This window comes from Mchenga conophoros, linkage group LG1 (genome assembly GCF_057382185.1).
Source record: "Mchenga conophoros isolate Kocher_MC1m ecotype Shallow Benthic linkage group LG1, M_conophoros_male_GT1.1, whole genome shotgun sequence".
In the NCBI taxonomy this organism is placed as follows: Eukaryota; Metazoa; Chordata; class Actinopteri; order Cichliformes; family Cichlidae; genus Mchenga; species Mchenga conophoros.
In genome coordinates this window covers 16,224,501-16,329,002 of record NC_140526.1, presented here as the reverse complement: position 1 = coordinate 16,329,002, position 104,502 = coordinate 16,224,501, and the positions used below count along the sequence as shown (strand labels likewise).

Genomic DNA, 104,502 nt, shown 5'->3' with positions numbered 1-104,502 from the left:
TTGAATTAGACACCATACGTAACAAACAAGACAATCATCAACATATCAGTATCAAGCAATATAATAAACAGCCTTTAATGCCTATACAGAGATTATCGAGCCTGTCTTGTAAAAGCAAATATGTTTGGCACAGCAGTGCATTCAGACCATAATTCTGACTGCAAAAGCTGCCTAACAAAACAGGCTAGTTTCTTCAAAAATAAAACTAAGGTGGAAAAAAGAAGCCTTTTTGAATGGCCATATATGGAGCAGGTGGAAAAGTAGTGTTTATATATTGTGCTTCCTTTACACCACCTGAAATCTTTCAGAGTCAGCTGCGGGGGGGTTGAAGGGGAAATGAAAAAGTTTAATTTGTCACTCAGTTTCTTTTTGACGTTTTTTCCTTTGTTTCATGATTCTCTGCTAGTTTTACTTTTGAATGTTTGATCTAAAGGTTTTCTTGGAGTCTTTTGTGTTCTGGTTTCATACTTTCTTGTAAGCATTCGTTGGTTTATGTCTGGTTTATGAATCCCTGGTTTTTCCAGTATAATCTCTTTGTTTGTTTATCTTTCTGCCTCCCCCGTCATTTCCTCTTCAGTCATGTCCTGTTCATATGTCTCACTCCTGATATGAGTATTTGTTACATCCTTTTTTATTTTGATAGTTCCTTGTCCTGTGCGTGTTCTGTTCAGTTTTGCATCCCTGGCTCTTTAGTCTGATAAGTTTCACCTGTTGCCTGTTCTTTCGTCAACCTGTGTGTATATATCGTCTTAGTCTCTCTTTATCTTTCGTCATGTTCCTCATCAAGCTGTGTATCTCATGTTTGTTCCACGGTCTCTTGTTAGAGCCTCGTAAGTTCCTAGTTTCTGCCTGGCCTGAGTTGTTCTGTATTATGTATTTTCTCTGACTTAGTTCAGCAACAAAGCCGCTTTTGAGTTTTATCGTGTGAGTTTGAGTCCTGTATCTGGGTCCTATCTTCCTGCCACAGAGTGCGCACAGATTCAGGTCGAAATCTGGCTAACATGTATTAATCTTTTTTTGACACAAAAAACATTACTTTAAACTAATTTTATTTATTAAAATCAATAACATATTGAATAGAGTTTTATATAATATTGCACAAACATACAACATTATCGACGATCGCTGAGCGTGACCTGCTACAGCTCCCCAAAAGCTCCCCTCCCTTTTAAAGACGCCACTTATTTCTGCCGCTCTGTGCTTGCAAGACAGTAATCGAATATATGATAATCTAATGAAGTAAATACGTCATGCACCTGCTCCAAGCAGGCACGGGCCGGGTAGAGTTGGATCACTTTTTTCCCTTAATAAATAAAATCGTAAAAGTATGGCCACAAGGTCTCCTAATCAAATCTCCATTATTATATGGTCCAAAATGAAACAAATTTTGCTAAAACTCTACACACTTGGTTTGGAGATGGTTTTAAAGTCAGGTTTTTTAAAATATGGTAAATAGACTGGTACTTTAATGGTACTTTTCTACACTGTTTAAACACTCAAAGCACTGACACAATACATTACAAATATCTCTAATATATAAATATATTACACAAATTTGAATATAGATACAGCTGAAATTGAGATGCCCTGCTTATCATCCTGACTTTTTTCCATTTTTTATTCATCCATATCCATCTGTGACTGTGATGATTTCACACTTGACTTGGCAAACAAATAGATTATGATGTCCTATCACTTTCTTGCAGCACGTCTTATAATGTTGTCCTCAAATTGAACCTGGACTTAGTTTTGCACGCAAATAAGTAATTCCTGATACAATCTTTAACTCATTCTTTCCTTTTTTACAGGGAGTCAGTCTATGTGTGTTCTTTCCTTTTTATACTCACAGCTGCAATTAGTTTTAATTTTGGAAAATAAACCTTTGTTCGGCAAATCACAGCTTCACGGCTCATTTTCTTCATTGCTTTCTGACTGGATGCGAATGATGATGGCAAACTTTTCTTTCGGAACCTTCTAATTAACAGTTATTCAATTTGTGCACTGGAGTTCTACCTGTGAAAATCCGGACTTTAAAACACCAAAGCTATATCTGCTGCGAATGAGCCATGAGTGACTGTGCACATGAAAAACCTTAATGATTAATATGCAGAACATGATTGAAAGATCAATTCAGTCAGGGGATTCAGGTGCCTTGTCTAATGAGTCTGCTGAAGAGTAATTATATCTCTGTCTTTGCCTCTGTCTCTTTTTCCTTCTTTAATTCTTTAAGTTTGGGTCTGACCTTTATAAATAAACACTACAGACGAATCGGTGGGGTGAGTGGGTCAGATTGTGTGTATATGCAATAAAAATATTTTTGTGACTGTGGTCATTGTCCATCACAGAGATATAACTCCTCTGAACATATCAAAGAAGTTGCAGGTCGCACAGTTGTTGCTGTGCAGAAATGTCATGTCAAGACACAACATATATAATCTAGGGGAAAAAAACGTTACAAATTTGTACCCTGTAGTTGATATTCTTTTTGAGCTCATAAGTTAAACTGAAAACCTGCAGAAAATCAAGTAATAGTGATTGCTGTGACTTTAAAAAGGGATGAAAGTCTTTCTATTAAGTCAGGCTAACTACCAGGTTACCACAGTAATTTGCTTTAGCTGCCATGAGTGCTGCCATCGAGTTACCTGCAACTAAAACTTGTCAAATAATTTATTATATAGAATTTACCTTGAACTAGTTTTCGTATATGGTAATGTGACAACCTAATATTTTAAAAAATAATCACAGTTTCTTACTAAACACTACAACTGTGTCGCACTTTTAGAGACAATACTGTAAAGAAGTCTTGAGCCATTTTTCAGTTCTTTATATTTCTTGTATGTTTAATAAAGTGGTCTTGAGCTATAGTTCTCCAGGCTTTCTGAGGTCTTTAAGAGTTTTTTCTTTGGACATTGGCTGCTTTTTCACTCATTTTCGCCACTGTACTTGTACCGGATCATTGTCAGAGGATTTTCTTTTTGTTTAAGCCATTTAACGCTGACCTAACTAAAGGGATAAACCAGTGAGTTGCCCATACATAACAGACAATTTGTATGGAGGAAGTCAGGAGAGGGATACAACAGCGACTCTCTAGAGTCATCTGTAAAACACAACGAAAGCTCTGTGAGTCAGTGGTGCTGGAAATCTTGTCAAAACTGATGGAATTATAAGTTGTCCTTCAAAACACCTGGATAACGTTTCCTGAAAACTACAGCTGCTGTATAGAATAATCGAAGAATAATTGAAGGAACTGTGACATGAACTCCTGAACTAAGCTGAAATAAATAAATTAAACAAAGATGTCATACCATCTGTGCCTGGTTCAGGATTGCCTGAAGTAGAAACTGTATTCAGAGATCACTGAATCATGCTTGATGCTCTTATACTACTTTTTGTGAGAGGTGAGTTTCCAGGACGATGAGCTGATGAGATAGAAATTAAAGAAACACTGAAATATGATCTTTGTTTTGTGTGTTATTTCTAAAGAGCCCTTTTGTAAGTGGTTAAGGTTTATTACAGTGTAAACACATGGGACAAAAGGACTGTATGTCCTTGATATGTTTACAATCCCACACGGGTTTTAAAAGACAAATGAGGACTTGTAAATTCCAGCTCTGTCTGATATCTGACCACTCAGACTTGGTGCTAGAACTGTGGCTTAAAAATGGATTTTAATGTCACATTGGCATCTGGCTTGGGTAGATCGAAGTGTGCAGTCTTTGCAGGCTGAGCTCTGGCACACAAAATTTAGATGGTGCCTGGTCTCTGCTCTGCTGTGTGTGGCCCCCCACTGGTATGTTATTGTCTGAGCGTGCTGAAATTGTGTGTTCTAAGCCTCAAGTCTAAACAGACGATATATAGTAGTGGTATTTCTGGCATTTTAAAAAGGTTTGGCAGCTTAGGGACACAATGGGGAGAGAAACAGGAAACATATGATATACAATATAGAATAGGAATTATTGTGAAATAAAGATCCTTGATTACAAATGAAAAAAGTCTGTAAAGTATATTTTAAAGAAATCGTATTCTTGTTTTTTGGAGGATAAGGCAGTTGTATGGTTTAGAATAAAAGTACATACAGTGATTCAAGATTGGGGTTAAATGATACAGATTTATTTTCGTTTGCAGGAGAAATGAAGACAAATGGAAGATAAGATCTAACAAAACAGTGTTTCTCAACTTATGCTCTCTGAATTTTTTCCACGATATGTCTGAAAAAATGCGATAAATCAGCCGTTTGTGGCTACAACGTTGCCCAAGGTAAACCATCTGTTGCTTTGTGTGTGTTGCTGACTGGGAGCTTTATTTGGGAGCAGGCTGAGGGTCGCAGATGCCAACAGACTTAATAAACTGATCCGTAAGGCCAGCAATGTTGTGGGGATGGAGCTGGACTCCCTCAAGGTGGTGTCGGAGAGGCGGATGCTGTCCAAGATAAAGACAATGTTGGATAACACCTCCCACCCACTCCATGACATGTTGGTCAGTCACAGGAGCTCGTTCAGTGAGAGACTGAGATTACCGAAAAGCACCACTGAACGACACAGGAAATCATTCCTGCCTGTGGCCATCTCCCTGTACAACGCATCCACTTAACACACTGTTTGCTGCTACAACTACACATGTTTCTTTTCCAACTATTTATTTATAAGTGACTTATGTATGTATGTATGTATATATATGTATATATTGTACTATTCTTAGTTAGCGTATTGTCTGTCTTGTCTTAATGTTGGTTTAAAATGGAGCACTGTAACAAAAAATAATTTCCCCCAGGCATCAATAAAGCATTCTGATTCTGATTCTGATTCTGATTATTTGGATATCTGCTGCCATCTCATGGTGGACAACTGCAAGAGGAAATCTGGTTAATTACTCGGGCAGGGCGAAATTAACCAGCTGGGGGAAAAAAGTTTGAGAACTCTTTGGATTTAATGGAGATTTTTGATTTGAAAAAGAAATTAAACCTAATTGAAGTAATAAGGGGGGAAATTAACTTTTCATGTCTTTTTTGAATATGTAATCACTCTAAAACAGGATATTTACGAGTTTTAATTCAGGAGATAATCCTGGGTGTGCAGGGTGTAGAGATGTACCTACAGAGAAAAGCATACAAACATTGGTTAGTGATTTGAGCAAGACTGGTGCTTATGTAGCAGCTTTCTACTCAGTTGCTACTGCAGATCTCATTCATGTAATCTTACATATTCATTCAGCACTTTTATCTATACCTAAGTGCTTTCCAACATTTGCACCTGCACTTACATGGACGCTTTGGGAGCAACCTGGGATTCAGTATCTTGCTGGAAGATATTCAGCGTGCCAACCGGAGGAGTCAGTTGATCCACAAATCATCCAATCAGTAGGCAGCCCACTGTACCACCTGAGCCGCAGCTGCCCCAGTTTTGTTGGCTTGATCGTGACAGCATTCAAAGGCCTTAGGTGAAGCATTTTAAAGATGCCAAAATAGAGCACTGGACATGACAACAGCAAGAGTGAAAGTGAAGTTTTAGAAGATGGGAGTGAGAGCTGTGTGGTCTAGAGACTGCGGCATTGACGAAGAGACGGGAAGCTGTGATGAGATGTTAAGAAGAGCTTTTCACTGGGACTGACCAGGATGGAAAAGAGTAAATCAAAGGGAAACTTTAGCTGAGATGGTTTGAGCAAGTGCAGAGAATCGATAATGGATATATTGGATATATCCTGGCTGAGCATGGAGCTGCCAGCCAGGAGGAAAATAGGAAGATCGCAGAGAAGATTTATGGATGTAAGGGAAGGAGAACACGCAGAGGGTTGAGACGACAGGGGTCGGGTGAGATTAAGGAAGGTGATCTGACCTTGCAACCCCTAAAAGAACAGCAAAAAGAAGAACTTTCTCTCTTTCTTTTTAACTTTCCTCTTGATGGGCAGGGGGAGAATTAGAGACCTCTGATATGTAGGCAGCCTGAAATCAAACAGCACTGAAATAGGTGATCAATACAAACATGTACGTCATTTTTTTTCTTTCTTGACCAGTAGGTGGCAATAAAGCTCTATCATGGAAATATGATCGTATTACAGTGTGCCTCGGCAATCCTTTGTTGCCATGTCCTTCTATAAACGTGAATTCGCTTTTACAGCGTGCCATTTGTATTTGCTGCAGACAGCTTCACTGGGCAACTTCAGCATATTTATGTCCTTGAAAGTTCGTATTGCATGATTTAAACTTTTGTTTGTCCGTTTCATGAACATTGTTTTATAGTATAATACAGTCCTATACAATAAAACACACAGTTAATTTTATGGTATATTTGTGATTTGCAAATTACGAAAAGATACGATGATTGTGAGTGATCACGTGGATGTGGTTACACTTGTGTTCAGAAAGTCATTTTAATGTTGACAGTTCTTGGTTTTCTCGCGATATCTGGCAACCCAAAAGCAGCCTTTCACCCCTGAGCTCGTCCAAAAACAGACTAGAGGACTCTTATCGCCCGCAGAAATGTTCAAAACAGAGAAACTAAGAGCTGTGGTCAATGAACGACTGCAGGCGGCTGCCGAGGAAATATTCAACCTCTTTGAAGAAGCTGTAAGAGACTATGAGAAGGAAGTGCTCTGTTCAAAGCAGGAGGTCGAGCAACAACGGCGAAGCCTGGCCGGGTGGAAAGGTAACGGCAGGACAACCCTGAAGCTGCATGGACACTTTGTAGCATCTGTTAAGCTCAGCCAGTGTTCAGTCTTAGGAAACATCTAGTAAACAGTTTACAGAAGCCAGCAAATAGCGCCATTTTGCATCCCTGAAAGAGGGAGGGGGATGCAAAATGGCTGTCAAATGAATAAAAATGAACCACAAGAGGATTTCCTGCATATCTTAACCAAGATTTAGGTTTAAATTTCAGCGCTTTTCATCTCTCGGCTTCCTTGTTTAAAATAATTTGTGTGGTAGCTAGCTTAAAGAATGGAAAAATGAAAAAAAAATAAGCTTTTTCTTTTTTTCATTTTTAAAGATATTATTATGAAATGAACCTGTTCCAAGTCCAGAATATGCTTCACGATAGTGTTCGGTGCTTGGAGACAGCTGATTAGTAGCCACTCTTTTTCCTATAGTGCTCATTGGTTCATTAATTAAACAAATAGTGACTGTACAGAGTAATATCTGGTCATATTATAGTTTCAAACCTCAGTATCAAAAAGGAATTTGACTGTTTTAAGCCTGGTTTATGTATCTGCATCTTTACAGCTGGGCTCACCTGTCAATTAAAGTGCCATATCAACAACAGAGTATCTTAATAATCTAAAGACAGAATCCACCGTACCAACAATAGGCTATTTATAGCATCTTTATATCCTAGCACAGGTAAAGGATTTGGTCTCTATAGCCAGTTTACCCCTTCAGAACATTCACTACTGTCATGGATTTTTGATAACTCATCTATTTAGTAGGGGTGCAATGATACACAAAATTCACGGTTCGGTTCGATACTTTGATGTCACGGTTCGATATTTTTTCGATACAAAAAAATGTTCATGCCTTTTTAATTTGTCATTTATTAAAATTATAAATATATATTTTAACTCAAAAGTACAGTTTTTAAATTTAATGTTGCTGAAACAAAAGTAATTTAAAAAATAAATATCTCTCAGGGCTCTCAAAATTTCAAAATCCCTGGTAGCCCTTCGGACAGGGACTCTTCAGTTTTTGGTAGCCCAAAATAAATCTAAGTAGCCCGAATAAAAAAAGAGAGCAATTTTTTGATTGATGTTTTGTTTCCTGTTTTGTTTCCTTTACAATATTATACATTAAAGTATAATATTGTAAAGGAAACAAAACATTAATCAAAAAATTGTTGAAAAACAAATTACAACATTGTATAAAAATTACAATCATCAACTCAAATACTTGGTTCTAATTGAACAGAAACTTGTAAGAACGGTGTAGGACATGAATCAGTCTGTGTCAGATCCTGAATTTGAAATTTCCACTGAAGTCACAGGTAAGAGACAAGTGGAACCAAGATCTAGGCCATTTGCTTTTTGAAGTTTGCAAAGACTGCTAAATTTTGCCAGTGGTAGTTCACTCTTTGCAACATAGTAGCTGTTCTAAACAGATTTTTCAGGTTTATTTTTAGTATGTTATTTGCAATTGGTGTTTGTTCTGGGAAAGATATTGCAGACTGAGCAATAATGCATTTCTTGCATTTCTCATGGGTTCTAATGGGGGCCTTTCTTAAAATGACTGGTCCCAGTAACAAAGGCGCTTGTCGACTCAGAAATCGAGAGAAAACCAACAACACACCCGGCAGAACATTGTTATTTACATGCACATAAGTGGTCCGCATGTGCGCATTCGCTGTCAAAATAAAAGACGCGCACCAGATAAGAAGTTGCAACGCGCGTTTGTGTCCATATAAAAAGCACTGTTTTTGTCCGCTAGAGTGGGATTTTCACGGCACATTCCGCACCACATCTCTGTGCGTTCATCATTTGTTTGAAGCCAGCTCACCTCCTGCAAACACTTTTCCGAGAATACGCGCTTCTTTTGTGGTTCGGACTCCTGACATTTCTTTGGAGGTGGAGGAACACCAAAGTAGTTGCTTAAAGGAGCTTCTTCGACATCTTTAAGAGTTTTAAACAAATGTCTGTCCTCCTCCAGAAAATCTTATGTATGCAAACACGCGTTGCAACTTCATATCTTGTGCGCGTTTTTTTTTTTTTTTTTTTTATTTTGACTGCGAATGCGCACCTGCGGAGCACTTATGTGCAGCCCCGGTTATATAGCTCGTCATATTGCAGCCACAGAAATTCTTTTGTCCATGAAACCATAAAGCTGCACTTTCTTTTTGCCTTAGTCTGATTTGTCATAACTTTTCCGTTTTGTGGTAAGCTTTTCTTTGGCTGTCACTTCTTCACCCTGACCTGTCTTATTTGGCTCAGCAGAACTAAAATATATATCCTGCTGCTTTTACACACACACACACACACACACACACACACACACACACACACACACACACATAACGGTCAGCGATTCTCTGCGCGATCAACCTCTCATATGTTTAAGCTTGCTGCGGGAGATTTCACTTGTCATGTTTGCATAGTAAGCTAACGATTGATAAGACGATGTCAGAGGAATTGGTGCGCAAATTATCATCACTCACAGATCAGTGCTGTCGCTCTCTATACACAGTTCGCGCGATTGCAAAGTGAAACAAGTGAAAGCAAAAAACAAGCGCAAATTCAAACGCAATTTCAATATGTCACATATTGACAGTGACTCACCGATGCCAATGACATAATTACCCAGCTACATTTCCGAAAGAATGCAAAAGCATTGACATATATTTTTCCTTCCTACAATAGCCCGACGGGCAGGGCAGAGATAGATTTTGGTAGCCCGACTGGAAAAATCGCTAGCCCCGGGACGTCGGGCTAGCGATTTTGCAAGCCCTGTATCTGATTGAGGAATCACTCATCTTTGGAAAAGAGAGTTTATTACAGAGAAATGGCTCTTTCCAAAATAAAAGCTATACTATACGCTTCTTCTGGGCTATATTCTCAGCAGCATATTGTAGCGGGTCAGGGCTGTTCGGGGTTCTGTTTGTACAGTTATGTTTTGTTTATGTTGCCATAGTGACGGGTGACGCCCTCTCGCTGCGACGGTGTGTCCTTCCGGGGTCAGAGGGCGCCCTGTGTGTTGTTGTTGTTGTTGCTGTGCGGTTGCCGCGCTGAGCAGTTAGCTAGCGGCAGTGTTCTTCTGCAGATGTCAATAAACGGCTGAGCTCCCTGGCTAGCTCACGGGAAGCAAGACCAAACGACACCTCCGTCTCCTCCTTGTCTGAGCTCGCCACAATATTAAACATATCAGGTCCCCATAAGGAGAATCATGTGCTAACGGCTGTCTAAATGACTCGGGTAAAGTTTGTAGCATGCATGCTTGTTGTTTTTGTCTGCTTCCACTTGTCTTTGCACTAGGATGATGTCGGTGTAAATGTGCAGTCATATTCGTTGTGTTCCCACTAGAGCTGTCAGCGTTAATCTCGTTGAAATGACGTTAACGCCACAACATGGCAAATCTCCGTTAACGAGCTACCCCTGATCGCCCCGTGCGTGGGGCTAGACGGCTAACACGTTAATGAGCTAACTGCACTAACACACTACTTCCCACCCATGTAATTGAGCATTGCGTGGCACATCCAACATACTGTTTTACTTTAGTCCATGACTCGCTTACCTTCAGGGTCATACGTCACATGAAAACCAAAATAATTCCAAACGCCAGATCTGAATGAGGGTGGGGGAGGTTCAATTTGCCATGTTGCAAGGAGAGTTTAACTTCTGTCTCGCTAGCTTGCCCTGCGCTCTTCCTTCTGACGATGCTGTCTACGTTGAACGCTCAGTGGATCTGCGCTCGACAGTGCAGCCTAGGCGGAGTAGTCGAACGCTGATTCACTGAGCGCTCAACACAGACAGCATGGTCAGAAGGAAAGTTGATAAAATAAATTACAAATTTTGTATTGTTCGATACATATGCGTATCGAACCGAAAGCACTGTATCGAACGGTTCAATATCGATACGAGTATCGTTGCACCCCTACTATTTAGATATTATGGAGGCTAAAATGGAGGAGTGACAGGTGTGCAAACAGACCTGAACCAAACCTGTGATTGTGTTTATGCTGATCGTGCCTTTTGCAGCATTTTTTTGGAATTATATATATCCTGCTGTGAGGTAAAGGCTGTCAACAATGTTTAATGGTCTTTAATTTAGTGCTGAAAAGCAGACTTTAGTGTCTTTGTATTGCATCCATAGATTTTATGGATTCAACTTGCTAACCAACTATGCTTTGCGTTAGTTGTTAACTTAGTACTCTGCCCTCTACTCTAAATAGTTTCATGCCTGGCTCCAAAAAAATCAACATGGTGGGGACACAAAAGTTCCCAGCTTCAATTGTCTCTAACTTAAGATGTCAGCTGAGGTTGGAGACAGTTTCTGAAATTGGGACAGAGCCCCATAGCTGTTTAGGAAAGAGTCATCTTCAAGTCTCAGCTCCTTCTCTGTGGCTCTGACTGTGTGAAAGACCTGCGTCTCCCTGCTCAGAGCCTCCAGCTTCTTTTTCATCATTCTCCTCTTATGCCCCACTGCTTCCCTGAGTGCAGCCAGCTTGGCATCTTCCTCTGTTTGGAACCAGTGAGGCTTTTTAAACTGCTTCTCGGTGTGGTGTGGTGTATTATTCTGAGGATCTGTTGAAGAGACACAGTGGCTGCTGATGGTTCAGGCAGAAGAGTCATGAGTTTTTCAGACTTTAGAGGGCCAGCAGTGCTAGCAGTCTAAGCCCAGGCGCCCACACCCTAATCTCTCCAGCCACAGCCTCTGACTGTTATGTAGGGATACAGAGGCATCCCCATGAAAGCCAAAAAAACCTAATCTTTCCAGTGTGGGTCTACCCCTTTGGTGCAGAGGAGCAGTTTCTCACAGGGATTATACTTTCCACCCCTGCGAGTAAACTCCAGCCCCAGTGACGTAAGCTTCGTCATTATGTAGTTAGCCCCAGAGTCCAAGGAACCAACCAGTGACTTATCTCACTCTACACCACAACAGCCAGATACATCATCACATTCATCATCATCATCAGTGCAGAAACCGTTCCAACCACCAGAGTTATTACAGTCCTGTATTTTCTAATTAGTTGTAATTTTTATTCTAATTTTGAGGTTTTTTAAGTCAGTTTCCAGAAGTTTCGTTTTTAATAGTTTAAAAATGTTCAGTTTTAGTTTAGATTTTTTAGTTTCAGTGTTAGTTTTGTTCTTTTTTTATTATTATTGTATGTAGGGCATATGTCACAGGCAGGATTTAGGAAAATCAGGACATGTATTATAATAAAAACGCAGAACTTTTTGGAAGTAGTTGACTCTTAGGTCAGGTGCCACAGTCTCAAATCTAAACCACAGCTTTGTGCGCTCTCTGAAGTGATTGTTCAGTTTTTCACCTCTCTGCTGATCAAGCACCACATTCTCAGTTTCTCAGCTTTGCTAGTCGGCCAGACTCTGAGTCCTGGTGGTTCAAAGCTTTTTCATTCACATTTAACATGTTTTTGTGCTCTTTTACTTAAGCTGTTTAGCTGGTATGTATGTTGTATACTTATATTGACAATAAATAAATAGTGAAATATGGAAGAATTGAAATGATTTTCCCAATAAACATTTTGCAAAGAACAATGTAATCTGTTTGGTTCAGGAAGCCTCAGATAGAGAAAACTTCCAGTGAAACACAAGGACCTGTTTCCACCTTTCATCTTCACTACTGCATCCAAAACAATGAAACGTGACCCAGAAACCTGTAGTTCTAACACTGTAAAATAAAAACCTAATTGCAGTTTTGATATCACTGCATTTGAAAGTTTATTTACGGTATTTTTGTTTTATCCGAGCTTCATAATAAAGCAGAGTCTTTGCTTTCATATCAAAAACAAGAAATCATCAAGAGAATAAGTTCCAGTGCATCTGTTATTGTTTTATGCAAAAGAAGTAGTAAGATGTCTTTTTCAACAGCAGACTACACGTCATAATTTAAAAATTAAAAATCTGAGATTTGTATTGTAGAGCTTTCTGCTTGATAAAGTGAAAACCTAAATCCATTTTCTGATATATGATGTTGTCTAGTCCCTCTGCAGTTCTCCGTCCAGGAAGATGGTGCTTGCTCTGAGCAGGATCACCCTGAGAAGAAGACAGACCTGTGTGAGGATGACCGAGAGCCCCGGATTAAAGAAGAACAGGAGGTAGAACTGTGGTCGGCTCCAGTGTGTGAAAAGCAGGAAGAGGCTGACACCAAAGACGCCATGTTTAATATAGTTTATGTGGAGAGAGGTGAGGATGGGAAGCATTCAGAAAATCTGGGCCAGACTGTCAGGAATGGTGAGGAAGATCACTCGCCCAGCTGCTCAGCTCGAACTGTTAAACAAAGCTGTGGCGCATCAGAGCCAACCAGCAAGTGTCCATCGAGTGAAATAAGTGATGATGAACAGCAAGACAGTGTAAAACGTCACTCGGGTGTAAACAGTAAGAGAGAAGAGAAATCTGGCGAAACAGTAGAAAAACCTTACACCTGCAGCGTTTGCAGCAAGAATTTCAGGAATAAATCCATTCTGACTCGTCACATGAAAACGCACAGGGGAGAGAAACCCCACAGTTGCAGCGTGTGTGGCAAAAGCTTCATCCAGCGCTCATATTTACAGACTCACATGAACTCACACTCTGGACAGAAGCCGCACACGTGTAGCGTCTGCGGCAAGGGATTCACTCAGGTGGGAAACATGAACGCCCACATGCGTATCCACACAGGAGAGAAGCCTCACAGCTGTAACGACTGTGGTAAAAAATTTAGAGAGAAAGCCGACCTTATCAAGCACATGATAATTCACACAGGTGAGAAACCCTACGGTTGCACCCTGTGCCATATTAAATTCAGTGCCCACTCGAATCTGACTCGCCACATGAAGACTCACTCAGGCGAGAGGCCGTACAGTTGCACGGCTTGTGGGAAAAGATTCATCCGACGCTCCCATCTAATTATTCATATGAACACTCACACAGGAAAGAATATCTAGACTTCAGAAATTACTTGCTCTTTTATATTTTTCTTAAATGAAAAAGATGAAACACAAATGTCATACTGAAAAGTTTCTTTGTGCTATTGTGGAAGAAGACATGAAGAAAGTTGTAATACTGTAGGTGATTTGGTAATGCTTCAGTTGCACGAGTCCAGAGACCGGCAGTGACCTCTACCAACCACCGCTGGTCAGTAAGCGAAAATGCATATCCCTGAAAGGTTTGCAAGTGGTTGCTGGCTGTTGCCAAATAAAATTGGTGGCAAAGAGATGCATGGTGCTGCACTAAAAATAACTTAGTTACTTTGGTCGCTAGAAGACCAAACCAGAAATGGAAAACATTCACTTTTAAAGCAAAGGTTGTGCCGTGCAGCTGCAGCCAACATGTTTCAGTGTTCCAGTTTGCACTTTTAGAGTACTTGGTGACTGCTGTTGACTTTACAAACAACTGTAATGTTTTATGCTTCTATTATGTAATAATTATGTTTTATTCCAGGCTTTCAGGAACAAATAAAATAATCATTCTAACACACTTTATAAATATTTCTGTATGCGTGTGTGTATGTGTGTATATATATGTGTGTGTGTGTGTGTATATATATGTGTGTGTGTGTGTATATATATGTGTGTGTGTGTGTGTGTGTGTGTGTGTGTGTGTGTGTGTATGTATATATATATATATATATATATATATATATATATATATATATATATACACACATACACATATCCAATTTTATTGGAATTCCACGTGAAAGACCAATACAAAGTGGTGTACACGTGAGAAGTGGAACGAAAATCATACATGATTCCAAACATTTTTTACAAATAAATAACTGAAAAGTGGGGTGTGTGTAATTATTCAGCCCCCTGAGTCAATACTTTGTAGAACCACCTTTTGCTGCAGTTACAGCTGCCAGTCTTTTAGGGTTTGTCTCTACCAGCTTTTGCACGTCTAGAGACTGAAATCCTTGCCCATTCCTCTTTGCAAAACAGCTCCAGCTCAGTCAGATTAGATGGACAGCGTTTGTGAACAGCAGTTTTCAGATCTTGCCACAGATTCTGGATTGGATTTAGATCTGGACTTTGACTGGGCCATTCTAACACATGGATATGTTTTGTTTTAAACCATCCCATTGTTGCCTGGCTTTATGTTCAGGGTCGTTGTCCTGCTGGAAGGTGAACCTCCGCCCCAGTCTCAAGTCTTTTGCAGACTCAAAGAGGTTTTCTTCCAAGATTGCCCTGTATTAGGCTCCATCCATCTTACCATCAACTCTGACCAGCTTCCCTGTCCCTGCTGAAGAGAAGCACCCCCAGAGTATGATGCTGCCACCACCATATTTGAAAGTGGGGATGGTGTGTTCAGAGTGATGTGCAGTGTTAGTTTTCTGCCACACATAGCGTTTTGCATTTTGGCCAAAAAGTTCAATTTTGGTCTCTTTTGACCAGAGCACTTTCTTCCACATGTTTGCTGTGTCCCCCACATGGCTTGTGGCAAACTGCAAACGGGACTTCTTATGGTTTTCTGTTAACAATGGCTTTCTTCTTGTCACTCTTCCATAAAGGCCAACTTTGTGCAGTGCACGACTAATAGTTGTCTTATGGACAGATTCCCCCACCTGAGCTGTAGATCTCTGCAGCTCGTCCAGAGTCACCATGTGCCTCTTGGCTGCATTTCTGATCAGCGCTCTCCTTGTTCGGCCTGTGAGTTTAAGTGGACGGCCTTGTCTTGGTAGGTTTACAGTTGTGCCATACTCCTTCCATTTCTGAATGATCGCTTGAACAGTGCTCCGTGAGATGTTCAAGGCTTGGGAAATCTTTTTGTAGCCTAAGCCTGCTTTAAATTTCTCAATACCTTTATCCCTGACCTGTCTGGTGTTTTCATGTATAATAAAAATAACTCTTTGGAGAAAGGTTTGACTTTCCTCCAAAAGACAGGGTTAGGGTTATCACATATGATAACTTAGATCCCAGAGGATACAAAAGTTTATTCCTACTGAATATGTAGTTCTTTGGGTGTCTCCTACAAAGACAACAGCTCAATGATTTCCCAATAAACCTCTTCATTTACCAGGTAGGAGCAAACAGTGCTTTTGTTGGGAATATTTTCAGACATGTCTAACACACTAGTCATTTCAGCAGCAGGAAGGTGCTTTTTGTGATTGACTCAAATTAACTGTGATGACTGTGTTCATTTAAGTGTAAATGCATATTGTCCTGTGCAGCTGTGGGTTCAAGGTTTCATTCATGAGACTATATTAAGAAAAATTGGTGATGTGGGTGATTGTGATGATTCAGTTTTCCTTTAATCAAGAAATCATCAGGCCTCATCAAGATGACGGGATGTTGAATATGTAAAGATGTCTGATGGGATTGAGAAACAGATCACAGACAGAAACAGGTGGTAAAGTAAAATACCCAGTTTGATGCTTTCACAGTCAAAGTGGAAGCCTGGAAATGAAATTAAAGGTCACTCTATTAAACTTACTCTGTTTGGAGTTTTAATTTTACATAACTTTTGTTTTAGTGTATTGAATTTTTTTTCTCTTTCCTGTGTTTTTATTCAAATATACCTCTGCATTTGAGAATTGCACAAAACATCTACTCTTCATTCATCGTGTGTGTGGGTGTGTTCCTGTCGAGTTATCTTTGTGAGGACCGAAATCTGCATTCTACTATACTTGTGAGAACCAACAGTCACTTGTGAGGACACACACACCGGTCCTCACAAATTTGAAGGCATTTTTGAGGCTCAACATGGGGTTTTAGTGTCAGGGTTACACAGGGCGTGTGTGTGTGTGTGAGAGAGAGAGAGAGAGAGAGAGGCCTAGTTAACTTCTCTTGCTATTAAAAAACCTTGTGTTTTTGATGTAAGGCAAGGTAACAATAACTTTGTGTATGCGACATTTGTCACAAGCATGTGAAATTAGGTTAATTGTGTGAGGTATTCACACTCTAGTTTTCAATTTGTTATTCATTACCAGAATTATTATGGATGTGATGAGTCACAAAGGTTATATGAGCAATCGACAAAAGTCAAAGTAGCACAAAATGTGCCCGGATTTGCTTTTATTGGGTTCTTTTAAAGTATTTCAGATCCCACATTTGAGCAGGGGCTGTCAAACATGAGTAGGAAATGACACCAGCTCAGAGCACCTGAGATAGTTTTGTCTTTGACATTTCTATTATTTTTTTTAAACACATGAAAAACAACACATGCTTTAATATACCTCCCAGTCTGCATATGGAAATAAGGTGAGCGAAGTGTTTTAAATCCAAACAGCATAGCTATCTGGATTTCCTAAAGCTCCTGTCAACCTGAAACAAAGCTCATTTTCTGCTAAAATACCTTCATTAATTTATATGATTTATCTTAATTCATTTATTTTTTTGCAGAAACCAATCCATCCATGGATCAATGTTTCGAACAACTCGGCACAAGCATGTCAGGAGAACACCTTCAACTCCTGGAGCTGTGCCTCCATCAATGTATTATCCAAACGAGACGAACGTGCCAAAACTTTCTGCTATCTTTTCCTATGACAGCTGAACTTTACATTTTGAGTAGATGCTATTTACACCTTGAAGAAAACGATTTATTGTCCTATTCATGATCCTCCCATCAGCCTTTTTAGATTATATATTTTGGGCAACATAACGTTGCAGTTGTAGAAGCTGAAATGTAGCGCAAATATTTAAAAATATTTAGATGTCAAAGGTGAGATTTTACACAAAGACTTCAGACACTTCAATAAAACAAAGTCAGCTGGTGTACTAAATGGTGATGACTGATTCAAAAGAGTACAACAAGATTTAAATGTATGTCTGCGTCATTAAATCAGAACTTTGTTTCTTCTCTGATAAAATAACATGTTGAAGTAGCTGCTCTTTACAATTACTCAGTTATTCAAACATTCAAATGTGCAATAAATTTAAAAGAAAAATCCAGTCCAATCCACTGGGCAGCTATGGAAAATGTGAAGAAGTGCAATTTTGGACTTTTACCTGTATTTATAGTCCTGCTGATAAAGACTTCTCTCAAGACCACTCACACTACACTAATAAAATAATAGATACACAATTAAATGACAATGGCCACAGTAAAATAAAAATTAGAAACTTTATGTGAATGAAAAAAAGACTTTCTGCTTTATATTTAGAGGACAGTCTGGGCAATGAGCTACCAGAATTTTCAGTAATTTATTTCCTACAATTTAAGCCCAAACGTTTGTGCTGACAGGTTTCTTTCATTTGCTACAGCAGCATTTCTTTATCATATAGAAACACTAAGACATACTGTTACTCTTCTCATATCGAGTTTTATGTTATGTTAAATGTTAGTTTAATGTCTTTACACCGTCAGGAATGGCATTTTCACTGGTTCTGCTCGCTTAAGGTCAAAGTGGGCTGTATGCAGCTCACAATATAAAACGAGTTTGCCATCCCTTCCCTAAAAGGAGCAACCAAAAGAAGGTTTGTTTAAAAAAACAGAACGTAAATAAAAATATAAAGTCGATAAAAAAGCTGACAGATACTGTATGTTGTAGTTTAAAGCAAATTCACCCTGATACTAACTCCTGGGAAAATAAATACATATCTCTTGCAGTGTAATTTTTATTTCATATCTAATAAAATTAAATAAAAAATTAATTCACGTAAAACAAACTTTCGATTTTTTTTTTTTTTTTTTTTTTTTGCCATTCATGTATGGCTGTTAACCGTTGGGTGACAGCATGATTCATCACTTTACTTCCTGCCCCGCCAAAAGTTGTTTTCTTTTCTTTAGCGGAACTGCGTAGATGTAATTTCCGTTCCGCGAAACTGAAAATCGGCGCGCAGGGCTTTTAAACAACCTCAATAGCAGACAGAGAAAATGAATGACATCGCTGAACCAGCATCGTAGTTTCTTCAAATAATGGAGCAATACGGTTAACTGTGGCCGGGACATTAGTGATTCATGTCGGTGTGGTGGAGATGCAGAGTCGGTCGAAATTAAATGAAACGAGCGGTCTTCTGGGAACTGTGACGGTGGCTGCTGGGGTAGGCTGCTCCTGACAACAGGATAACTACCAGCTCATTAAAGAAGCGCCCTGAAGCAGCTGTGTTCACACTCCTGGCTGCTGTTTAAACTGTCGCCATGAACAGGATGAAAATGAAGAAAGCCGAGGTGGGTTGTTGTCATAGTAATAATGGGTCACTGTTAATTGTGACACCTGGTTTAGTGCTGCTGCATCATCAGTCATCCACAGCTCCACAGTGTCGTGTTTATGTTGTTGTTTTGTTTGTTTTTTTTGGTTCACCAATGTGAAGGGTGTCATTGTGATTTCTTTCAGGTTCTTCGAGGTTTACCTGGGGGGCAGAAGAACATCTCTGCCTTCTTTTCCTCCCAGAACCGAAAGGTATCACTGTCCTGTTTCTTTTAGGTCTTATTACAGATGATATATTAATATCACCAATTATTGTCCTTATTGGTCATTAAGAACGATGATACTTACTAGTAATCTGTTCATAATGGTCACGTAATTCCATTCATATACTGTTCAGTCAAATATTTTAAGAACTAATATAGCATGTGCCGTATAAGATGTGTATTAAATTACTTATTGAGTGTTTTGCTTGTAGGTCTTCCCAACTTCCACAAAAGTATCCACCACGGGTGCGGTCCAGCCCAAGACTGAGCCTCCAGTCAAAGATGGTGAAAGCTCTCTGTTCAGAGTCCATTCCCCATTAAAGAGGAGTGTCCTTGGGGACCTTGAAAACCTCCTCCCCTCCTCACCAGATCTCCTACTTTCTGTGCCTGAGACGCCAAACAGTCAAATCAGGCATACCTGCTCTCCCTCCTTTAAGAAGGACCTCAGCAGGGAGGAGGTGTGCCTGGCAAACCTCGGCCAGCTGTCTCCTGTCTGTCGCAGTCCTCGCTCCAAAGGGCCAAATTTACGGAGAGTAATGGCTAAGGATGGAGGAAAAGCCAAGAGGGAAGATAGAACGTCTGGCTCCATGAAAAGGCTGTTCAGCCCCCCTGAAGAGTCACATGATGCCAAGAGACCAAGAACTACCAGCCCATTGACCACAGGAGCAGTGATTATGAGTAGAAGCCTGAAAGAAAGAAATTATATAACTGAGCCAGAGAAAACACCCTCCTTACCCACTGAACGTTCAGCAGGTTGTTATGACAAGTCTGTGGGTCACAGTCAAGGCACTGAATTGATCTTAAATGATGGTAGAAGCGCAATAATATCAGTGCAGTCTGTGTCTTCCCTCTCTTTGGGCCAAGAGAAGAAACCTCAGCAAGAACATGATGAGCAAGATTCTGGTTTTACTTTGATAACGGAGCAGACAGCAGCTGAGGCCGAAACCAGCAGAAAGCTACACACTAGTGTGGAAAAGGACACTCCTAATGCACATGTGAATGAAACCAGTGCTCAAGCTATCACACCTGCACTGCACGGAGGTTCAAAGGAGAGAGAGGTTCACCCAAACGTAAAAGAGACCACAAGAACATCGAAGAAGGTTGGAGATGGAGACCAGAAAACACAGGATCAGGAGCAAAATGGCGGTATGACCTTCTCTCTTATTTTCACATAGTTTCCTGTGCCAAATGCAACCATTTTGCCAGCATGCTTTAATGAATTAAAATTTCTCCTGTCCAGGCTGTACCAGAGTTACAAATGTTGAAACTTCTTGTAGTCTTAAAGAGCAGAAAAAAATAGTACAATACACCTTACCATGTCTTTGCTTGTAGTTTGATTTGAATTTCTATTTACTTTTATGCTAAAACACTAAAAACAAACAATTTATAACACAGGAACGGCTCCTGCGTGTCCCACAGAAGAGCGACTGGATGAGAGCTGGTTTGCAGATCAGATGGAGCATAACGAAGGTCTTAAGACCAAAAAATCCCGGTGAGAAAGACACCAAAATGCTGACTTGGAAAGGGGAAAAAAGATGAAGAAGCCCTGATGGACAAAGTATCTGATTTTGGGCTGAAGGATTTGATGTTAATGTGATATACAGTGGGGCAAAAAAGTATTTAGTCAGCCACCGATTGTGCAAGTTCCCCCACTTAAAATGATGACAGAGGTCAGTAATTTGCACCAGAGGTACACTTCAACTGTGAGAGACAGAATGTGAAAAAAAAATCCATGAATTCACATGGTAGGATTTGTAAAGAATTTATTCGTAAATTAGGGTGGAAAATAAGTATTTGGTCACCTCAAACAAGGAAAATCTCTGGCTCTCACAGACCTGTAACGTCTTCTGTAAGAAGCTTTTCTGTCCCCCACTCGTTACCTGTATGAATGGCACCTGTTTGAACTCATCATCTGTATAAAAGACACCTGTCCACAGCCTCAAACAGTCAGACTCCAAACTCCGCCATGGCCAAGACCAAAGAGCTTTCGAAGGACACCAGGAAAAGTATTGTAGACCTGCACCAGACTGGGAAGAGTGAATCTACAATAGGCAAGCAGCTTGGTGTGAAAAAATCAACTGTGGGAGCAATCATCAGAAAATGGAAGACATACAAGACCACTGATAATCTCCCTCGATCTGGGGCTCCACACAAGATCTCATCCCGTGGGGTCAAAATGATCATGAGAACGGTGAGCAAAGATCCCAGAACCACACGGGGGGACCTGGTGAATGACCTGCAGAGAGCTGGGACCAAAGTAACAAAGGTCACCATCAGTAACACACTACAACGGCAGGGAATCAAATCCCGCAGTGCCAGACGTGTTCCGCTGCTGAAGCCAGTGCATGTCCAGGCCCGTCTGAAGTTTGCCAGAGAGCACATGGATGATACAGCAGAGGATTGGGAGAATGTCATGTGGTCAGATGAAACCAAAGTAGAACTTTTTGGTATAAACTCAACTCGTCGTGTTTGGAGGAAGAAGAATACTGAGTTGCATCCCAAGAACACCATACCTACTGTGAAGCATGGGGGTGGAAACATCATGCTATGGGGCTGTTTTTCTGCCAAGGGGACAGGACGACTGATCCGTGTTAAGGACAGAATGAATGGGGCCATGTATCGTGAGATTTTGAGCCAAAACCTCCTTCCATCAGTGAGAACTTTGAAGATGAAACGAGGCTGGGTCTTCCAACATGACAATGATCCAAAACACACCGCCCGGGCAACAAAGGAGTGGCTCCGTAAGAAGCATTTGAAAGTCCTGGAGTGGCCTAGCCAGTCTCCAGACCTCAACCCCATAGAAAATCTGTGGCGGGAGTTGAAAGACCGTGTTGCTCGGCGACAGCCCCAAAACATCACTGCTCTCGAGAAGATCTGCATGGAGGAATGGGCCAAAATACCAGCTACTGTGTGTGCAAACCTGGTAAAGACCTATAGTAAACGTTTGACCTCTGTTATTGCCAACAAAGGTTATGTTACAAAGTATTGAGTTGTATTTTTGTTATTGACCAAATACTTATTTTCCACCCTGATTTACGAATAAATTCTTTACAAATCCTACCATGTGGATTCATGGATTATTTTTTCACATTCTGTCTCTCACAGTTGAAGTGTACCTCTGGTGCAAATTACTGACCTCTGTCATCATTTTAACTTGGGGAACTTGCACAATCGGTGGCTGACTAAATACTTTTTTGCCCCACTGTAATTAGCATTGCCTATGAAAAAGAACCATCAGTATTTATGCAGACCTACTAAAAAAGGCAGAGATTTGCCAGGTTGATGCAACAGTCATCTTTACTTAAAACTGATGAAACTGATGCTGCTGTCTGCAGTTTGTTTCTGCTCATTAAAACATGTTTGGATCAAGTGCATTCAGATTTTTTCTGAGGAAAATGGGAACACTTATGATAAAAAGTCCCTTCTGCCCTCACAGGAAAGTACCAGACCATGTAATCCTTTGTGGAGGACCGAAAAACCGTTACTGGGTCATGAATGTTGAAGAGAGACCTGGCCTCAAAACGCTGACCATCTCATGCTCCAAGCTTCTACATCCAGCCGAGACGTGCCTGCTTAGAGATGGATGGTAATAATGTGTTTGGACATTATCGACATTTTATCACTTTTAAATCAGTATGTCTGGAAATTCATGTGACTACTTGCTGTTTATTCTGTGTGGTTTTCTTTGTGTTGTTTGTTTTCCTGTGGATTTTAACTTGTTACATTTATACAGTCCATGATCATTGAAGAATAGTGTAATTGTACACTCTTGCATCATTATTCACTTCACTCTCTTTCTAATTCATTTAAAAAGATTTTTCCTTGGGTGTTCCCAGGGAGATGACACCTGTTCGTCCTGGTGATGTGGTGCATCTGGAGGGCCACTCTGATGGTGGATCCTGGTTAGTGGACAGGGAGCAGGGCTTTCTGGTTTTACTCCCTGATAGCCTCATCTCAGGTACCAGCATCTCCAGCTCCATCCGCTGCATGAGGCGTGCGGTGCTGGGAGATATGTTCAAGGTAAAAGGCTCTACTTGTGATGGTGTGGTGGACACTCATATTAATCACTAACAAAATAGCCACTTTTTTCTTTTAAAATAAAAAATGCAGTATTACTAAAATAAATTCTTATTAAGTGAGGGTTTTTTTGTTGTTTCAAAGACCACAGTTAGAAAATAGATTTTAGTGCATAGTGTTCATCCTGCTTTGAACACATGTACTTTACTATGTTTATGTTTATGCAGAGTTTTGATGGTGGCAGCAAGCAAATGCTTAACGGCACCATGGTCCATGAAGTCTTCCAAAGAGCAGCTACAGCTAAAGATTTTTCTTCGGAGACGCTGTCTAAGCTCGCTGATGAGGCTTTGCACAGTCCTCGATATCTGGGAGATATGTAAGTGGTTAGACTGCTAGCACTGTACCCCAATATTTGATTGTTTGAATAATTGTTGGTTAGTTATTCAGCTTTCATTTTCAGGATGCATTTTTCCCCTATATGGAAATGGAAATGCTGTATAACCATGTCAGTTTGAGCACATGAAATTTCTTTTTCACTGCAGGGACGGGTTGGAAAATTCACTAATCGTGTGACATTTTGCATGTTTGGTTTATGTTCCTTCTTTGTTTTTGTCATGCATGTGTTCGTAGGTACAGTTTGGGTGTAACTCAGGAAGAGATGAAGCAGGAGCTGCATGATTATCTCCCCTCACTGGAACACTGGGCAAAGGAATACCTCAACTCTCAAACACCTAAAGCCATAAGCCTTAAAATGTATGTATGCATACACACACACACACACACACACACACAAATGTTATCAGCAATGCAGGAATAAACCTAATGATGCTCAGTGTAAAGTTAACCATAGTTTAAAAAGTGATAGCAGACATTTAAAAACAAAAAAGAAGGTACAGGGGTTACTATGAAGCCCTGTGTCTAAGTAGAATAGACACTTCATTAACACCTTTGTTTACTTATTTATTTCAAAATGGCTGCTTTGACTTAAATACTTGCCTAACACCAGTCAACACTTTGTTTATGCTGATTATTTGTGCATCTCTGCCTTCTAGCAGTGGTGGAGCTCCAAGTAGGTGTCAGGACTCGGGAGCTGTCGCTACTGTTACAGAGCTGGCAGACATAGAGGAGAACGTTTGGTCTCCGAGGTTTGGGCTGAAAGGAAAAATCGATGTGACGGCCCGGGTTCGAATCCAAAGACCGCGAAATGGCTTTCACAGAATTCCAGAAGAAAAGACCATCCCTCTGGAGCTGAAAACTGGCAGGGAGTCAAACTCGATAGAGCATCGCAGTCAGGTTACTTGGCATAGACACTGATATGCAGACCAGTAGATTCAGATGAAAAAAGCCGTTTTAATCAGGCAAAGGTGTGTTTCTGCGTGCAGGTGATTCTGTACACTTTGATGACCTCGGAGAGATACAGTCCCGAGGCCGGCTTTCTACTTTACCTCAAGACTGGCAACATGCACCCTGTAGCACCCAGCCACATGGACCGCAGAGGTACTGTATGCCGACGCTTCATGTAGCAACCAACCTGAGCAAAATTCACATGAAAAGATTCAAAAGTAGGGAAACTTGGAATAATTATGCGTTTTGCAAAAAAAATATATCAAATTATCACATTTATTGCTAAACCTCTTGTTTCATGGCAGAGCTGCTGAAGCTAAGGAACACTTTGGTGCATCACATTCACAACTGTGTGGAGAAAGAGGCTGAGCGAAGCTGCCTCTCCAGGCTGCCGGACATACTGACCAACAGACAAACCTGCCAGTACTGTCCTCAAAAGAGAAACTGTGCCTTATATGAGAGGTAAGCCTTTTTTCCCCCTTTTTTTTGTCTTCCTTGTGTTGAAGGAAAGCAAGCGTCGCAATTTTTATAAAAATCCTCAACTTCTATCCTTCTTGCTTCATCTCCTTCACTTTTCAGGGCTGTGGATCGCAGCTCTGCAGTCACTGAAGATGTTATACATGAATTTATACAGCAAGAGACTGGCCACCTGACATTGCCTCATCTTAACTATTTTTCCCACTGGCTGCTTCTCTGCTGCTTGGAGTCTGTCACCATGGAGACTAGAAACAGCCGAAAGCGTGTGTGGCTTCAGACGGTTGAGGAAAGGTACGAAGCCAGACCTTCAAACAACAGATATGCTAAGAGTCTTTGGTTTTATCAAGATGTTGAGTTAAAGTTTACCAGAGAGGAAGGAAAAGCAAACAGAGACAGCAAACTTGCTCTTTCCTCTTAAAATTCAGCATAATCAAAAAACTCAGAGGTTGTGAATGAAGACAACTGCTTCACTGTGTAAAAATAAATAAATAATTTGCTTAAATTCCCTTGCTATAGTTCTGAATACTTTGTTTACCTTGGCTTCTGTTTCCAGTGAGAAGAGCGGGAGCTGCGCAGGGAACCTGCGGCTCAGCGGGCCAGTGATGGCTCAGTCTGAAGGTATTTTCCTTCATCGTTTCCACCGCAGTCATGTTGCTTCGCAGCAAGGTTTGACCAACAGCAGTCTCTCCAGCAGGGATCGCATTGTCGTTAGTGACCTGGAGGGTCGCCTTGTTGGCTTGGCAACAGGTTACCTGTGTGAGGTCAGCCAGACAGTAATCAGCTGCACACTGGACAGGTTAGGAATAAAGGGGCAGTGAGTTGCTGGTCTTTAGATAACACAGATAAGCTCAGCTACCTGATTTTTCACCTGTTTTACTGTTGAATGTGCTTTAAAGGGACCTGTCGAAGTTCAGGGATGTGACATTTCGGCTGGATGGGGATGAAGGTGTGGTGGGCTTCAGCACCCACCTCACCAATCTCTCCAAACTGATGGAAAACTCTCAGGACAGGTGGGGACAGTAAGATGAAATATGAAGTTATGATTGTACAACATTTAGGTGACTTAATACAAATGATTTCACACATTTTACGCTTGGTATTTCTTGTATGGATGAGAATTTTTTACTGTGTGCAGTGATCGTCTGAGGAAGTTGGTCGTCGACCTTCAAGCTCCAGAGTTCATCTCCAACCTCAGCTCTGTTTTGCCCAAGGAGGCTAAGGACACCGTGGCTGACATCCTCAAAGGTAACTCATCTCTCATGTTGCTTTTTATTTGTTTTATCCTTTTTAAAGTTTCAGTTTTGGTTTACATTTTGCTACTATGACGTAGATCAAAACATATACATAGAATTTTATTAATAAGCGGATTCAAAAAATGTGTTTTTATAAGCACATTGTTAGCAGCGCTGCACAGGTGTTCAAATTTCAGTTTCATACATAAGTATTTGAAGCTTTGAAAAACTAATGAATTTGTGTTACTGTGTAGGTCTCAACAAACCCCAGAAACAGGCCATGAAGAAGGTGTTGTTATCTAAAGACTACACGCTGGTAGTCGGCATGCCAGGCACAGGCAAAACCACAACCATCTGCACCCTGGTAACCACCACTATTAACTTATTTTAACCATAAATCAACATTTTGTGTGTGCTGTAACACCAACTGTGACCTTGGTCCTTGTGTCCTCCTCACTCTTCTTCTTAGGTTCGTATCCTGCATGCTTGTGGTTTTAGTGTGTTGCTGACCAGCTACACCCACTCTGCTGTTGATAACATCCTTCTGAAGCTTAAACGTTTCAGAGTTGGTTTTCTGCGTCTGGGTCAGGGACAGAAGGTGTGATATCTTTGACAGTGTTAATGTCCACATTTTGTTTATACTGCAATGAACTTTCTATTTGTGCTGTTAAGTAAAGTTGATTCAGTTTCTCATATTTGCACTAAAACTTAATGTCGATAACATTTAATAACTTTATGTGGTAATAAAACTGGTTTATTTTTTGGTTCTCTGCAGGTTCATCCAGACATCCTGCCATACACAGAAGAAAGTGTGAGGAAGAAGGGGGTTCACACTCTTTCAGACCTGGAACAGCTTTATAACAAAGAAGTGAGGAGTTAGTTTTTGGAAACAAATGCAACATTCACTGATTTTAAATAAACTGCCATCATCATTGCGTTATCCTTTCAGACTTGTTTTTTTGTTTTGTGTTTTTTGCCGTATGGTTAGCCAAGCCTTGCTGTTCTTCTGTCTTTCCAGCTGATAGTGGCAACTACTTGTATGGGCATCAAGCATCCTATTTTTACTCGACGCCGCTTTGATTTCTGCATTGTGGATGAGGCGTCACAGATCAGCCAGCCTATCTGCCTGGGACCTTTGTTCTACGCCAAGAGATTTGTCCTTGTTGGAGACCATCAACAGCTCCCACCAATAGTGCAAAACCATGAAGCCAGGTCAAAGATCTGTTTCCATAATAACATACAGCTCATTTACAGGGTCACTGCTCAGAGAAGATTCAGCATTTAGGGAATCTGTCGAGTTGAGTGAGAATGTTTTATTTATTTGGGGGTTTTTTTTGGTCCTTTAGGTCACTTGGGATGGATGAGAGTTTATTTAAGCGACTAGAGCTGCATAGTGAAGCAGTGGTACAACTCAACGTACAGTATCGAATGAACAGGTAATCTACATCCAGGATAACACTGCATGATTTGTTAATCTGGTCTTCTGAAATCTAAGCAGAGCCTTTAAACCCACGCTGCTCTTTTTTTCTTTGTTTGTTTCCATGTCACTAAGTGATAATCGGTCACGTACAATAAATAATCCAGCTGGATTTTATTAATGAGTCAGCATGATTCATTAGCTAATTATTGCCACCCCTCAGCTGTAAAGTACTGATGGGGTGTTGTGTGGACACTCAGGTTTGTGGATGTGTTAACTTAAGAATAAGGTGACAAGATTTTGAAATTGATCGCCAGTGTTTTTATTATTTGAAAATGTTCAGTTGAGTTTTTATTAGTTTAGGTATTATTAGTTTATAGTTATTAGTTTATTAATTTAGGAAAAATCAACACAGATATTTCAATAAATGAATTGTATAACTGAATTATTAGAAAGCAGTGACTCAGTCTCAATAAACACATCCATTAATGCCACATCAGGCAAGATGTAAGACCTTATTTTTACCATAACACACACCACACCTAAGGATTTTTCCTCCCTTTCCAAGTTCACAAAATCATTTGCCTTCATGTTTTTGTTTGGCTGGTTTTTGTTTGTTTTGACAAGTTTTGTTTTTTGTTGATTATAATCTTCGTGACAGCCACAGGTATATCCAGACCATGACATCTGTGTGTGTCTCTTATCTTTTTAGGCAGATCATGTCTCTCAGTAACTCTCTGATGTACGAAGGCCGGCTGGAGTGTGGCTCAGAGAGGACGGCCGCAGCACTGCTCACCCTGCCCTTCCTGCTGTCTGTCCAGTCTGAGCTGAGTTCGTACTCTGAGGCTCATCCCCAGCATGCCCTGTCGTGGATACAGTCTACGCTGTTGCCGAGCAATCCTGTTTGCTTCCTGGACTGCTCGATGGTTAGTACAGTAAAGCGTACACTTCAAACATTTTATAATTTGAAATGTGTTGAGGTTGTAAACATAAAATAAAGCAGGTACACTGACTGGAAAAAAAGTAATTAAAATAAGATTGGGTTATTGTGTGAGACCCTTTTTTTTTTTTTTTTTTTTTTTTTTAATTAAGTTGGTTTCGTTTAATCACGTCTGACAGACCTGGTGTGTGTGTGGAAAGATGTTTGATTTTTTTCATCTCTACTGGTTCATTTCAGGTGCCTGCACTAGAATCAGTGGAACAAGGAGGAATAAGCAATCACACCGAAGCTGCTCTCATACACACTCTGCTTTCACTTCTCATAAAAGTACACCAGTTTATGAGCTACTTAAGACATAATGAATTACCTATTTTAATACAATCCCCCATAATTAATAATGGAAAGTTTAAAAGTTCTATCAATTATTGGTAGTTGGTACTCATTTTAATCTGTGTTTATTCTTTTTGTTTTCAGGCAGGGTGTAAGCCCAGCGATATTGGTGTTATCGCCCCCTACAGGCAGCAGTTAAAGACAATTCTGGCTCTGCTGCAGTCGCCTGCATTCACTGGTGTGGAGGTGAACACAGTGGATAGATACCAAGGACGGGACAAAAGTCTGATTATTCTTTCTTTTGTCAGGAGCACGGCAGAGGAAGGAAACGTAAGTACTTCTCTTTTCATCGCCTTTTTTTTTCTCATGTAAGCGAGTGAATAGAAACCCGACCAGAGTCTTTCTTCCGTGTCTATTTAAAGTTAGGAGAGTTGTTAAAGGACTGGCGTCGCCTGAATGTAGCCATTACCCGCGCCAAACACAAGCTGCTGATGGTGGGCTCAGCCACAACGCTACAACGCTACACACCAGTGGAGAAACTTCTCAACCATCTTCAACAAGAGAACATGATATCCTTTAAAATTGGTTTTGGTTCTACCACTAAACCTTCCTTTATTTTCAGTAGAAATTGGACTTTAATCTGAACACTGTTGTAAATAATTCTAGTGATTTGTGTTTAACAGCGGGTCACCAATGTTCCCACAGTTTCTCTTTGACTTCTGTCTCTTTTCCTAAACTCTTACTTCACATTATCCAGCTCCCATCAGCTGCCCACAAGGCCTTACCCAGCATGGACCTGTGAGAGAAGCCTAAGAGGCCATGAAGGTGTATCAGCTCGTGTGTATGTCTCAGTGGAGTAGCACACGGTTATCATTCACCTCAACTGTGCAGAGATCTAAATGACCTAGAAGAGGCAGAATGTCTCTTTTTAAAACTGAATACTTGAAGTCTCCTGAAGATCAAACGGTCTGCAGTATTAGAAATAACACCTCAACTAAACAAACAATGTTATGAGTGCTACTGACAATGTTGATTTTCCTGTTTGTGTGAAATTCTGAATCTTTTCTTGTATATTTTTGTAGATCAATAGATGGCCAGGTGGCCAGTTTTTAATTCGACACTCTTAAAGCACTGCAGTTTTAAAGGTTTCCGTTATTGTGAGTGTTATGAAACAAGGTACTGAGACAGGGACCAGCTGAAAGGGCTGCATACATAATTGTACTGAATCTTTAAGTTGGTCTTACAGTTAAAATATGTTGGCGTGACACTATGATAGTTTAAAATATGATGCATAAACCTCGGTTTTGTCAGAATGTTCAAATACTTTATCAGATACCTCAATCTCAACACTGAGGACTTTTGGTACTTAAAGCATAGAAAACTTCCTGCTGTGAAAGGGTGGGGACAGCTTTCATGGCCAGATAAGCTCATACATGTCTGTCAGTGTGAAACTAGCTCGGTCTTTAGCATAAAACAAACTAAAAAGCCATATCCATCGTCGTCTGTATGTGACAAAAGGTACCATCCTCCAGCTCTACCTTTTAGAGGTATAGTATCATTCCCTGTTTCCTATGATAGTTATAGTATTTAACCAGAAATGTTAACTTTAAAATAACTTAACTATATCAGTGGGAGTCACTACACTTGTCTGCAGCTAGAAAAACTACGTTTATTCAATTGTTTTCTCAGTAAAAACCTGTATGAGTCAGATCGGCAGAACTACATCTGTGCAGGAACAGATTATACAAAAAAACATATCTTGATGACTTTTAGTTTCAGGAATATGTATTATTATTATTATGTATGTATTTAGGATCAAAACGAATCTGCACAGTATCAATTTTACCAGTTTAATCCATACCAGCTGTACTTAACTTTATTGAACCCCATTCATTATTAAGCAGCAAATGTGAAAAATTCTCCCAACCACAAGGCTAACTGTGACTCTTCTGATTTTTACCTGCTTTGTTCTTGTGTTTCTGTTTTTCCCATTTTAAAATCTTTTGGTTGTAATTTTTTTGCTGTAATGTTATGAATAAATGATAGAAATCCTAACAAAGCCTACAGTATGTTTGTCAGCTAAATCATTTCAGGATTGATCAGTCAGGACTTAAATGGGGTTGTTTTTTTTTTTCTTTTTTATTTGAACCTTCTCATTTTTATTCAAGAGCCATAAAGTGTATCTGCAGGAACACGACAGCTGTGATAGCACATCGGTCACTGTCTTCTCGGATGTGTCTCAGCCTATAGTTTGATTGTTCCCTGCAGAATAGTGATGGTCTGTCCAGCTATGTTGATTCTTCCATCATCTCTCACTTCAAGTTCCAGCTCGCCGCCACGACTAGAGCACTGGTAAGCTGCACAGGCACAGTAAGCCGATTGATAATGGATAAAAGTGGAACACATCAGTTATCAGATAAATGACACATTAGTAATACGTACCCAGCAATTTCTTCTTTCCTAGTTTGTCAGACCAGTAGCTGCCTAGGACTGTGTGGGCAGATCCTGCCAGAGCACATAAGCAGGAATAGGTTAACACTTTCTCTCAAAATGCATTAATAAGACACCTGTAAATGCATCCACTTTAGTCCAGCTGCTTATATGTAAATGTTTTTAGACACACAAATGTTCAGAATTATGTTATTTGATGAATAATAACTATAGATTACATATTAGTGAAGGGCAATCATCTTACCAGTGACAGGATCCTCAGGGATGCCAACCCACGGAGCAAAGTTTCTGGAGTAAAAGTCATATCCTGGCTGGCAATCCGGTGATCCTGTTTCCACATTTTAGCAGCGTTTGATATTTAATATTTGTTGGCAGAAACATTCAGTGAATTTTGTTATACAAATTAAAATGAGCAACAAACGAGTCCACAGGACGGTGATGGCAAAGTACTGTGCTCTTCATCACCATCATCATTAAAACACCAAATGAGGGAATGTTTTTAGCAGAGTGCTGTTCATCCCTCCAGCAGAGGTGCATTGAAGCTTTTCTGATGGTACATGGTGGGACAACACCTCACTTAAACATTTCATGTTGGGTTTTCTTTGGTTTATTCTTAAAGGGAAGCATTGACTGTTAAGTCTTCAATTTAATGGAATTGCTACATGTGGTCTGATCCAACAAGTATACAACTCTACACAGCTCCGATTACCTTTCATAGTGACGACGACGGCTCCGACTCTTCCACTTCTCTCACTATTCTGAAGAGCCACACTGTCAACTTTCAGATGGGTAAGCACGGAGCTGGAGAAAACACACAAAAAGCACATACACATTTACAAAAATGTGATGAGTGGGTGTAGAAGGCTAGTTGCTTGATTATTTGTTTGGCCTTCAAACATATGAATAAGCCCCACTACCTGGAAGCCTGAGAAATACAAATGTTTGAGACTTCATGAACAACAGGACCATGATTCAGATTCCTTTCAATTTGGCAACAAGCAAAGTTTTTTTTTTTTTTTTACTAACGTGTCACAGCTGTCAGCCAGTCGAATCAGCAGCTTCTTGGTGTTGTTGGACAGATAAACTTCCTGAACCGGGAGGTTTCCCACTGCCGCCTGTGTCACACATGTAAAGGCAGAGATTTAGCTGAAAACACACACACACACACACACACACACACACACACACACACACACACACACACACACACACACACACACACAGACAGAGGAATGTAGCTACACTTTCACAAACCGTTCACAAAAATGTGATTTCTGACCTTGATGGTATCTTTGAAGTCGTTGGGATCCTGAAATAAAAGGAGTTCAGAAAGAAAACCATTTTACATACACTGTTAATAATACAAAAGAATCTTTTTATTTATTTATTTTTGACATTACAGGAATTGATGTGTTTATGTAACTAAAGAGAAAAGTTTATTTTACCTGTCGTGTGGGGGGGTTCAGAGGAAAGTCCATGATGTACCCTTCCTCCTTCTGGGTGACGCACAGATCTCCACTCTTGGTCTCAAACACCAGGGTGGGGTTTACATTTTCTGAAAGAAAACATCCATTACATGGTTATATGCTGGCACCTCTTTGCTCCTTTTTGCAGTCAGCTGCATTGTGCGGTACAGGCATCTCTAAAAAAGAAAAACAAATCGCTCCAGCAGCCTTTTCTAATGCACCTTGGTGTCACTTTTTCTTTTTTGGAAAAACATTTTTATGTGTAAATGTTGCATCTTACTGTTGTATTGGAACAGCACTGCTGCAGAGGCCAGAGTGGCATGACCACACAGATTGACTTCAGTGGTTGGTGTAAACCATCGAAGGCGGAACCTTGATCCTGTTAATCACACATTTAAGACTTTTTTTCAATTTTGTTTTGGTTTTAGTTCAAATACACAAAGTTAGGCAGTGCAGATAATGATGTTGGTAATTGGCTTACATCCACAAAGGTCTTCAAGGTCAACTTAATGATTTATTGGTTAAAGATTGACTAAAAGACTTATAATTTAGTAACCATCATTCTTAAAAGTGTGGTGTGTTGTCAACGTATATAAAAGTACTGTAAAGATTTAAAACATGTCACATTTGACCTATGACCTCCCCTTCAAGGTCAAGACATCTAAACATAATAATGCTATATAGAGCTACTTAAAACTGTTTCTTACTGCCATTGAACTGTCAACATGCAGGCATATAGGGAAAGATACATTCAATTCAATTCAATTTTATTTATATAGCGCCAAATCACAACAAAAGTCGCCTCAAGGCGCTTCATAGATACAGAGAAAAACCCAACAATCATATGACCCCCTATGAGCAAGCACTTTGGCGACAGTGGGAAGGAAAAACTCCCTTTTAACAGGAAGAAACCTCCGGCAGAACCAGGCTCAGGGAGGGGCGGCCATCTGCTGCGACCGGTTGGGGTGAGAGAAGGAAGACAGGATAAAGACATGCTGTGGAAGAGAGACAGAGGTTAATAACAGATATGATTCAATGCAGAGAGGTCTGTTAATACATAGTGAGTGAGAAAGGTGACTGGAAAGGAAAAACTCAATGCATCATGGGAATCCCCCGGCAGCCTACGTCTATTGCAGCATAACTAAGGGAGGATTCAGGGTCACCTGGTCCAGCCCTAACTATATGCTTTAGCAAAAAGGAAAGTTTTAAGCCTAATCTTAAAAGTAGAGATAGTGTCTGTCTCCCGAATCCAAACTGGAAGCTGGTTCCACAGAAGAGGGGCCTGAAAACTGAAGGCTCTCCCTCCCATTCTACTTTTAAATACTGTAGGAACAACAAGTAGGCCTGCAGAGCGAGAGCGAAGTGCTCTAATAGGGTGATATGGTACTACAAGGTCATTAAGATAAGATGGGGCCTGATTATTTAAGACCTTGTATGTGAGGAGCAGGATTTTGAATTCAATTCTGGATTTAACAGGAAGCCAATGAAGGGAAGCCAAAACAGGAGAAATATGCTCTCTCTTTCTAGTCCCTGTCAGCAGATGAGAAAAAATGTGGGAGATGGCTCTAGAAAACATCTGTGTGTCAGCAGAGAACTGCAAATGTCAGATGATATTTTTGGCAAATTACAAGAATACTGAACCCTTACTGCCATGGTTTGGGTTCACTTTTTACTTATTTAATTTAAATAACAGGCGCACTTTAAAAAGTCATATATGCTTTCATCTTATTACATTTGGACTTTTGTAATTCCCTCTAACCAGTTGTTTTTCTCTCCTTTCTCAGCAAATATAATTTAGAGTATTTTTCAAAAGTCACATTTTTAAGTCTGAAGTAAAACTTATTGTATCTGTTCCTGCTTCCTCTTTGTAAATAATACCTGCATTCCTCTTGGACCGACTGCACACTGCAGTTTTTCACTGTGACAGCTTGTTGCACAATTCTTTGGACTCCATACAATGTAACATTGTTACCTGACAGACTGCTGAGGACAGGTGTTTTTCAGTTTGTGCACGCAGTGAGTAAAATGTTTAACTGCAAAGGAACACTAAACATAAGCTAATGAACAGATAAACCTAACTTAGAAAAATAATGAGCTCCTGCTAATGGTTGTGGGTCCTTAATTCTGCCTAATGGCACTAGTTTGATTTTGCTGAAGGCTAACCTTTTGTGATGCTCTTATGCAATCCAAAATTTGTAATTGACATTTCCTAATAGGTACAAAGTGCCATGAAATAGACTTTGTGGTGATTTGAATATATTTTTCTCTAATTTAACTGTATTTTGATCCTTAAATGTCTGTTCTCTGTGGCAAAACTTCAAAGTTTTAATTGTGTGACAGTGTCACATCTTCCTATGGTCACTAGCAGATATTTATGTCCTCAATAGTAACCTGGAAGCTGAACTTCTTGCTAAATTTTCATCCTAATACCAGCTATCTCAGGGGGGCAGTTTGCTTTCATTGAGTAGATTTGTCCTTTTTACGGATAAACTTTTTTCACTTTTTTTGTAATCTCAGGCAGACTGATCCAAGCTTTTTCCTCATCACATTTAGACTATTTTAATTCCCTCTATGGAAGGCTCAGCCAGAAGTCCCTGCCCTTATCTGCCTTGTTCAAACTTTAGCTGCCTGAGACGAGAAGAGCCAAGATCACATTACTCCCACTACATTAGACTTATTCAATATAGAATTGATTTTAAACTTTGCTTTATTGTTTGAACAGCCTTACATGACTTCACTCACCTGGTTAACAGAGCCATGGCCTTGATTCAGACCTTCCTAACTGTTCCTGCTGCTCACATCTTTACAAAAAGAGATCTGGCATTTTCTCTTAGACCCTCACAGCTGTGCAAATTCTTCACCACTCCTCACAACTTTTTTTTTTTTTAAGTGACTCCTTTTTTTCCTATCATACAATTTCCTTGACTCATTTATTTCACTTGTCATATTATTCAAGTTTTGTGTCGTGTTTTTATTTTTTGTTTTATTTCAGTCTGTTTTTTTTTTCTGTAAACCATTTTGCAACGATTATATACATAAGCTTTATTATTATCATCATTCTTATGACTATAAATTCATACAAACTTGTTAATCTATATTGAAAATTTCTATCCTGCACCTATAGGGGCTACTTTAAAGTTTAAGCAGCATGTGAGCCGTACACCATACTGTACACTTTTGAAAGAGAGCTTTCCATTACAGCAATACAATCTAAGAGGCTTTGGAATTGGCAAGGCAAAAGTGATCTGTATTAAAACAGACATACCTGTAGTAAAGCTATCAGAGGGATTCGTCCTGGTGATGAAAGCAGTTTCTGAGAGGTTCATCTCTGCTGCTATCTTGTGATACAAGTCATCACTCAGCTCCTGTTAGAAACACACGATTTAACGAGCAAATGATAGTGTCCTGAGCTGCTTTGACCAGTTAATGATTGTAAGCTTCTGGCAGACAAACAGAGGAAGTTTGCTCACTGAAAATGAATAAACATTAAATAAGTTAATTGGAAGCAGCAGCCTGATGTGTCTTATTCAGTTCTTGTGTGATAGCACAGTTTTCAGCGGAACGCAACAAACCACTTTCATTTTCATAGTTGAATTTACAAAAGATTGTTTAAGTTAAAATACTTTTAAAAACACATCTTGTCGAGTTTGTTTTGCAGAAAGAATTTCTGTTTCTGGTCTGCACTTGTGCGAAGCACCGATGCAGGCCGTCATAGCGCAGGACTAAACATTAAGCTTTGACCTAAATATTCTTACTCACACGCTGAAGTGGACAAACTGCCGCTGGGTTTCCCCTGAACGGTAAATTGGTGAAGGCATCCAGCGTGAACACTGGTATCTCCATTGTAGGTGAGCGAAAGAAGACGAAAATGGCTTGGAAGTTAAGAGCCTCCGTCCTTCAGCACGGATTTTGATGGAAAGGGTCCACACGCAGTGCTGTGGATGGACTTTTGACCCTCCCTCTGCATGTGTTTTTTCTCTCTCCCTGCAGCCTATCCTATTTTCCACTTGTTTTAGTCACATTTAGACATAACCGGTTTGCGACTGTAGTAGAATGAGTATGTGTTTAAGACTACAAACTTTACCCCTTAAGATAGTCACTTAACTGTGGTTATTTGACAATCTAAAAATAACATTTTTAATGCGATAAATACTGTTTTGTATTGTATAGATAGCCAGAATATGCATGACTAGTCTTACAATATTTTGAGAGAGTGATTAATTTATGATTATAGACACACAAAAAATCCGACTACCCTGACGATAGTTTAGTCTTAAACGCATAATCTAGATTTTGAGTTTACAATAACGGGCACGCTGAATATTTGGTAAATTGTATTTTTATTACATGTCCCAGATACCAGCTCTCTTTGGAGTCGTAAACACAAGCGTCATATCAATAAGCAATTTGGAAAACACGGACTAGTAACAGAAAAAAAAGACGCTAGAATGAATCAACGTTTATAAATCGAAATCTCGCGAGAACATACCTGTGCAAGTTTGCTGGCAGTGTCACCTGAGGCACGGGGCAGGAGCAGGAGACCGGGGATAAGAGGAAGCGGTGAGATAATTTTACCGGTTCACTCATTGCTAACTGTGGATGTGTTTCTTTATGGAGTTGTGTTTTGACATCCAGTGAAGACGCAGGACCGTTAAAACGAGAATTCGTTTGTCCTGTACGTTTGACCGCTGTCTGTGTCCTACAGTTAGCCTTAGCGGCTAGTCTGCTAAATGCTAATGTTGCCGAGCTAACGTTTTCGCGTAAGTCTGGCTTACGAGAAACATATAACTAGTATGAATATTAGACTGATGGATACTCAGATTTGGAGAACTTTTTATTAAGATGCCGTCTTGCGTTTAAAGGATCAAGTTGGGTATAAGTTGAACTCCGACTAGGTTAGCTAGCGCGGCTCTCGAATTTTTAGCACAACACATAAACAGCTGGAAGGAGGAAGTATCAGACCATAGCTATTTAAGCTGTTCTGGCCGCTGCAAAGATACAGAAAGTCGTTATTAGATATGTTCTTTGAAAGCTTTTTGTGTCATATGTTACTAATAGTTATTTACTTTGTTTTATTGTACAGTTCCGGCGAGGTTTGTTGTCGGTTTAATCTGAATTTAAAAGTAAAAAAAAAGAGTCTAGTCTGTCACTGCGTCGACATACCCGCAAATGTTAAAATATGAGATGAATGCAAACTATCCGGATAGATGCACCAGTAAACATTTAATCTCAGTGTTAACTTTTGCCAAACCTGTTGCTCTTGCAAATCGGTTGACAAAAATAGGATTGAAGGGGAAGATTCGGCAACAACTCGAGTGATCTTATTTATGTTTAATAAGCCAAATTCCTTTAAATTAATTATTCCTTCAGCTTTTATTTACCAGATTAAAATTGAGGCCATCATGCCCACACTTAACAATGAGGGATTGTTATTGCAGCCTAACTTTGTTTTAAAATTCTTTTTAAAATTCATTTTGTGTGTAAAGCACACACGGGGGATGTTGGCTATCTCAGGATCTTACTCACAAGTGAGGGCAGAAAGGGATTGGATGTCGGGCTGAGGCTTTTTTTTTTTTTTTTTTTTTTTTTTTTTTTTTTTTTGCAGTGATGCAGATTCCGAACCGGATTTTTGTGATAACGAGAGACCTGAACGTGAAAGCAAAGCTGTCAATTTACCGATTGATATACGTCCTTACCCTCACCTATGGTTATGAGCTCTGGGTTGTGGCTGAAAGAATGAGATCACAGATACAAATGGCGGAAATTAGTTTTCTCCTAAGGGTCGCTAGCCTCTCTCTTTTTAAGATGGGTTGAGGAGTTCAGCCAAGCCACAGGCATTCAGAGTAGAGCCACTACTCCTGCACATTGAAAGGAGCTAGTTTGAATATCTCAGGCATCTGATTTGGATACCTCCTGGGCGAGGTGTTCTGGGCATGTCCTACTGGAAGAAAGCCCCAGGTATTCCCAGGACACTTTGGAGTGCCTTGGTGTTCTCCTGAATGAGCTATAGGAGGTGCCTGGGGAGAGGGAGGTCTGGGTTTCTCTGCTTAGGCTGCTGACCTCACGATCTGGCCCCAGAGAAGCAGGAGAAGATGAATGGTCAAGTACTGTTTGCAAGCCAGAAGCATTAAAAATTTTCCACTTCATTATCATTAACAGTGAATGCACACATTATTAAAATGCACACCAGAATGCAAAGAAAAATAGTAATAGCAAATAGTAATTCATAACAATAAATGCATTTTTTTTTTTAAAGTTTGTTCAGTGTCCAGTACCCCCAGAGCAAATGACCAGAATACTTTTGGTCCTTTATATAGATCTGGCACAGGACTCCACATAGTGACCCGCGCTTGTTGGTCAGCAAGACTAGAAGCATAATGTTTAGAGATACACTAAATATGATTTTTCTCGGCCGATTCAGATTTGTTTTTGAAGTCTGACCTACCGATCCCTATTTTCTAAGAACAACAAATGACAACACATGGAAATGAATATCTACTCATCTTCAATGCTAATATGAGCTGCTTTCTTGCCACAAGGAGTAGCCACAGCAGGTAGTGTCCCCCTTTTTTGGGGGGGGGGGGGGGGGACTGTTTCGAACTGGAAAACTATACACCCTTACTGACGCATCCGACTGGAATAGAGCCAGTAACTTTTTTTTTTTTGCCAAATGAATGTTAATCATAACACTGTGGAGTCAGCTTCAATGCAAAATATCAATTTTGTAATAAATGGATTATTAAACTTAAGAATTCATAACTAAGCAAGTGTTGCTGACACAAATGTCTTTCTGCTGTGTTGTGCCGTCTGTGACAGTGAGGATGTCTTTGAATGACGAGGGGTACGTGGTTCGGATCAGAGGACTTCCCTGGTCCTGCACACAGGAGGAGGTGGCCAGTTTCTTTTCTGGTGAGGAAACAGACGTCTTTACATCCTCAGACAAGACCTTAGCTGTTAGTGTTGAAATTGTCACTAGACTAGTTAAATCGCTTAGCATGGCATTCAAGTTTGCATGCACAAGTCTTTTGTAGCACATCTCTGTTTTTGTTATATGCCACACTATTCAAATTTCAGTAGCAATATCAAAGAGCCAAGGGTATCAAGAAAAATGGAAATTATGACCAAAGAATTGGATAAAACATCCAAGCTTTCAAGATGATTTTTAGGACAATAATGTAAAGGTTGTTTATTACTTATCCAAACTTACCTTGAGTGCCTGAACTTGGATGTTTAATTTTTTTTTATTAATTTTTTTATCTTTTTGCAATGGTTCATTACCATTACCTCTTCTCTAGCAGAAGACATCAGTTTAAAAACTTGACGCAATCTCTCTTATGTTTAGACTGTGACATCGCGGGAAAAGTAAATGGAGTGTGTTTCACATACTCAAAAGAAGGCCGTCCGAGTGGAGAGGCATTTATTGAGCTGAAAACAGCAGAAGATTTCAAGAATGCTCTTGCGAAGGACCGTAAATACATGGGGCACCGATATATAGAAGGTAAGCAAACTGGTTAAAACTGAGCAACAGATTTGAATGTTAAGGACGCTACACACTGAACACGTTGAATTTTGCAATGTGATCCAGGAGTTAAAGCTGTATCACGCTGCTTTTGTACACATTTCACAATGTCAGTGGGGCGATTTGAACTATTATTAGCAGAGTTGGCAACACATAAGGAGGTATCAATCATTCTAGAGAGGCGTCACTGTTTAGCTCTGCGTCTGAGGTAAAATGGTATTATTTTACCATTTCTATTTCATTGTGTATTCAGTCCCAGTGTGCAATCTGAGTTACAGGTACACTTGCTGCCAGATACAGTGATCTGATTGGTTACATCTGTTTATTCAGATCCATAAAATCGAGCTTGGTTCAAAATAAAAGCAAATGCCCCAAATTCATCAACTGAAATTATGCGGTCAGTGTGAACTGCTGTGTTAAGAAAAGGTGAGTCAGAAGAATATTTTTAATGCAAGAAAGTTACATTTTACGCGTCTGGTGCATAAAGGTTTTTTTTTTCTCTTTCTTTGTATCATTAATGGTTCATAAAGCAGCAGTTATTCAGTTATATTGGGTTCCTCATTTGCATATGAAGCCTTTAAGAAAACTGTAATGAACATGTTTAAGTTTAATTTATGACCAGCATGTGATGTTTGTGAGTGTCTGTCTGTCCAAATCAGTGTTCAAGTCGAACCGTAGTGAGATGGACTGGGTGCTGAAGCGTAGCGGTCCTGCTGACTATGACAGCTGCAGTGGCTGCATGCTGAGACTTAGAGGCCTGCCCTTTGGCTGCAGTAAGGAGGAGATTGTTCAGTTTTTCTCAGGTACATGAACACTGAGACTTTTGGGTAAATACTACATAAAGTTGTATTGATGTTACAGTAGATATTTTAGTCTGAAGGATAGTTTTTCAGTGCTGTAGTTTGTGTTTTGTTTTTTTTTATTGTTATTCAGAACACCGTAGCAGTCAAATGAGATGCAACCATAAATTTAATTTAAGACAAACACTTAAGAAAGCCCTTTGTCGCTTCATTGCAATATAGACCTTGTGCAGAATATTTAAAAAGGCTATAAAAAGACAAGTCTTTTAAAAAAAAAAAAAAAAAAGAGCTGTCAACTTCACACGATCTTCACTATAAACAGGGCTATATTAGGAAATGTGATGTGGATCATTAAAAGAAAAAAAGAAATCCAAATACTGCCAACTTCACTTTGAACAGTGCTTTTCACTTTTGCCACTAAACCCCATTGCAATACATAGGCATATGCTAACCTTCAGAGTAGATTGACAGGTTATTAAACTTAACATGATTAACTGTGACTAAGTTATTAAACATGTCTGCGTGTTCTAATGTGTGTTTGTTCTTGCAGATTAGTCATGCTGTGCTTACTAATTTGTCCTTGTCCGAATTGTTAGTAGTACAGCAATGATGTTGGTGTTCTGTTAGTCCATTATTTAGCACATTTGTATGACTTAAGATGCCATAGCTCCTAAAGTATTTAATAATAGAATGAGCTGGGCTGTTTTGGCTGAGGGAAGACAATCCCATAAAACTGATCTGGGGTCAGTATTAATGACACTGGCATTGGCTATCTAGGATAATATACACTAATGATTAATATAGATGGATACTAATATTATATTTTTTTCAGATAAAACATAATTTGGCCATTGTGCTACATATACTCTGTAGTTGTTGTTGTTTTTAAAAAAAAAACAAAAAAAACAAAACAAACAAAGGTGAACATACAGTGGCTTATAAGCTGACTCCAAGGCAGTTTTTTTTTTTTTTTCTTCTTCTGTTCCACTGCTGAGCAGCAAGTGTAAAGTCAGTCCCCTAAGATGCTCCTATTTTAAGTAGTATGAGATAATACAGCTGTTGTTTATTTGCTTTAATGACCCATTAATCCTTAAAGCTCCACTGATGTAGTGGGTGTTGTACAATCAATTCTATCAGTCTACCTACCGACCTATGTATTTGTGTGCTTGGGTTAAAGGGTTGAGAATCGTGCCAAATGGGATAACTCTGCCAGTGGACTACCAGGGGAGGAGCACAGGGGAAGCCTTCGTGCAGTTTGCCTCAAAGGAGATAGCAGAAAAGGCTCTGGGGAAACACAAGGAAAGAATAGGGCACAGGTGGGACAGATGGGAAAGGGACGGGCTGGACTGGGTTGGGCTTCTGTTAACAGCATTTAATGGGTGGTGATATTAGAATAATTGTGGTATTATTGGGTTGGGGTCTGAATATAAGCATGGGTGGATGTGCTAGTGTGATTATTATTATTTATTTTTTTATTTTTGGTAAAACTGATAAAATGGTAATTAATAATGGGTGGATCATGTTATATTTATTTTTATGCTAATAAGCTTAATTGGTTTATATATTGTAATTAAATGTGAAATATTGGGATGGTCTGTCTGTTTTTTTCAAATAAAGGTTGGTGTATTATTTTTGTCATAGACAATTTTCCCGTGTTCATTTAAGATGTGGGAGCTCTATTTAATTGCCTTACAGAAACATTTGGGTTTAATAAATGATTCATTGGTCCTTATTTTATGACCTTCGTTGATTTATGTAGATCATTTATTATGGGTGGGGGGTATAAGTATAGAATTAAAACAAACAGCCAGCACAGGTTCAACCATTAAAGCAGAGAAACAATAAAGCACCTAAAAGCCCTGTAATGATTTCCTTGGCTGTAAGTAACAGTGGTGAGGTTGGTGTAGAAATCCTTTACTTCAGCCTTAAGCCCAGCTAGTGAGATTTTGAGGTCAATCATTCAGACCACTGATTAGAATATTTCTACTTTTGTGTCTTTATCTTCTCTCTGTAAATTATATCTATGTTTGTAACCTTAATTGAGCCACTTCAACACCTTAACCCTCTCCTCTGCCTCTTGGTTTTTGTTTTTTTTTTATCCTGCGTATCTCTATGTACCTCATATTTCAGGTACATAGAGATTTTTAAGAGCAGTCGTAATGAAATCAGAGCCTACTATGAGGTGCCCCGGCGGGGAATGGGAGCCCAGAGACCAGGGCCCTATGATAGACCAATGATGAGCGGCCCCAGAGGAGGGTTTTTTGGTCCTTCTCCTGGCCGTGGTGCCACCATGATGGATAATATGAGGAGTGGAGGTGGTTACGGAGGAGGTAAGCAGTTTTTGTCTGACCCTGTAGAAAAGGACCTTCAGTTATATTCAGAATAAATTATATTCAGTTCTCTCTCATTCTGCTGGTGTAAAGAGCCTTGTTTCACCTGTAGTGTATCTGTGAGCGGTGAACTGCAGATTGTCTTTGCTGTGTTACTGTGTCCAGGTTACAGTAACTTTGACAACTACAACGGGTTCAACAACTACTGTTTTGGCAACGGCATGTTTGACGAGCGAGTGAGAGGAGAGAGGGGAGGAAGAGGTAAAGTTCAGATTTTATTTGCCTTTCAGAGTTGTGTATTTGGAGTTTAGTGCCCCTGCTGAAAGGCTGGAATATTTTCTGATATTTGGTGATTACATTTGGTTAATTGCATTTTATTTTTCTCAAACATGTACTTTATCTGCACAAAACATTTGTTAATGAAAACAGGAATGTGCTTGGATGTTTAGTAAGTTGCCCAAGGACATTTTAACATACGGATGAAGGAACTGAGGATTCCTGCACTGCCAAGCTTCTGAATAGTAGACCAACCCTCTCTGAATCTAAAAACTGAAAACAAGATTTTTGGGGCCCACAGTTGCAAACTGAGTAACCAGTGAGGAACGTAACTTGTCTATCCAGAAGATATGTTTAAAAACCACGTGTACTACTACACCACACACCCCTGTTTCAAATGATTAAAATAGAAAATAACTTCTGAGCAATTTCAGACTTCTACATGTTCCAGCTTGTATGATTTGAAACTAAAATCATTCAAAAGGCTTTTTTTTTTTTTTTTTTTTTTTTTCAGGACAAATGATTGCCTTGCCTTTTTCAACAGCCATCTTAAAAATTGTCACCATCTTGAGTTTTCAAATAGCTTATCATGAAACTGTAACTGGTACTTCTACCTGCCTGTGAATGATTTCCCTGCAATTTTATCTACTGCACTAACTGCTGATGTCAATAAGTGAAATTAGGATTTGCTTTGTGAAGCAGATGTCTATGGCAGTAAATCTAAGACTTCTCAGTGAAGATTTAACACCTTTTATGTAAGAAATATATATTATACACACATGAAATACTGAATTACTGTTTTGTTTTTCTCTCCGCCCCACCACCACCACTTAGGAGTGGGAAGCCATGGTTACAGTAGTCAGAGTGATGTCGGCTCAGGCTTTCATAGCGGTCATTTCGTCCATATGAGGGGTCTACCTTTCCGTGCCACAGAGGGAGACATCGCTAAAGTAAGAAAACGCTAATCTGATGATTTGTCTTAATGTCTGGATCAAGAATATCAAACTCTGTGGATTTAACTGAAAATATTTTTATTAGGTGGCAGAAAACTGCATTATTCAGTTGAGTGTGTCACGTGTGAGAGAGGGTTTTCATACTTTCTCATTTTTGAAGTTAGAAGTTGGAAATGTATTATCTATGTGGGAACCCAACCTGTCCAGTCCTTTAGATCTGAGATGTCTGGTTTCTGCTCATGTCTTAAAATATCCAGAATTGTATTAACCTTCATTTATTTTTCACAGTTCTTCTCTCCTTTGAACCCGTTAAGGATCCACATCGATATGGCTCCCAACGGCAAGTCAACTGGAGAAGCAGACGTGGAGTTTCGCTCCCATGAAGATGCCGTGGCCGCCATGTCCAAAGACAAAAACCACATGCGTATGATTTGGCTTTTTTTTTCTCTCTCTCTCTCCCCTCAAGCCAGTGTTTCCATTACTCTCACTCAGAGATACTTGTCAACTCACAGCAGAGATGCAGAATAAGACAGTGGGAAAAATTAAAATAAAAATGTCAGTGAGGCAGAATTAACATAGGAATACATTTTAAGGAGGTTAGTCTTCCTATTGAGCTTAGACCAAGTGTCTAAGATATTTCAGCTTGATTATCTTTACTAATCAGTTTCAGATAAATGCATACATGTCATTTACATTAATGTCTAACAATATTTATTTTTAAATGAAACGTCCATAAACCTCTTTGACTGATTGGGTTGATGTTGGTTTTCCACAGAACATCGCTACATCGAGCTGTTTCTTAACTCGACAGCCAGCGGTGCCGCTGAAATGAGTGAGTTTTAACAGTGTTTTGTTCAGCTTGATACAGTTTCATTATACATTTATAATTTTGAGAATGAATTTGATCATTTTCAAACCAAATGATCTTTTTTGAAAACCTTTCAGGCCGTGGCAGCGGTGGTTACTATAGTAACTCAGGAGGAAGCTCCCGGAGCAGCGGGCTGCGAGGTGCATACTGATGATGTCATCCCACAGCTCCAGTCCATCCTGGCGTTCATGTCACGTCTCTGAAGGCCACATTTAATCAATGAGTGTTTCTAAGCAGGAAAGCTGACGTGAAGTTCCACATTTTCTTTCCTTTTTGTTTTAAAAAAAAAAAAAAAAAAAAAGGCAGACTGAAAAAAGTAAGACACAGACATGACCACAACGAGCACTATTTTCACACTATTCCTAGAAGCATATGAAGAACAACATGGCTTACATGGAGATAAAAATCCCGGAGCTGTCACAGGTGCTGAACGTGGTCAACTGGTCATGTCAAAGGATTCATGTTTCTTAAAATTGAAGATTGTAGTACAGTTTATCTGAATACACACAAATACAGAAAAGATACAAATTGCAGAAAGATGTTGTCTTTTGTAATTATATTTTATGGAATGGTATTAAGAGCGTTACATCTGAATGCATTAGTTTTTGACGACTTTAGTGGGATGCACTTTTTTTTTTTTTTTTAATTCTCCAGTGCAGCAGGAGCTTCATCCCACAGAGCAACAGCTGTGGTGTTTGATATGTAAGGGGTGGGTGGATTGCTTTGGTTTGGGTATCTCGTTGCAAGTCTTCATAGGTTGCGGTCTTAATCATCTTGATTGAAGTGTGTTCAGATAATAACATCCATTTGACCTTGACTTCAGATCAGCTTTTCTGGTTGAGAATGTTTTGTAAATGTGAGCCTGTGTGTTTTTTATGAATGTTTTCACAGTTCATTACAGAATTTAAAAAAAATAAGTTGAAATATTATATTCCACTCTCAAAGAGTGGAATTAAAATAAAGTCTATATTTGAGCTGTAAGATAGCTTGTGCAGCTGTTGTACATTTTGCCTAATAAATTTTATATTTAATTGTCTTTCTGACTGTGATGTTATTTGAGGACAAATCTCCATATTGAGGTTATTGAAATAAGAGTCCACATTTTGTTTAAAAAAAGCAAAGCTGATTCAAGTTGAGGACTTGAATCGGCTAGGAAAAAATGACAGGAAGCAGGAACCCATTCTGTGAGTGTTTAATCAGAAACTGCGAAACAGTCAAGACAACAGACTGTTGGCAACAGAGTTAATTTTAAACTGCAAAGTAAGCTAAAGGGCAACGGTGGTAATCAATATTTATATACAATATTATGTATCAACTGTACAAGTCCCACATTAATCTGGGACATTTAAGACAAAAAACAAGACTAGTCTGGGTTCAGCTCGGAAATATCTGCAAATAGATCTTCATGACATGTTTAGACTATATCGGAAACAATTTTATCACTTATTGAAATCTCCCCGGTCTATTGTCTCTTCACTGGAATTACAACATCCAGTACTTTAATGAAGAAAAAAATCAATTTGTAAACTTTGCAAGCACAAAACCAGAATCTGCACTGGAACTCATATTTCAAACTTCCATTCAAAACTCTTAGTTTGGCAACACAAATGCACTATTTTAAAATGGTTAAACTTCCCCTCACGAATGGAGCAGCAGTAAAAAAAAACCCAAAAGTGATTCTTTAACATCTGATTGCAACAAACTTCAAGTAAACGGGGGAAAATTCAAAATTTTCAGGCTTATAAAAGTACAAATTAATGTGTATAAAACAAACTCAAATCTATACTTCACCCAGTATGATTGGCAAGTGTTCAAACATATTTTGTAAGTAGGTAACACTCACGTTTACAACCACTAACTTTAGTCGTGAGTTTCTCTAATTTCCAAAAAAACAAATGAACCAGCCACACTGAGAACGACTGAGCTCAAACTAGAGCTGACTGCATCGACCCCTCCTCTTGCTCCTTAAAGCAGCACCCACTGCATTAGTGTCACAAAAACAGTGAAACGTACCTTTAATGTTTTTTTCCCCCCTTGGCTAGTGTTGCTACTCTGAAATATTCTGGGCTCTCGTTTTAGATCCTCAGTGTAGAAATATAGGACTCATTTTGGCAACGTGAAAAGAAGGTAATCACTGCATTTACACAGGCACATATGGCACAAATACCACAAAAAAAAAAGTTCAAGTGCTTTTCATATCCTCACGGGAAACTAGTGTCAGCAGAGCTCAAGCTGCCTGGAGCAGTAAATAGTCTGCAGATTTAGCCTGAAGTGTGACTGCATACAAATCCCATTTATAAAAATGTTCCTGGATTTATAAAAATGTAGTCCTAAGATTTTTCCCAGTGGTTATGCAAAGGAGTCTCAACATTAAATGCATACAGGATGACGAGTTCATAACTAATTTTGCTTGTGCATCTTCCAAGAACCCAAAGCATCTGAAATACGAGATCCCGGTGACTGAAGCTGAGCAACATAGACTGTATATTAAAGATGGAGATCATTTCTGGGTCTCGTGTTGTAATGGCCAGCAGCGAGCTTTCAGAAAGAAGTCAGACTATACAAATCTATTGGAATTTCTTCCTTTGAGCACCCTCATCTATGAAGTTAAACACGTTCCTCATGAGATTGTGGTCTTAATCTCTAGTGTTACATTTCACTAAATACAACATGATCTTTTATTTGTATATTATTGTCCCCATTACAGTAAAAAAACAACAAAAAAAGCAGTTTATGCCTTTTAGGTAGACCTACTTTGTGACTTAAAAACCTGGTTAATCCCTTCCCTTCTGCGCATAGTCCTGTTCAGTCCAACCTGTAGAATCAGTGTGTATAAACGGGGCATCCCCCAAACATCAAGATGAGAAACGAGAAACACTCAGCTCACATAAGGGCTTCGCTAACCAGTGAGTCCATCTTTTATATACAGTCTAAGGTCCCAAAGTGCAACATGTCATGTCAGGACATAACATTACTTCTATGTCAAAGTCAGGTTTAATAAATAACTCCAGTACTTCAGATAAAAAGAGGCCTTTAGCCTATTTTATGAGGCCATGACCATCTTCGTTCTGTGGCGATTTGTCTGTCAACCACCTGCTGCTACAACGGTGACAGAAAGTGATTTTTTTTGTTGTTGTTTTGTGGCACAACTCTTTTCTTCCTTAAACGCTGTCTGAGGCATTTTAACTCTTAATTGAGTTCTTTTAAATCCATCTTAAAAGAAGGTGCAAAGGAGTCCGAGCCGACAGCCGTAGCAAGGCCACCATGCTGCATGTGCAAACTTTAAAATCTCGCCTGTTTGACTATAAAGTTATTGTGGAGACTTTGAGGACTAACAGATGCATTAGAGGTTTGGTTCATAGAACTGTCTGCTTTTAGCTACAAGGAGTGTTCATCATAGTGCAGTTTCACTTCCACCTCTGCAGAGCCGTTTCTGCTTTCATAACCAAGCACTCACCCCCTGAACTTTAACATGAAGTCTTAGAGTTTGAGCTTTTACTTTAGTGACCATTATTTGGAGTAGCAGTTACGACAAATGGTTACCTGGTCATTGGATTGTGCACCATAAACTAAATATGGTTTCTTCGTTATTTTCATTGAGACTTAATATATATATACACTTGGGGCTGACAGTCGTAACTATTAATATTACAGCAGACTCTTCTCTGTCTGACTACAAGGGAAGATATTTTAGACTCTCTGCAGATGTTCTGCATTCAGAGTCAAGCAGCTACATCGACAAGTTAGACAGATGCACATGTCGCTCTTTTCTTTCTTTTTTCCTTCCTTTAAACAAATGACAAATCAAGTGTAAGGATCATAAAATGCATGTGCTCCACCCCTTAGCAGCAAACACTGTAGATATAAGTTGGCATATGGATCCTATACAACACTGAAGAGGTGGTACTCATGAGTGTGACTGGTTCGAGGCCGTCACGGCAGCGGCGCAGCACTCTTTCATGTTGGATTGGAGGAGCATCGCTGCAGGAGGAGGGCGTGGCAGGTGTCACAGACTCGCACTGGTTTGGGAGACGCTGGCAGAGGAAGCTCGTTGTCAGAGCAGCTGTTACAGAAAATCTCCCCACAGTTCCTACAGTGGTGCTGTAGAAAGAGACAGAGAGTAAAACCAACTTAAATGCTTCTGGATTAATTTTACATCCATTAAGATCAACGATTCTTTTAAGTATTTCTTGGGGTCTCTGAGGTTTAAACCTATCTAAAAGATCCTGAAGATCTTTTAGATAAAATGGGTGTAAAATCACAAACCATCCAAAATCATTCAGTGCAGAATACGACCCCGGTTCAAATATAACTATCTGAAGTCAACTTAAGACAGACCTTTCTTCTTGAGATGGAGAACTCCTTCTCACAGAGCTTGCAGTGAGTGGCTTCTTTGTCCTTCAACCAAACCTGACCCCCCTGAAACAAACAACAAACCTGTGTTCTTAAATAGCACACAAACCAAAGTCAGCTTTGCTAACTACACTTATTCTGGGATTTTGCAGCTTCTTCTGATCCTTTTTTTTTTTTTTTTATTAAACTGTCTGAATTACCTGAAGAGCTTTGTTGGCTTCTTTGATGTCCTCAATCTTCAGTTTGGATCTGATTTAGACAAAATGGACAAAGTTACCAATCGAAGGGCATGAATTTCATTTTGTAGCACACGCAGAGATAAAGAAGATTTTAGCTGTAATGATAATGATATTGCTGTTGTTACAGTTTTTCTGACTCATTAAAACTTCTTAGTCTGGTGCCAAAAACCTTAAATAAAAGTATCAAACTACGTTAAAATTAACTTATTCTCACTAAACACAATTTTCCCAGTGATCTACATGTGATGCGAATGTCTTCTTCTTTTTTACATTAAACAGATGACAGCTTATAATTTAGATTTAAGCCTTAGTCACAGATGTCTAAATGCCTTTGTTGTGTGGCAGTGAAAAGCAAACTGGAAACTAAGGATGCTCATTTTTGCCACTGAAAAAAGAAAAAGGTTTCCATCCATAACTTAAAATGTTCAGTAGGGTATCTCAAAAAATTTGACGGAATAACTCAAAAAATGTTTGAGTCAAAAGCTCAAAATTTTCAAGAAAAGAACTAAAAGATTTCAACTTAATAAGTCAAAAATTTGTGTTAGTTCTGCCAGTCAGGAAGCTCTAAAAAAGACGTCATTTCAGTGTTACCCAGAAGGAGAAAGGGAGGAATCAGCTGTCCAACAGTTCATCATGACAACATCGATCAATACCTTTTATGCAGTTAAGGAGCCATTCAAAACTGAAGAACCGCCCACCAATTTAATTTGTTTACACTTGCTACACATTGGTAGCTCACTCATGCTGTTAACACCTGATTTTGGCACATGTGTCTGTGTCATGTACTTCCTAGCAGCCACTGGTTGGTCAGTATGACAGTCTTTATAGTTCTCATGCTAGGATTTACTCATAAAAAGGCTCATCTAGAATTGTTCCTATACCACATAATGTACTGTATATCTGATTCATAATCAAGTTTTAATACGCTGCATGAGAAAAATGTGGAAAGGCCAAGACTTATGAGACATTGCCTCACCTCCCTCTAAACTGCTAAGCAACTTTGTTATGGCGAAAAGAGAGCTTTTCAAAATAAAGTTTGCATACTCGCTGAGTTTGGAGCCAAGCTCCTCCAGAGCTTTTTCCTGGTCCTCACAAATGGTCTTCAGCTGAACATTTTCATCCTGGAGACGATGAAACTCCTGGAAAAATCAATCAAAGGGAAGCAAGAAAAGAAAAGGATCAACATATATCAAGTAAACGGAAATATGTACCGTCATAAGCACAAACACGCACTTTAAAAAAAACATAGCATCCTGTCCACTATTTATTTTCCCCCATCTCACCTTTTTTAGACCGTTTATCTGCAGCGCCTCTGTGCTGAGCTGAGCTACTGAGTCCCTCTCCCTGTGCAGGTCATTTTGTAACGTCTGCCTCCACTCCCTCTCTATCTTTAGGTCCGTCTCCAGCTGCTGACTACAGGTACAGCACATCCACATGTTTATATCAATAAGAAGGTGAAGGTGACAAAGTAATAGATTATATTATAGCATTCACGGATTCAAACATACATGGAAAAAAAAAAATCAATGTATCAAGTATTTATGTAAAATTTAGTTAAAGCAGTGTGGGTGGGTGTGTCTTAACCAATCCATGTAGGCGGTTTGCTTACAGTTGCTTTTCTCTGTGTTCGATCTGCCGCTGGAGGCTGTCGGCTTTGTTTGCAAAATCCAGCTTGAAGCGTCTGGTGCCCTCCTCGGCCGAGGTGCGGTGCCGCTCTGCCTCCTGTAATCTGCACCATTATAACCAGGAACAAACTCAGGACCATGGAGAGAAAAAACTGGGAGGGCAGGGAAGAGGAAGTTGGGGTGTAGAGGGAGAAAACAACATAGGGAGATGGGCAGGAGGATGGACAGTAAAGTAAAGGAGGCAAGGCTGAGGCTGGGATGAAGGAAGGTGTTGCAGTTTGAACTGCCAGGAAGTAAAACTGTGAGCAACAAAAGGACGCGTGACTGAGAATTTACCTGTGGGTGTTTAAAAAGAACAATAAGGAACACAAAAAGTGTAAAGACGGCAAAACAAAGATGCATAATCAAACAAAGCGTGGAAATCACCTAGGAGAAACTAATTGGACAAGGAGAGTAAAGGACAGCTCCTCTCACACTGAGTCTCTTTACCGTTGCTTGTTTCAGACAGATTATTTTAAATCACAACTCATGCAAGGCTACTGTAGTCCTCTTCTTTTATTTGCTCCGCCACACTCTGGCATACACCGACTGTTGACTGTTCACATAAAAAAAATGTTTCTAAACACGGCATGCTAAAGGTTTCACAAAAAACTCAAAACATACCCGGCATTTTCAAAACATCTACCTTTATTGATCACGGTGATAAAAGACAGTAGTTGTGAATTTTAAACAGCTGTACTGACTGTTTCTTTTTCTTCAGATTAGAAGTATTAGGAACATGGAGTTAAGAGTAGAATTACTTCCTGATATATCACAAAAGTCAATAAATATGCCAAGACAAACACAATAACGCAGTTCCCTTGACAGGAACTCCAGAGGTTTACAGCTGTGTAACTACAGGTCTTTTCATTTGGATCAGCTGTCTGTTCTGCAGAGACAAAACACACTGACTGATCTAAAGCTGCTGGTCCCACAGAGTAGTATCTAAAAATCTCAACCTGACAACGAGATGAGCTGTGTGCAAATTTATGTATTTTTTTAAAAGACATAGTGCACATATTTACTTTCCACTATATTACTTGAGTGTCCAAATTCTGAGCATGTGATCTAGGCTCTATATAGTGCCCCAACAATGAATGTAAACTACTTTCTGCTGACAATCTCATCAATCCTTACAATTTGTACCTTTACAGTGTCATGTATCAAGAGAAATGGAGCAAAGTTTTGTGTCTGAAATCTCCATTTAATGCCTACTAACCAGGGGTAAGGTTCGCCATGCAGAGAAAACCGGCAGCAAACTAAAAGCAGCAGAAATTTCTGACTAGACATCTGCAGGGGGACCTCAGTGCCTGATTATGGTGAAATGTAGACAGCAGCAGAAACATTTTGTTTAGATTTGTGATGGTTTTCCTGTTCCAGCGCTTACTTGTGAGCATTAACAGTTTCGGCTGCCTGGGAAGAAAATAAAAACGCTCTTCCTGGTGGAGGAACACACAGCAAAGAACAGAAACGGTTACTCAAACAACTCAGCCAAGACAGTGTTAATGCCTTTAACTATTTTCCTAACAGGTGTGTCTGCATTTTGTTTTTCTATAGTGGCGGGAAGGTCTTTAATGATTAAGTACTAGCACCTTCCACCTTTATTTTTCATCTTGACTAAACGTTAAAGGGACTCGACTCAGCGTTAGCAGGTAAAACCTCTCAGTAGCTGTGACACAAAAGCCGAGCGCATGCCCCTCTAACTCAATGTGATCGATAAATACCTTTATGCTTACATCCAAACAGCCAGCTATCTCACTATCTGTGTTACTGCACATAAACTGACTACTGGAGACAGGAAGAATATGTAGCACTTGTATGTATGAGTGTGCACGCCTGTGCATGTTCATGAATAGTAGTGCATGATTAATTGAAAACGTTTTTTCAGTTTCTATTAAAGTATTAACTGTCTCAATATTGGATCAGTTAAACTGTCATGACAGAGTAAACTTTCCCTCACTTAGCACTAACCATAGACTGTATATAAAAGATGGACCTGGTTTCTGGATCTGAAAACTGAAGTCAGTGCAAACCTGCATACTTTCTAATGTCCAGCAGGGGGCAACCTGTCTGGTTTTGTAACCATGCTTCATTTACTTCATCATAACAAGCGGCTTCAAACAACGCTCATCTTTTACCGCTAATGTCTATTATCTCAGGTATAGCTTAAAAAAACTGGCAACATTTCAGCACTGCCAAATATAACAAATGCAATGTGGAAAGAACAGAAAATGCATTGTATATGTAAGTTACAGGTAGCTCGAACACACTACAAAAGAACAGTGAGCAGCACAGCCGCCATGTAGCCAAGGAAGTGCATTAAGATACCACACAGATGTTTTAGATGTCGTAGTTCTTCAAAAGTACAGCAACTCATTTGTAAATCTTATCAAACCTTTCATTAATTTACAGTGCTCATATATTCAATAAGGTGGCCACAAGGATATTAATAAACACTAGTTGTACTTAGCGCTGTGTTCAGTAACCAGCCTCCCCAGCACACTCTACACACTACAGCTGTGCAGAACTAGTTGATTAGATATTTAATGTCAGAAATACTAGCCGATTAAACATATTATCCGTATTTTATTAATACACGAGGACATTACTAGTTCAAAGAGGTTACAACACCACCGTCCACAACCTGGGGCTGCAACCCAACAATCGCAGGCACCTCCTCCTTTCTCTTTTAATAGAAGTTTTAAAAAAAGCGAGGCGGGAAAGTATTCTGCAGTACTCTGTTTAAAAAAATAACAATCATAGACGAACGTCTGTCAAAATGAACTGAAATATAACCAAGCAACTCAAGTGACGTGTAACCACATTCTGCACCGGGTTGTGGAAGAAACCAAGGCCGCTACTTCGGTTATCCAAAGTCTGCAGACTGTACATGTTTGCAATGTTATACACGGCGGCATGTAAAACATGATTTGATTAGGGGTGTCTGTAGCTCAGGAGGTATGGCAGGTTCAGTCTGTAAGCCAAATATCGTTGGGCAAGATAATAACCCGAAGTTGCTCTTCAATGCATCGGTATTCATCGGGGTATGAATAGATATGATAGAAAGCGTTTAACCATAGAAATAAGTGCTTAGATGAATGGGTGTGAATGATGCTTGTAAAGCGCTTTTAGTGCTCAGAGTAGAAAAGCACTATATAAGAAGCAGTCTATTTACCATTAACACAATTAATGTGATTAATGGTTTCATATAGCTAAAATACAAAAATTCTAATGTATGATAAAGTTTAAGCTTATCATACATACACGTGGTAAATTTTTGGATGTTTTCTGTCTTTTAGAGTAGTCAACTAGTCTAATTTTTCCTCTCATTTAACAACTAGTACGGTAAGTTAACCACTAGGAGCATCCCTACTTTCAACACAGCTACCTCTGAGAGAGGGTGGCATTGAGCCCATAAATGCCTACAGAAACATGGATAAGAAATTAAGTAAATTACAGTTAATGGAGTCAAATACTCTGACAGAATTGCAAAAACGAGTCAGAGATGTGAATAAACCTCTCAGTCATTAGTTTAAAGTCGTCCTAAATGCAGCACGATGTTCAGTTTGTACATTATGATCCATACTAGGAGTCTTTTAGGGTGGGCCTACATAACTTGCGTGTAACATCCCTCCATTTCTTACTCAGATCCTCCCCTCGTTTGTCATGTTTCAAAACACCAAGGTGGCAACAATCAAAGCGCTCAGCTCACAGTAACTACATCCATTTTTTGTATCCAGTCACTGTTGACCAACAAACCTCTTAAAGTTGTTTGGATGCATTTTAACCAAAGATCACGAGACACGGCAATAATCTCTTTGAATCCCAGCACTTTGCTGATGAAGTAAATAAATCAAACATGCAGTCCCAGTTTCACCTGAATCTGTGGCAGCTCTCAGGCCCTAAAACCATCTGAATATTATGTGCAAAAAAACAGGAATGTTCTTCTAAGTAAAGTCCGTTTAGTCATGCGCTCATATCCTCAGAAGGAGATGTCCTTGACTAGCTTATACTGGTGCTCTGTGTCTGTGCTGGCACACTTGACAAATGACATAGCAAGCGTTCTGGTCTGACTGAGCAGATCCTTATCACTGCACAGAGGAGCAGGGATAAAAATCGGGAAACGAAAAAAAAACAAAACATTAAACATGGAGGTTTCGAGGGAGCAAAATGAATGGATGGAAGTTATAAAAGAGAAACAGAAGGGAGGGAAAAAAGAGGAAAGAAAGGAGGGAAGGAAGAAAGGATGTCAATACATCAGTGGCCCGGGTTATACTTAACACTTTTTGCGACTTAACATCACAAGCACAACAGGAAGTGTAAACGTAAGGCATTGTAATATTCATCTGAGTAAGCTTGAGTAATGAAAAGAAGTTGGAAAAAGAGGGCAAGGAAATGCAGAATATAGATGATTATGACTGCGGCAGATAAATCTGGAATTTCCCAGCTACATCTGCACAACACTGCACTATCAACATGGAAGATTTGAGCCTGGACACAAAGCTTTACGCTCACAACAACTACATGTCCGATTCTCAGGGGGCGATTTTCCATTAGATGTAATAAAGTTATTCTTCATAAGATTAGATTTACTTTATTAAAACGTTTTAGCTACACCACAAAACTCCCACTAATGTGTCCTATAGCACCGGCCTACAAACATCTTTAGGATAGCCAAAAGAAAACATTCACAACCAATCGCAAATAGGATGGAACAGATTTAAACCAATGGGAGAGGAGATGGGAGAGGTGGAGTGTGTTGACTGGAAGACAATGGGCTTGGGTAGGGGAGGGGGGATCATAAAGCATCAATGAACTCGCAGATAAAACCACAAACATGGAGCAGGTACACACTGAAGGACTGAAAGACATGGGCCAATAGCAACAGAGCTGAACATGCATGAGATTTACTGCAGTGTGTCAGATATGATAAATATGGGATTGCAGGGTTTCCACAAGGAAACTAGTAATAACATATTGAACTATTGTCTTGATGCTAGGCATCTGCCTAGTGGCTCTGCTCCCCTCTGAAGAAGAAAAAAAAAATCAAAGTTTTTGTCTTTTTTTTTTTGTAACCACTGCACAAATCAAAAACAATTAAATGTTTAGGGAGAAGAGAAAGGTGCATTTCTACTTGTTTGTTATGTTTTATGTGACTTTTATTACTTCTATGGGCTACCATCAACCAATCTGCCCTATAGAACATATTGATTAATAATCATAGTCCCAATTCTTTTCTGTTTAGAGTTATTTACACTGAAACATAACAACATCATCAAAAAAAATTCTCAGAAATATCAAACTTACTTTTCTAAAGAGGCATAAAGTATTATCAGCTTAACTTAAAGGTTCAGAAGTCTGAACAGAGCAGCAGAGAACATGGTGTAAACACCTGGACGTGAAACAAAGGGGACAAAGTGCTTTGCATCCAGAGGCTGTGTGTCTCACCTTTGCTCCAGCTGCTTCATGGTGGCAGTGATCTGATTGGTCTTCTCCTCCAGACGACTGATCACATCATTCTTCTTCTTCATTTCCTCGTCAGACGACTTAAAAAAAAAGAAAAAGGGAAGTAGTAAGGATTACTATAGTTCTGTTATTTCTGGATCTTAAACATTATATGACGATGAGTGTGTGCTTGTACCTGCATCTTCTGGTACATTTCTACATTGATGGCTTTGACCTCATCCAGCTGCTGTCTCAGTCCAATCAGTGTGTCCTATTAATGAAATCAGAGACTTAGCTGTGTTCTGGTCCAGTATTGGCTGTCTTCTTTACGCACACATGCATGTTTTTTGTTTTTTTGACTTACTATAGCAGTTACAGAAAACTGGACGCTCATATTAAACATTCCCTGTGAGACTTCAGACGGCTCTAAATGCTCTGCAACCAACAAGTTCTTCTACTCTTCTTATCAAAGAAAGCAGATAATTATTACTGGCTGCAATCCAAGATAGTGAAGTTAAGTTTGGGTTGACTGCAGGACAAGATTCTCTGTAGAGAAGCAACTGAATGATATAAAGAATCTGCATAACATCAGACTGACCAGTGAGTCACCTGGTAGGGAACACATTAGACTGGAAGCAGCAAGCTGGTTAGCAGTGACTGAACATTAAAATCAGGAGTGTGAGGGTTATAAATTGATCCTAATCACAGATTGGGTTATTTGTTTTACCAATAAAAGTTAAAAAAAAAAAAAATACTGGCATTCACCAGTGCTACCCCTCAGCCTCCTAGTCAATACACCTACGGTATCAATTTGAAAATCCTAGGTCACCTCCTTATCACGTTCACAAGACTTTCAGAAAACTCATCCCATTCAGAAACTTGGGAATCCATGTTGCCCACCCACCCGGCAGGGTGATGACAATATCCCATCAACCTTTTTTGAACAGGTAATGATGGCTGACATTTTCTATCCATTGCAGTTGGAATTTTAATTATGTTTGCATCTCCTCACAAAGATGAATTAATGCCGCTGCTTCAGTATCAGTAAGTAAGAATCTGTTCTGAAAAACAAAATATTTGTTCTTACCTGTTTTTCGTGAATATCTTTCTCCAGAAGTTTCATGGCGAGCTCCATTTCCTGCTTCATCGACACCTGGACCACCAGCTCATTCTCCACATCCTGAAAATGGCAAAATGCATAAATGTAATGTTTGTTTATAATGACGTCATGAACACATTCTACACACACACACACATTCTACACACACACACACACATTCTACACACACACACACACACACATTCTACACACACACACACACACACACGCACGGCCACTGTCTGACCTGTCTGAGCTGACACTCCTCTTTTAGCTGTCTTCGCACCTCGTTGTACATCTCATCCAAACCCTGACGAGACTGTTTGTACGTGTCTCTCTCCACTGACACGTCACCTTGAGTTAACTAAATTAAAAAATTAAAATAAATAAAAAAATTAAAAAATAAATAAATAAAAAAAAAAACACCAATAGGGAAACTTTATATGGATGGATTGTAAGACCTAATTTCCGTTTCACTTTTAGTTGAAAAAATAACATTCAGAAACGTTCATTTTGTGACACAGTGTACCTCTAAATGTTGCTGCGTCTTCAGCAGAATGAGGGTGTTTTCACTCCTCAGCTGCTGGTTTTCTTCCTGCAGTTTGATGATGTTGTTCTTGGCTATGGCTAACTGCACACACAAACATATCCACATGTATTAGGAAACATGTTTAAAACCTAAAACATTAAAATCTAGTATGGTATAAATGGATATCACAAGTAAAAGACTGTCTTCACTTGTTTTGCAAATTTAGGTTTCTTCTACCCACACACATTGGACATTTTGCTTAGCAAATGGTCCCAAAAAAGGCAAATTCGTAGATTTCTCTTAAATAAGCTTAAACACAGATTTGTTGGCTTTACTGTACATGACTTAAAGGAGTAGTCACCCTTCAAAAGCGCAGTTTGAAAAAGAAAAACCCTGATAAGAAACTCCAAATTTGGCTGGAGGATTACAGCTTAAAGGTTAGACATACCTCAAACCTCTAACCAAGTGGTGTCACTAGAGAGCTGCATGTGCAACCGTGTAACTTGGTGACACAGACACTATTATACTCCAAATATACTCTATGACTTTAATGTGTAACAGACAAATGCTTCTCCACACAGGTGACAGGTGGGTGATTATTGGTTCTCACCTCCTCAATGAGTTTAGAGTTGGACTTCTCTAGAGAGTCGACTCTGCCCTGAAGCCCGTGAACTGTGGAGCTGCATGAAGAAACAACATTATGGTGGGCCTCTGACCTCTATATGAGTTTCATTAAATTAATGTGCAAACATTTAATATTTCGTATATGAAACCAGGACTGCAGTAGCTGTAATATAATCACAGCCGCCACACAAGTAGGGTTTATTTAAAATTGTTAGCATTAACGAAAGACTCAGATTAGTCTCCGTTCATTACTATCAAGTCTGTGAGAAGACAAAAGTTGGATTTCTAAACCACCCAGACGGGTTTAATCTCAAACTCTGGAATACTTTTATTCTGGGAAGTGTTGTGGTAAAAATACAAAAACTTCCTGCAACTTCCTGTCAGTTATTAACAGCACAATCTGCAGGTCCTCCAGCACACAGGTCTGTTTCCAGTACAAACAAATGTCTTACTTGAGCTGTCGGTTCAGTTCCTCTACATAATTCTTCTGATCCAAGATGGATGCTATCTGGCTATTCCTGTTGTCATAGAAACAGACACAAGAGAAAGAGAGCTGCATCACATTTGGGGAAAGAAACCAGCTGCATCAAACCGAGGAGAGAGAAGAAGAAAAAAAAACTGTACCTCTCTTCACTCCTGTAATCATCTATGTCATTCTTCAAATACATGGAGAAGTCGATCACCCCGACCTTAAATGAATAAAACGAAGGCGCTAGTATCACTCAGAGGCAGGCATGTTGCTTTTCACAACGACTGCACAAACATCAATTTGAAGGAATTTGAAGAAATCCAGACCATTTACAGAAATTAGATGCCTACAAGCACATGTTGACTTATTTAAAAGTCACAAAACAAACACAATATATGCAATTTGTAACTACAAAAATGTATCAATTAACCGCATGCATGCATAAAAGCCACCGGCTTGCTATAGCACTATTAAAATGGTGAGTTGGAGAAGAGCTGATAAGAACTTAAAGGAAAGTTAAAGTAAACCAAGTCCCCATCCTTTGGTTTCATCCTGTCAAAGGAGAGGATGTTATCTGTTAAATGACCTCAAAAATTGAAACATAGTACTGCTCTCATTTCATTTCTGCCCAGTCAAGCTCTCTACTGGTGCTTGGCTTCTACGGTGAAACACAGATCAAATGAGAGTCTTACACACACTTTTAGACACACTAGATGCAGCTGTAGATGTATTCAGGTTTGTGTAATCTGCTGTCCTGGGCTAACGGTTGAGGCAGGATTGGTTTTCGTCACCTCTAGCCAACACAAGATTTCTGCTACCTAATGAAACATGCAGGGCTTTGGGTGTTGTGTCTACATCTTTATATTTAGGCCTCTGAGGCTCCAACATGAACTCCAGTGGCTCTGAATTTTGTTTATTGCGCCTTTAATCAAAATCACGATTAAAAGAAAGAAGAAGGAGAATTTAAAAAAGGCAGTTTCCAATTGATTAATACTGAAAATAAATATTAAGAGAGAACACAGACTGTTTTTACAAAGGGAGTCAGAGATGCAGAGATAAAATAACTTAAACTGGCAATCACACTTCCTGAAACCACACAACAAAAGATAAACTGCTTATACCATACCATACCAACTTTATTTCTAAAGCACTTTAACATAAAACCAGAGTTTCACAAAGTGCTGTACATGTTAATAGCATACGTAAAGAAAATTAAAATGAGATACGATAAAATAAATAGATACAATAAATTGAAACATGTTAAAACAAATTGAGTCAACCCCTCTAATCAATGCCAAAGGCTTCAGCGAATAAATATGTTTTAAGAAGACTTTTAAATTCAGAGAGAGAAGAGGCCTGCCTAACATGCAAGGGCAGATCATTCCACAACTTTGGAGCAGCTACAGCAAAAGCACGATCACCTTTAAATTTATACTTAGTTTTCGGTACCTTAAGGAGTTGCTGATTGGCGGACCTAAGGGAACGGGCAGGTGTATATGGTTGTAGTAGCTCCGAGAGGTAGGGGGGGGCCAGGCCATTAAGAGATTTAAAAGCAAATAAGAGAATTTTAAAAACAATCCTAAAATGTACAGGTAGCCAGTGGAGTGAAATTAAAATAGGGGTAATGTGCTCAAACTTTTTTGTTCCAGTTAAAAGACGTGCTGCAGCATTTTGCACAACCTGCAGGCGCCTAATGGACGCATCACTAACCCCAAAATAAAGTGCGTTACAATAATCCAGCCTAGAAGTAACAAAGGCATGGATTACTGTCTGAAAATGCTGTTTCGATAAGATAGGCTTTATTTTGGCTAATTCCCTCAAATGAAAAAAGCTAGATCTTACAACAGCTCTGACCTGGCTTTCAAGTTTAAGATTTGCCTCTATTTTAACTCCCAGATTAGTGATGACTGGTTTAACATACTGTGCCAGTGAACCAAGGTCTATAATAGTGGCCTCAGAAGCGCCACCAAAAACCATCACTTCTGTTTTCTGTTCATTAAAATGTAAAAAGTTCAAAGCCATCCAAGTCCTTATTTCATCAAGGCATCTGAGCAGCGGGTCTACTGAGAAGCCATTTATCTTTTTAAGTGGGAAATAAATCTGGGAGTCATCGGCGTAGCAGTGGAAAGAAATCCCATGTTTCCTGAAAATAGACCCAAGGGGTAGGAGATATAGCGAGAAAAGAAGCGGGCCTAAAACTGAACCCTGTGGAACCCCACATTGAAGAGAAGCAGTAGAGGATACAAACTCCCCTAGTTTCACAGAGAAAGTTCGCTCTGCCAAATAGGATCTGAGCCACTGCAGTGCGGTACTCCGCATACCCACCAACTGCTCTAAACGGGAAATTAAAATATTATGATCCACTGTATCAAAAGCAGCAGTTAAATCTAACAGCACAATAATAACACAGTCACCTGAGTCATTTGCCAAAAACACATCATTAAAAACTCTTAAAAGGGCAGATTCAGTACTATGTAAAGCTTTAAAACCAGATTGGAAAACTTCTAAAATACCGTGTTCTTCTAGGAAGGACATTAATTGCTTGTAAACTACCTTTTCAAGAATCTTTGAGATAAAAGGCAGTTTGGAAATAGGTCTGTAATTCGCAATAATATCAGGATCAAGAGCAGGTTTTTTGAGTAGAGGCTGAATCACTGCATGTTTGAGATTGACAGGTACAACACCAGAGGACAGACTACTATTTACAATGGATTGTACAGCTGATGCTATAGTGAGAAAAACCTCTTTGAAAAATCGAGGAGGGAGAGCATCATAAGGGGAACCTGAGGGCTTCATGTGAGCAACCAACTCCTGCAGGCAGAGCATGGAAACTGGCTCGAACCTGTCAAAGACAGCAGAACTAGGGACAGGGGTAGAAGGGTCGGGAACGGACTGGGAAGTCTGTGCTTTGACAGATAGCACTTTATCAATAAAAAAGTGTAGGAAGTTTTCACAAATTTCCTGAGAAGACTCGACAGAAGACTCAAAGGTCACGTAGTACAGGACAAATGAGTAACATTCTTTGCTCCACTGACACAAAACACCACCCTCTGGTGCTTGGTATGGTGTAAGCAGGAAATTAAATAAAACTGGCTACACAGCAATGTCAGACTTTTTCTAATATCAAAATATTTCTCCCCGTCAGTGGCGTACCTGAGAGTCCAGGTCCTCGCCTTTCACACACAGGTTAGCATCGATGACGTTAAGGCCCACCAGCAGGCCCACGATCACTGCTCCCTCCTCCTCCAACATAAGAGCCGAATTCTCATAGAAATCACTGAGGAAGCAAGAGATGACATCATCTGTTACCCTCAACGGCCTGAACAGTCAATCGGCAATGTTTCATTATAAATATATAATAATATTCACATATACACATTCTCTCTGGTGTACCTGAGCAAGTCTTTTCTGGTGATGAGAAGTCGCAGGTAGTCGGCCAGCCGTTTCTGCATGAGAGCCAGGCGCAGCCATGCTCTGGCTCTGCCTAATGGAGTCCTGGAAACAAACACCAGTGATAAGGTTGGATTTCAAGGTGTTTCTGAGGGTCTGTCTACTCAAGTCTGCTGTAGTTAGATTCTATTTAACCCTGACTCTTGTTACTGTTCATCATCTATGAGATGGGAACAAGAAAGTGCAGCATTCAGTATTTTCTCTTAAAGTTTGACAGAGATTTCGAAACATTTTCTAAATACTGAATACAAGCTTTTTCTATTTTCAGTGTATTGGTGTTCTCTCTCAATCCGAACATCCAAAACTTTGCTTTCTTTGTGGGCACAGACACTGTTTGAGCTTCCTTGTATCAAACCTTTGCGTCGGCACTCAGCGTTGCTAAAATCCTGCTTTTTTGCACGTCTGTTGCTCTTACTCAGCCCCAGCAAAGGAAACAGACTCTGTTCTCTGTGTGAAACAACACAACTGTTCCTCATTTAGGACCAGATCAAACTCGAGAACTTAAAGCGTGGCGTGGAAACTGTCCATGAACGAGGTTTAGCGTAATCCTCCTCGCTAGATCCACTGAAGGACACACCTTCAGTATGAATGCAGGACACGACACTTTTTGTTGTTGCTAAACACATCACTTCCAAACTACATAAAGGTTGGTCCTGCTCTATCGCTAACATTATTTTTCTGAATTTTCAGAAGTTTCTGCCAAAGACAGTTCCACGTGTCACATGTTCAGAAATTGTGTCGATATGAAAGAAGAATAGGGAAATAGGAAGAAATGAAGCGGCAGAACGATCAAAGGTGAAGTGAAAGTAAACACCCAGGTACTTCCCTGAGCTGGCTCACGTCACATTCTCATTTCAGCGTTGATTTGCAGTCTCACACTAAATCCCTTGTTTGCTTTTACACCTGTGCACTGCTCTCTGTGTTTGTGTCACAAGTGGAGCTGATCATGAAATTTGAGCTAAGAGAGCTACTACCCTGTTTTGCTGAAATATAGAAAAGAATGAAGCCTGTAAAATGAGATAACAACCTGTGTCTTCACTGGAAAAACACTAGCTCCTGCATTAGCATTAACAGCTAGCTTGCCTCCACCAGTGTATGAATGTGAGAGTGAATGAATAGTGGTATTGTAAAGCGCTTTGGGTGCCTTGAAAAGCGCTATATAAATCCAATCCATTATTATTATTATTATTATTACTACATTGATTTAACAGAGGCATTATCTGTGCTCTAATCAGTAAAATGTTTACACAGAAAAGCAGATAATTCACGGCTGTGTCATGAGATGTATAGCGCTTTTTCTGGAGAGGTGTATGTAGTACTATAAATCAAGCTTTACTTCTGATTATGATTGCACGGTGGACGAGAGGTCAAGCCATATGAGAGCAAACGTGTGTGTAAATACATGTACTTCTTACTTAAGTCCTGGCAGGTCTCGTACAGACGCTGAGATCTCTGCCGCTTCGGGACACAGTTTCTCCACCAACTCCAGAGGACCCCACAGGGACTTATTAAAACCCAGAAAGGACTTCTTCACTGGAAAAAGAAGAAAGCAGGAAAAATCAGACATCACAGATTCCCAGCTTACACATAAAATTAACGCCAGCAGGAGCAACAAACTAAATCACAAAGTTGGAACAAAAACTGGCCAGAATATGGAGATTTATGAGTCACTGAGAGACGTAAGACCACTGAACAAATGCTCTCCATCATGGACAAGACATCACACCTGCTCATATACTACAGAGGCACCAGAGCTTATTATCACTCAGATTTATTCAATCCCACTGCCATAAAGAACACCTCGAGAAATCGCTCCTGCAGTTCTCTATAAAACTTATAAATTGAATCAAACTCTCTTCTTTTTCAGAACTGTGGATATTATTTATTAAACACAGTAATTCCCACTGCACGTTCAGTAAACAACAATAATAAACAATCTATCGTGCAGTACACTAGCACAACACTGACATCTTTACCTCTGAGCCCGTGTTTGAGGCAGTGCTCCATGACCACAAAGAACTGCTGGAGAGGGGGGTAGTCTGAGTCCAGGGTCCGCCCGAAGCTCAGAGCCGACTCGATCAGACCTTTGATACTCAGCTTGGCCATATTCAGTAAGTTAGCTCGTTCCATAGCCATGGGATCTCGCAGGGCTGCGGGAAAACAAATGGCAAACACTTTTAAAAAATATCCATGGCTTTACATTTTCCTCGTACAGAAATACAGATTTAGAAAGAAATTATATGGAGTCTATTACATTCTCTTAAGAACTCCATGCAGAGTTTAATCTAGGTTTAAACACAGCCACTGCACAGCAACAAGAAATAACTATTAAGAATGATTTATTTACCTTTACATAACACATTATTTCTTTTGTACACACAGAATGCAGATAGAAATTAAAAGGTAACTATCTCTCAGCAGGAGCGCCACCAGATTTTTTTCATAAGGGTGGCCATATTGATAGCACAGAAAATAGGTACACCAAATAAGATTTTGAAATCTATAATAATCTGTTTTGATTGACCGATTGATTGACTAATTGACTGACTGAAAGTCCCAACCATTAGTTAATGATTGAAAAGGAAGAAGCTTAAGAGTCGCTCTCCCAGAATAGAGTTAGCTTAAAGAGCAAACTTATTCAGGAAAAACAAATAAGTATTAGATCATGTAAAACTGAAAACTGTTGCCTGTCTCTATGTTGGCCCTGTGATCTGTCCAGGGATTGGCACCAGTTTTTCTGCAACCTTATTACATTATTACCAACACAGGACAGTTTTGCCAGGGGGTGGGGTGCAAATTTGGCCCCCACTTGGAGGCGCCCCTGTTTCTCAGAGATTTGCGGGGCTTCATTTAATGATCATTTTCAAGATGTCTCACTTTAAAAGCTTGACAGATTGATGATGTTTTTGTCAGAGGGCTAAAAAACTGAGTCAGAAGGGGTTAATGTCATACAGCTGGTAATTATCAGAGACAAGCTTGCTATACTGAGTAAATACCTTGACGTCAGGTTGCATATTTGTAATATTTTCTGATAGTCTACCTGAACAGATCAGAAATGTGTTAACAAATCTTTGTCCCAGTTCTGCACCCATTATGGAAATTATCCTAGGCATGAAAAGCCAACATCCCAGAGAGGTAAGGCTTTTAACTAGACAACCCAGTTAATGTAAAGCCAAACAGCAGAACAGGACACAGCAGGGTCAGGTGAAAGCGTGCAGATATGTTGCCTAGCACCGTTAATTGCAGTGACAGGTTGGCCCTAGAGGGAAAGACTTATCAAACCAGGTCATGTAAAGCTGTTGATACTAAAATGCTTAACACATGTACCATTATGAACGTTAAGGAAGCCTATTATACTCGACTTTATTTGCTGCTCATATTACACATGAAATAAAAACCCTCTCAAAAAACAAACAAACAAACAAAAACAACAGGTCAGTTAGGCGGTCAAATGCTTCATTACAGATATTTTTCTAAACACTTGTCTCTGCATGATGTCAGTGAGTGCAAATATCCACAGCAGGTTTCTGAAGCTGGCCACGAGCCAAATTTGAAAACAACAAAACACATGTCAAACATTTGAAAAAGGTTTAAAGTGTTTACTATCCCTGCATCAGAACATTTATTCAACTTAGCTGTTTTTGTGCCCTACCAATAATGTCCGCCCCTCAGTTTAAAAATCACTTGGTTAAAGAGGTGTAAGTGGTTTAAAATAGCTCCTATCAGACAGATGACCTGATGGACAACACCAGTAGATTGGAGAAGACAAATAAGGACCACTTTGATCTGTTAACCATGCAAAGTTACTCTAGTAGAGCCAAATAAGAAATGTGCATATACTGTGCCTTTGAGCAGCTAAATTGTCTTGAGTGTTGCCATAAATCATGACAATCTTTCCACAGATACATCTTCATCAGACTAAAACACAGAGGTGATGCAAAGCAATTAAAAGCAACAAGCTCACTCGTCGCATAAGGCTGGAAGTTGCAGGGGTTTAAAATTCGTGCTAACAATGCAAGCATTTATCAGAAATAACTGTTAACTGCCTGTTTCATCCTTAATTCAAACACAAGTCCGTGATGTACATCTGAAACCAGCCAGATTATTTATAGCTCTGAGTGTGGGAGGTGATGTGGTGACAGAGACAGACACTCGGGCTGCTGGGCAGAGGCAGTAAAGCTCTACAGTTACTGATTTTGTGAGATCACCAATAGGGTGACAACACATGCAGCTAACAGCTCTGCAGCATGATACAAACCCCGGGGGATGCAGAGGGGCATTTTCCATTTGCACCAACGCAGCATGTGATGTTGCAGGCAGTAAAGCTCCAGAACAACTAATAACAATAAGGCATGGGGACCTATTGTGCAAAAATCATACCGTTAGAAGTATCAATTAACTTAATTAGCGACTGTTTTAACGTAACCAACATCCAAATTAGTTACTGGATGTCATCAGTCTCGTCATCAGTAACCAGGCAGTCCTTCACACCCTCACGGCCCGAGAAGCTCATCAAACTCTACCTTGGACGGCCCAGTCTCCTGGCAGGGACGTCCTGTGTTCCGACACTTTGGGCAGGACGTGAATGCTTCCTGAAATGGTCTCGGACGCCTTTCTGGCCAAAGCGAAGATAGGAGCCTGCCATCGCCCGTCTCCTCCACCTCCTCCTCTCACTGTGCTGCTGCTGTTAGCTTTCTCCCCTGCAGCAGCCTTCTCCTCCTGAAGCCTCAAAATCCCAAATACCTGGGATTTATCCTTGCTGCTGTCCGCTTCGGACAGAGACAGGTCGTGCTCTGCTGACGATGCCATGTTCAGGCGCTGAAATGACTGTAGCTAGGTGTGCTCTCCGCTGCGAAAACAGCCAGATTCAAACGGTTTTGCTAACCGTCGGCGAGCTAGCTTTGATGCTCAATTCCTCTGGCGAGCATAATGACAATCGCTGCGTATATGTCTATTAAAAAAATACCTGTGATGGCACTGGGCAAAGCAATGACAGCTCTAACCAGAATCAAAACCTGTCGTTACGTCTCCGAGCTCCAAAACGTATATTTGGCGCCGCTCTCGCTACATGATGAAGGTGAGCGCAGGTGCCGACCGCACAGAGAACCGCTGCTCAGTAAACGTGTATTTTCTATACATCGTGGTGGCGTAAAGATTTGTTTACAGCCAGCAGACCTAACCGATAGTTGGCGTCTCCGCCGTGCCACTGCACCCGCCCGAGGGGAGGTGTCACACACGGCTCACAAGACACACAAAAGGGAGCACTACGTAATGATTTTAGAGCCTGCTCTGCCGCCCCCTGCTGCTGGAAACGGGAACTGCAGCTCTGCCCGCAGGTGGAGCGTGTACAGAAAAATAACAGGCTCCTTCCGAATAAAATCTGTCTTCTTTCTTGCTACCTTTAGGGGTCGCCACAACGGACCACCTGCCTTAATCTCACCCTAGCATCCTGTGTCACACCAACAACCAACATACATGTCCTTCACAAAATCCATGAGTCTTCTCTATGGTCTTCCACTTTTCCTCCTGCCTGGCAGCTCCACATTCAGCATCCTTTTGCGCAATGTATCCACTATCCCTCCTGTGCAAATGTTCAAACCATTTCAACCTTGTCTCTCTTTGCCTCCAAACTGCTCAACTTGAGCTGTTCCTCTGATGTACTCATTTCTACTCTTGTCCATCCTAGTTACTCCCCATGAAAATAAGCTCTGTAACCTCTCTTGTGCAGTCAGAGCAGATCGCCGATGTCTTCCCACCCCAACCTTGAACTCATCTACCATGGCGTCCCCTGCCCTCTATACTAAACCTACAGTAGAAAATTCTTAAATAGCAATGCAGAAGCATATTAAAAAAGAACAGTGGAAATCATAAACACCCCCACACAGTCACCAGTATAGAGAAAGAAGACAAATATTGGCAGAGAGCACAGCTAAATGGAAAACTTGATTAGGTTTAGAGCTGATACTAAAGGCTGCAGCTAATAATCATTTTATTTTCAAATAATCTGAAAAAATAAAATGCCATTCAGCAGATTCACTGAACACAACAGCATAAAAATGAAGCATCATCAAACTTATTTGCCATTGTCAGTGGCTGGTTTTCTAAATCCCTGAACATCCTATTAAACTCTTGTACCTCACCTGTTTTAAAGCAGTGATTTGTGGGTAAGCCACTGTTTTTCAATGTGAGAGACCAAACAGAAATTTCCATCATACCTTGGCTGTAGGCTAACCGCTCCATACTCTCACTATGAGTGATGCCCCAGCGGTGGAGACTCTGAGGGGAGTACATGATGAGTAGGGCTCTTTTCTGCCCACTGGGAACTGACGAGTAGATCCTCCCTCCTGAAGTTGTCCACTCTGATCCGTCAGCTCCACAGTCAGCTTATCCACTTCTGAGGAACAGATAGTAAAGAGGGTAACAGACTTTTAAGCTCTTTAAGATTAAATTACATAAGTGATTGGCATTATTTTGACTTCTTTCATACATAAGACCACCTAAAGTCATACATTGCTAGCATTTGTTCACCGGCACACCAGGATGTGAAGATGTGGATGGTTTTGAGGTAAACACACTCTGATTATCTGCTGCACTTCCTCTTTTTAAATCCTCATTTTGATCACTGACCCCCAAAACACATCACTCACATATACAAATCCTTTGATGTTAATAATAATATATGCTAAAAGTACCTTTGCTCAAGTATTTCATTTATCCTAAAAACTAAATTTCCCAAAATGTAAGTGTATTTAAGTAAAAATACACTCACCACCACATTTAACAAAAGGCTTTTTACCTTTTCTTTCAGCTATAAGGAATGCATCCACTGGGCCACCGCCTTTCCATCATACAGATCTAAAAGCCTCCAACCACACCAGCAGCACAATCCATTACAGTTGTGGCAGCATAGAGGGTTATAACACACTACACAACAAAGAGCACTGTTTCTCCTCTCTCTCTCCATGTCTCTCTAATACCTCAGGGCTGACCAGGAATCATATGACCAGGTTTGTGCAGATCTGTACATTCCCTGAATGCTACCACCATTAATTCTCAGAATCTTCATTTGTCAGTTCAGTCAGTAGAGAATAAAAAATTCAGGCTTCTGCTATCTCAGTTTTTTTTCCATACCTCACTGAATTTGTCTGTATCCATCTTTATGTCGTGTTTGTTAGAGTCACCGAGTATAACCATGACTGTATAACTATGCATCACCGTTCAAGTTAAAATGCACTGGATTTTAAATGTAGTTATTCTTTTATTTCATATTTTAGAGCAGTAGCTTTAATACATTTCAGTTAAAAACTTCTTTAGAACCAGAGCTGTATCATGTTCCCGTCTATCTCCTCCCTCCATCCATGAACCACACCTAAACATTCTCACTACACACCACTTCCAGCATGGTGTGTTTTTGTGCCATTTGACAATCCCTGGGACACGCCCTTCTGCCCGAGAGACAGCACAATGAGCCAATTGACATCCCCCACTGGAAGCTCTTTCCACCAATAGGGGTGTGGTACTGTTTCATCGTAGTAGGCAGCCATTCATTGTGCAGCAATGCTGCTGCAGTTGGAGTGGTGCTGTGATCACACTCTGACAGAGTCACAGATTTATTAATATTAGTTTCAATGACAAGGAGCAAGGAGGATATCAGGAGTGACACATCTTATAAATAGAAAACACAGTATAATTACAACATGCACACTACAGATTACAGTATGTGTGACAGCTAAGTATCACTCCACCACTCATAATGTGCCGTCGTTACTTAAACATGTGGATGGTGCATCTCACCTCAACAGGGAAAAGCGGTGCGTTGATCCTCGGTTATCGGTTATGTCAGCGTCTCAGCAATCTGTAATCCGGTCACTTTCAGGTGATGACTCTGTGAAAGATTGGTTTGATGTACATCAAAGGTTCACCTTATCCATCCAGTTACCAGCTTCCAGTCATCTGGTGACAACAATCTGTCTATCTCGCAGGTGGTGTATGGATGCAGTATCACAACATGACTGTCTGTAGTTCAGGAGGAGTAAGCCGGTACACGCTTGGGGGATATCACCGACAGAAACCACAATCATCACCCCACATAGCACCCAATGACAAGAGAGCAGGGAAGCTGTATGGGGGAGGGGTTTAGGAGTAACACAAGCAAGAACAGAGAGGAGGCTGAAAAGGGGATAAATACAGCAGAGATGAAGGGGAGCCGACAGAAGACACAAAGCAGGAAGAGACTGAGACCAGTGGGTCTCTTATTTGTGCTTATATGTACACATTAGTGTGACACTCTGAATGTATGAATGAAATGTATAAAGATATGAATGAAAACATGGAATTGTCTGTGAATAGTGACTTCTGAACACAAGAGGGGAGGGGCGAGTCTGTTACCATCCAATCAGAAGCAGGAAGCAGAGAGAGGGTCTCAGTGAAGCAGAGCGGTGATTGGTTCAGTTTGGGAGTGAATGACTCTGCAGCTCAGAGAATGAAACAGTTACCAGTGCAGCTGTCAAAGATGAGGCTCACTACATTTCTAATTCACAGAACGAGTGCAAAGACCAAGCTGATTTCATGTAGGCAAGCATGAGCAGTAAGAATGCAAATATTTAAAGGCACAATCAGCATTTTTTAAAACAAACAAAAAAAACACGCATCTCTATCAGTACTGAAGCACTTTTATACATAGTTTCCTGTTAACTTATGCCTTTAAAATCAGCCAAAGTCAGAGGGAGAGGTGCTGAATCAGAGCCAAATGGGACACAATGGGACTATTACAAAAAGAAAAAGAAGAAAAGAAAACAAGAAGCAAAAGCTGTTTTGAAGGATCCATAAAATATTTATTTATAAAATATATACAGTAAATATATACAGTCTGATACAAACATACATCCTTAAGATCAAACACTGCCAACTACCAGTGTTTACTGGGACCTGAACTATTTAGTCCTCAAACTCAGCAGCATAAAGCACTTGCTGAAATTTCATTCGCACCTCCATCCTTTTTTTAATGGTTAGCCTCTTCAGTGACGGCAAGAGGCTGAGCAAAAACAGTTCATCCTCATCTCTGAGGTTGCTGAGGGGATCTGCAGAACTTATCTCTGTTTCTGCGGATGTTTGTCTTTTGCGCTTAAGAGAGCCTCCCACGTCCTGATCGCTGGTCGGACAGGACTCCGGAAGAGAAAAGCTGGTGCTGACGACAGGCAGAGAGCCCAGCTGAGCCTTCTCCTCTTTGTCTTGCTCCTTCTCAGCGTTGCCTGCTCTACTAGCTACCTGTGTGGTGTGAAAACAGAAAACAAACACTGGTTAACACGGATTGCAACACACTACTGATTACGCTCAGTGATTTTCTTCTTCTTCTTTTTTTCAGATTGCAGTCAAACACCAGACATTTGCAATATTTCACTGTCTACCCCAAGATGGAGTGGTGAGCCAGTGTCCCAACATCCAATGGGAAAGAAGGCTTTTCCACTAGCACCTACTTCGCTTGACTCTGCTTTGGGTGTTTTCTATTACAATTGAGTACCAGCTCAATGTAGATAGGGTCATCATAGGGAGGCAGCTGGAAAGTCTTGTGATGTCATTTGTATGCGACACAAACACAAGACAACAATGGAGGACATCAAGGTGATGCTATACATGTGGCTTGGTCTATGGCTTTTTGCTAGAGTCAGGGTAAAAGAAGAGAGAGAGAGAGAGAGAGCGAGGGGTGGCTGCAGGCAGCGAGATGATCGTCAGAATTTCAAAATTGGAGGGTTTGATTCTTGTGAAGGAGTTGACCTCATGAATCATCTAGTGATGTCACCTCCTGGCCCATCAGTGGCATGTAGTCTGTTCAATGTGACTCAGCTCGCTTAAAATCCCGGCCATGTAGGTACTAAAAATGTACCTGGTATCAGGTACTAATACCTAATGGAAAACACGAAAAAGTCGAGTCAAGCAGGTTAGATGCTAGTGAAAAAGAGACAGAAATGCTCATGGAGAAGCAGTTGATTAAGACTAGCTTTAATGAACCAGACGGTAGACATTTGCTGAAAAATCACAGCAGGATGCAAAGAAAAGGAAAACAAGTAAACACTGGAGTAGCTTTCACTGGTGCAAAGCTACTCCAGTTTGTAGTTTTACAGTCTAAAACTACAAACTGCTAGTTTTAGACTGTAAAGATCAACGCTTTACAATAAAGGTTTTAGCTTTTGTCTGAAAAAAAAAATCCTGGTTCTGAGCAGGGATCCTGTCATCTCTTTACTTCACAATTTATCCTGTTCAGGGTTCCAGAGGGGTTAGAACCCAACCTACACAGAGTGCAAGGCAAGGCTAAAACAGAGAGGCAGACACTCCCAAACCTACACCCCCTCAGCCAAATTAGATTCACCAATTAGCCTAACATCTATGTCTTTGAACTGGACCAGGAAATTTGACCCCAGAGCCTTCTCCCTGTCAGACAACAGTACTAACCACTGCATCAACCTCATCTCACAACAAGGGCAAGTACACTGACTCTAAAAATTTCACCTCTACCTGTTGCCTGTTCTACTTCTTTCAACTGCTCCCCATAGGGGTCATCTGCCTTCATCTCACCCTATCCCTAGAATCTTCCTCTGTCACACAAACCCTCTGCTAGACCTCCTTCTTTGCTGAGCTGTACCTCTGATACAGTTATTTCTAATCTTGTTCATCCTCATCACTCCTAATTAAATAATCTGAGCATCTTCAACATTGTCACCTCCGGCTCTGCCTCGTGTCTTTTCATTAACGACCTACAGGAGAAATTTTTAGTTAAATTATGCAAATTCTGATTACATTTAGCTTTAATAAATTTATGTGATGCTGTTCTGTTGAAGGCTGATTAGACAGCAACATTATGTTACTGGCCAATTTTAGTTCATTCCAGAAAACTGACTGAGGCTTTTAAGCAAAACAGTTTGTACAAGACAGAAATATTAAAATATCCAATCGAGACCAAATTTTATTTAAAAAAATACTTTTTAAAAAGCACAAATATGACAAAGTACTGTCATACAAACAAATGTAAACATAAAATTTAGAGGCTGTATCGATGACTGAAACCCCTGTAGTGTACTATTGAAATAGATAAATAAAGTTTATATTGTAAGTATTGACCTAATTACAATGTTACAGAGATAAGTTCCCTTATTAATAAAAGAAATAACTCACAACAGCTTCAGAAATTGAGTATGTGTTAGTTTATCTACAGTAATATGGTTGCTACTTTTGGACTTCCAGGTGCTTTTATTTGGAAAAACGGATATCGTTATAGGCATCTGTTCGTAATGACATGGCTGGACGTTTCATGATTTTAGCGAACACAACATATACTATGATGTTTACGATATTTAGCCATTTATATATTCTTGTTTATACGTGCAGAGTTTCAATACTATGCAACAGTTCGGTATGATGGCGGTCACTATGACCTTTACTAAGTTAGTTAGCTGTAGCTAAGCTACGAAGCTTAGCAAAAGCTAATCTACTAAACATAAAAATGCATTTTACCGAATGGCGGACACACACTTCTGGCTCCCCCATGCCTCTTTCTCCTCTGGGTTTGACATAGGCGGTGAGCCAGGATAGCTGGCTGTACAGCACGGGGGTATGCCTGTCTGCCGGGTCCTCGTTGTCGTCCAGCAGGGGGAAGTGTCTCTTGGCCAGTCGCTTCTTCGCTTTACAGAACTTGTCGCGCAGATTTTTCCATTTCAGCTTCACCTCTTCCTCCGACTTTCCCATGGCGTCCGCGATCTCTTTCCACGACAGATGTCCCTTCATGTTGTCTTTGTAGTCCCGCCGTCTCGGATCGTACAGATTCGGGTGTTCACGTATCAAATCCGCCAGCTTCTTTTCCATCGAGTTCATTTTGTTTTCCGTTGGTTCACTTCTTCACCGCGAAGTCCTTTCGTCGACAGACCGCGATTTCGGTTCGTTTTTCTCGGTAGAGTCTAACCGGCAGGAGGAAGTACTAACGTCGCAGACTTCAAAATAAAGGTTATTCTCTGGACTTTGGTGACACATGACATCCTACAGTAAAAATTCCTTACCATGAAAAAAATAGGAGAATTGGAAAAAATATGAGCTACAGATACTACTTTATTTTAAAGCAGAACATGAATTAAATATAATTCATCAAATTCAAATGTGTTTTCTGTGGTTCTCCAATAGATGGCGTATTTGCTCTATTCTTCTCACCCATGCTGTGTGGGGTTATCGCGTACTCCGTTAAAACACAGTAAAAGCTGTAATAATCGTGCATGTGACTTTAACTTTGCACAGAAACAGCTCTTACCGAAGTCATCAATGACCTGAAGATCAACAGTGACTCACAATGAGTTTCAGTCAGTTCTACCTGACCTCACTGCTGCCTTCAACTCATTGACACTTCAAAGTTTTAGATTTGCAGAAATAAAAAGTCAGTCAGGGGTTCCTAACGGAACAGTCCTTGCTCCATTACTCTTTAACCTTTACATGTTCCTGCTTGGTACTGTCATAAAGAATCACGATATATCCTGATATTCTTATGCAGATGATCCAGGGTTATACTTATCATTTTTCTCTGATGATCTAACCCTTGTTCACAAGTTAATACCTGCACTTATCTGATGGTTGCCTCAAAACGTTTTAGAACTGAACAGAGACAAGACAGAAAATTTGTTCATATTTATCCATTTCTATGAAACACTGTGAGGAATTGGGAATCTTGGCATTATTTTGGATTGTGATCTAAGTTTTTATTCATCATATTAATAAGGTCACCAGAACTGCTTTCTATCACTTAGAAAATATATTAAAAAGTTAGAAAAGTCTTACCATTGTTGGAACTTGATCGTTCTGAAAGCATGACAGAAAAGCTGGTTATGACACAAAAGCCCTTATTAACATAGCTATCCATTGGCAGACAGTTGTTGTTGTTTTTTTAGATGTATATGTTATAAATAAAGAAAATATATTTGAAAAGTTCATCGGTTCAACATAATAAATCATTTGAGCAGAGTGTTACACTTGATCTATACAGTATTTGTGTTACAGTGCTAACATGTAAATATTTCCTATATTAGTCCTGTTCAGATATTTATGCAGCCTTTATCACAGGACATTAGATTTAATTTGAAGGAGGCAATGCTGATCTGTGACAGATCACACATGGCCTCCGTTTCTCCTCACCTGGTGGGCTCCTCGTGCAGGACACTGCAGATTACAGGGATGACACAAAGGATAACACCAATTATCAGGACATCAGCTCTGATCATAGGGATGTCACATGTGATTTGCACCCTGTTACAGTCACTATTATAATATAACTGTCTAGACTACCCATAGGTCCCAAAAGGGGAGGCAACATATTATTAGTATCCAGAAAGTCAAGACACCTTCATTTAAAAGGACAACACTGATTATACACACAGCATGAGACATATTTACCCGTTTAATCTACTGAACTGGTAAACATGCAGAGTTGCTGTTCTTGTTGGCACAGAAACAAATCATCCACTACTTTAAAGTGTTGTGAAGGGCTAAAAGCTTTATAAAACATTTTAATTTATCAATAAAATTCAGCTTTTGGATATTACATTGTGCAGATTTGGAAAAATAATATTAACTCAGATTTTTTTTTTTATTGTAGACCAATCACAAACTATTTCAGGCTATCGGCTTCCAGAGCCACAAGCAGCAGCATTAGTGTTTCTGAAAACCTGACGTGTAGGATTTTACTCTAATAACTCGATAGCTCGTGTAAATAAAATAACATTAGGCAGTTGTAGAAAATACTTTTGTCAGATGATTGGAAACAACTTTAAATATAAAAAAAATTGGGAAAATATGCGGTAAATAGACTGCTGTATTTAAAACAGACTTTCAAACCCTATACAGCAGGGGTGTCAAACATGTGGCCCAGAGGCCCCACCTGGTCCAAGAAATTGCCCATTTGAGCCACTGGATGTAAATGCTAAGAAATGGTAAGAATTGAAATAAGTACTCCAGTTTCTGGTGTGGCAATGCCAAAATTACCCTGGAGTGGACAAGTAAGAACATTTGGAGTATTTTCCCCACACAGTGTATGTGTATAAACGGCTACCTAGGGGGAGCCAAAGACCAAAATGAGCAGAAATCATCTGAAGGAAGTAGAAGCAGTCAGTGCAACTGGCAATAACCATAAAACCTTTACCTTCAGTTTGATTTTGAAGATATATACACAGTTTTTATCAAATCATTGACATTTATATTATCCTTGGCAGACAGTTGTGATGAGTGCTGTACCGGAGAAAATGTATCTTTGGTCTGTGGCACCTCAGCGTCTGGAAACCAACTTATAATAGGTATGGGTATCTTCCTCTACAGTATCATGATGGGTGTTGTTGTGCTTCAGCAGCTTTGCCTGCCAAGCTGTTCAGGAATGTGAACCACTGACCCGTTGTTCACAAGGTTACCGCTGCCAATATTTGGCTACTGTCCTCTACAAATGTTTATTTTCTGTACTGTGCTACTGTCCTTGCATGCCCCGCTGAAGTATCCTGTTTCACAATGAACTCATCTGCGTTTAAAATAACAAAGTATTATTGTAACAACTGTGTATTTACTAAATCTGGAACAATCTTGATTAAAAAAAATGAATGGGTTCGTAAAGCTGTTTGCCTGCTATCTTATCTTCTTTACTGTGGGTGACACAACATCCCAAATCATCTGGACACACACTTTCCCTCAGCCACAAGCACATCCTCTGTAGTGAGAGTGACATATTTATCATCAGGGGAAAAGGAGGAGCGAGATACACCACCTAAAAACAGACACTGATCAGGTAGTCATAGATAAGTCTGTGAGCGAGTGTCTGACCCAACAAGCTTTGCCAGCACGAGGCAGATCAGTGAAAAACAGTATCTCTGAATGGGCAGTTTAATGGGAACAGTGAGTTAATCATCTTCAAGTGCTAAAAAAGTCGTTTTATCATTCATGTCTAGACCTGATAATCTTAATATCTGGTGAGAAGGAGATACATTTTCCAACCCGATTCATCCTCTGCTCCGTGTGTGTGTGTTGTTTCAGAGCAGCTCTTTCCCAGAGCAGTGATAAATGTCACCTCAGCGGGGCCTTTAACACCTATGCTGGTGTAAAGGCTGACAGGGTTGGGGTGGGGCGTGAGAAGTCTGGGGTTCACACCTCACTGAGGATAGGAGATGATCCTGTAACTGAGCTTTTAATACACACACACACACACACACACACACACACACACACACACACACACACACACACACACACACACACACAGAGATCTAAAGCTCTAAAGAGGACAATAAAGGAAGAGGTACAATGTACATGTAATCCTACCTAGGACACAAAACTCATTCCACTTTACTCAAGATAAATAGAAATCCTGTGTTAACTTACAATAGAATCCATGGAAGAATCAATATCCAAATTAAAACTTTATTTGAGTAGCATTTTGCAGTTTCTTTGCCATCATATTGCATCTATAATGTTATGTTGTGGTTTTTCTATTTTGCCTGCTTTGACAGCACACTTTCACACAGTTTTGAATATTGCAGCGTCATTAAATTAACCAGCATGTTAAAACGGTTCAGGCTACAACTGTGTCACCAACATTAAAATACATGTAAATATATGTTTCATTCAAATTGCGACCTTTTCTGCATGCGATAGAAGCAGTCACCTGTCTGCATGGTCCGCACAAGTGTCTGGATCTGTTGTTGAGGAATTGCTGGGTAAGAGCAACCTGCAGCTGTGCAGTGGTCATTAGCTGTTGCTGCCTCTGTACACATCAACCCAGCCTGTCCTGGCATATGCAATAAGAGACACCCGCATAAATACATGCTAAGAAGTGTCTGGATGGCACAAGCACAGGTTGCAGCGCCTCACTCATCTTGGTACTTCTGTCCAGTCAGATTTCAAACAAGAACATTCAGATGAGAGATGGTGCTGCAGCAACAGTTTGGACACACATGAGGTTTGAGAATGCAGTAAACTGAAGCAATTCTGAGTGATTTCATTTGTGTGTGGTAAACAACTTCCCAGTCCCATCACTGTCTAAAACCAATTAACCAAAAACTGCTCACAGAATATGCTTGGGTTAAAGAGATTAAATTAATGTACTGAGAAATGGATTTAACAAAGACTCAGATATATTTCATGACGTAAAACTTTTATAAATATAAAGTGTTGACTGCCTAAAAGGAATTTTGGCTAACATTTTACTTTTGTGTTTTCATGAAAGCAGTATATCATGACATAGTTCACGTCTCTTATTCAGCCTACTGAGAAACCATTCCGTGCACTTTACTGAACTAGTGGGCTCGCTCACAATTGTCGTCATATTAGGATTTTTCATTGTGTTTTGTGGCTTTGTGAAGCCAGATGTTTTTATACAGACACAAACAAAGTCCTGAAATTATTCAAAATGACAAATTTGTTTTTTTGCACAACACTTCGAGTACAACATAATTTTTTCATAAAGATTGGGAAATCTCTGAACCAGCCTGAATCTTAGGAGCTGAATTAAAGTGCCCACAATCACACCGCGGGGGCGTGACAAGGCTCCACACTGTCAGTGTGTGCCTATCCTTTAAACTCTGCCTCTGTAACACAGACTCACATACATCCTGTTCCATTTGGCACATACATGTTAAAGGGAGACGCGGACTCATTTGTACTATTTAAGGCTTCAGTGAGACGTCTTCCTCCATCCTTTCTTCTGCCCTGCATCTTACTCATCTTCTGGGTGTGAGAATTGTCAGCGAGCTGAAGTCTCTCATTAACTCTGGAGCTCTTTAGCGTTTTCTCCCTTATTACACACACACACACACACACACAGACACACACACACACACACACACACACACACACACATACACACACACACACACACACACACACACACACACACACACACACGCACATTCATTTAGCAGGAGTTGCAAATGATTTGGCATATTTTCCTTTTTCTCCTGCCAAGTGAGCAGTCGTTTAAAAAAATATTAACCGTTCACTGAGCCATGCTTTCATTACTAAGATCATAAACTAAACAACTTCTCTTCAGTCTATGATCTCATATGTTTGACTTTATTGACAGTAAAACTAAATTTTAACAAACACACTTTCAGTCCACTGAAACCTGGACAGCAGTTTTTGAAACGCTTCATCTGTGGGTGCGAAGACGAATAGCTCAACGTGAGCTGAAGACCAAAATGATGCATGGTTTGGACCACGTAGGTTAACCACATCAGTACAAAGGACAGTAACTGGGGATGTGTGTGCATTTGTCAGACCTATGCTAAGGGGAAGTGTCTGTGCTTATCAAAGAGCAGGTTGAGCTGACATCTAAATGCTGAAGTGCTACCAGCTTTTTAAGTTGGCTGATACCTCCTACCGCCTTCCCCCACAGACACAGTGTAGAGTGTTTGTGTGTTTGGAGACGTATTTGAATATTAATCATCTGAAACACACTTTAAGGTGAAGACTCTGCAAACAGAGAGCGATCTTCAGTGTCATGGCTGTAGTCGGCCTCCTGTATATTTAACTTTTTCCCCCGTTTTAGCTGAAATCTGGGAACAACATGGACACATTAAAGAAAATGTGTTTTTTTCAATTACTTAGAGCATTTAAACATGGTGATAGATGTTTAAAGTATATGATAAATACACTGATTTACCCACTTTATTATCAGGGTTACTGCTAATAGTAACTAACAGTTGCATTCGAATGCCAAATTACAAGTTTAACATTTGCAGTTAATTTCTTCCATTATTTCTTTCAACCAGACATTTACCAGCCAAGTCATGTACAAAAACGATCAGAGCAGTTCTTCCCATTTCAGGGTGCATTCACATGTTCCCTTTTGAGAAGTAATTGTTGCAGTTACTCAAACCCAGAAGAATATGCTTCGAATTTTCTAGTGAACATCAAAGTGGTCCTTCCCTGTCCAGCAGCGTGGACAGGAAGCACAGTGCATGTGCAGATCCAGTTCAGCATCTGTGCCTCTTGAGAAACAAAATAATGAAAGACAGAATCTTTTGGCCGAACCTGCCAGCCTCGGGTGAATTTCTTGTAATAGCTCTTTCTAGAGCAGCATTTTCTCTAGCCCCCCCCCCCCCCCCTTTTTGGAGGGGGGTTTCATGGAAACAGCTCTAGATTGGATACCAGCATCACTGTCAATCCATTTTCTTATCCACTTCCAGGTTGGAGTGGGTCTGGAGCCTATCCCAGCTGTCATAGGTCAAGAGGCAAGGTATACCCTGGATAGGCCAATCTATCACTGGGCTAACTCAGAGTGACAGATTCACACTCACATTTAGAATCAATAAATAACCTAACATTCATGTCTTTGGACTGTAGGAGGAAGCCAGAAATCCTATACAGGCACAGGGGGATCAGGCAGACTCCGCACAGCCTCACAGAACCTGCTTGCTGTGTAGTGACAGTCTTAACTCCTGCATTACTGTGCTGCTCTAAGGGGGAACAACATCACTTATGTGGTTCTCACTGTGGAGCATTCAGCGTGACTCTTTTACTCATAAAGTTGTTTCCTCTAAGCTCCTCACATGTCCAGCTGGAAAAAGATGACCTGGAACCCTCACCTCAGTTAAATGTGCACATACTCTCTGACACACATACACACTGTATGAGTGTCAGAGAGTCACTCTGATCAAAGCCTTTTCTTTCAGACATTTGCAGTAATAATTTTGATTTACACAGAGGAGGATGCCACTGCGGTGCAGCAGACTTGAGGATGTCAGTCTGATCAATGACTAATTAAGATAAGTGGCCTGGTTTATTAGGGCCTCTGTTCTCACACAGTGTGTCTTCACAAACCAAACCAACTCGAACTGCTAACACCTGTTGTTCACAGGTTTCCCTAAACAAGGAAATAGATCATGTGCTGAATGTGTTGGAGTTGCTTAAACCGTGTGACTAAATCAAAAAGAAATGATTACGAGCACAACTAAAAGCAAAATAGCAAAGAGCACAAACCAGAACATACTGAGGAGAGCAGAACATCTTGTCACTTTTTTGAAGAAGTGATTTGGAAGAGCTGCAGATTAAAGCAGATTTTTGGACTAATTATCCCACAGGAGGATGAGCAGCCCTGCATTGAGCTGTGGGATTTCCCTGTTATCCTGACCTTTGACCATGACCTGCTATCCCCACCTCCCCAACCTGCTTGCTTGTTAACCTGAGCGTCATGCGTGTGACCCATCAGCACTTCAGAGGAAGTGCCAACAGAAAGGCATCTGTGGAGGGTTAAAGCGTTACTGACAGACAGGGAGTGAGACAGACAGAGGGGTATGAATGAGAGTGAGGGAAAGGAAGAAAGAGAAGCACAGAGTCTGCATGTCATGATTCATGCATTAACACATGAATGCCATTGAGCAGTGGAACAGGCAGGCAGCAGGGGGGACAGCATATGCATGCAACCAAAGATCGAGTTAAAGGGAGAATCCAAAGCAAAACAAATCCATGTGTGCTGGTTTTCCCTTAAGCTGTAGGGCTTAAAAAAAACAAACAAACACACAATATATATATATATATATATATATATACATAACATACATAACAGCAGGGTGCAAGATGCTAGCAGGCAAGGCATACATGGAACGCCATAACCAAGTGGCCGGCATAGTGTACAGGAACATCTGTGCCGAGTATAACCTGGAAGTCCCGAGGTCAAAATGGGAGATGCCCCCAAGGGTGGTGGAGAATGACCGAGCTAAGATCCTGTGGGACTTCCAGATACAGACGGACAAAATGGTGGTGGCTAACCAACCGGACATAGTGGTGGTAGACAAACAGAAGAAGACGGCCGTAGTGATCGATGTAGCGGTTCCGAATGACAGCAATATCAGGAAGAAGGAACACGAGAAGCTGGAGAAATACCAAGGGCTCAGAGAAGAGCTCGAGAGGATGTGGAGGGTGAAGGTAACGGTGGTCCCCGTGGTAATCGGAGCACTAGGTGCGGTGACTCCCAAGATAGGCGAGTGGCTCCAGCAGATCCCGGGAACAACATCGGAGATCTCTGTCCAGAAGAGCGCAGTCCTGGGAACAGCTAAGATACTGCGCAGGGCCCTCAAGCTCCCAGGCCTCTGGTAGAGGACCCGAGCTTGAAGGATAAACCGCCCGCAGGGGCGTGCTGGGTGTTTTTTTATATATATACACACATATATACATATATACATATATACTACAATTGTGTATGTGCTTACTTTAATATGAAGGAAATCCAAGATGTACCTAAATCTGAATCTTGGGTCTTTTAATATTAGTATATAAAGGTTGCTGGTCTTGAGTATTCAGGTGTGCCACAATAGTCCAAGAACTTTATGTCCCAGCAAGTTCATCCCAATACTCAAAGAAACTGAAAAACAAACAAACAAAAATAAGAAGTACATCTCAGGCTTTATAGCCCTCAGTTAGCATTTTAACTATTAAATAGTAAAGTCATGACAGCATAATTAAAAAGAAAAAACAAGCAGCGAAATAAGGTCTGAAAATCTGTTGAAAAGTGAAAGGCCACAGGGAAAGCTAAAGGCTAGGCCTGAAACTCTGATTGTGGGTGACTCTGCCGTAAAGGATGTACAAAGGATGTGCGGTAAGAACACTAAAGTCCTCTGCTTTCCTAACGATATGGTCAACAACCTGAAGGAGAGAATTCTTCAAATTGCAGATGAATATCCAACTGTGACAAACATTGTTCTGCATACAGGGTCAAACGATGTGTCCAAACAACAGTCGGAGGTTCTGAAACGGGACTTTACTGGATTATTAAATACTGTAAACTCTCTGAATGCAGCTGTATTCATCAGTGGACCTGTACCGCCGGTCAGAGGAGGAGACGAGAGATTCAGCAGGTTGTTTACACTGAATAAATGGCTTATATCAGCATGTGCTGACCACTCAGTGCACTTTATCGACAACTTTAATATTTTTTGGGAACGCAGGCACCTGTTCAAAGCAAATGGATTTAATTTTAACAAGTCAGGGGTGAAACTGTTCACCTCCAACTTGTTTTATTCCATACGTCATCCATCCGTGCTTGGTGCCAAGGCTGAGATAAACGAGGAGTTATCTCATAAAGAGGAACAAACAGTACTCCAAGAACAGACAAAGCCCAGCAGAAACCTTGAGGAGGAGCTCCATTTGCCCCCACCCGGGAAGAGCCTCAGAAAGGAGAGACATCCATGGCATCTGAGGAAGAGCCTCAGAAAGGAGAGACATCTAAGGCAAGAAGAGGGGTCCCTATTTGCCTCCAACTCTCTCAACAACACCAACGACCAGGACAAGGGACCACGACCTTCCCCAGTCCCCCAAACCCCTGACAGGCCATCACCCTCCTCCCCCTCCCTTTCTCCCTCCTCCCCACACCTGAAATTCACTGAGGAGATGATGGAGCTGGTCAATGTTGGGCTCAGATCTACCCCCCGTCCCAATCCCTTTTTGTCCCCCATAAACCCCCCACCAGAGCGGCCAAAGGTTCGCCATCGAGCCCCACCCTCAACAGAGCAATCGAAGTCACATTGCCCAGCCTCGCCCCCCTTAGTTCCTCTTCATGCCCTGTCTCCGCAGTCTGATGCGTGAAGTGTGAAGGGTCCGGGCTGTGAGGATTATGGCAGTGATGACTTTTCCCAGGAGAAGCTGGGACCCTGTTTACTAGAAGGTTTTAAAATTTCTGTACTTTTAGGTGACAGGAGACATGTGGCCTGGTCAAAACACAGAGAGCTGCACTCTAAAAGATCTTTAAACATAGTAAACATACCTTGTGTGCCACAGACTGCTCCCAAACACGAGGGGACAAGTAATACCTCTAAAACACTTAAGTTGGCTTTATTAAACATTAGATCTCTAGCTGGGAAAACATTTTTAATTAATGATTTAATCACTGAGCACAGCCTTGATTTTATGTTTTTAACTGAAACTTGGTTGGACCAAAGTGGAGCTGTTCTCATCGAGACGACCCCTCCTAACTACAGTTTTATCAGTGAGGTCAGGGCGAGCAGGAGAGGAGGAGGGGTTGCTGTCCTATTTAATGAATCATTTCAATGTAAGCAGCTATCTCCTGGAAGTTTTCAGTCTTTTGAATATGTGGCTTTACAGCTGAAGGCCCCATCCAAAGTTGTGTTTCTTAATGTTTACAGGCCTCCCAAATACTGCACAGACTTTTTTAATGACCTCAGTGAACTGCTGTCTGTGATCTGTGTTGATTTTGACTGTGTAATTATTGCTGGGGATTTTAACATTCATGTGGACAACCCTCAGGACAAAGGGACTAAAGACCTGAGTAACACTCTGGGCAACTTTGGGCTGACTCAGCATGTAACAGAGGCCACACATAATAGAGGACACACTCTTGACCTACTGATCTCCAAAGGCCTGAGCATTTCAAAGGTTACTGTGTCTGATGTGGGCCTGTCTGATCATTACTGTGTTTTCTTTGAAAGTAAAATCTCAGCCCACACAAATATATCAACAACAGTGATCACAAAACGGTGTATAACTGAACACAGTAGTGCAATTTTTAACCAGGTCTTCCCATTAACACCTGACCTGCCCAGAGGGTCAGTCAATGAGCTCGTCAATAGCTTCAATGCTAACATGTTAAATGTAATGGACACTATTGCTCCCATTAAGGTGAAGGTTATCTCTGGAAGGAAAAAGTCTCCATGGAGAAACTCCACACTGGTGAAAAAAGAAAAAAGAGAGTGTAGGAAAGCTGAGCGCAGATGGAGAAAAACAAACCTCCAGGCTCATTATGACATTTATAAAGAGAAACTTCACAATTATAATTTACAACTGAGGAATGCAAGGAGGTCCTACTTCTCTGACATCATCACTAAAAACAGCCATAATGCTCGGGTCTTATTTTCTACAGTTGACAGGCTAACAAACCCTCCTGTGTCAGTGGCAGCTGAACTTCATTCGACCATGGCCTGCAATGACTTTGCCAAATTCTTCACTGAAAAAATCCAAAAAATTAGACAAGCAATTGGTACATCAACAGCAGATCCAGGATATGTACTGTGTCCACCAAAAAACTGTTTAAACACCATGAAACAGTTTCAACCTATTAACAGCAAAGACCTGGAGGACATCTTAGGTAAACTGAACTCCTCCTCCTGCTGTTTAGATGTCCTGCCAACAAGTTTTTTCAAAAAGGTCTCAAAGACTTTAGAGTCAGACCTGTTACAGATCGTCAACTTTTCTTTATTATCAGGTGTGTTTCCAGAATCACTAAAAACTGCTGTAATCAAACCTATACTGAAAAAGGACCATCTTGACAAGACACAAATGAACAACTATAGGCCGATCTCAAATCTCCCGTTTTTAAGTAAGATCATTGAAAAAGCAGTTTCTCAACAGCTCAGTTACTTCTTAAAACAGAATAATTGCTACGATGCCTTCCAGTCAGGTTTTAGACAGAACCACAGCACTGAAACCGCTCTGACCAAAGTGTTTAATGACATATGTCTGAATACAGACAGTGGAAAAATGTCAGTCCTAGTTTTACTGGATCTCAGTGCAGCGTTTGATACAGTTGACCACAACATATTACTCAAACAACTGGAGAACTGGACAGGTCTTTCAGGAACTGTACTAAACTGGTTCAAAACATACGTAGAAAACAGGAAATACTTTGTATCAATAGGTAACTTCACATCTGAGCAGACAAGTATCACATGTGGAGTTCCCCAAGGTTCCATCTTGGGACCCCTTCTGTTTAACATCTACATGCTCCCACTGGCACAGATTATAAACAACAACAAAATAAACTATCACAGCTATGCAGATGACACACAAATATATATCACAATGTCACCAGGAGACCGAGGCCCTGTACAGGCTCTTGGTAAATGCATTGAGGAAATCAATGACTGGTTGTGCCACAATTTTCTCCAGCTAAACAAAAACAAAACTGAGGTAATAGTCTTTGGCGCCAAAGAAAAACGATTACAGGTCACCAGAGAACTTCAATCTATACATCTAAAAACCACAAACCAGGCGAGAAATTTGGGTGTAGTGATGGATGCAGACCTAAACTTAGAAAAATACATTAAGACAATAACAAAGTCAGCTTACTATCACCTCAAGAATATATCAAGGATAAAAGATCTGATGTCTCAACAGGACCTGGAAAAACTAGTCCATGCATTCATCTTTAGTAGGCTTGATTACTGTAACAGCATCTTTACAGGTCTACCTAAAAAATCAGTCAGACAACTACAGCTCATTCAGAACTCTGCTGCTCGAGTCCTCACTAAGACCAAAAAAGTGGACCACATCAGTCCAGCTCTGAGGTCCTTACACTGGCTGCCTGTCCGTCAGAGGATAGACTTTAAAGTTCTGATGCTGGCCTATAAAGCTCTGAATGGTTTAGGACCAAAATACATCAGTGACCTCCTGACCCAGTATGAACCATCCAGATCCCTCAGGTCATCTGGATCTGGTCTTTTATCAGTTCCCAGAGTCAGAACCAGACACGGAGAAGCTGCATTCAGCTTTTATGCTCCTTATATCTGGAACAAACTCCCAGAAAGCCTCAGATCAGCTGAAACACTCAGTTTATTTAAATCCAGGTTGAAGACTCACCTGTTCTCAGCTGCATTTGAATAAAGCACCAAATCCACACTTTAAGCTTAAATTTCAAAACTTACATTTAACTACTGATTTTATCTACTGTTCTGATTTTATCTGTTTTGATTTTATATACTGTTTTGTTTGTTTGTTTGTTTGTTTGTTTGTTTGTTTGTTTGTTTGTTAATTAGTTAGTTAGTTTATTTGCTTGTTTTAATCAATTTTAAATCATGCTTTTTATTTGTTCTTGTTTCTAATGTCTCTGTAAAGCACTTTGAATCACCTTGTTGTTGAATTGTGCTATACAAATAAACTTGCCTTGCCTTGCCTTGCCTATGAGAAAGCTTCCTCTCTAAAAACAAAACAAAAACAGAAATGGCAGCATGATTTAGGTTTACAAAGTTGCATCTGAATAAACCACAAGACTTTTGGAATCTCTTTAGGCAGAAGAGTAGTGGAGATGTTTGGCCAGGCGTGGATGGGGGGTGGGGGGAGCATGTTTTACAGCAGAGGAGATAGGCTGATTGACTTGACAATGAACTTCACTGTAGACCAAAGTATTGTAAAGTCAAAACTGAGGCCATCTGTCAGCTAAAGTTGGCCAAAACTGGGTAACAGCAAGAAAAGAATCAAGGTGCTCCAATGGCCAAGCCAAGGCCACACCTAAACTTGTTTAAACTGCTGTGGTGGTCATCTATTTGCAACTCAGATGGCCTGAAAGCACGTTATAGTCTTACAATATTAGAGAGAAAACCTCAATAATCAGACGATTCCTTAGATGCAAACACCTGAACCACTTGTCAACTGTGGTAAGGAAGAACTCCCCTTTAGCAGGAAGGGACCTCTGGCAGAATTAAGGATGGACAGACACCTACCGCAACCAGTTGATACTAACGTGTAAAGTAATACATAATTTTAAATCTATTTTAGGTTTCAGGTTTGTGTGTCTTTCCACAGTTCTTAAAATATACTCCTCCACTCATACGCTGTGGATTACAGCTGTGGGAGCTAAACCCACAGACATCTGTAAAGATGGTTGTCTCACAGTACGAGACAAAACAATGGAAGGACTTTTTTGCTCATCATTAGGATGAACGCAAAACAGCAGCAGATGGGAGCTGTCACTGGGTCAGCTGACACTGCACGCATCCTGCTCTTCACATGTACAGAATTTAATAAAAACAAAGAAAGAGCAGGTAGAGCGGCTGAGCAGATATTAAGACTCTGTGTGATTATATGTACTGGCTTGTAATGTTATAACTTTCTGGTTTTAGTGTCCTAAACTCTATGCGTACCTGTCTGAAGGTACGCATAGAGAAATATGACCCAGTGGGGAATAAATCATCTTTACCTTTTTTGCTCAAAGACACCAGCATTTGTAGAGGAGCTGGACAGACTGACAGACCTGAAAAAGTGCGCTGAATCCTGCTTCATACAGATAGGAGTCAAAGTTAGAAGGAGCGGGAAGATGAAGGGAAGTAGAAAAGAGGGAAATTGGAGTGATTCACTTCGGAAAACTGCAAACAAAACAAAGGAAGACATCAAGAGAAGAAGAATGGAATAAGCAACAGTTGGATCGTGGTCTGAGTTTGCAGCTAAAAGGCTCACAGACACACGCAGTCAGATGTGGTTTGCTGCTATACTTCGCATGCATACATACAGAATGCAGAGAGACGTTTTGGTTAACCATAACTAGTTGAGAATACTGTGGTCGGTAATGCTGTGTTTACTGAATTTTTTTCTATGATTCAGCTGTTGTTGCACAACATCACGCCCCCACCATACACAGAGATATATTGTGTTCATTGTGTCTGCTTCTATGTTTTTCTGCATCTGTCAACTGAGATAGCTTCACAGCTGCTCAGGACAGAGCAAAGATACAAAAGAGACGGAGCAGAGACTCAGGAGAAACTTCTGTGTACCCGAAAACTTCTGTCACTCCTTGAGTGATTAGAAGTGGTCTTATCTTAGCAGGGTATAGTAAAAAGAAAAAAAGATGACAAAACATCCTTTTTTTCTATTTACGTTAAGTCAAGGCTGAAAGAATTGAAAATTGAAACTGTGAAAATAATTAGAAGTAGAACGCCTGAACTATATGGACAAAAGCATTGGACCATCTCCACTTTATAACTGCAGGAGATTTCTGACATTCTAAATCATAGGTGTCAAACTCTGGCCCGTGGGCCAAATTTGGCCCGTAGCCTAATTACATTTGGCCCGCAAAGCCATACCAAATTATTATTAGAGCTGGCCTACTGGTATTATACAGCTAATATATATATTGTTTAGTATTAAGCTTTGCTTGTTCCATATTCAGTTTTTCAGCAAAACTTGTTTGAGTCCATAAGAAGAGATTCATTCTTAAATCTGGAGGAAGATTTTTTTTTTCAATAAATATTAATGTTAGCCCGCGACCTTGTTCCAGTTTTGAATTTTGGCCCACTGTGTATTTGAGTTTGACACCCCTGTTCTAAATCCATATGCTCTGTTTGGGTGGGTCAAGTTCTTCCACAGCCTTTGTGAACCAGTCATGTTGGACCAGAAAAGGAACTAATATGTCTGTTAATGTGACGCATCCTCTCACTGGAATAAGTTGCCCAGGCCAACCCCAGAAAAACAACCCTGTATTATTATCCCTCTTCCACCAAACGTTACACTTGGCAGAGTGCAGTCAGGGAGATGACATTTTTCTAGTATTTACCAAACTCAGACCCGTCCGTCAGATAGAGAAGCATCAAAACCGAAGCAAAGCACTTCCTCACAGGAAGTCACGCTACATGGGTTTTCCCTTATTTCGTTGCATTAATGTAGGGTCTTTACCTTACAATATGATATGTGGCACTATAGCTGCTTTTCCATTGCATGAACTTTTCCCATAAACAAGAAACAATTTCAAAGGTTTCTCCCTATAAGGTGGGAAAACTTGTTATAAAACTTAAAACTGCTTACTGAGGTACACTTTATACCTTAGACACGGTTGTTTGCTGCTTGGAAGCACAACATATAAACTTTGGCCCTTATGGCCTGAGAAAGAAAGAGAGAGAGCAGCACAGGTAGAGTGAGGTAGACAGGGGTAAATGGACCGGTTCATATAATACTTTAGTTTTACTCTACTAGAGCTCTCAAAGCACAACATGCCTCATTCAGACACAAAACTGCTTTCTATCTGACATTTACATTCCAGTGAATGCATCAGAAGGAACTTGGGTTCAGTATCTTTCCCAGTGATGCTTTCGCATGTAGACTAGAGCAGCCAGCGATCAAAGCACCAACCTTCTGATTAGTAGATATGACCTGCACGACCTAAGCAACCGTCACCTTGAGCGAAGCGGCGAATCAGAGAAACAAACAATACTGTTTAACTTCTTTTCACTGCAGTTATGTTTAGAAGCTAAAATAAATGTGCTGACAATTTCGCACACAACCTTGCAATAAGCTAACACATGGAAGATGTTTTTGCACAGGTTTTACCCGATGGCTACTCTTTGGTTGTGCACTTTTTTCACACATAAAGCCCTGAACTTGGACTTACCAGACAGAGGTGCATGTGGGACTGCAATTGTCAGATCATTTTAGCTGGTTTGATCAAGTCCACATGTTCTCTTACTGAGCTGATGTCTAAACGGTGTAGCTTATATTCCTGTGTATTTACCATTAGCAAGCGGGTGTCTTTTGTACAGCATCCTGCATGCTCTATACTAGCAGTTCCTCCCTTAAACCCACACCATGTATTTCTAGTAGTACAACTTTACTTAACAAAATACCTTAGAATTAATTTCTGGACCTGGTTTCAAGCTCCTGGCTGATTTCCTGCTGTGTGCTACATGTGAGAAAGCCCTGAGAAAAACATCCAGACCCGATTCTGACAAAGTTCAAATGCAGAAACAACCACACAGACCTGCAGCTCTGACACACAGAACAAGCAGGGGAAACACCCGGGGTCAGCAGAGATCCTGGTCCTTAAGTCTCATATGTAATAGCAATAGCAATTTTATTTTTATAGCACATTTCATTACATGTAAACTTAATGTGCTTAACAAAACCTGTGTAGGTTTACAGTGCCCTAAGGCAAAAAACAAACAAACAAAATAAATCAACAGCACCCTTTAAAACGATGGCCTGGGTGAATAAAAAGGTTTTGAGTCTGGTTTTGAATATGTGCACAGCTGTTATTGATCTCAGGTCAGCAAACACCATGTTCCAAAGATCAGGACCACAATAACTGAAAGCACCTTCAGTACACTAAGATGTGGTTCTGGGAACATTTAAAAGATCTGAACCTGGTGACCGGAGAGGTCTGACTGAGTTGTAAACAGTGAGCAGGTCAGAAACGAACTGGGGGGCCAAACCATCAAGAGCTTTGTGAACTAATAGAAGAATTTGAAAAGTACCTGTAAGGATTCTGGCCGCTGCATTTTGAATCAGCTGAAGTTGTTACAGTAATCTAACCTGCTTGGTATGAAAGCATAGACCAATGTGATTATCAAAGCTGAGATGACTGTCCAATATGATGCCAAGGATCCTCACTTGCTCTCTGTCTCTGTTCATTTCTAAACCTTTAAAAAAGATCCTGGGAGAAAATGGTCCTAGTATTTTAGTTGTCTATCCCCCAAAAGGTTGTTCATAGTAAAGGATAATAACTAATCTAAAGTGGTTTTTATCATTAACCATTCCCTAAACTAGTCATTTGAGTGAAATGATCTTTTAATTCTGAGCTCTAAAATCTGCCTTGGCTTTTAATTCAATGATTTCTTCCATAATTTAATGATCTGTCAACAACTGATTTATGTTTCCCAGATTTTTTATAAAGCTAAACTTGTCCCATACAGCTTTATTACCTTTTCTCAGATCCACAAACACAAGCTTATAGTCAGATAAACACAAAACAGACACACAAAAGTCACAGACTACCACAAACATGCAGGATGGATGTGAATAATTTAAATTATTTGTTTTTCTCTGTTCTTGAGAAGTTAAACAAGACATTCAGCCCCTTGATTGCATTTAATCTAAAAAATCAGGAAACGATTGTCTCTTCTCTTGTGGGATCAGAAACACACAGAACTGTTCTCTTTGGTGACAGCCAATCAGCATTAACACTAATAATAACAGAAGTATTACTGATGGAAAATGTAATAGTATAGTCAAGCCATGTCTGCTGTTATGAGATAGTGGAGACAGTGGTGAGACATCAATAAAATGGGAAAGAATTTAGGTGGTTGACATTAAACCAAGATCATAATTTGGACTCAAACACAAGACACCACAACATGGAATGAGCCGCAGTCTGCCAAACAACAAGGATGCTCAAGTAAGCCCCATACTGTTGTTTTAGAGGAGGATTCCTGGGAGCTTTTGTACTAGACAGATGTTAGATGCACGAATCATTCACATGCATGCTCTGTAACAGCTGGAAATGTCCTTCCACTGCTGTAAAACACCTGAGCTCTCTCACCATCTTTTGATTCAATTCAATTCAATTTTCTTTATATAGCGCCAAATCACAACAAAGGTTGCCTCAAGGCGCTTTATATTGTACAGTAGATACAGAGAAAAGCCCAACAATCATATGACCCCCTATGAGCAAGCACTTTGGCGACAATGGGAAGGAAAAACTCTCTTTTAACAGGAAGAAACCTCCGGCAGAACCAGGCCATCTGCTGCGACCGGTTGGGGTGGGAGAAGGAAAACACCCCAGCCTCTTGCACATCATAAGAGGCTCATTATGGGAGTTATCAAAGAGCAGTGTTCGATATGGATGCTAAATTTCCCTCAGTGCATTTGCAATTCTAAACATGCTGCCATATTGAGTGTAATTACATTACCAGGCAGTAAATATATGTAGATACATAATTATTTCACCATCAGAGATCCCTTGAAAAGACCCAAATCAAGAGTTAATTAATGAAACCACCATTATATGATTATCTTTTGTGCCACAGAACTCAGTATGTGTTCATTAAAAATATATTATTGCACTGGTAACATGTTCCTTAACCACAGTAAATTTGGGCAAGGTAGTTTACTTTGAGCCAATACTGCAGCTGCTAAACAAGACTGCCCCCCCCCCCCCCCCCCCCCACACACACACACACACACACACAAAACAAAAACCACAATCCCGGAGATGAAGCACCTTTAGTTTGTTTGGTTTTTTTAATGTAAGGACTTCTAACAGCCAGTGTGTGTAAATGTGTGTAGTCCGATGGGGCAGAACTCAACATCCTGATAACCAAGAGAAGGAAGGTTTCTATAATGTTTATAATGTTTCTATAAGCTGCATTTGAATAGAAGTCTTGATCCTTTCCTAAAACTATTAAGTAGTTTGTGCCAAACCCAACCCTAAAAATGATCCAAAACACTTCATCTCCTGGTCAGCTACTACCCTCCATATCTTATATGAACATTTGTGATGTGGAAACACTCCTGCATGTTGTTTCAGCTATGAACAAACCACCAATATGACCGTTTAGTCAGATGACCGGTGAGCCAACACTCAATAGAAAACAATTTTGCAGGATCTAGGACTGAGCAGCTCCCTCTGCAGCTGGATCCTTAGCTTCCTGTCTGACAGACGCCAGGTGGTCAGACTGGGCAGCATCACCTCATCCCCCATCACACTGAACACTGGTGCTCCACAGGGGTGTGTACTGAGCCCTCTCCTGTACTCACTCTACACCTACGACTGCACAGCCACTAACAGCTCCAACATCATTGTGAAGTTTGCGGACGACACTACAGTGGTGGGTCTTATCACCAACGGTGATGAGACGGCTTACAGGGAGGAGGTCAGCGCCCTGACCCACTGGTGTCAAGACAACCATCTCACCCTCAACGTCGCAAAGACAAAGGAGTTGATAGTGGACTTCCGGAGGTGCAGAGAAGTACACACCCCCATCACCATCAACGGCGCTGCTGTGGAGAGAGTGAGCAGCTTCCGGTTCCTTGGTGTACACCTGGCTGAGGATCTTACGTGGTCAGTACACACAAACAAAACAGTGAAGAAGGCGCAGCAGCGCCTCTTCTTTCTCAGGAGACTGAAAAGATTCGGCATGAGCCCCCGCATCCTCAGGACCTTCTATCGCTGTGCCATTGAGAGCATCCTCACTGGATGCATCACCACCTGGTATGGCAACAGCACCGCCTACAACTGCAAAGCTCTCCAGCGAGTAGTGCGGTGCTCTGAACGGATAATTGGAGGTGAGCTTCCCTCCCTCCAAGACATCTACAGGAAGCGGTGCCTGAGGAAAGCGGGGAGGATCATCAAGGACTCCAGTCACCCCAGCCATAAACTGTTCAGACTGCTTCCATCAGGAAGGAGGTTCTGCAGCATCCGGTCCCGTACCAGCAGACTGAGAGACAGCTTTTTCCATCAGGCCATCAGACTGCTGAACACGTCATAGACACCTCAGCTTCACTACTGGAACGTCAACATTATGCACTCCACACTGTATATAAATGCCACTTGTTTTGCACATATTCAACTCTGTATATTTTATATATTTTATTATTATTATTATTATTATTATTTTATTTTTTTACTATTTAATTTGTAAAAATGTGTATACACACACACACACACACACACACACACACACACACACACACACGTAGGAAAATATTTAGTATACACATCCAGAAATGCATACACTATTATATATTGTACATATATTTATTAGTTTCAGGTTGGCCATTCTTGTATTTAGCTCGTTTGTGTTGTTGTGTTTGCACATCTCTGTTGCTTGTGGGGCTCGCACACAAGAATTTCACTCGCATGTGCTGTGCCAGTGTGCCTGCACATGTGATGTGACAATAAAAAGTGATTTGATTTGATTTGAATTTTGTTTTAATCTGCATCTGCATAAATAGTTCTAACAAGTGCACTGTTTGTCCCTTTTTAAGTAAAGTTTTATAGACACAACAGAACTAAGTGCTTTCAAAAAATCCCTGAGGATCTTTCTTTTATTGCTACATTGGCCCTGATGTGTGTCACACTGATTTGTAACAGAAGGATAGCAGCAAGCATCAAAGGGAGGATTTACAAGCCTCTAGCGAGAGCGGTGGCACTAACGCACTAAAACGACGGGAGACTGAGCAGAATAAGTTTCCCATTTTTTGTATATTTTCCACTGTTTCTTTTATCTTGTTGCTCATGTTAAGCATTTTGTGATACAGATTTGCAAAGTGCCCTAGTTTATTTCTATTATTCTAGATGTTTCAGTTAAATTCAGTCCTTGTAATTCACTCAAGCGCATTCTGTCATGCGCTTGAGTGAATTACAAGGACTAATAACATTTCTTGTATAAACAGCTTGTTTTGTGTAACTGCAAATAAAGGAGTTCATGGATGTGTGTCCTGATGTTGCACGCTCTTTAAAGTGCTGCACTGAGAGTATGTCCTTTAGGACAAGAACGTCTGATGCGCTGCATTTTGTGAGTAATGGAGGTAAGCCTGTTTCTCTTCAGCGTTGTTATTGAGTTATTGTTTACATTAACGTGCCTGCAGTGAGACAGACACGCACACACAGACGCCACTGTGACAACTCGCTGAAACCCGCACTCTGAGTGTACCATTGTGTCTCCAGAAATCAACGTCAGCGATGACCCGCAGGCAAACAAGCCACAGGGGCCCACCACTGGTTTCAGCAGGTCCAAATTAAAACACATCTACTGCTTTCACTTCTAAAACTTGCAGCAGAAAATAGGCTTTGTCTTCACCAGCGAGACCAGAATTTAAAAATACTGAAACTAAGCAGATGTTATGTGGTTAGCTGGACTAACACGCTGTGTTTTAATTTCACTGGATACGGTGGAGAGTGAGAACGGCGAGAGATGGCAAACACATTAGAGACGACACACGCAGACACACATGTATACAAAAGGAGCGGGGGTCCGAGAAGAGGTGTCTCTGAGGAGAAGGGCTGACATATGGCCAGCAGACCACTGCGCTGGGTGGGGCAGGGTGTGTTTGTGTGTGAAGGTGGGGCTGTTGAATGGTCTGACTGAGGGTGCAGATAAATAGACCAGTGGTTAGAAACAGTTGAAACGCAATATTCATTTTCACTGTTGCCCTGCTGCTGTTTTGTGTGTGTGTGTGTGTGTGTGCGCGCGTGTGTGCCTTGTGTTTTGAGCTAACAAGTTTCTCTTTGTTTCTCTCTTTAACTAAGAACAAATATTATATTGCATGTTATCCTATAAAGTTCTCATTAAAGTTAATTTGAATATAAAAGAAAGTTGTTTTATTAGTATTTTCTCTCCTGGTTAAACTGCACTGTGTTTTCTCCCTGGTTTGTGAATGGGTTTAGCAGGTCTCCTGTGTCCACAGTCTGCTACAGTGTAAAAAAAAGAATCTGTGTAAACGAGATCAATGGGGACCTTCAGATAAAGTAGAAGCAGGTCAACTCGGAGGGTCAGCTTCATTTTATCAACATGTGGGAATTCCTCCACTCTGCAAGCCAATTCCTAAACATAAACACATACAAACACACACACACACATACACACACACACAGAGCCAGGGGTTGTTTGATGGGCAATTTGACTGAATGGCCTATCGTCATGGTTACAGCAGCACTCCATCAGTCCATTCAAGGAACAGATGGCCGATGTGCAACAGGAGGCATATGTTTCAATGAACGCATGCGCGTGCACACACACAAACACACACACTGACTTGTATTCAGGCAGACACATAAACACACACTCATGACACTCTTAGCCTCTTATACACCCACACACATGAGCGCGCACACGCACACACGCATGGATGCGCCCCGCTCAGAGGGAGGGTATTGAACAACCAGCAGCATATGTTCCACTAGTCAGAGAGCATTCATTCAAGGACAGACAGGGGTGGGGTGAGGGGCTGTGAAGGGATGGGCAAAAGGCAAAAAGAGTGAGCGAGGGAGAGGGATGGATGGAGGTGAAAAGAGATGAAGTTGGTGGGGGAGTGAGGTGGGAACTGATTGGACGAGAGCAGGAGACGAAGGAGGGAGTGGTCAAAGAGCTCCTGCCCACATTTGGAGCAAAAACAGTTGCAGAAAGTGCTGGAGTGCATCGTTTGGCTAAGGCTTCCAGGTTGAGTATCATGTTTTCTTGAAATTGTGTAATGAAGTACGTTCTCATTTGGTGGGTGTGTCATTAGTGTGACCCAATCAGAAGCAAAACGTGTGTAAAGCCCCGCTGTAATAACTTGTGGTAGAGGTGAGACTTTTGTTATTGTACCACAGAAATTATATATGTTCTACAATCTGCGCTATTAAAAATTTTGATGGAAAAAGGAGTTAACCCAGATTACAGAGGTGTGATTCCTGATTTATTTATGGCATATTTTTTAAACTTTTTTAAACTTATGTGTTTTAAGATTGGCAAACAAAATGTAATAATAGACAGAAACATTTAGAGTACATCATAAAAAAAAAAAGTTCATTCATCATTTAAGTTTTTAAATGATCATTTCATTTATTAAGGCCCTATATGATGCCACCTTTGAGAGCAAGAACTGCAATCAAGATCTGGAACTTTGCATTTACTTGTGTTAAATCTTTCTCTAATATTAAGACATGCAAACTTGCAAAAACCAAAGAAGAAGAAGACAAAAAACAGGAGGGGGCAAATACTTTCCCACAGCATGGTCAGTTAAGTATTTGCCTCAAGGTGTCTGCAGCAGTAAATGCTGCTAACTCTCTTGAATGTAGTGATCAGAGATGGATAACTGCAATACAATCAAAGCCTATAATAGAAAAAACAAGACGTATATATTCCCTGTCATAGATGATTTGCCACAACATTCCATTAGTTGCTTGTTCCTCTAAAAAAATAACTATTAGGAGAAGCAGAGTGACGCCACTCATAACATACGGGTACTTGGTCACGTAAAGGATTAATTATTACTGCACATAATTATGAAGCTGCCACAGGTGCAAAACAAACTGTTAACTGCAAATAAACTCATTCATTTTATTGTCACACTACTGACACTATTTGTGGAACAGTAGTAACAAAGCTTTTATTTTGAAAATATTATGAGGCATTATGGTTACTTAAGTTCACAAATCTCAACTGAAAACTAGATGAAATTCTCACTGGCTTGAAAAAGATTGGGCTGCTAGAGGAATGGAAGTAGTTCCATGCTCTCAGATTATAACTGATAAAATTCATAACAGTCTGAGTGCGTTTTCACTATTTAGCAGATAAACTGTGTTTTATTCTGTGTAAGTGTGATCAGCTGTGAAACTCTCAGAAGAAAGCGTTTGAATGTTAAGCCTTCATTTAGTTGGTGTGGAGGCCAATAGATTTTAAACAAAAGAAAGATCCGAGAAAGCTAAAAGGTTCTTTCATCTGCTTTCTCTTCTCAGTTGGTGTCTGCTCACATTACTCTACTTCTCTCCCTTTACTCTGTGGTCTTCCCTTTTTTAGTCACCTCCTCCCTCTGTGTGTCCAGTTCCACAAACTTGCTGCTATTAGGAAGCAATATGAAGCGTCCTCGAACTGGTTAACCTCTCTCACATGCACATACACACACAAATATACACACATGCACTCACTGAACAGTCTGGGAGTTGTTCCCTCTGTGTTTTGGCCTCAGCTAAAGAAAGCAGTTTGTATTTATAGACTCTGCTGTAAATACACGAGGGTTATATTTGTTCACTATGGCTTGGTGTATTTTTGGATGCCTGTGTCTGTTCAATGAGTGCCTTTGTAAAATCGAGTAAAAGAACAACAAAATAACAGAGCACTTTCTGTTACCAAAGTCCTGTTTTTGTGTATGTTTACGCAGACAAACACACACAAACACACAACATTATATTTCATTTCCTGTGCTTTTCTTCCCCATAAAGAAGACTCAACGCTCATAATGTGACAGTCTAAACAAATTTAGGCCCTCACAACATGAGCAATGCCAGGACCACACACACAAACACACAGAACCAGCATGTACATGTAAACAATACTGATATCAAGATTGGGCTCCATGATCATGACAAATGTCAGGAGTCACCAATGTTCTTAAAAGTTGTTATTTTTCTGTTCTTTTATCTGAATGCCAAACATGTATTGTTTTAATGGTGTGACTCCGCTGAATTAAGCAATATACGATGTGTGATTGTATGAGGTACAGACACTGTTCTCTCTGAACATTAACTTATACATTAGTTGAATAAAATATGATCTGCTTGAATAAAATATGTTGAACAAAATATATATGCGTATATATATGCCGTTGGTCCCTGGAAATAAAACATCTTCTCACATCTCCTCACTTTCTAAAACATCTTTTAGAAAGCGAGATATAGTCATAGTCACTATATAGAGTCTAATACATGGACTTCACTACGGAAGGGGAAATTGTACCAAATGGAAAGGATGTGCAGCATAGTGCTAACAAGTGAAGAAAGCGTGTTTAGAAGACGGAAGGAGTACTTTGAGGAGCCGATGAATGCAGAAATGATAGAAAGAGGAGGGCAGTTAGTGAGTCAGGTCTGACTACAGATGATTAGCAAGAACGATGTGTGGGCGCATCACACAGGTTGGGTGGGATTACATCATGGATCTGCTCTGAGCCCCTTCTTGCCTGCAGGAGTGATCGACATGTGAGGTCAGGCAGGAGTCTCTGTGGACTCTGATGTTTGTAGATGACATTGCGATCTGTAGTGCAAGTAGAGAGCAGGTGGAATAAAGTCTGGAATAAAGTTTCTCTTCTCTTGAGAGTGGCAGTCTGCTCCCAAGAGAAGAGAAATAAAAGTCAGTAGAAGCAAGATAAAAAACAAGATTGAAGACTGGAAAAAGACGAAGATTCAAGGAGCAGAGGCTGTTCAAGTTCTCATTCAACCCATCCCCATTAGCTACAATCTTTACAAATATCATTCTAAAATGTCCAAAGTGAGTAAAGTAAGTAAACATATATGATTTTAAAAAGCTCATTTAATAATAATAATAATGGATTGCATTTATATAGCGCTTTTCGGGGCCCTCAAAGCGCTTTACAATTCCACTATTCATTCACTCTCACATTCATACACTGGTGGAGGCAGCTACAGTTGTAGCCACAGCTGCCCTGGGGCAGACTGACAGCATGGATACAGAAACTGATGAGTTACTAGCTGTAAGCTCACAAGTTTATCACGCTTTTTAGGGGATATCTCCTACTTTGACTTCATTGAACACCTAATTTGATATTAGTCAAACAAAATAATTAACTCTGAATCAAGTCAGGCTACAGCCAACAGACAACAACTTGCTTCAGAAGCCTAAATAAAAACAAATGTAAAAAAAAAAATTCTACATATTTGCACAAGTCTTGGCTGAGCAGGTTTCATGCGCCTAAAAATTGATGCATGGACCTTTTTACTCTCATTAAAGATGTTGGCTACTCACAGGCTCCTCCCTCTCTTTAAACTGACAGCCTTCAACCTCCACTTTCCTTTTTGCTGCATTAGTTAGTCTGGCATTTGCACGGGGTGTGTGTTGCTCAGTAGAACACAGCTACAAAAATTTATTGAGAACCCAAAATGGGATACAAACCAGATTAAAACTTGGGAAGGGCTAGATTTGACCCGCTAGCCTGCAGTTTAACACATGCATGGACTGTAGTGTGGAGACAGAACAATGCTGGCATCTGAGAGCTGCATAATCACAAATGAAACTAGTAAATCATCAATAACACTGATGATTTATTAATTTCATGCCATGACACAGCAGTTGTTGCTGGAGTGTGTAACATGTTAAAGATGACCTTTAAGCTGAAAAATGTCAACTTTATGTTGTAACTGAGGCATTTATTTTGAATTTTATCAGCATGGACCTGTGCAAACGTTGACAAAAACAGAGATAACAATCAATTGCTTTTATCCTACACACTGAAGAGCATTACCTTGTTACACCTGCCTTTGGCCGAGTGTACCATTCACATAATTGAAACCTTTGAGCTCTCTGCTTATGTTGAGGTGGTTTTGTGATCCCCATATCCATTTAGGTCCAGGCCACTGTGTCCACATATGAATGCCACAAGGGTTTAAATCAAAACCCTTCTTTGTCCAACTGGGCTGCATAAGCGGGCGCCTGGTTTGATGACTGTAGTGGGTAGAAAGCCTCAGAAAGTTTAGATAAGAGAGAAAGTGTGCGACACAAAAAGAGCAGACAGCCCATAGAATGAACGCCACCAGAGAGGAAAGAGGCCTGAGCCCATCTGAGGGAGGAGGCCTCAAAAAAGGAGGTTTGACTGTCTATTTGTCTCACTGCTACTGGAAGGACCACGCCCAGACCTCTACCACACACACTCACATACACACACAAACAGGAAGCACTTCTGTCGGGCAGCCAACAGGGTTTCCTTTGGTTGAGGGAAGACTAGCACTGCTCACACTGCTTGTGTTTTCCCCCCTCCTCTCCTTTTCCCCTCATCCTGTTTTTCTGTTGTTTTATCTATTCTTAGCCATCACCCCATTACCCTGCCGCGTTTCCTTTGCTTCTCATCTTTCTCAGTGTTTACTCCTCCTTTAAACTTCTCCATATCCCTCTGCCATTTTTTCTTCCCCTCTTCCTCTCTCTTTAACCTTCCATTCCTCACTTCCTCTTCACCACAGAAAACATCCCTCCTCCTGTTATTGTTATTATCTAGAAGGGGTGACTGGATCCGAGTTATGCATGCATGCTGCGTGCCCCACCCTTGGCCTCCTCCTAACACACACACCCACACCCACTCAACTCACCGCAGCTACTAACCCCAAAACACCCACACGCTTTGTTGTTTCTTCTGCTGCCACTGGCCTGAGACGAAAGACAGGGAGCGGATGGTGCAGTCACACCCCGCTTGGTATGACTGCAACGAACGCTGGCCATTGATCGGTACCTCTACCCTGCCCCTTTGACCCATCAAAACTCTAACAACTAGATCACACGATTATCTTTTAAACACAGGATAGTGCCACATCAAAACCATGAAAAGGCTCCCAAGTCATGTTTATGTTCCGATCATAATCCACGAATACACAACTGGATGAAACAGTTTTAAATCAGTAACATAGCTCTCCACAGCTTCATAGCTTTCCACAAAACCTGTTTTCGCACATGCAGCTCTGAATGGAGACAGCAAACGTCTGATGCAGTCAGATCAGACAACACTGAACCTGCCAGCTCCCTGATTAAAACTATCTGTGTTGTCTTACAGCATCAGTTTGTGCCCATATGGAAATAACAGTGGAGGAATTTTGGCCCACTAGTCTTTCAGGAGTTGTTTTAATTCAGCCACGCTGAAACGGCCTGTTTCAGGTCATGCCAAAGCATCCCAATTGGATTTAAGTCCAAGATGTGATGCTGCTTACCCCAACATAACTCCACCAAATATTTTCATTTCCTTTATGTCCTTTTTGGTCAGCAGTGGTTTTCCCATGCATGCCAATGTTTCCCGGTCTTTTTCTAATCGTTGAATCATGAACTCTGACCCTAACTGAGGAAAGTGAGGCCTGCAGTTCTTTAGCAGTTGTTTTGGGTTCTGTTGTGATGTCCGGCATAAGTCATCAATACTCTTGAAGTAACTTTGGTATGCTAGACCTTCCTGAGAAGGTTGTACTATAATGGCTCTCACTGAGTCCTAAAACCTTAAGAATGGTTTTGCAAACCTGTCCAGACTGATAAATGGCAGCAACTTTGTTTCTCAGCCATTTGGTTAGATCATGGCATGTGTTACTTTATAAGATCTTTTCCTATTTCACTTTGTCAGACAGTTCCAGCTTTATTTAAGTCATTTCTTGATTCATCAGGTCTGTCAGTAATCAGGCCTGAGCGTGAAATTAAACTCATTAACATGTGATTAATCACATTTAATTCAAGATTTAACAAGGAGGGAAATTTCAAATAGCTTTTTTTGCCTTAATAAATAAAATCATAATTTCAACAACTGTATTTTGCATTTACTTGGGTTGCCTTTGTCTAATATTAAAGAAGAAGAAGAAAATGGATGGATGGATCTGAGACACTTAAGTTTGTAAAACATGCAAAAATAAAAAAAAGAAATCGCAGCACTGTAAATGCATGAAGGCACAAATTTATTTGCAGGCCATGAAGGATTTGGTTCATACATAATCCTCTTCAAATTCTTTCTTTTCTGTTGTCTTAGTTGAATTCCAGGGATGTCAAACTCGTTTTACATTGTGGACGCACGAAGCCCACTTTGATTTTAAATGAGTCGCACCAATGAAACTCCCTCCATCAATGCAAGGATGTTTAACTACAGATTTATCTCCAGAGATATCTTAAAATAAAGAAGTGCAATTTATACTTTATGTCTCCGTTTTTGTTTCTGATAAAGAAACTGAGCTGTATTAAAGAAAGAAATCAGTACGACGACTTGGGCTAAAATTGTAAGAAATGAATGTGTGAAATTACATTATTAGCATTATTTCTAGTAGCTCATTTCCCGGACTGTTCTGCAATTATAAAGCTGAAAGTTTTTAATTCACAGAAAATAGCTTTTTTTCCCCCCAACTTGGAACACATTGCAAAAAAACATACATTTCCATGGTAGATATTAAAAAAAGAAAAGGTTTTGTTCTGTCATTTAATCGTTTATCTATTACTTAATTTCTTTGGTGTAGTGAAAGATGGCCATGAGGGAGGAAAAGATGTAAAACCTACTAAAATAAAG

General features: G+C 40.3%; 6 protein-coding genes across 10 annotated transcripts; 3 read left to right on the top strand and 3 right to left on the bottom strand.

Moving 5' to 3' along the window:
* The first annotated feature begins 6,395 nt into the window (after nucleotides 1–6,395).
* Nucleotides 6,396–14,141, top strand: LOC146583159 (uncharacterized). 2 transcript variants are annotated; one of them, XM_085267896.1, is made up of 2 exons: nucleotides 6,396–6,641; nucleotides 12,634–14,141. In XM_085267896.1, the coding sequence occupies exons 1-2, from the start codon at nucleotides 6,476–6,478 to the stop codon at nucleotides 13,575–13,577; spliced, it is 1,110 nt and encodes a 369-aa protein (XP_085124022.1). In that variant the 5' UTR covers nucleotides 6,396–6,475; the 3' UTR covers nucleotides 13,578–14,141. The 2 variants fall into 2 exon arrangements, with proteins under 2 accessions (XP_085124022.1, XP_085124029.1); XM_085267903.1 differs by having other exon boundaries at nucleotides 6,536–6,641; nucleotides 12,645–14,141.
* A 4,175-nt stretch (nucleotides 14,142–18,316) lies between these two features.
* Nucleotides 18,317–30,803, top strand: dna2 (DNA replication helicase/nuclease 2). 2 transcript variants are annotated; one of them, XM_085267855.1, is made up of 25 exons: nucleotides 18,317–18,744; nucleotides 18,911–18,976; nucleotides 19,200–20,133; nucleotides 20,383–20,479; nucleotides 22,424–22,573; nucleotides 22,824–23,007; nucleotides 23,232–23,380; nucleotides 23,635–23,757; nucleotides 24,060–24,297; nucleotides 24,387–24,501; nucleotides 24,654–24,810; nucleotides 24,928–25,116; nucleotides 25,379–25,621; nucleotides 25,722–25,835; nucleotides 25,961–26,070; nucleotides 26,312–26,421; nucleotides 26,527–26,655; nucleotides 26,833–26,925; nucleotides 27,076–27,269; nucleotides 27,404–27,493; nucleotides 28,187–28,400; nucleotides 28,652–28,741; nucleotides 28,889–29,074; nucleotides 29,167–29,315; nucleotides 29,495–30,803. In XM_085267855.1, the coding sequence occupies exons 1-25, from the start codon at nucleotides 18,715–18,717 to the stop codon at nucleotides 29,544–29,546; spliced, it is 4,206 nt and encodes a 1,401-aa protein (XP_085123981.1). In that variant the 5' UTR covers nucleotides 18,317–18,714; the 3' UTR covers nucleotides 29,547–30,803. The 2 variants fall into 2 exon arrangements, with proteins under 2 accessions (XP_085123981.1, XP_085123975.1); XM_085267849.1 differs by having other exon boundaries at nucleotides 24,057–24,297.
* LOC146583157 (phenazine biosynthesis-like domain-containing protein 1) lies at nucleotides 30,784–36,604 on the bottom strand. Its single transcript, XM_085267885.1, has 10 exons — nucleotides 36,421–36,604; nucleotides 35,927–36,026; nucleotides 32,942–33,040; nucleotides 32,641–32,750; nucleotides 32,475–32,504; nucleotides 32,222–32,310; nucleotides 31,905–31,996; nucleotides 31,440–31,523; nucleotides 31,187–31,249; nucleotides 30,784–31,101 (listed from the first exon to the last, which is right to left on the bottom strand). Exons 1-10 carry the CDS (start codon nucleotides 36,502–36,504, stop codon nucleotides 30,989–30,991), a joined length of 864 nt encoding a protein of 287 aa, XP_085124011.1. The 5' UTR covers nucleotides 36,505–36,604; the 3' UTR covers nucleotides 30,784–30,988.
* Nucleotides 36,605–37,081: 477 nt separating this feature from the next.
* Nucleotides 37,082–46,443, top strand: hnrnph3 (heterogeneous nuclear ribonucleoprotein H3 (2H9)). Of its 2 annotated transcripts, none has more exons than XM_085267870.1 (11): nucleotides 37,082–37,221; nucleotides 39,478–39,570; nucleotides 40,004–40,159; nucleotides 40,840–40,983; nucleotides 42,158–42,296; nucleotides 43,111–43,310; nucleotides 43,476–43,571; nucleotides 44,421–44,536; nucleotides 44,828–44,963; nucleotides 45,315–45,371; nucleotides 45,485–46,443. In XM_085267870.1, exons 2-11 carry the CDS (start codon nucleotides 39,483–39,485, stop codon nucleotides 45,556–45,558), a joined length of 1,206 nt encoding a protein of 401 aa, XP_085123996.1. In that variant the 5' UTR covers nucleotides 37,082–37,221; nucleotides 39,478–39,482; the 3' UTR covers nucleotides 45,559–46,443. The 2 variants fall into 2 exon arrangements, with proteins under 2 accessions (XP_085123996.1, XP_085124002.1); XM_085267876.1 differs by lacking the exon at nucleotides 37,082–37,221 and adding an exon at nucleotides 37,241–37,421.
* Nucleotides 45,692–71,294, bottom strand: rufy2 (RUN and FYVE domain containing 2). Of its 2 annotated transcripts, XM_085267865.1 has the most exons (20): nucleotides 71,074–71,294; nucleotides 69,495–69,673; nucleotides 65,256–65,429; nucleotides 64,695–64,812; nucleotides 63,223–63,324; nucleotides 62,983–63,106; nucleotides 59,985–60,049; nucleotides 59,813–59,878; nucleotides 59,347–59,416; nucleotides 58,737–58,838; nucleotides 58,455–58,571; nucleotides 58,196–58,288; nucleotides 57,305–57,379; nucleotides 57,112–57,209; nucleotides 51,609–51,728; nucleotides 51,283–51,412; nucleotides 51,044–51,138; nucleotides 49,961–50,009; nucleotides 49,746–49,826; nucleotides 45,692–49,508 (listed from the first exon to the last, which is right to left on the bottom strand). In XM_085267865.1, exons 2-20 carry the CDS (start codon nucleotides 69,568–69,570, stop codon nucleotides 49,365–49,367), a joined length of 1,899 nt encoding a protein of 632 aa, XP_085123991.1. In that variant the 5' UTR covers nucleotides 69,571–69,673; nucleotides 71,074–71,294; the 3' UTR covers nucleotides 45,692–49,364. The 2 variants fall into 2 exon arrangements, with proteins under 2 accessions (XP_085123991.1, XP_085123987.1); XM_085267861.1 differs by lacking the exons at nucleotides 69,495–69,673; nucleotides 71,074–71,294 and adding an exon at nucleotides 67,803–68,550.
* A 658-nt stretch (nucleotides 71,295–71,952) lies between these two features.
* On the bottom strand, nucleotides 71,953–75,230 carry LOC146583154 (uncharacterized). The gene is made up of 2 exons (XM_085280456.1): nucleotides 74,788–75,230; nucleotides 71,953–72,546 (listed from the first exon to the last, which is right to left on the bottom strand). The coding sequence occupies exons 1-2, from the start codon at nucleotides 75,142–75,144 to the stop codon at nucleotides 72,217–72,219; spliced, it is 687 nt and encodes a 228-aa protein (XP_085136582.1). The 5' UTR covers nucleotides 75,145–75,230; the 3' UTR covers nucleotides 71,953–72,216.
* Between the last annotated feature and the right edge of the window lie 29,272 nt (nucleotides 75,231–104,502).

What these genes read in the sequence shown, in the direction of transcription:
- LOC146583154 (XM_085280456.1), bottom strand. Translation starts at nt 75,144, where the DNA reads ATGAACTCGATGGAAAAGAAGCTGGCGGATTTGATACGTGAACACCCG. An exon ending in AAGTGTGTGTCCGCCATTCG is followed by an intron (nt 72,547 to 74,787) that starts GTAAAATGCATT and finishes CACACCACACAG; the next exon opens with GTAGCTAGTAGAGCAGGCAA.
- rufy2 (XM_085267861.1), bottom strand. Translation starts at nt 68,088, where the DNA reads ATGGCATCGTCAGCAGAGCACGACCTGTCTCTGTCCGAAGCGGACAGC. An exon ending in AGGAGTGTCAGCTCAGACAG is followed by an intron (nt 58,289 to 58,454) that starts GTCAGACAGTGG and finishes TGCCATTTTCAG; the next exon opens with GATGTGGAGAATGAGCTGGT. An exon ending in ATGAAGCAGCTGGAGCAAAG is followed by an intron (nt 51,729 to 57,111) that starts GTGAGACACACA and finishes ATAATGGTGCAG; the next exon opens with ATTACAGGAGGCAGAGCGGC.
- LOC146583159 (XM_085267896.1), top strand. Translation starts at nt 6,476, where the DNA reads ATGTTCAAAACAGAGAAACTAAGAGCTGTGGTCAATGAACGACTGCAG. An exon ending in AAGCCTGGCCGGGTGGAAAG is followed by an intron (nt 6,642 to 12,633) that starts GTAACGGCAGGA and finishes GATGTTGTCTAG; the next exon opens with TCCCTCTGCAGTTCTCCGTC.
- hnrnph3 (XM_085267870.1), top strand. Translation starts at nt 39,483, where the DNA reads ATGTCTTTGAATGACGAGGGGTACGTGGTTCGGATCAGAGGACTTCCC. An exon ending in GATTGTTCAGTTTTTCTCAG is followed by an intron (nt 40,984 to 42,157) that starts GTACATGAACAC and finishes CTTGGGTTAAAG; the next exon opens with GGTTGAGAATCGTGCCAAAT. An exon ending in TGGAGGTGGTTACGGAGGAG is followed by an intron (nt 43,311 to 43,475) that starts GTAAGCAGTTTT and finishes TACTGTGTCCAG; the next exon opens with GTTACAGTAACTTTGACAAC.
- LOC146583157 (XM_085267885.1), bottom strand. Translation starts at nt 36,504, where the DNA reads ATGGAGATACCAGTGTTCACGCTGGATGCCTTCACCAATTTACCGTTC. An exon ending in CTCTGATAGCTTTACTACAG is followed by an intron (nt 33,041 to 35,926) that starts GTATGTCTGTTT and finishes TGTGATTAACAG; the next exon opens with GATCAAGGTTCCGCCTTCGA. An exon ending in AGGAAAGAAGAAATTGCTGG is followed by an intron (nt 31,102 to 31,186) that starts GTACGTATTACT and finishes GTGCCTGTGCAG; the next exon opens with CTTACCAGTGCTCTAGTCGT.
- dna2 (XM_085267849.1), top strand. Translation starts at nt 18,715, where the DNA reads ATGAACAGGATGAAAATGAAGAAAGCCGAG. An exon ending in CTTAAGACCAAAAAATCCCG is followed by an intron (nt 20,480 to 22,423) that starts GTGAGAAAGACA and finishes CTGCCCTCACAG; the next exon opens with GAAAGTACCAGACCATGTAA. An exon ending in CTTCAACAAGAGAACATGAT is followed by an intron (nt 29,316 to 29,494) that starts ATCCTTTAAAAT and finishes CTTACTTCACAT; the next exon opens with TATCCAGCTCCCATCAGCTG.